The 137,519-nt window shown below is 55.7% G+C and overlaps 6 protein-coding genes across 8 annotated transcripts in view; 4 read left to right on the forward strand and 2 right to left on the reverse strand.

Moving 5' to 3' along the window:
• The first annotated feature begins 838 nt into the window (after positions 1-838).
• Positions 839-28,195, forward strand: FLNC (filamin C). 3 transcript variants are annotated; one of them, XM_075558642.1, is made up of 48 exons: positions 839-1,437; positions 6,122-6,370; positions 7,546-7,643; positions 7,760-7,910; positions 7,996-8,114; positions 8,236-8,313; positions 8,509-8,671; positions 8,768-8,968; positions 10,083-10,220; positions 10,543-10,669; positions 10,760-10,896; positions 11,104-11,297; positions 11,394-11,507; positions 12,250-12,393; positions 12,617-12,740; positions 12,917-13,077; positions 13,216-13,306; positions 13,391-13,560; positions 13,730-13,847; positions 13,934-14,196; positions 14,561-15,158; positions 16,546-16,719; positions 16,817-16,979; positions 17,167-17,327; positions 17,760-17,927; positions 18,006-18,129; positions 18,719-18,875; positions 18,978-19,167; positions 19,292-19,315; positions 19,403-19,650; positions 20,310-20,408; positions 20,699-20,798; positions 21,005-21,145; positions 21,284-21,412; positions 21,507-21,680; positions 22,509-22,670; positions 22,743-22,946; positions 23,378-23,530; positions 23,619-23,741; positions 23,844-24,086; positions 24,176-24,448; positions 24,534-24,671; positions 24,847-24,962; positions 25,736-25,868; positions 25,997-26,173; positions 26,309-26,527; positions 27,026-27,235; positions 27,335-28,195. In XM_075558642.1, exons 1-48 carry the CDS (start codon positions 1,083-1,085, stop codon positions 27,520-27,522), a joined length of 8,184 nt encoding a protein of 2,727 aa, XP_075414757.1. In that variant the 5' UTR covers positions 839-1,082; the 3' UTR covers positions 27,523-28,195. The 3 variants fall into 3 exon arrangements, with proteins under 3 accessions (XP_075414757.1, XP_075414758.1, XP_075414759.1); XM_075558643.1 differs by having other exon boundaries at positions 24,179-24,448; XM_075558644.1 differs by lacking the exon at positions 20,310-20,408 and having other exon boundaries at positions 24,179-24,448.
• Positions 28,196-30,909: 2,714 nt separating this feature from the next.
• ATP6V1F (ATPase H+ transporting V1 subunit F) lies at positions 30,910-33,763 on the forward strand. Its single transcript, XM_075558645.1, has 2 exons — positions 30,910-31,135; positions 33,319-33,763. The coding sequence occupies exons 1-2, from the start codon at positions 30,978-30,980 to the stop codon at positions 33,518-33,520; spliced, it is 360 nt and encodes a 119-aa protein (XP_075414760.1). The 5' UTR covers positions 30,910-30,977; the 3' UTR covers positions 33,521-33,763.
• A 125-nt stretch (positions 33,764-33,888) lies between these two features.
• SPMIP1 (sperm microtubule inner protein 1) lies at positions 33,889-36,803 on the forward strand. Its single transcript, XM_075558646.1, has 2 exons — positions 33,889-34,759; positions 36,618-36,803. The coding sequence occupies exons 1-2, from the start codon at positions 34,336-34,338 to the stop codon at positions 36,725-36,727; spliced, it is 534 nt and encodes a 177-aa protein (XP_075414761.1). The 5' UTR covers positions 33,889-34,335; the 3' UTR covers positions 36,728-36,803.
• Positions 36,804-47,164: 10,361 nt separating this feature from the next.
• On the reverse strand, positions 47,165-83,569 carry KCP (kielin cysteine rich BMP regulator). The gene is made up of 43 exons (XM_075557390.1): positions 83,468-83,569; positions 80,901-81,035; positions 73,715-73,819; positions 72,966-73,068; positions 70,899-71,050; positions 69,712-69,901; positions 69,543-69,619; positions 69,105-69,189; positions 63,420-63,502; positions 63,156-63,249; positions 62,302-62,384; positions 60,791-60,884; positions 60,572-60,651; positions 60,405-60,498; positions 60,066-60,151; positions 59,903-59,984; positions 59,618-59,770; positions 59,434-59,540; positions 59,228-59,321; positions 58,634-58,807; positions 58,448-58,530; positions 58,235-58,328; positions 57,963-58,151; positions 57,635-57,805; positions 56,731-56,907; positions 55,904-55,989; positions 55,588-55,678; positions 55,085-55,167; positions 54,914-55,007; positions 54,120-54,293; positions 53,809-53,891; positions 53,231-53,351; positions 51,557-51,636; positions 51,295-51,394; positions 51,082-51,170; positions 50,731-50,833; positions 50,517-50,659; positions 50,146-50,318; positions 49,967-50,078; positions 49,787-49,888; positions 48,584-48,748; positions 47,720-48,026; positions 47,165-47,586 (listed from the first exon to the last, which is right to left on the reverse strand). The coding sequence occupies exons 1-43, from the start codon at positions 83,567-83,569 to the stop codon at positions 47,333-47,335; spliced, it is 5,247 nt and encodes a 1,748-aa protein (XP_075413505.1). The 3' UTR covers positions 47,165-47,332.
• An 8,782-nt stretch (positions 83,570-92,351) lies between these two features.
• IRF5 (interferon regulatory factor 5) lies at positions 92,352-102,675 on the forward strand. The gene is made up of 8 exons (XM_075557726.1): positions 92,352-92,546; positions 98,939-99,128; positions 99,503-99,567; positions 99,927-99,960; positions 100,132-100,389; positions 100,844-101,236; positions 101,331-101,449; positions 101,978-102,675. The coding sequence occupies exons 1-8, from the start codon at positions 92,352-92,354 to the stop codon at positions 102,221-102,223; spliced, it is 1,500 nt and encodes a 499-aa protein (XP_075413841.1). The 3' UTR covers positions 102,224-102,675.
• A 1,808-nt stretch (positions 102,676-104,483) lies between these two features.
• TNPO3 (transportin 3) overlaps positions 104,484-137,519 on the reverse strand; it is a 59,344-nt gene continuing 26,308 nt past the window's right edge. The window contains exons 6-23 of the mRNA XM_075558648.1: positions 136,562-136,737; positions 135,972-136,110; positions 134,966-135,112; positions 132,913-133,020; positions 131,183-131,274; positions 129,218-129,357; positions 127,224-127,415; positions 124,743-124,834; positions 123,294-123,370; positions 122,397-122,457; positions 121,204-121,344; positions 118,301-118,417; positions 116,214-116,308; positions 114,955-115,111; positions 111,920-112,087; positions 110,681-110,793; positions 106,263-106,354; positions 104,484-104,827 (exon numbers count right to left, since the gene is read on the reverse strand). Coding sequence (XP_075414763.1) covers positions 106,294-106,354; positions 110,681-110,793; positions 111,920-112,087; positions 114,955-115,111; positions 116,214-116,308; positions 118,301-118,417; positions 121,204-121,344; positions 122,397-122,457; positions 123,294-123,370; positions 124,743-124,834; positions 127,224-127,415; positions 129,218-129,357; positions 131,183-131,274; positions 132,913-133,020; positions 134,966-135,112; positions 135,972-136,110; positions 136,562-136,737 — 2,076 coding nt within the window. The 3' untranslated portion in view covers positions 104,484-104,827; positions 106,263-106,293. The remainder of the gene's footprint in view (positions 104,828-106,262; positions 106,355-110,680; positions 110,794-111,919; positions 112,088-114,954; positions 115,112-116,213; positions 116,309-118,300; positions 118,418-121,203; positions 121,345-122,396; positions 122,458-123,293; positions 123,371-124,742; positions 124,835-127,223; positions 127,416-129,217; positions 129,358-131,182; positions 131,275-132,912; positions 133,021-134,965; positions 135,113-135,971; positions 136,111-136,561; positions 136,738-137,519) is intronic.

Raw genomic sequence — 137,519 nt, forward strand, 5'->3', positions numbered from 1 at the left:
GCAGGTTGCCCAGGGGGCTCCCTGGCACCCAAGAAACACAATCTCATTCTCCCCTCTCACCGCTCTGGTTGAGTCAGATTGATGGGTGGGGGGGGCACTATGACTCACTGGGTACCCTTCTCCTGAGATCAGCTTCATCCTGAGAGAATGAGGCCAACCCGGCTGGTGACAGAGATCCTGAGTCAGGGGCAGCAGCCTCAGTCCCCCCAGTCCTGGGTTTGAGCTCCAAAATAGGCCTTTTCCCCTGTAAAGTGGAGCAAGGAGGGCAGGCAGCCCCCAAGCCTCCACGCCCCCTCATTGGCCTGGGCAACCACCCTGCTGCCTCTCCAAAGTCCATCCACACCCCAGCAAGCACACACACTTCCTTCCCTGCCCGCAGGTGGACAATACCCTGGGCCAGGAGCCAGGCCTCCCACGGCCTGCCAAGGGTCCTGCCACCAGAAAATTCCATCACAATTCTCTGCGTGTGTCTCCAACACTGTCCAGAGCCATTGGCCTCAGTTTCCCCATTTCTCATGTTACCCTGGCGGGCTGTGGAGGGAGCACAGGTCACCCCCGACTGGCAGGGCTCCTTTGGGTTGTCGGGGTGCGGCCTCTTCAGCACCTGGCCCGCGGCCCCGGGCTGGAGAGAGGGGACGGGGAGGGAGACCAGGCCCAGCGTTCCCCGCGCTGTGTGCACCCTCCCGCCGTGGGGGAGGGGAGGGGAGGGAGGCGGGGCCGCCCTCTACCCCCACCCCCCACCCCCCGCCCCCCTCCCCGCGCGGCCGGGGAGGCATTCCTGGGAGGCCGGCGCTCTGACGTGGACCGGGGGCCGCGGGCTTCTTAAACCCCCCAGCCCGGGCCTGCTGCACTTCCCGAGCACCGCTCCGCCCCTGGACGGAGAGAGCGCCCGAGCCAGAGGCCCGCGAGCCGCCCGCCCAGCGCGACCCAAGTCCGAGAAGTTGCGGAGCGCGCCGCCCAGCCCGCAGTCGCGCCCCGACAGCGCCGCCAGCGTCCGCGGCCCGCCTCCTAGTACCCGGCCCGCTAGTACCCGGCTCGGCCCGCCCGCTCGTACCCGGCCCGCACCCGGCCCGGCCGCCAGCATGATGAACAACAGCGGCTACTCGGAGCCCGCGGGGCTCGGCCTGGCCGACGAGGTGGACGAGATGCCGTCCACCGAGAAGGACCTGGCGGAGGACGCGCCGTGGAAAAAGATCCAGCAGAACACGTTCACGCGCTGGTGCAACGAGCACCTCAAGTGCGTGGGCAAGCGCCTCACCGACCTGCAGCGCGACCTCAGCGACGGGCTGCGGCTGATCGCGCTGCTCGAGGTGCTCAGCCAGAAGCGCATGTACCGCAAGTACCACCCGCGCCCCAACTTCCGCCAGATGAAGCTGGAGAACGTGTCCGTGGCCCTGGAGTTCCTGGAGCGGGAGCACATCAAGCTCGTGTCCATCGGTCAGTGCGATCCGGGAGGTGGTCCGATGGCGAGTTGCCATCCCCCCCCCCCGTGGGTGGGCACAGGTGTGGGTGGGTGCTCCTACCCTGTCTCTCCTACCCTGCCATTCAGATCGCTGCCTTCAGGCCTCTGGGCACCCAAGGGGCACCCAGCGAGAGCAGGCCTAACCCTTCCCAGCCCTCCAGCACCACAGACTCCCATGGCTGTCCTCAACAAATTGTCCCTTTCCCTCCTTTGGGCAACTTTCACTGCGCCACCCCCACCCCCCCTAAAAAAAAAAGCAGGTGGCCTCCCAGCTTCCCAACACCACCACCGGGAGGTGGGACTGCAAACCGGTGCCCACGGTGCCCAGTCCACTGGCTGTGGGGAGGGCAAGTCCAGGCCCATTACTGTCATATGCTCAGCCCCTGTCTCTGTGGAGGCCAGACAGGCCAGGCCCTGCCTTTGCCACCTAAAAAGGCACTGCCAGGCTCCCCACAGGGGAGGGGGCTCCTGCCCCATGGCCCCAGCCCCCCCTACACACGCACACCTCAGCTGGGATTGGCTGCAGCCAACGGTCTGGCCCCTGAGAGACGGAGGGGGCCATAGGAGGGAGTCACTGAGTGTAACCAGATTTGGAAGGTGGATGGGATGGAGTGGGGGTAGGGAGGCACTCTGCATGGGGCTGGTGCAAAGCCCAGGGTGGGCTTTGAGGGGCAAGAAACGTGCCCTGCCCTCTCAGCCCCGTCTGTAGACCTTTAGGTAGACCCTACCCCTCGGGTGAGCACTCAGGAGCTCTGCTGAGATTACTAAGGGAGGCGTGGGGGAGAGCCACCCAGCGAGCCGGGTGAACCCCAAAGGTCCTGAAGTAGAACTTCTTGTAGGAGGGAGGACCTAGAGCTCCCCCCTGTGGCCCCCCCACCCCGCACTGCAGTCTCACCCCAGGTAGTGAACAATCTGTCCACTCCCACTGTCCCTCAGGGCCATCTCTGGGCCTCCTGAATTAGCAGCTGAGGTCAATGTGAGGGCCCTTTGCCCTGTCCAGTCCCCTCCCTCAGCCTTACCCCTCAGGCTCCAATACTGCCCCATCGGCCCCCACCCCACAGGCTGGCTCAGCCTGGAAATAGCCCTGCCTCCCTCTGTCCCTCCGTGACACAGCAGATGTCAGAGTTTTCCAGAAGGACAAGCCTGAGGACAGGGGTGGGGGAGGGGGGCCTGAGGTCGAGGTGGGGGCTGGGAGGGGGGCTGTGGACTACAGGAGTGAGTGTGGAGGGAGTGCCCACGCTGGCACCCCAGGCATGCTGGGATCTGAGAGGCCAGACTGATTGTCCCAGGTGGGATCTCCAGGGAGTGAGGAGCTGGCTCGCCAAGCCTCCTCCTCCCTCCCTGGTCCCTTTCCAGGCCCCATCCTTCCCTGCAGGCAAGGGAGCCAGCACACCTCTCCCTCCCCCTGGCGGTCCCTGGCCACGGCCCCCCCCCCTCAGAGTTGTGGGGAGGACTTCCCCCCTGGGCTGGGGGCGAGAGGGAAGAGCCTCCGTCCAGCTGAGAGGACAGGGAGCCAGCCCCCATTTGGGCCCAGTGGCTCCCTCGCCTGATGAGATAAGCTGTCAACAATTCAGCTGCTGGGCCTGAGGCCGGCAGGGAGGGGGCCTGGTGACAGGGGGCAGCTCGAGGTGTGAAGGGACAACCGAGGGCCACCTGCTGCCTCAGGTTCCCCTCTTGTCATGTGGTGGTTGGGGGTGGCAGCCCAGGGGGGTGGAGTGCTTGGCCTGGGCAAGGTCTCAGGGCTGAAGTTAGGCATCTGGACATCGAGGTAGGGGGGTGTAGTTGGAAAGGCCCCCCCCCACCCCGCTTCCCTTTCCTGAGGGAGCTGACAGTGCCACATCACCAGAGAAGGGGTCTCAGCCTGGGCTGGGGGAATCTGTGGCCCTTCTTGCCCCCAACACCCTGCCTGGGCCCCCAGTGCCCCCTCAGCCCCTGCAAACAAAGACGCCTGTGAGGCAGCTCTGTCCGCAGCTGTTCCCCAGTTGCCATTCCGTCCTTCGGAGCCAACAGCGAGGGAGGGGCCCGAGGGGGTAGCAGCTGTCCCGGCCCCTCCCCCGGCCCAGCCCTCTTCTTCTTCCCCCCTCCCCCGCTCGCTTGGGGGCCTGGGGGGCCGGCGCGGACTGGCAGGCTGGTTCCTCCCAGCCCTTTGGGGGTATCCCCTAGCTGGAGTGCGTTCAAGGGAGGAAGTCGGGCTAGAACTGCGCTTCCCTCTCTCGGCCTCCGAGAAGGGGAGGGGGAGGTCGCTGCTCCCCAAGTGCGACCCGGGCTTTTGCCCCGCCCCTGCCCCAGACGCCGACCACTGGCTGCCTGGCCACGGGCCAGCTGCTGGAGAGCACGTCTCTCTCCAGCAAGTATGAATGAGCACCGCGCAGCCCCCCCTCCGGGGGTCCCCGGCTCCCAGGAAGCCCTGATGGGCGGGGAGCCGGGGACGCACTGGGGTGTCACGGTGTGAGCGCCGGGAGTCCGGAGTGTTTGTGCTGCGAGAGGGCGAGAGAGAGGCCAGAGCGAGCGGGTCATGGAATCTGAAAGCGGCCAAGCCATTGTGCTCGGGGCGAGCCAGGGAAAGGGGGCGGGCCGGCCGCGGAAGGAAGGATGACTCGGTGAGAGCGAGCGAGCGAGCGTGGGATGAGGGGCCAGCCCGCTCCCAAGGCAGGTGGGGCGGGGCGGGGATGCGGAGAGCCCAGGCCGGGGTCTCTTCCCCCGCCCCTTCCCAAACCTATGAAAGAGGAGCAAATGTGTGGGGGAGCCACAGGCCAGTAAACAGACGGAATCTTCGCCCACCCGGAACCTCTTCCATCAGCCTAAAGCAGCTCAGGCTGGAGTCCAAGCATTTCATCTCCTAACCTGGCTCCCGAAGGTTTTCCTTAGGGGGCTAAAGGGCCGCTGGACCTGGGAAACCACTTCTAGCCCACAGAACCAGAAACCAAACTCAATGCCTTGCAGTGACACTGGCAAGCAGACAGCCACTCTGCACTGGAGTAGAAAGCCTCATCTTTCTCCTGCACAGCAGCTGGTGATTTTGAACTGCCGACCTTGCCAGTAACTGCCCAATGTGTAACCATTACTCAGTTCTGGTCCACAGTCACCCTCAAAAGGGCCCATGAGTGGTGTGTCTCAGCTTCTGAGACTTCAGTCTACATAGGTGACAGGTCCCCTGACTCCTTCGGAATCCCCTTGCCCCAGTGTTTGCAGACATGACCTCTGAACCTTAACAGAGCCCTGGACATACCCTCTCTCCCCCCGAAAGCCTTCTGGGCATCTGGGGTGGACACAGGGTGGCCCCCCTCTTCTACAACTTTAGGTTTTAAAACATTCATTCATACAACCACCATTTATTGAGATCCTTCCCTGCCTCAGGGGAGCTCTGATGTGTAATGGTTAGCGTTGGGCGGCTAACTGCAAGATCAGCAGTTCAAAACCACCAGGAGTCCTCAGGAAATAGAAGGTTTTCTACTCCGGTAAAGAGTTACAGTCTGGAAAACCCACAGGAGCAGTGCTACTCCCTCTCCCCCTTCCATAGCCTCTCTGTCAGTTGGAACCGACTTGACAGAAGCGAGTTTGGTCTTTGGTCCACCCCAGGCTCGGAGTAGAGAAAAAGTAAACTGCCCCAGACCTCCTGTGAAAGGAGACTGACAAAAAGCAGTCCTTCCTGTTTCTGCCAAAAAAATGGAAACAGCCAAGCCAGCTGCCGTGAGGTTGGCTGAACTCATGATGAGCCCATGCGCATCCAAGCAGAACTGTGCTCTGTGGGGTATCCACAAATAGATCGCCAGGCTGGTCTTCCAAGGATCCTCTGGATGGGCTGGAACTACTAACCTTCAGGTTTGCTGCTGGCATGCTACCCATCTGCACCACCCCTTTAGACGAAACTCCAGAAATTGTAAACTAACTAACAGGGACACATCAGTGACCCCCTGTCCAGAGAAAGGGGACAGAGGGGGCCGGAGGAGGAAGGCCCCCCCATGGAGTTTGCCGAAGGAAACTTTTAGAAGTGATGGATTCATTTGTTCTGTCTAAGCCTATCAAATATACTCTTCATTGTGGGCAGTTTATAACATGGCAAGCACACCTCAATAAAGGAGACCCAGTGGCATTGTTGGTTACGAGTTGGGCTGCTAATTCCAAGGTTTAGCAGTTCAAAACCACCAGCTTCTCCATGGGAGAAAGACTAGGCTTTGTACTCCCATAAAGAGTTAGTCTGAGAAACCCACAGAGGCAGTTCGACCCTGCCCTATAGGATTGCACGAGTCAGAATCAACTTGATGGTGGTGAGGTGTTTTTTTTAACACCTCAATAAAACTTCTACACAAGCAGACCAACCAGTAAAAACTGTGTCTGCCCGCTAGGGCCATAAAATCCAGTAGGGCCAGGTGCTGGTGAAGTGCAGGAATGGCTGGAACCAACAGGGGGCACAAGTGAGTGCAGTAACAGGTCCAAGTACCTGCGCAGGAGCATCCTGGGTGGCCACCTTATTCTGAAGGGAAGGGCCCCAAAAGGAGTGGACAGCAGGGAGAGACGGGGCAGCCAAGAGTGCTTGGGGTTCAAAAATCAGAGGCCTGTGCCCATCGTTCCGACAGTCGACTTGGGAACACTTGGGCAGGTGGGTGGATAGCCGGGGTGGAGGGGTCCTGAGCTCTGCTGGTGTCCTCCACTCTGCAGACAGCAAGGCCATCGTGGACGGGAACCTAAAGCTGATCTTGGGGCTGATCTGGACGCTGATCCTGCACTACTCCATCTCCATGCCCATGTGGGAGGATGAGGATGATGAGGATGCCCGCAAGCAGACGCCCAAGCAGCGCCTGCTGGGCTGGATCCAGAACAAGGTGCCCCAGCTGCCCATCACCAACTTCAACCGCGACTGGCAAGATGGCAAAGCCCTAGGCGCACTGGTGGACAACTGTGCCCCTGGTGAGTTGTTGGTCCTCCTGAGACTGGCTGTGGTCAGGATGCGCCTCTGTTCCTAGATGAGATTCTCCCGGTAGCCGGCCCACCACCGACGGGAGTGCTTGGTTCTGCAGGGCCCAGAAGTGTTTGAACCAAAAAGCCAGATCCACTGACATCCAGTCAATTCCAATCAATAGTGACCTTGTTTACAGGCAAGGATGCTGAGGGCCAGTGACATGGCCAGGGCAGAACTGAACCTCAGCTGGGGCTGCACACCGTGCCACCTGGGCACCACTTCCACCGAGGGTATCTGGGGCTAAGGCCTGAGATGGTGTGGCCTGAGGCTGCTGTGGTAGCGCCCAGTGGCAGGTGACCCACCCTGGTTCAGCTGGGTGGGGGCGCATCAGGAAACTGGGAGGCATCCCCAGCCAATAGCCATAACCCTCAGGTCCTGAGAGGGTGGAGCTTTCTCCAGCCTGGGCTGGTCACTCCCAATCTGGGGGAGCCCTGGCCCCTGGGGAAAATCCTCCCTCAGGCCTGGGGTCAGCCGGGGAGCAGGGGGTGGAAGGCGGGGGCACGGCCGCCTGGGAAGCATTCCCAGCTGCTGAGCCATTGCCCACAGCTGGTGCGGTCGCCAAACGGTGAGCTCAGCTGTTGGGGGCCGTCATGGATTCCAGCCTGGAGGCAGCCCTGCCCCGCCTGTGAGCGCCCCCTCCTCCAGGCCTGGCCTAGACCAGGCACTTGGCACCCTTCACAGGGTGATCAGTAACTCCCTCAACATTCCCTGTAAAAAAAGACCACCCTTGGTGCGTCAGTTTCCCCAGATGGGCAGTTGGCAGGAGAACTTAGTGTGCAGAGGCAGGTGCAGGACTTCAAAACAGCTGGGAGGAGGGGTCCAAGGCAGACAGGGGACAGGGACTGGGACTGGGCCACCCCTGGACAGGATGGGAGGGGTCTGGGTGGCCTGAGCAGGCCAAGGTTCACTGGACAGAGCTGTTGCTAGGCTGCATCAGCCACCCAGAAAGGCCTCATTATTGGTGTTTGGGAGGGCTGTGGGGCCTCTGGGCAGAGATGGACACCCCAAGCCATGGCCACAGCACCAGGAGGCAGCAGGTACCTGGCTGGGGAGGGGTGCAGGGTGGGCAGTGTGTGTGCTTATGTGTCTGGTTTTCCCTCACTGTTCTCCCCTCTCCCTCCAGGCCTCTGCCCCGACTGGGAGGCCTGGGACCCCAACCAGCCCGTGGAGAACGCCCGGGAGGCCATGCAGCAGGCAGATGACTGGCTGGGAGTGCCCCAGGTACACTGGCAGGCAGGGGGCGTGGTCTAAAAGACCACCTTATAGGCTGGGCTGCGGGAGAGGACCAGCAGGTGCACAATGGGTGTGTGTAACTCTCCCCACATCCCCTGTGGCAGGTGATCGCCCCTGAGGAGATCGTGGACCCCAACGTAGACGAGCATTCCGTCATGACCTACCTGTCCCAGTTCCCCAAGGCCAAGCTCAAGCCAGGTGCCCCTGTCCGCTCCAAGCAGCTAAACCCCAAGAAGGCCATCGCCTATGGGCCTGGTAGGTGCTCAGCCACAGCCCCGTGGGAACAGTTGCGCCCTTTAGGACCATCCCCCCAATAACCTGGCTCTACCTATGCCCCCAGGCATCGAGCCCCAAGGCAACACAGTGCTGCAGCCTGCTCACTTCACGGTGCAGACAGCTGACGCCGGCCTGGGAGAGGTGCTGGTCTACATCGAAGACCCTGAGGGACACACCGAGGAGGTGAGGGGGCTACAGGGGCTGGGGACCACAGGGCCAAAAGCCATGTGACCCGGGGGCTGTCTCCCCGGAGGCCAAAAAGGCTGTAGCCACTATGACTTAACAAACTTCTCCTTGCCATCAGGCCAAAGTGGTCCCCAACAATGACAAGGACCGGACTTATGCAGTTTCCTATGTGCCCAAGGTTGCTGGATTGCACAAGGTATCCCATAGACCCTTACCTGCCTCCCTGCCTGCCCCCTGTGCTCTATCTCCCCATTCCATTCAAGCACGGAGCTCAGGCTGACTGATCACCTCAGCTCACACACACCATACCCTGGCCCCAGCCACTCTTACCCTCCTCCCCTCTCAGCACAGCCACCACCCTGGGAGCTAACCTTTGATCCCTGACCCTCAGGTGACCGTACTCTTCGCTGGCCAGAACATTGAACGCAGTCCCTTTGAGGTGAACGTGGGCATGACTCTGGGCGATGCCAACAAGGTGTCAGCCCGTGGGCCGGGTCTAGAACCTGTGGGCAACGTGGCCAACAAGCCTACCTACTTTGACATCTACACTGCAGGTAAGCTTGGGTCGGGGCCGGGCTGTTGTGGGTGGGTGGGGGGTGCTGGGGTGTAGTCTGGCCCAGGTGGGCACTGACAGCTTGTGTCTGTGGTAGGGGCTGGCGCTGGTGACGTTGCTGTGGTGATCGTGGACCCCCAGGGCCGGCGGGACACCGTGGAGGTGGCCCTGGAGGACAAGGGGGACAGCACGTTCCGCTGCACCTACAGGCCTGTGATGGAGGGGCCACACACGGTCCACGTGGCCTTTGCTGGGGCCCCTATCACCCGTAGCCCTTTCCCGGTCCACGTGGCTGAAGGTAAGGGCCCTTCCTCCATCCTCATCATCATTTTCAACACGACAGCCTGACTGCCACCAGAGCCCAGGGTTGATGGTGGGGGTGGGGGTGGAAACCAGGGCCCTAGGTCTTTGCAGTGCGTGTAGGGCTCACTGAGGTGCCAATTGGGCAGAAGCAGCCTCTGAAGAGACCCCATCCCTCCGTCTCTCTGCCTCTTGGCTTTTGGGGAGGTCACAGTGCAGGACACCTTGAACAGGTACCACCTTATTAGGGCTGAGGGGGAAGCAACAGACTGTAGGTCACCCTTGTAAACACCCCCGCCCACTTGCTTCTCACAGTGCCCCTGCTGCCTCTCGCCCCCTCCATGCCCATCATCTACCAGGCCAAGAGAGCGGTACCATGTTAGTACCCCAGCAGAGGCTGGGCTGGGAATGGCCATAGCTGACCAGCCTCCTTTATGCTGTGTGGCATGACTCCAGTGGTGTGGAACTGCCTAGTCCATGGCATTCTGTGACAGGTTCCGATCCGTGCCATTGTCTTGTTCTACAGCAAGCCTAGGTTCTTGCCACATGCCCGATGATTTCTGTTGTAAAGTCTATATTCGGCACCATTGCCCGAGTCCCGTGGTGGGTCCGTGCCACATTCTGTGTTCCTCAGCAGGCTGAGACTCCTGTTTTGGTGTGTGTGTGGGGTCCAGGTCACCGCCATATTCTGTGGCAGGCTAATGTTTGCGCGTTGCCTCTTCTAGGCCAGGCTGGCCAACACGGCCTTGTGGTGCTTGGCGCTGCAGAGTACATGGGGCATGACGATGTATCAGGGACTGTGGGAACTTCCCTGGCCCAGCCCTCTGTTCAGGCTCTGCCACGTCTTTGTCCCAGCAGCCAGGACACAGAGCAGGGGAGGGGGGGGTGTTCTGTGGCCTGTCTGCTACAGAGGCTGTAGGTAGCTCCCTTGCTAAGCACCTTGTGTGGGGACATGGGGGCGGGGCAAGGGAGCATGAGGCTTTGGCCTGTGCCTGGGAGGGGTGAGGAGGACTGGGCTCAATGAGGCAGGGGTGAAGGGTGAGGGGCTTAAGCTCTGTCCACAGAAAACCCCCCACCCAGTACCCTAACCTGCCTCCCTCGCCTCCCCTCAGCCTGCAATCCCAATGCCTGCCGTGCCTCTGGGCGGGGCCTGCAGCCCAAAGGTGTGCGGGTGAAAGAAGTGGCAGACTTCAAGGTGTTCACCAAGGGTGCTGGCAGCGGAGAGCTCAAGGTCACAGTCAAAGGGCCAAGTGAGTGCTGGGGCCCAGCCTTGGGGGAGGGCAGGTAGGAACTAGAGGTGGCCACACCCAACTCCACATCCCCCAGGGAGAACCCCCCCCCACCCCGCCTGTTCTTCAAAGAGTCAAAGTGAACAGAGCCCATAGGACCTCAGACCCATCACCTCCCTGCCTCAGTTTCCCCTTCTGCAAGCCTGGTTCATGACTATCAGCCCTTCGCTCTGGTGGGCCCTGCCCTGGCGTTTGCACTGCCCTCAGGCTGGGCCTGGGTAAGGGAATTCTGGGTGAGACTCCCCTCCCTCTCCTTGCTGACCCACTTCCTTCCTCCTCTCAGAGGGCACAGAGGAGCCAGTGAAGGTGCGGGAGGCTGGGGATGGTGTGTTCGAGTGCGAGTACTACCCCGTGGTGCCTGGAAAGTATGTGGTGACCATCACGTGGGGCGGCTATGCCATCCCCCGAAGGTGAGCCCCGCTTCCGGTCTCAGGGTGAGAGGGAGCAAGGGAGCCTCTGGGCAGAGCGGCGGGGCCCTGACGCAGCCCTTCTCCATCCAGCCCCTTCGAGGTACAGGTGAGCCCGGAGGCAGGAGCGCAGAAGGTGCGGGCCTGGGGGCCCGGTCTGGAGACCGGCCAGGTGGGCAAGTCAGCCGACTTTGTGGTGGAGGCCATTGGCACGGAGGTGGGGACACTGGGTAAGTGGCCAAGGGTTCAGAAGGTGCATATGCTGGGGGTTCCTGGGGATTGGAGGGGGGCTGGAAGGTGTGGCTGCAGGGAGCTACTGAGCACAGGAGGTGGAGGGTGACAGGATGACAGGAGACGGGACACAGGGCTGAAGGAGGTGTGATGGGAGATGACACTTGGCTCCCTGACCCTTCTCACTCTGCCCTCTTCAAACCCAGGTTTCTCCATTGAGGGGCCCTCGCAGGCCAAGATCGAGTGCGATGACAAAGGTGACGGCTCCTGTGACGTGCGGTACTGGCCCACGGAGCCCGGCGAGTATGCTGTGCACGTCATCTGTGATGATGAGGACATCCGAGACTCGCCCTTTATTGCCCACATCCAGCCGGCCCCGCCCAACTGCTTCCCTGATAAGGTGTGGCTCTGGCCTCAGCAGCCCTAGTGTGTGTGTGTGGGGAGGGTGGGGGGTGTATCCTCCAGTGCTCACCCAGCCGCCCCATCTGTCCCACAGGTGAAGGCCTTTGGGCCCGGCCTGGAGCCCACAGGCTGCATCGTGGACAAGCCTGCCGAGTTCACTATCGATGCCCGCTCAGCTGGCAAAGGGGAGCTGAAACTCTACGCCCAGGTGCGCGTTGCTCCATCTCTACTGTGCTCACCTGGGAGCAGGAGCGCTAGGAGGGCAGGGGCAGGCTGGAGCAGAGAATGGTAGCATCAGGGCCGAGTCTCAGGGGTCCAAGTGCACAACTTGCTGGGAGCCAGGATGTTGATTCTTACTCAGCATCCCTGTCGGTCAGAGTAGTCCCGCCCCGTATGGCTTCCATGGCGGTCCTGTCTGCAGAAGCGGATCACCAGGGCCTTCTGCGGGCCAGCTGAAGTGTTTGAAGCACCACCTTCCGTTTCACAGACAAGCACTTTAACCCTCATGTCACTAAGGGTTCTTTCAAAACCCCTGTGGATTTTAATGATAAGAACAACAGTACTTGTGTTTGCCCTACTGATTAGCAATGGGAGGATGATTTCCCAAAGAAAGGCAGGCAGTTTCTCACAAGGGGGTACCGTGGGCCCCTAGCTGTTAGTGAACTCCTAGTGAGCCCCTGGTGGTTAGTGGTTCTGAGGGGGTGATCGGTCTTTAGATGGATTTAGGAAGCGGGTTTAGCCTCTCCCACCCAGCTGTAACAACGCATGGGGTCTCTGTGAGTCTGAATTGGCTCCCCCGCAGTGGGTTTGGCTTTGAACCTGGTCTCTGGACTCCCAGGGTGGACCCTGGCCGCTGGCACCCCTGGTACTGCCTGACGTCAGCAGGGGGGGGGCGAGCAGGCTGCCAAGGAGCCCCACCCCCGAGCCCCCTCTGCCTGTGGTTTCCGCAGGATGCCGAGGGCTGCCCCATCGACATCAAGGTCATCCCCAATGGCGACGGCACCTTCCGCTGCTCCTACGTGCCCACGAAGCCCATCAAGCACACCATCATCATCTCCTGGGGAGGCGTCAACGTGCCCAAGAGCCCCTTCCGGGTTTGTCCAGGGGTCCCAGAGGAAAGGCGGGGTCCACGCAGGACAGGGTGGCTTGCCCTGGGTCCACCCTTTCTCACCCCCGTGCCCCCCTCCTCCCCCGCAAAACAAAACAAACTCAAGGATCCCTCGTAGAGGCCAGACTTTGAAGGGTGGTGCTGGGGTGGGGGAGAGCTCCGAGGGAGGGATCCTGTGTTGAGCGTCGTCACTCCCCCCCCACACACAGGTAAATGTGGGGGAAGGCAGTCACCCCGAGCGGGTGAAGGTGTACGGCCCCGGCGTGGAGAAGACGGGCCTCAAGGCCAACGAGCCCACCTACTTCACGGTGGACTGCAGCGAGGCGGGCCAAGGTGTGAGCCTTACCCGGGAGTGAGGGGCGGGGCCGGGTGGTGGGCGGGGCCGGGTGGTGGGCGGGTCCGAGGGCGGAGCGCGAGCCCAGGCCGCTTTAGGTGGCTTCCATGAGACTTCGCCAAGTAGGGGGGGTTGTTGAGCGTCCCCTCAGGGTCTGGTGGCGGTGTCCCCACAGGCGACGTGAGCATTGGCATCAAGTGTGCCCCCGGCGTGGTGGGCCCTGCAGAGGCCGACATCGACTTTGACATCATCAAGAATGACAACGACACCTTCACCGTCAAGTACACGCCCCCTGGGGCCGGCCACTACACCATCATGGTGCTTTTCGCCAACCAGGTAGCTCAGGACCTCAAGAGCCCGTGGTTTGAGACCTCCTCAATTGTGAGCCAGGAAGCAGGGGCTGAGGGGCCCACAGTGGATCCTTAGCCCAGTTCAGAGATACAGCACCCTAACTAAATCCTCCCTTACCCCCAGGAGATCCCCGCCAGTCCCTTCCACATCAAGGTGGACCCCTCCCATGACGCCAACAAGGTCAAGGCAGAGGGCCCTGGGCTGAACCGCACTGGTACGCATCTGGGCAGGGGCCAGGCTGGGTTGGGTTGGACAGCGCAGCCGCCAGGCCCTCACCAGTGTCTTGGGGGCCCCCCAGGTGTGGAAGTCGGGAAACCTACTCACTTCACCGTGCTGACCAAGGGTGCCGGCAAGGCCAAACTGGACGTGCACTTTGCCGGGGCAGCTAAGGGTGAGGCTGTGCGGGACTTTGAGATCATCGACAACCATGACTACTCCTACACAGTCAAGTACACAGCTGTTCAGCAGGTGTGCCACCCCACCCCCCGCCCCCAGACTGACAGGTTTTACCAGACCAGGTTGGCCTCCATGGTCCCTGAGCTGCCTCCCCGTCCTCTCTCTTGCTCAGTACTTTTGAGGGGACAGCGCCAGACTGTGTCCACGCCACCCAGTTCTAACCCACTGTTGTACCCAACAGGGCAACATGGCAGTGACAGTGACTTATGGTGGGGACCCTGTCCCCAAGAGCCCCTTTGTGGTGAATGTGGCACCCCCACTGGACCTCAGCAAAGTCAAAGTTCAAGGCCTCGACAGCAGTAAGTGGGCAGAAGGCTCCCGGGAGTGAGGGGTGCGGGGAATTGGGCAGAACTCTCTGCTCATGGTGCCCTTGCCCTCTCCCCAGAGGTGGCCGTGGGGCAAGAGCAGGCCTTCTCAGTGAGCACTCGCGGGGCTGGTGGTCAGGGCCAGCTGGATGTGCGGATGACCTCGCCCTCGAGACGGCCCATACCCTGTAAGCTGGAGCCTGGGGGTGGCGCCGAAGCCCAGACCGTGCGCTACATGCCCCCCGAAGAGGGGCCCTACAAGGTGGACATCACCTATGATGGCCACTTGGTGCCTGGCAGCCCCTTTGCCGTGGAGGGTGTCCTGCCACCTGACCCCTCCAAGGTAAGGAGAGACAAAGCTGGTGAGGGCTGGAGGCTTGGTGAGGAGGAACTGGGTAGGCCAGAGGGACTTGTGTCCCTGGGAGGAGGCACAGCCAGGGGCTGGGGCCAGAGGTCTCCCCCTCCCCAGGACCTGCCCTGAGGCAAGTTGGTGAGGAGAGCTGGCCTCAAAGCCAGACTGGTCTGAAGTCTCGGGCCCAGTGCCTGGTCAGCTCCTCTCCCCACTCTACCTGTTTTGTGGGGACTTGTAACATGGGGCACCGCTTAGGCCTCATTCCTCAGGGGCTGACCTGGGTGTGGAGTGTGGACCAGGCAGGGCCTGGGAGCCACCAGGTGTTTGGGACCCACACACCTGCCTTCTCCCCCAGGTCTGTGCTTATGGTCCAGGTCTCAAGGGCGGCCTGGTGGGCAGCCCTGCTCCGTTCTCCATTGACACCAAAGGCGCCGGCACAGGTGGCCTGGGGCTGACTGTAGAAGGCCCCTGTGAGGCCAAGATCGAGTGCCAGGACAACGGGGACGGCTCTTGTGCCGTCAGCTACCTGCCCACAGAGCCGGGCGAGTACACCATCAACATCCTGTTTGCCGAAGCCCACATCCCTGGCTCACCCTTCAAGGCCGCCATCAGGCCTGTGTTCGACCCAAGCAAGGTGCGGGCCAGCGGGCCGGGCCTGGAGCGAGGCAAGGTCGGCGAGGCAGCTACCTTCACTGTGGACTGCTCAGAGGCGGGCGAGGCAGAGCTGACCATTGAGATCCTCTCGGACGCTGGGGTGAAAGCCGAGGTGCTGATCCACAACAATGCGGACGGCACCTACCACATCACCTACAGCCCCGCCTTCCCTGGCACCTATACCATTACCATCAAGTACGGCGGACACCCCGTGCCCAAGTTCCCCACCCGAGTCCACGTGCAACCTGCGGTGGACACCAGCGGCATCAAGGTCTCTGGGCCCGGCGTGGAGCCACATGGTGAGCGAGGGGGCCAGTGAGGGGATCTGGGGGGTTCCCCTCAGATAAGGGCGGAAGTCAGGGCAGTCAGGGCTGGGGACATTTGTCTCTGCTCTCCTGGCACGATTGTAACTGCCCATGGGCACGTTCCAGGGGAGACCTTCCACTTTCCTTAGAGAGTTTAAAATAAAAACAAACTCACTGCCATCAAGTCAATTCCGACAGAGTAGAACTGACTCTCTGGGTTTCCGGGACCAGAACTCTTTGCAAGAGTAGAAAGCCTCATCTTTCTTTCACAGAGGCGCTGGTCATTTCAAACTGTTGACCTTGAAGTTAGCGGCCCAACTCAGCACCACCACACCACTAGGGCTCCTGGATGAAAGGGTCAAATCTCAACCAAACTTACCACCATCAGGGAGATGCCAGCTCATAACGACCCTATATGACAGGGTAGAACTGCTCCTGCCAATGTCTGAGACTGTAACTCTGTATCGGAGCAGAAAGCCCTGTTTTTCTGCTGGATTAAAGGCATTAAAAAAAACAAAAACGCCCTGATGGTGCTGTGGAGTAAGCATTGTTCTGCTAACTGCAAGGTCAGCAGTTCAAACCCACAAGCCACTCCGTAGGAGAAAGGGGAGGCGATCTGCTCCTATAAAGATGTATATAGCCTCACAAGCCCTGTTTAGGGTTGCTATGAGTCTGAATCAACTTGATGGAGGGGGGTTGATTTGGAGCCCCAAATGGGGGCCACTACTAAACCACTAATTGAAAGGTTGGTGCTCCCCCATTTTCAGCCTTTGCCTGCCTGTGGCTACAGTTCTAATCTAGGGTCACCAGCCATCAGCATGGGTGCCACCAGATCCGAGCTGGTGTTTGGGATCTGGAAGAGCTGGGATCCCTGCTCTAGAGCAGCTGTTCTCAATCTGTGGGTCACCACTCCTTTTGGGGGTCAAATGACCTTTTCACAGGGGTCGCCTGATTCATAATAGTAGCAAAATTATAGTGATGAAGTAGCAATGAAAATAATGTTATGGCTTAGGGTCACCACAACATGAGGAGCTGTATTAAAGGGTCACGGCATTAGGAAGGTTGAGAACCACTGCTTTAGAGGATGGAGAGGGAGCATTGGGGCTGGGGGTGGGGGCGTGCCTCTCAGTCCATCAGCATCCTCCTGCTGCAGAATCCTCCTGCTGGGCTGGGGCCATTCCTGTGCTGCAGACAGTGAGGCAGGGTGGGGTGGGGGTGGTAAGTGAGAGCGAGGGCTAGACCAGGGCCTCAACGTGAACAGGGTGTCTCAGCATGGGGTCGGGAGCTCAGGCTGGGGACAGGCAAGAGGACTGGTGGTCTGGGGTGGGTGCACATACGAGGGTTGATCCCTCCATGCTGAGCACTCCTCTCCTGGCACCAGGTGTCCTGCGGGAGGTGACCACCGAGTTCACTGTGGACGCAAGGTCCCTCACAGCCACGGGCGGGAACCACGTCACGGCCCGTGTGCTCAATCCCTCGGGCGCCAAGACGGACACCTACGTGACAGATAATGGGGATGGCACGTACCGCGTACAGTACACCGCCTACGAGGAGGGTGAGGGCCGGGCCGTGTGCTGGGGTGGGCGGGTGGGGAAGCGCAGACTCGGGGAGGGCGCTGCCCCACAGAGCTGACGCTGTCTGCCGGCTTCCAGGCATGCACTTGGTGGAGGTGCTGTACGATGAGGTGGCTGTGCCCAAGAGTCCCTTCCGAGTGGGCGTGACCGAGGGCTGTGATCCTACCCGGGTGCGAGCCTTTGGGCCAGGCCTGCAGGGTGGCCTGATCAACAAGGCCAACCGCTTCACAGTGGAGACCAGGTACTCTCCCACCCTTTCCTGACCCCAGGCTGCAGCACCTGGCTACCTTTACCTCTGTGGGCCTCACCCCTCTGTGGGCCTCTCCCAACCTCAGAGGCCCCAAGGGCTATCAGATCTCCCAGAGCCCAGCCCAGGGTCTACCCTCTCCCCTCCCCACTAGCTGACTTGGGGGACTGTTGTCCTGCAGGGGAGCTGGCACTGGGGGCCTCGGCCTGGCCATTGAGGGTCCCTCAGAAGCCAAGATGTCTTGCAAGGACAACAAGGATGGCAGCTGCACCGTGGAGTATGTCCCCTTCTCCCCCGGGGACTATGATGTCAACATCACCTTTGGGGGCCGGCCCATCCCAGGTGTGCAACTGCAGTAGGGTGGAGCATGCACTGGGAGAGGGGGCCTGGAAGGAGGTTGATTGTGGAGATCTGAAACCAGGTCCCCCCAGAGCAGTGCTGGGTAAAGGGAGGGCAAGGAGGGGGGAAGGCTTAGATGCTGCGAGTGGGGGTTAGAGCCAGGGGGGCTGCTCCTGTGGTATGGCCTTGGTTGGGAAGGTCATTCAACACTATCAAGCTCAAGACAGCCTCCCTGGCCTGCTGTCCTCAGTGTATGCATGGCAGAGAGGGCCCCTACCTGTCTGCCACCCCTGGGTTTCCCTTTGGGCAGAGGGCTGCATAACTGGGGCTCCCTCCTCTGCATACCCCGGCTGTCCTTTGTGCATACCCCGGGCTATTCTCCTCTGTGTACCCCAGGCTGAGCAGGTGGTGGGGCTGACTCCCTTGTCCCTGCAGGGAGCCCCTTCCGAGTGCCGGTGAAGGACGTGGTGGACGTGGGGAAGGTGAAGTGCTCGGGGCCAGGCCTGGGAGCCGGTGTCCGGGCTCGGGTACCCCAGACCTTCACAGTGGACTGCAGCCAGGCTGGCCGGGCCCCCCTGCAGGTGGCCGTGCTGGGCCCCACAGGTACAGATCTTCTGGAGCAGGTGGAAGGAGGAGGCGGTGGGGTGTTAGAGGACTCAGCTGACTGACTCCCCTGCCCAGGTGTAGCTGAGCCTGTGGAGGTGCGTGACAATGGGGACGGCACACACACTGTCAACTATACCCCGGCCACAGACGGGCCCTACACGGTAGCCGTGAAGTATGCAGACCAGGAGGTGCCTCGCAGGTGAGGCTCAATGGCAGCGCCTGCACTGTGGCTGATCTGGAGGCGAGGGGTGTTGGGGGTTGGGGGAGGCTTCCACAGGGCTGCATCAGTGGGGCCTGGTCTCTGCTGCCCTGTCCCCAGCTGGCTCTGCCTCCTGGGGGATCCCTCCTTGGGCCCCTTCTTGCCCCGGAGGCGGCTCTGTGCAGGGGTTCTCCTCCCGCTGAGCCTTCCCCCCACGCTGCACATCAGAGAGAGGACCGCGGGCTGGAGAGGGTGTCCCTGGGAGGAAAGAGGGCATGTTCAGAGCCTGTCATGAGTAAGGTGACCAGATATCCCGCTTTCGGCGGGACAGTCCCAATTTTTAATTATTCCCGCATCCCGCAGCATTTTTAAATAGCCCCAATTTTTGGAATGAATGCATGACAAGCTAGGGTATACATATGGTTTTCGGCTGCCATGTGACTATTTCACCAGGATCTGAGTTTTATCAATGGTGTCCCGCTGGTAGGAGATGTCCCCCTTCCAAGCCATGCAAATGGGTGAACTCCAGGCCCAGCATGGCCACATTCTAGTGACCCCCAGCCAACTGTCCATCCTTCTGCCCCTCAAGCCCCTTCAAGATCAAGGTGCTTCCAGCCCACGATGCCAGCAAGGTGCGGGCCAGTGGGCCTGGCCTCAACGCATCCGGCATTCCTGCCAGCCTCCCCGTGGAGTTCACCATCGATGCCCGGGACGCTGGGGAGGGGCTCCTCACCGTCCAGATCCTGGTGCGTCCCCTGCCATCCCCAACCCCCACCCAGATCCTGCTGGACTCCACCACCCTGTCCAGCCCTGGCTCAGGCCCACCTGGACCTCTGCTCTTCCCCTAGGACCCTGAGGGCAAACCCAAGAAAGCCAACATCCGCGACAATGGGGATGGCACATACACCGTGTCCTACCTGCCCGACATGAGTGGCCGCTACACCATCACCATCAAGTACGGTGGCGACGAGATCCCCTATTCGCCCTTCCGCATCCATGCCCTGCCCACGGGGGATGCTAGCAAGTGCCTCGTCACAGGTGGGCACTCACTCTGCTGCCCCAGCCCTAGCTCACAGCCCTCAGGGCTGACCTCCCAGCCCCTCCACTCACATGGGGTGGGATTGGCAGCTGCCTCACACTCTCTCTCTCTCTCTCTTTGCAGTGTCCATTGGGGGTCACGGCCTGGGTGAGTGGCCTCTTTTCCTGCCTGAGGGCCAGGGAACGGGAGGGTTGGACCCTGTCCCATGGACCTGACCTGGTGCTTCTGTGGCAGGTGCCTGCCTGGGGCCCCGCATCCAGATCGGGGAGGAGACAGTGATCACAGTGGATGCCAAGGCAGCCGGCAAAGGCAAGGTGACATGCACGGTGTCCACGCCTGACGGGGCTGAGCTGGACGTGGACGTGGTGGAGAACCACGACGGCACCTTCGACATCTACTACACAGCGCCCGAGCCGGGCAAATACGTCATCACCATCCGCTTCGGAGGCGAGCACATCCCGAACAGCCCCTTCCATGTGCTGGTGAGTTCCCGGTGCAGGCCGGGTGAGGGCTGTGGACTGACAGCTGGTGAGGGCTGTGGACTGACAGGCTGCTGCTGGTTGGATGCGGGCTGGGGGCTGGGGGCAGTTCCAGCCCTCCAAGGCAGGAATCACAGAACTGCCCCATGTCATATGGTTCTGGGCCCAGGACACCCAGAGCCAGCTCTCCCAAAGGAGGTGGGCTTCTGTGGCCATCATCACCGGCTTCATCTCCCCAGAGCTGGCCTCGCAAGAGGAAGTAGGGGGCAAGGCCCCAAGGCGCCAGCCTGCCCCTCAGGTACCCTAGGGTACCAGGCTCCGAGCCAGCCAGGGGGCCCTGGTGGCACAAATGGCTAATCTCTGCCAGCCTCCTGGAAGCGTAGCCGTTCAATCCATCCCAGAGACACTGCGGAGGAAAGGTCTGGCAGCCCAGTTCCAAAAGATCACAGCTACAAAAACACCATATGGCTGCTCAACTCTCTGCACCATGCACTCCTCACCGACTAGGGTCCTCTCGATGGCAGAGTGTGGGAGTTGGGAGCTGGGAGTCGGCTCGTGGTCCCTTGAGCTGAGTGCACTTGCCTGCCCCACTGTGCCCCCTGCCCTGCCTCCCCAGGCATTTGATCCCCTGCCCCACTGTGCCCCGTGCCCTGCCTCCCCAGGCATGTGACCCCCTGCCCCACGGAAAGGAGCCCTCTGAAGCGTTGCCGCTACACCAGCCCTACGCCCCGCTCCGGCCCGGCGCCTACCCCACACACTGGGTACTGCCGCCTGTACCGGCGAGCCACCTCCTCTTCCTCCTCCTTCACCTCTGTCTCTGTCGCCCAGCAGCCAGGGCCTCTCTTGGGGAGCAGATGGACCCTGGGCGGAGTCAGTGGGAGTCAGGCGGGACAGGTGGACCCCAGGAGGGTGGGGCACACACCTCTTCTTTAGCAGCTGCTGCATCTCTCTGCTGCTCAGCCTCACCACCTGGTTCCTCCTTGGCCTCTCTGACCTCTCTCCGGGCCAAGGCCTGCCCCAGCCAACCGCCACCCCCTCTCACTCACCACAGGCCACAGAGGAGCCCGTCGTGCCCACGGAGGCCATGGAGTCCATGCTGCGACCCTTCAACCTGGTCATCCCCTTCACTGTGCAGAAAGGGGAGCTCACAGGTACTGCCCGCCGGGTGAAACTGTGGCTCAGAGAAGGTATGGGGGCGGGGGGGGGGGGGCCCACTGCCTCCTGACCTGGCCTTGGAGGGGAAGCCGAGCCACTCAGGGGTGGGGGTGAGGGTTGCTGGGAGGTGGGCTGGGCCAGGGTGGGATGGGGCGTCGGGTGGAAGCCACCAGGGGCCCTGCTAATCACATCTGTCTGACAGGGGAGGTACGGATGCCTTCTGGGAAGACGGCTCGGCCCAACATCACTGACAACAAGGACGGCACCATCACAGTGAGGTACGCGCCCACCGAGAAGGGCCTGCACCAGATGGGCATCAAGTATGACGACAACCACATCCCCGGTGAGTTGGCTGGCACCCACACCTTCATCCCTGCTCAGCGCCTTCTTGCCCAGGGTCCTGTGGCTCAGGAGGGAAGCTGCCGGGGAAGGACTGGGGTGCCCACATCTTACCCAGCCTCCTCTCCCGGGAAACCCCCAGGAAGTCCCCTGCAGTTCTACGTGGACGCCATCAACAGCCGCCATGTGAGTGCCTACGGGCCAGGCCTGAGCCATGGCATGGTCAACAAGCCGGCGACCTTCACCGTTGTCACCAAGGATGCCGGGGAAGGTGAGGGGAGCTGCAGGCACGGACTGAGCTAGGAGATGAGCCAGGGGCTGGGGAGAGGGCAGGACTCTGATCTCAGGCCCACTGCCACCCCCAGGAGGTCTGTCCCTGGCTGTGGAGGGCCCATCCAAGGCGGAGATCACCTGCAAGGACAACAAGGACGGCACCTGCACCGTGTCCTACCTGCCCACGGCACCGGGGGACTACAGCATCATCGTGCGCTTTGACGACAAGCACATCCCAGGGAGCCCCTTCACCGCCAAGATCACAGGTGGGTGGGTGGGTGGGTGAGTGGGTAGGTGGGTAGGTGCGGGCACACTGGCAGCTGGCGCCACAGGCCACATGCACACACCATGAACGCACCACACATGTACACATGGCACATATACAGCACACGTGTGCATGCATTTCAGACGCACCACCCATGCATTGTGTATATTACACACGTGTGCACACAGCACACACACATGTACCTTAGGCACACCGTACACACCAAGTACACCAACACAGGTGAGCACATGCCATACACATATATGCACATGGTGTACAACCACACACGTGTGCACTTCCATGCCCACCTGGCAGCATGTGCAGTCTCTCCAGATGTGAGGACAGCATCTTCTGAGGGGACCCATGTCAGGCACATCCCTGCAGTGAGTAGGCCCCCACTCCACTCCCCATGCTGGGAAGCACGAGCCTCTGTAATCTGCACTGGAGCTCACAAGAAGTCAGGCTGCTGGTGGTCTCTTCTCAGACACCAAAACCAGCCCTAGAACCGAAGCGGTGTGCTCAAAGCTTACCCTGTCAGAGCAGGAGCCAGGGCTGTGGCTTGGGGCTTGGGGCCCAGACTGGCATGTACTTCCTACAAAAGCCCCGACTCAGGATGCCAGTACTCAGAGGTTCCTTTCAGGGTTGGCCCGAGACATCTAAGAGGGTCTGCGAGGGGATTTGGGGTGCCTGTCTGGCAGCTATGCAGAGACCTAGCTGCACCCTGAGACCTCAGCCTCTGCATACCAGTCTCCTGAGTCCCCACCCCCGCTGCTCCGAGGGCAGGGCCTGCGTGGAGATGTGACTGTCCCTGCCCCCCACCCTCCCCCAGGGGACGATTCAATGAGGACCTCGCAGCTGAACGTGGGCACGTCCACAGACGTGTCCCTGAAGGTCACTGAGAGCGACCTGAGCCTGCTGACGGCCAGCATCCGCGCCCCCTCGGGCAGCGAGGAGCCCTGCCTGCTCAAGCGACTGCCCAACCGGCACATCGGTGAGCCTGGCGCCCGGAGGGGGGGTGGGAGCCCCCAGACCCGGCCTGGACCTGACACCCCTGTCTCCACAGGCATCTCCTTTACCCCCAAGGAGGTCGGGGAGCACGTGGTGAGCGTGCGCAAGAGTGGCAAGCACGTCACCAACAGCCCCTTCAAGATCCTGGTGGGGCCCTCTGAGATCGGGGACGCCAGCAAGGTTCGGGTCTGGGGCAAGGGCCTGTCAGAGGGACACACCTTCCAGGTGGCAGAGTTCATCGTGGATACTCGCAACGCGGGTACGTCTGCCCTGAGCCCCCGAAGGGAAGGTCCCTGATGTCTTCTGGCCAGTCCCATTCCGGGCCAGGCCCTGACACCTTCGTGTCTGCACTGCCGGGACTCACGTTCTGGGGATGTGAATGTCCCAGGTCATTGCTAAGGGAAAGTTCAGCTGTCCTGGGCACCTGCTTCGCCCTGCATCCCAGGAGACCTGCTGAAGGAATTCTCCAGCCCTCCAAGGGGGGCAGTGCCTGACTCACCCTCCTCCTCCTGTCCCCGAGCTCTGCGTCCCTGGGCAACATGGCCACCAGCTCCGTGCTGAGCCAGCTAGAGCAGAGGAGGGCTGCAGGGGCAGAGGGGCTGTGCTTCCCCCCAGCTCACGGAGGAGGGCAGTAGAAGCAGGCAGTGGGCAGAAGGGGCCAAGACAGACGTGTCCCTCATTTCCCCCTAGGTTACGGAGGCCTGGGGCTGAGCATTGAAGGCCCCAGCAAGGTGGACATCAACTGTGAGGACATGGAGGACGGCACGTGCAAAGTCACCTACTGCCCCACGGAGCCTGGCACCTATGTCATCAACATCAAGTTCGCTGACAAGCACGTGCCTGGTGAGATTCGGGTTGCAGGGGGACCAGGAGGCAGGGGGCACCAGGAGGCTGGCATGCCCCATCTGAGTGCCCTCGCCCTCCCCCGCAGGAAGTCCCTTCACGGTGAAGGTCACTGGTGAGGGCCGCATGAAGGAGAGCATCACCCGGTGTCGGCAGGCGCCCTCTATCGCCACCATTGGCAGCACCTGTGACCTCAACCTCAAGATCCCAGGTGGGGACTGGAGAGCCCAGGGAGGGAGACACAGGGCAGGGCCTGGCTATGGGGTGGCTCAGGGTCCTGGTGGGCCCTCCTCACCCAGCTCGCATCCCTCAGGCAACTGGTTCCAGATGGTGTCCGCCCAGGAGCGTCTGACGCGCACCTTCACCCGCAGCAGTCACACATACACGCGCACCGAGCGCACGGAGATCAGCAAGACCCGCGGTGGAGAGACCAAGCGGGAGGTGAGGGTGGAGGAGTCCACCCAGGTAGGCGGAGATCCCTTCCCAGCCGTCTTCGGGGACTTCCTGGGCAGAGAAAGCCTGGGCTCTTTCGGCAGCATCACCCGGCAGCAGGAGGGTGAGTGCAGGGGCACCTTCTCAGGTGGGTGCAGGGGAGGAGGTGGCCCCTGCATGGCCCTGACCCTGCCCCACACGCCCTCCCCCCAGCAGGTGAGGCCAGCTCTCAGGACATGGCTGCTCAGGTGACCAGCCCTTCTGGCAGGACGGAGGCCGCAGAGATCGTTGAAGGAGAGGACAGCGCATACAGCGTGCGCTTCGTGCCCCAGGAGATGGGTCCCCACACGGTCACTGTCAAGTACCGTGGTCAGCACGTGCCTGGCAGCCCCTTCCAGTTCACTGTGGGGCCTCTGGGTGAAGGCGGGGCCCACAAGGTGCGGGCCGGAGGCACAGGGCTGGAGCGAGGGGTGGCTGGTGTGCCAGGTAAGCCTCAAAGCCGGTGTGGGAGGGACTGGGGCAGCTGGCCAGTCAGTGGCAGTGCTAACCTGCCACGCCTGCCTGCCCCCAGCTGAGTTCAGCATCTGGACCCGAGAGGCAGGGGCCGGGGGCCTGTCCATCGCCGTGGAGGGGCCCAGCAAGGCCGAGATTGCTTTTGAGGATCGCAAGGATGGCTCCTGCGGGGTCTCCTACGTTGTCCAGGAGCCAGGTGAGGGGCCCACAGGCTTAGGGCTGGGCCACCCCAGGCCTGGCTCCCTCCAGCCCACACCCCTGCAAAACTGTGCCTGTCTCATGCCTGTGCCCTGGGCTGTGGTGGAGTGGGGTGGTACTGGGCCCACTGGGCCCCATCTTGGGACCCAAGCTGACGGGACCCCCTTTCCCAGGTGATTATGAGGTCTCCATCAAGTTCAACGATGAGCACATCCCGGACAGCCCCTTCGTGGTGCCCGTGGCCTCGCTCTCGGATGACGCCCGTCGCCTCACAGTCACTAGCCTCCAGGTGCGCACCACTCTGCCAAGGGCGTGTGGTCCCTGCCTCCTGGGCTCCCAGCCTGTTTCTGCCTCTCAGAACTCTGTCTCTGTCTTTACTGCCAACTGTTGTTTCTTGTTACTGTGTTACTGGGACCTGGAAAGAAACTCGCTGCCAAATGTATCAGTAGCACAGGCTCTGCAGCTTCTCTGGCCGGGCAGCTGACTGGGTGTCTTGCTAGCTGGGCTCAGAAGTGAGGAGGGGCATAGCTTGGGGTGTGGGCACAGAGCAAGCACCCAGCAGGCCAGCACAGCACAGCCTGCCCAGCCAGGCCCATCCCACAGGCACTCCTGGCTACACCTCAGAGTTGCCTAGGCAACTTCCAGGGACCACCTGCAGGCTCAGCCTTCCCCCACTCCCCCCAACGCCCTCCCTGTGCTTCCTCCACTCCCTCCCAGGTGGCTTCCTCCAGGAAGTTCTGTGCTTACTTCACCTGAGCCGCTCAAGCTGTGTGTGCACTGCTCTGCCAAGCTCGTGGCTCCCTGCCCTCCCCTGCATTGGGTGTTCGGCTTTCTTCCCAGTCTGACAGGCACCCTCTTCCACAAGGGGGCTGGATATGGGTAGTCACACTGTGTGGCTTGGTGGGGCTACGGCAGGATTTCACAGACCTGATTCCCACCTCCTCCCACTGAGGCATGTGGAGCAGCTCCCCTCCACCTCCACCTCCCCAGTGCAGCTGGAGGAGGGAGCCCCTGGACAGTGGGTGGGCAGCCCATCCAGACCTGTTCCTTTGGCCTCTGCAGGAGACGGGGCTCAAGGTGAACCAGCCAGCATCCTTTGCGGTGCAGCTGAACGGTGCGAGGGGCGTGATGGACGCCAGGGTGCACACACCCTCGGGCGCAGTGGAAGAGTGCTACGTCTCTGAGCTGGACAGTGGTAAGCTGGCTGAGCCCCCTGCTCTCTCTCTCTCTCTCTCTCTCTCTCTCTCTCTCTCTCTCTCTCTCTCTCGGAGGAGCTGGGGTAGGAGAGGCCAGAAGCTCACTTGCCAACCCTCTGTCCCTCAGACAAACACACTATCCGCTTCATCCCACACGAGAATGGCGTCCACTCCATCGACGTCAAGTTCAATGGCGCCCACATCCCCGGCAGCCCCTTCAAGATCCGGGTTGGGGAGCAGAGCCAGGCAGGGGACCCAGGCCTGGTGTCGGCCTATGGCCCTGGGCTCGAGGGAGGCACAACTGGTAAGTGATGGGTAGGCGAGGGTCACCGGGGCCTTATTGTCCCTAACACCTCACCCGATGAGGCATGGGCCGGCTGGGGCCTCCTTTGAGGCCAGAAGCATCTCTGCCACAGTGCTGCCACCTCCCATCCTGCAGGTGTGTCCTCGGAGTTCATCGTGAACACGCTGAATGCTGGCTCAGGGGCCCTGTCCGTTACCATCGACGGCCCCTCCAAGGTACAGCTGGACTGCCGGGAATGTCCCGAGGGCCACGTGGTCACTTACACACCCATGGCCCCCGGCAACTACCTCATTGCCATCAAGTATGGAGGCCCGCAGCACATTGTGGGCAGCCCCTTCAAGGCCAAGGTCACAGGTGAGTGCCCCGGCTCAGGGAGCGGTCCTCCAGCCCACTCTAACACCATGCACGAGCCATCTAAAGTCGAGGGGACCTTATTCCACACTTAGCCACCCTAGGGGACACACTGAGATTCTAATTCTTTATGGGGGTAGAAAGCCTCATCTTCCTTCCACTGAACCGCTGGTGGTTTCGAACTGCGGACTTTGCAGTTAGCAGCCCAACTTGTAACCACTCTCTTACAAGAGCCCCTTGAGTTAGCTCTAACTTCCTCTTTAAAGCAAGACCTCCTTCACTCGGGGATGTACTGGGGTTCTAGACAAAGTCTGAAGGGTGGAGGCATAAGACCCAGGGATAAGCTGGGGCCTGGGCGCATGTTTGGCATTAGGAAGGAGGCAGGGGGTCCCTCACCCTGGGTATCGAGTGTCTCCACTTCAGGGCAGGGTGGCCTGTGCTGGCTGAGGGCCCTCTGCCGAAGACCCCGCAGGAAGTCCTGACCAGCTACTCTGCTCCCAGGTCCCCGTCTGTCTGGAGGCCACAGCCTTCATGAAACCTCCACAGTCCTGGTGGAGACTGTCACCAAGTCGTCCTCAAGCCGGGGCTCCAGCTACAGCTCCATCCCCAAGTTCTCCTCCGACGCCAGCAAGGTGGTGACCCGGGGCCCCGGCCTGTCGCAGGCCTTTGTGGGCCAGAAGAACTCGTTCACTGTGGACTGCAGCAAAGCAGGCAGGGAGCCCAAGGGCTGGGAGTTCAAGGGGTGCGGTTGGGGGCTTGGGGGAGACAGGGCCCCTGCCGGGAGCTCACCCCTTTCCCCTCCCCCTCCAGGCACCAACATGATGATGGTGGGTGTGCACGGGCCCAAGACGCCGTGTGAGGAGGTGTACGTCAAACACATGGGCAACCGGGTGTACAACGTCACCTACACCGTTAAGGAGAAGGGGGACTACATCCTCATCGTCAAATGGGGTGACGAAAGCGTCCCTGGAAGCCCCTTTAAAGTCAACGTGCCTTGAATTCCCAACGTGCCTCCCCCAGCCTCGGCCCCCACCTCCAGACACACACACACACACACACACACACACACACACACACACACGGGCACGCGCACAGTCAGCCTAAAGAATGCCTGCCTGAGGTGGGAGGCCAATGGTACACTCCCCTCCTATTGTGCCCCTGGGGCTCTGAGGGCCTTGTCTGCCCAGGGCAGTGGCTCTCTCCCCTCAACTGTGACCGGAAGACTGAGTGGGGCCAGGCTTTGGAGCAGAGGCTGTGACGAAGGCCGCGTGGAGGGGCCTGGGAAGCCCTGCATTTTCTGTGGCACTGAGGCCAGTGCTTGGGGGCCTGTGTGTGTGAGAAAGGCCACTTCAACCCGCACTACCGGCCGGGCCTCCTCGCCCCTCACCTCGAGGACCGCACCTTGGCCCCGGGACTGCCAGGACTTGGAAAATCACAATTGGAGGAGCACGCACACCTGCCCAGGTCGGCTTCCTGGGGGACTGAGCTCTCTTTCATACTATTAATTTTTTTGTTTTTTTACGGCTGCACAGCTCTGCCCTGTGGGGGCCTTTTGTACACACTGCGAGCGAGGCCCAGCTGCCTGGGGGGGCTTTTGCACATGTCAAGCGGCTCGGCCAAGAACCGCTGAGGTGGACAACTCCAGCCCCAAAATAAAGTCTGTGGCCTATCGCAGAGACTCTGGCTGGTCCTTGGGGGCATGCTCTGCCTGGCTGGCCTCTTGATATGTCAGGCCCTGGGGAGGCTGGGCTCAGCTGGCTGACTGGCCGCTAGAAGGACTGACCCGAGCTGAAGGGAAGGCTTTGGGGACAGAGGGTGGGCCCTCTGAGTCCTCCATATGTAAAGGTCTGGGAGTTGGAATGCAAGGGGTCAGGGCATGGGCTCAGTCCTCAGGCAGTGAGGGCAGCCTGGCAGAAGTCGCTGTGTTCTAGAAGACTGCCCTAGCTGCTTGGCGGCCAGTTTCAGCACGCCTTCAGGTTAGGACCTTAACACAGAGAACGCTGATAACCAGGCATGCCACTCAACCAGGAGGAAGCACGAATCCCACGCAAACGCATGAGCCTCCATATCAATCAGCTCCTGGGTCTGGGCTTGCCCCAGCCCCATCGCCCAGCCAAGGCTCTTTGCTGAGTACCTCCGGTGGCTCCCTCAGGCTCCAGGCAAAGTTGACTCCCATGCCTTCCAGGCTCAGATCTCAGCCCCTCGCTTATTCAGGACCTCCTCTGTGCCCATGCCCCTTGGCATTTCCTTCTCAGACCCCTCTTCCTGGCCACTTTTTCCTGGGCACCCATGATGCAGTTTGGGTACCCTTCCAAGAAACATGCCTGTCACCCTTCACTCTCTTCATCTTCCTGAACAACAGGAAGCTGTCCTAGCTGTCTAGCCCCTTCCAGAACAGCGCCCCCAGCTCCCATAATCCCTAGAAGCACAGCTCTGTGTTGCATTTACCCTCATTTGTAACCACCAGACTGAGTTCTCTGGCCCCGGGAAGCTCTAAGCAGGTGTGACGAATGAACAGGTGAATGCCCAAGCAGAACAAAGCACTCATGCAGTCGACCTCCCAAATCTAGACTGGAGCCCAGACATTCAGCATCCGGTGGTGTGACTGCCAGAAATCTGATGTCCTGGTTCCTAATCCCACCCTCCCGACCTCTTCACATGGTGGCACATCTGCATTCTTGCTCTTCTAGAAATTTCTTTCCTTCTACCTCTGAGGACAGAGCTACCTCCTTCCCTGTCTACCTTGGATCCTACCCCCTCCAGGGCCTCTTTTTACTGTCTGACCCCCTCCCGACGTTCTCACCTGCTCATTTGTGTTTTCTCATCATTTCCCTAATCTCCCTCATCACGGGCACACTGGGTAAATGGATAGTGCTGGTTGAATGAGAGTGTATGAGGGATGCCCAGATCAGCTCTGATAGATCAGCCAGAGGTGGCCCCTGAGGCTTGTTCTCGGCCAGGCCCTGGAGCTGGGTGCTTCTGCACCCTTCCTCATACCCCTCCTCACTGCTTTGCTATGGCTGTCCTCCAGTTTGAGGCTGTTTATCCATCTCTAGTCCATCCATAGGGTGTGCTGAACGCTGAGCACCTACAGGCCGGTCTCACCAACTCCTCCTCCTCACAGCTTTGCGAAGTGGGCCTACGATGATCGCAGGAAAGTCAGCCCAAATACCAGTGATGAGTCCAAACTGATGCCTTGAACCTAAATCAGCTGAGATTTGAACCCCAGCGCATCCCTCTCATCACTGGACCACAATCCATATACTCCAAACTCGCAGATCTCATGCCACACACCAGGGGTGCCTGTGTGCTCAAAGGGAGGAGAGTGTAGCCTTTCTCCTTCAGCCTGCTCATCTCTGAGTCTTTGCCAGTATTACCATGCCATTGAGTGGGTAACGACTCATAGAGACCAGACAGGACAGAGCAGAACTGCTTCTGTGGATTTCTGAGACTGTTTGCAGGAGAAGAAAACCTCATCTTGCCCCTTGGAGCAGCTGGTGGTACCCAACTGCTGACCTTGCAGTTTGCAGTTCAACATATAACCACTCACCTGGGTCTCTCTACCTCACTTGACCTCCATCCTTCGCCAAATCTATTCAAATCCTCAAACCAGTTTGGGTCATTCTGTCCCTAAACAATAACTTCCACTTCTCCTCACTACTCTATTGGTCACTAGCCCAGTCCCAGTCACCACCCTCCCTCACTAGCAGGGGTGCCCTCAACTGGGTCTCCTCCTTCTGGCCGGTGTTTGAAGCCAGCACAGTCGTTGGCAAGGATCCTCCCATGACCCGGCCTAATAGTGGACGGTCAAGTCCACCAAGAACCCTCATAACCCTTTTGCTTCAAATCCTTCAGTGGTTGGTACCGCTTTGTTCCCTTGACTCAACCTCACTAGGCCATATCATCTTGAACTTGTCCATTCCTTTATTAATACTGAACAAATACGTATCGTGTAGCTATTAATTACAATGGGGGGGGGGGCTTCGAAAAGTTCGTGGGAAAATTCCACGATCGGTTCGTTTCAATCTTCCGCAAACTTTTTGAAGCTCCCCGGTATGTGTGTCAGGCACGATCCTGACTTGGCCCTGGCTCGCGAGGACAAGACTTGTGTCTTTGCGGTGTTTAAGCGTTAGGCTCGATACGTTTATTGAATGAACGGGCGGATCCGCGAAGGGCGAACGTCAGTGCAAACGAACGAACTTACCGGGAGCTCGTTCGTAGGGAGCCGGCGTGTCGCGCGGCCTTCTGGGATTCGTAGTCCTCCAGCTACGACCTTTCTTTATGGCGCAGGCGTCGTCCGTGGGTGGCCGCTTTGTTACTAGTGCGCAGGCTCCGGCAGAGGAGGGAGAACTGCGCATGTGTGGTGGGTGGTTGGGCAGCTGACAGGGGGCCGCCCACGGAGGCGGGGCTTCGGATACAGCCGACCCGGGGGTGAGCTGTGCGGGCTGCGAGGATGTCCGGGCGCGGGAAACTCATCGCGGTGATCGGAGACGAGGACACGGTGACTGGCTTCCTGCTGGGTGGCATAGGGGAGCTCAACAAGAACCGCCATCCGAATTTCCTGGTGGTGGAAAAGGATACAACCATCAATGAAATCGAAGACACTTTCCGGTACGGTGGCCGCTGGGCCTGGACCGGCTCTGCCGCGGCCTGACGGGCTCGGGGAGTGGGCGGCAGCGGCCTGGGGTCGGTGTCCGAAGCCCCGCCGTGAGGGTCGGGAGGTCCGAGGCCTCCCGGCGCTCCAGGTTCCTCTTTGGGACTCGGCAGGGCTGTGACTGTCAAGTGCGTGAGCTCGCCGCTCACGTGACCGTGTGGTGGGAGAGGAGGGCAACAGCTTGCGGCGGCGCCCGGCCGGACTGTCCCTGTTCAGCCTCCATTGCGCCAGCCTCCGCGCGCCGTCGGGAGTCCCGCGTGGGGAGAGCAGGCTCTGACCCTTGCTAGGGACCATCTTTCTTTTTTGCGAGCTGTGTCCTCCCCACCCACCCCACCCACCACCCCAAGGAAGAGCTCACGTTCTTGTAAGGCAGTGTGCTTGGCCTTTCTCGCACTTTGCTCACCTCTGCAGGCTCACAGTGGGATTATTGTACCCATTCACAGGTGAGGATGGGAAAACCCGAGAGGTCAGGGGACCTACCCAGAGTCGCATACCACCTGCTGGCAGAGGCAGAGCTGGGTGCCTCTTTTGTCTGGCTACCTTGGAACTTTCACATCCACCTTGAGCACCATGATCCGGACACCCCCCTGCAATTCTTGGGCAGTTCTTCCGTGTGAAGCCCCAATTTTCTGCCCCCGGTTAAAAGTGATAGCGTCTGATTTAACCCAAGAGGTGCCCAGGTGACTACGATCGAGAGTGCCAGTCTTCTGTTCTTACCCTCACCCCTTCTCTAGGATTCCTGGGCCAAGTCTCAGGAGCAAACCACGCCTTCCAGTTGCCTCTAAACAGCCCTGCCCTGTGCAGCAGCTCAGGCTGGTTCCTGCTGCCTGGGGTCTGACAGACAGATCCTGAGGGAGGGAGGAGGCCGTCTGCTGACCTCTGGGCAGTCTGGTAAAGTCCTTCAAGTTGTCATGAAGGAGGACAAACCTGACTTCTATACTTTTCCATGTTTCTAAGCAAACAGAATCTTCGAAAACCATCAAGTTTAATAAGGAAGGAGGCTTCTGGGGTCAGGTTGAATCTGTGTGGAAAATGTGATTCCTTCTCCCAGCTCTTCCTCCTTTGTGGTCCTGGCTCATGCCCAGACTCCCTGTTCCCCTGCCCCACCCACAGAAGCTCTGACCTTGAGGTGGGATCAGGAGACACACTTATCCACCCTTTAAAAAAAAAGAATTTCTCATCCTTGGGAAAGTTCCTGTGTTCTTAGGGCTTGCAAATTAGCATTACAAAGATAAACGCTGAGTGTTCTCCCTCACTCCTAGCTCCCCCACCACCACTCTCCTCCTCACATCCCCTTTTCTAGTCCTGTAAAAAGTTACAGTCTTGGAAACCCACTGGGGCAGTTCTACCCTGTCCTCCAGGGTCACTGTGAGTCGGAATTGACTTGATGGCAGCAGTTTGATTTGGTGGTTATGGACCCAAGGTGTTTCTGGCTGGTGCAAACAGCTAGCACCCTTGTCTGCTAATCAGCAGGTTGGTGCTTCGAGTCCACCAGTGATGAGTTGGCCGTCTGCTTCCAAGAAACCAGCCACTGAGGACTCTGTAGTGCAGCTTGACTCAGGAGTCATGGTGGCGGAGTGTGTTCCACATGGGTCTGCCAACCTCAGGGTCGCCATCTGAAAACCACCAGCTGCTCCCCACCCCAGGAGAAAGTTGGGGCTTTCTACTCCCATCTAGTCAGAGTCTCAGCAACCCACAGGGGTTAGAGGGTCAGTGTACCCTGACTTAGAGGGTCACTGTGCGTCAGAATGGACTCAATAGCAGTGAGACAGCTCTCTCCTGACACATGTCAGGTCTCATGAGTCAGCATCGACTGGACAGCAACTCGTGTTTTCTTACACCTAGCAGCACAAGGTGTGCACGAGCTTGAACCCTGGTCTTCCTGACCAATTGTCTGGATGCCTTCCTTGTAGGGCAGGGAGAAGCCAGCTTTGGCTGCCTTGGCCCTTGTCATGGAGTGAAACAGATTCCTGACAGAAGGGAGAGCATGAGCGTTTAATAGAAACCTTCCCTGTCCTCTACAGTCTCTGTAGGTCCCTTCCACGGCCTAGGCCCACCCCCACTGCCAGTGGGCTGTGTGGGCAGTAGAGAGGCGCCCTAAAGCCGTGCTGGACACTCTGTCCCTTGTCTCTCCCAACAGGCAGTTTCTAAACCGCGATGACATCGGCATCATCCTCATCAACCAGTACATTGCTGAGATGGTGAGGCACGCCCTGGACGCCCACCAGCGCTCCATCCCGGCCGTCCTGGAGATCCCGTCCAAGGAGCACCCCTATGATGCCGCCAAGGACTCCATTCTGCGCAGGGCCAGGGGCATGTTCACTGCGGAAGATCTGCGCTAGGCGCCCCCCAACTACCTCATGTCCAGGCCTCTCCTGTTTTCCCACCGCTGACCATCCACCCTTCTGTGTGTTCTGAGCCTCTGATTGCAGCCTCCCTGCCCGACTTCACTCCTGAGAGGCTGGGTGGTCTGGGGAGGGAGCAGGCACCTGACCATCTTCCTTCCCCTCTGCCACCTCCTCCCTATGCTGTTACACAGTGTCATTGCTGGGGTTAAATTAAAGTCATATTCTTGCTTCTCTCTACACTGCGGGCTAGTGCCGGCAAGGACGTGTGGAGGGGGGATGGCTGGCTAGAGGGAGGAGATTGCCAAGGCTGAAAGGGGTTCTGAAGACCCAGGATGTAGCCATGGGCTGGATGATCGTGTCTGGAGGCCGTAGCTCAAGAACCGGGCCTCTGAATCAAAGACCAGGTCTGCCGGGAGGATGGAGGAGATGGAAACCAAGCCCCGCTCCACCCCTACCCCCACCCCCCCTACACACACACACACACACACACACACACACAGTCTGCATTGGCCACGGTTTGGCCCTAAGGAACCAGCACCACTGACACAGGACAGGACACGTAGCAGGAAGTCACATTCTAGACGGGGCCTGGGCCAGAGCGCGGTGGCGGTAGGGGCTCCTTCCCATGGCCCCTGGCCTAAGGCGGCCTCAGAAAACAGGAGAGGTGAGCCCTGCTGAGGGCATGGCAGGTAGAACCCTGGCCCTGTGTGAGGTGAGCCTTGGTTGCCAGGTGACTAGCCCTGGGCAGCAGGCCAAGGGAGGCCTCAGTTCACTCTGGTTGTCCCAGGTACCACTCCTTCCCTGCCACCATGTCGCGCCAACTCAACATGGACACGCTGCGGCAGAACTTCTGGAAGGAGGAATTCCTGAGGGAGAAGTGGTTGCGCTGTGAATGGCAACGCAAGTATGGGTCAGTGGTAAAGGCCAGGCAGAAGGCTAAGGCTGCAGCCCACGTACCCCTCAAGCTGCCTACCCTGCAGCCCCAAACCCCAGTCTTGCCTCCACCTGCCCCCAAAGCAGCCCCTTCCAAGCCTCTGAGCCCTGTTCCGGAGGAGGCTCCTTGTCAGTCAGAAATGTACCCAGTACCGCCTGACACCCGGGCCCTGCTCTATGAAGGCATCTCCCACGACCATCAGGGGCGCTTCTGCTACCTCAACACCCGGAAACTGGACTTGCCGGAGAAGCGCTACCTCTTCCCCATCACCACCAACTTCAAGTATGGCTGGCAGCTGGGTGAGCTCCAACCTCTAGAAATTACCCGTCTACCAAGCACTGAGCACCCACCACGGGCTGGGCAGTGCTCAGCATGAGGCAGGGAGGCACCACCCCAGTGTGGCACAGGGCCAGCCCACAGGTTGCAAGGAAGTGACCCGGAGGGACAAGTGCCCTGGTGATGCTAGGGATACCTGTGTGGGCGCTCGGGTTGGACTGAGGAGAGTCTGTGTCCAGGCTGGAACCCCCACACAATACGAAGGAGGGGTTTAGACTTGATTTGGGGGATGTGGGTGGTGGGCAACAGTGGATTACACAGGTGCATGATACTGATGACTTTTTAAAAGTATCCTGGCAGGTCGATAGGTAAAAAGCTATGTCCGGGGAAGGAATACAAGCAGGCAGATAATTTCTCGGTTGACATTATCGGGGGGGGGAGGGCTTAGGGTGCAAGCACCAGCTGAGAGAGTGTTGGAGGAAGAACCAATGGCACTGGCATGTGGAATGTGAGCAGAAGACCAAAGAAGTCACTGATGGTGCCCACGCATTCAGCTGGGGAAACTGTGACAAGGCAGAGTGGGTGAAGTGGAGGGTGTACGGGTAGTTAATTCAGCTGTTTCAGACTTGTGGTGTCACGGGCTGTGTCAAAGAGTCTGGCCTCGGGTGAAGCATGGATTCAGAGGATGTAAATTCTAAGGTCTTTGGATACACAAAACCAAACCAGTTGCCCTTGGGTTGATTCTGAATCCTGGTGACCGATGCATGTGGAGTGGAACGGTGTGACAGTTTCTCAGTGGCTGTTTTCAGTAGGTCGCCTAGCCTGCTAAAACTAACCTTACTCCATTTGATTAGCAGCCAAATGAATTAACTGCGTCACCCACAAACTACCATCAAAATCCCAAACTCTCGCCCTTGAGTCTATTCCCTGTAAAGTGTTTCTGAGACTGTACATCTTTACTGGAGCAGATTAAAAAGGAAAAGAAAAACAACTCAGTGCCATTGAGTCAATGTCGACTCACAGCACCTTTATAGGCCAAGAGTAGAACTGCCTCTCTGGATTTCTGAGACTAACTCTTTACAGGAGTAGACGCTCATTCTGTCTCCTGTGGAGCAGCTGGTAGTTTCAAATGCTGGTCTTGCAGTTAGCAGTCCAATGCATAACCACAGTACCACCAGGGCCCCTGGCATCCTGTGGGGCATCTGATGGGTTTGAACTGCAGACCCTGTGGTTAGCTAGACTCACTCTCACTGCCTTTTATTGCTGGCTCATAATGACCCCCTCACTCATAGTGGGTTTCCAAGACTGTTTATGGGAGTAGAAAGCCCTGTCTTTCTCCTGAGGAGCTACTGGTGGTTTTGAACGATCGTAGAGCCCCAGGGTGGGAGCATGGAGATGAGTAAGAGTGTGAGCAAGGGGTGCTGGCAGGAGTGCCCCTCTGCTCTGTGTCATGAGTTTAAAATGAGACCAGTTACTCAGTCACGTGTTTCTCTTCGGCTTCTTGGGAGCCAGTGCCCAAACGGTGGATGGTCAGAAATTCCTACAGCTGAGGTTTTACAGCACAAAGACGCCTGTACCCTCTCCAGTAAAAGCAGGAGGCGAACCCCAGAAAGGGTGTGGGCCAGAAGGAGCCCCATGTTCCAGACAATCTCAGCAGTGTCTGCCCCTGGGTCAGGAAGGGCTGGGGCTCCCAGTGGGCTGAGGATGGGGGCCATGGCTGGCCATAATCCATGCCAGCTTCTTCTGTTTCCCCGGACTCCCCTCTCCCGGAAGGAGCCTCTGTGCCGTCTTCACATGTGTGAAGTGGATAGGACACAGGCAGGGCCCCCTGCCTGGTGTCTTCTCAGGGAACCATTCCTGGCCTCTGCCATCTCTTCGCAGGCCCCGCGGTTAAGCATGAGCTGGTCTCCTGCAAGATGTGCCGGATTGAATCCTTCTTCCGCAAGAACGGGGCCTTCGCGCTGCTGGACCCCCGAGACCTGGCCCTCTGACCTGGGGGGAGGGGCAGCAGGGCAGGTGGGCTCGGAGAGGGGAGAAGAAAACGACAATCCACCTTTGAGGGTGGAGCTGCTTGTTTGAGTGTCTGTCTCAGGCTTCCAGGGCTTTTCCGAGGCTTCGTCGGCCTGCACACGCTGGCCCTTCCGCTGGTCCCTTCTCTCGGCGGTGCTCCCAAGGACTCAGAAAGGATCCCCGCGGAGTCACTCTCCAGGGGCTGGCTCTTCAGCTCCAGGGGTCCCCAGCAGCTCCTGGAAGTTCTGAGTGTTCCTGAGCGAAGAGGGAGTAGAGTGGCATGTCAACCGCAGGTATCGGGCATTGAGTGGTCCTGGCCCCCCCACCCCTGCTCCTCACCTGGCCCCCACTGCCCGCAGCTGTCCGGTCCTCTCCCGTTGCACCTGCTGCAGCTGCTCCCGCAGAGCCCGCCGCTGCTCCGCCGAGCCCTCCTGCTAGGAGCCAGGGACTGAGCGCCTCTGCCCAGGGCCTGCCCCGCCCCCACCCCACCCCCTGTCGCCAGTAGGTGACATTGCTAGGGTGTGGGCACCCGGGGCAACGCCTAGCGAGCCCCCACCGGCCGCCCTGAACAACTGGTGGCAGTCCTATGGCCCTTCCTCGGAGGCTTGCCTGTGGCGGGAGCTGAGCCGGGCTGGGGGCCGGCCACAGGGGGTGAACCCGGGAGCGGCGGTTCCGAGCGATGCGGAGACGGTCCAGGACCTGAGGGGAGGGCTGCGGCTGGCCGGGAGCCCGACTCCGCCCCCGCCCGCCCAGGCCCCGCCCACGCAGCCAGGTCCCGCCCCGACCTGCCCACCACGCCCCAGAAGAACACGCCCCCAGCAGGCCTCGCCCCGCCCATCGCGCACCCAGAGCCGCTGCCGCTCGCGGTCCTGCTGCCGCCGTCTCCAGGCCGCGCGGTGCAGCTCCTGCAGCCGCTGCAGCGCCGTCTCCCGCTGCACCTCACTGATCCCCGCCGTCGTTTCGCTGCCCGCCGGCCCAGGCCACGCAGCCTTCGAGGACCTGGCGCCTGGGGCCGCCCTCCTATCCCCGAGGGCGCCTGGGAGCCCCGCGGGGTTCCCTGTCTGCAGCGCCCTCCCGTCGTCCGCCTCGCGCTCCGCGGCGCCGGGGTCTGAGCCCCCTGGGCGCGGGGCAGGAGGCCTCTGGGGGTCCCAGGTACCGTGTGGTCCCAGCACGGTCGCGGCCATGAGCGAGTCTCGACTCCGGGTCTTTCTCCGCGGGCCTGGCATCTCCCTTCGGCCAGCCGGGGGTATCTGTTCCTCCAGGCTCCTGCAGGAGCCCCTCGGGGGGCTCCCGGGGGGCCCGTCCTCCCCCGACACGGGCAGTGAGAGGACCCTGCCTTCGGAAGACGGAGGGCGTTGCGCCTCCTGACATTTGGGGCTGTTTCCCCTCTCGCCCCGAGGAGCCGCCACCCTTTGACCTTCTATGGTCTCGCCCTGGGCCCCCTGTGGAGCCTTCGCCTTCTGACCCTGGAGGAGCCGCTTTGTCGGATCCCGGGGCGCCCCCTCTCTCTGACTCTGGCCCACACTTGAGGTCAGTCCCTTAGGGGTATCTGGGGGCCCTTTGGCCCCCTGAGCCAGCTCTTGCCCTTGGAGACTCCCGGATGATGGTCCGTGGAGCTTCTGGGTTTGCGGCTCTGCTGGGCTCTGCTCTCTACATTGCGCCAGGTCCTGGGAAACAAGAAGAAACCCCTTTCTGAGCCATTTTACCGGCGGAGCTGGAGACCCCCCAGCGGCTGACAAGGTTGCAGTGGGTCTCACTTCCTGGTTTCCTGAAACCCATTTTATGTGGTGTCAGTCGGCCTTCACTGGTGGTGTCCTCTGCCATCTGGTGAGAGGGTCTTAGAGATCTATTACTTTCACTGCACCCCAGCCCACCCCCTCCCAGGCAGAACCTATCCCTGAGAAAACCACAACCCACCCCACACCCCCCAGTCTGAGTGGGGTCTGCCCAGGGCCCTTCAACCCTTTCTGCTTTACCTCTGTGCTTCTCGGTCCCTCGAAGGCCTGACTTTCAGGGAGGTCAGGGTCTTGTGGACAACCTGAAGGAGAAAGACCCATGTATGGAGCCCCACTGCTTATTCCCCAGGCCCCCACATTTGTTCCCACCTGAACTGGATCCCAGAAGTTCCAGGCGTCCCCAAGGCATAGGAGAGGTGTGCCTGAACGCAAGGCCCAAACAGTTCTTCATTGCACCTTCATTCCCACAAACTGCCTTCACATTCTCCCAGCCAAGACAGACAGTCCAGAGGGACCCCTGGGTGCTTGGGAGCATGGGAGTCCTATTCCTGGACTCCTGAGTTCCTCACCACAAGAACACGCCACTCTGACCACGTGAACCTATTCACGCCAGAAGATACCCAACATGCGCACCCTGCTTTCTCGTATTAAGGAAAGTCCTTTTTAGCCCTTTCTTGATTTTTGAGAGCAGAAAGCAAATGAAATTTGAGGCCAACGCCTGGCTAAGAAACTGCGAGTTTTCGTGTTGAATAAAAAGGGAACTACAAGGAGCCGAGGACATCACTCACTGCAGCTGTGGTGGAAGCAGAGTCGTTCTGCACCCACAAAACTCGTGGGAAAGAACCCCTGACCTCCTCAGGTCTTAGATTGGGAGAGAAAATGTCACCAGGACATTCCGTCTCATTCTCCCATGCAATAAAGACTTGCGTAGAATAAATATCTGCAACAGCAACGGAATGAGCATGTTTTCTGTGAACATCAACTTGTTTGTTGAAGAGTTATGCCAAGAACTGTGAAAAGTCTGAGCTGTCGTCTTACTGGAATTTATTTCTCTGACACTAATGTCATTGATCGAGCTCTGTATTCCCCAAAGATAACGACTTTTGTCAATGTTCGGCCCCTCAGAAATCATCATTAGCTCACTCCTCTTCACCCAGGTGGGCGATGGAATAATTAAGAGCTTGTGGCATCACTAGATGGTCTTTCCTTTACATTTTGTTGTTGTTGTGGAGAATATACACCAATCCCAGAGTTTTCAGACGGACAATTTAGCCACATCGATGGTATTCTTTGAATCGTGTGGCATCCTCACCCCCCTTTCTGAGTTGCTCCTCCTATTAAAACAATGGCCCCTAAAGTTCCTGTCGACTCGCTGGAGATGCTGTTACCACTGAATTCCAAGTAGCTGGTTCTTGAAAAGAGCGCGCTGCTCAGGGCAGATCCTTTCTACGCCTTGAGCTCGACTATTGTTTGGCTTTAAGAAGACTTCAGGCAGATAAGTTTGGGTTTAACGTTTTAAAAACTATCTTAGGGCTAGGGTTTCAGGCAGAACTTTGAACTGGTTCAAAATGGTTCTGTGATTGCATAGAAAGCAAATCCCACTGTGCGCACCTGAGTCGGAAACACAGCTGGCTGTGCTCTGAGAGGGTGGCCAAGCAACGAGCAATGCCGCTTTCGATGTGGTTTGCTTCCCGGCATCCTGACACGAATCCAATCCTATGCATCAGGCTCCCAGAATGTTCGCACTCACTGCCATCGAGTCAATGCTGACTCAGTGATCCTCCAGGACCGGGTAAAACTGCCCCTGTGAGTTTCCCAGACTAACTTTTTCAAGAGTGGGAAGCATGTATTTCTCCAGAGGGGGTGGTTGGTGGCTTCAAACTACTGGCCTTGAGGATGGCAGCCCGGCATGGAACCCCTGTGCCACTAGGCCTCTTCCTGCAAATGCTAGGAAAATGGATTGTGGGCAGGAATTGTGAAGAGCAACATTCTTGGCAGGACTCTGTACAGCAACACACATTCAATCTGGTGTTGGTCGGCCACGATCTTGGGGGTCAGTCACAGCTGTTTGCTTCTTAGACACACACACACACACACACACACCCCAAAAAACTCAATGCCATACACTGGTTTCCAGCTCACAGGGACCCAATAGGACAGATTAAAATGGCTTCACTGGTTTCCGGGACTGTCAATCTTGATAATAGCTGTCAGCCTCCTTTCTCTTGAAGAATCTCAGGAGGGTTTGTACTGCCAGCCTTGCCGTGAGCAGCCCGACCCTTGACCCACTGCATCTCCAGGTTCCTTGTTTATTTCTGTGATAATTAGGTTTTGAGTCAACTCCATTGGGCCAAGATGCTCAGTGATGTGGCAGTTAACACCTAGTAACCGCCCCATGATCTGACCTGACACTACGTAGTTACCTCCATCATGGGATCTGCTATGAGCAGTCGATTGAGTGTAAGCAGGTTACCGTGGAAGGCCACACTCTGACTCAGAGCACAGCCCTCATGCAATCCATTGAAAGGAACCTCCTCAAGGGTGTGGCCTGCTTCCAATCTACTTGGATGCTGTGAAAAACTCTTGCTTGTTTTCTTTGCTGAGTCTGGATCTTGCGTCTGACTCTCCCTGGTCTTTGGTTCTTCGGACATGCGTCAAATGCCTGCCATGCTGCCTGCCAACTCTGGGCGTCATCTTTGAATGGTCACCTGACCTTGGATTCCTTGGCTTCTACAACCACAAACCGGTTTTCTTCCTGCTGTTCTTGGGTTCAGCAACCGCCACAGCGACCTGAGTCAGGAGGAGCTTCCAACCAAAGACCGGACCCATGGAGTTGGAACCTGCCCCGACTGGGACTGCTCCCTTCTCCAACATGTGAACTATTTCCTTGATGTAAACTTCTCTCTCTCTGACCTGTGGAAGCACCATTGGGTTTGCTTCTCTAGAGAATCCAGCCCAATTCGGTTCCTACTTGGATCAAAATACCATGGGCAGCAGAGTCGGTTGTTGTGCAATGTACCCATGGCTCTTGTTCACAATGGGCAACAACTGAGGCAGTTTGAAACCCTGGGTTTAGGGGTTCACCTACACTCTATAGTTCCTGAAAATCTGCAGTGTCTGATATGTTGATATTCTGTTCCACATCTCTCTCCTGTTGACCAGGATTCTTTTATAGAGTCTGGATGAAAATGTCCAGAAATTATAGCTGGGCACCATCCAGTTCTTCTGGCCCCTTGGTAAAGGAGACAGTTCCACACCCTCCTTCTGTCCCTTTCTCTCCTCCTTCCTCTGGTGCTTCAGGTGAATGGAGCTCACCCAGTTGGTAGGGCTTGGATGACTGCTAGCAAGCTTTTAAACCCCCAGGCCCTGAACAGCCTTATTAACAAATGATACTCTGTTTCATTCACAGTAACAGGTCCAAGGCCCCAGCACCCATCCCATTGAGTTCTAACTGCCTGCTGATTGTCACTTTCACTAGTTGTGATTTCTTTAAGGATGGTGACCAAGTCGATGTGCCCCCTTCCCCCACCCCCCAGTGCCTGGGACTGAGGAGCAATAGGTGACTCAAAGCTGTCCCTCCGCCATCTGCCCTGAGCAGTCATTGGCGATCATGTCTGGTACTCTCTTCCCTGTAGTCAAAACCAGTTAAGGGGAGCTGGCCCATGAAAGAAAACCTTCCTGCCCTCTGTAGATGCCCCTGGCGTTCTAACAAGCTGGACAACGACAAACAATTGGACCGGACTTGAGATGACTTCTTGGCCTCTCTCAGTCTGGTCGAGTCACCCCGGCCCAGGGGCTCCCCACCCTCCTGCCAGTGTACCGGGTTCAGGCCCTACAGGAGGGCTCAGGCTCTTCTCACTTGCATCCATGTGGTTCCCGGCTTCATCCAGATCCAGAGCTGCCAATGGGCCCCCAGCCTGCTGCCTGCAGGAGGACAGAACCCACCTCAGATGCCCCTTGGGGCCCGAGGGCTGTGAAGTGAGCCCCAATGTCTGTCTCCCTACCCCAGCAGGCCATGAATCTCCTCCCACACCATGCCCAGCCTCTGAGCGCGGGGTGACCCCCCACCCATGGGTCCTGGGAACTGGAATTTGGAGGCCATTCTTGGCTGTGGGAGGAGAAGAAGCAGGGGTCCATGCTTGGCCGTGTCTGGGGACAACACCGAGGGGCAGGTACATGGGATTCTGGAGGAAAAAGACTCACCTCTCCCGGAGCTGATGATGCTGGTGTGGGGAGTCCCCAGCCGGTGGCAGAGGGGACTGCCTGGGACTCTGCAAAGTCGGAGGTGCCCTAGTCCACAGATCGCCTCCAGGGACCCTTCAATCCCCGGGTCTGTGGTCAATGCCCTCCCTGAACCCCCGCTGTGTGAAGGAGTGCGGATGAGGTTCCTGGCCAGGTTGAGTCTTTGAATGAGATGGAGCCTTGCCAGCAACCCACCTGCAATCTTGGGAGACCCAGGACTCCCAGCCGTGCCACCAACACGGTGAGAGAGCAAACTCGGGTTTGAAGCCGCCATCGGTCAGTTGGGACCATTTGCTCTGCTGTGGCCAGGAGCTGACCTGGCCACTGTGACACCCCCTAAGCCCCCCGCCACACACCCCTTAGGCCAATCTTCAGAAAGAGAGCCCCTCTCTGGTGCCATCCCAGGGATGAGGCTACATATTTTCAACTCTGGCTGGATACTCTCTCGGTGGTCTCCACTGCCAAGACCTCCTGACCCTGGTTGGCCCCCAGGGGTCCCTACTTCCTAATGTCTACCTCAAGAAAGGGTCCACCCAGACAAGTCCTAGGAGGCTGGGGCACTGGGGCTGAGGTCAATCTGCATCTCTGTGCCAGGGGTACCCAGAGGCACCAGACAAGCCTATTTCCTCACCAGCTGCAAGAGCAAAACACCGAACCTTGAGATTTCAAGCTGATTGACTCATGCCAACCTGTGTTACTTACAGAATGTTGTGCCAACTTGAAGTGCAGGGAGTGGAGTCTGCCAATCAGGTCACTGCCTGAGGGAGCCTCCTTGTGGGCATGGCCTCCTCATAAGGAGGGTCCTGGGAACCTCCCTCCCTCCCCCTCTCACTCGGAGACCTGCGTGAGCCTGGGAGGATGCTTCCATCACCATTGGATCCACAGCTTTCCCCCCACCGGCCTATGATCTTCCTGCATTTAACATCATTGCACTTGGCTGCGTGAGTCTGAAGAGGGACTTGTGGGCTAGTATGGGGCTTGATTTGGACTGGGCTGGGATGTTTTCCTAATCTATGATTACTTCTTGGTCTAAAACTCTTTCTTTTTCTTTTTTTTCCCCTAAAACTCTTTCTTCCACATACATGAGTGTCACTGGATTTGTTTCTCCAGTCAACCCGGCCTAACACACAACCCCTCATGGTAGGGAGTGGCACTGCCCCGGGGGGAGGGGGGTCCTTGGCTGTAATATTGGCAGAAGCAGACTGCCAGCTATATCTTCTGCAGCACTGCCGGGTGGGTCCCTGCTGCCACCCATTAGGTCAACAAAACTCTGCAAACTCACTGCCATTGAGCCTACTTCGATTCATAGCAACCCTCTCGGACAGGGCAGAAAGGTCTCTGAGAAGAAGTCCATAGGAGCAGAAAACCACATCTTTCTCCATGACGTCAGGTGGTTTCCACCTGCTGACCTTGGGCTTAGGCTCCCCGATCAGGTTACTAGAGGAGCACAAATGGCTTGAGCCCCCAGGGCGGCCCAGAGAATTCTCGGGTTTCACAGCACAGCTCTGCAACCCCAGCGGTCGCTGACAGGGCTGGCAGCAGGCTCTGGGGGCCAGGCCCAGGGCTCACCCATGACCCTCTACACTGATGAGCTCACCTCCTCCTTCCTCAGAAGGGGATCCTGTATCTGCCGGCTTCTATTTTCACAGCTGAGGGGGTGCGGGGTGGGGCAGGCAGGCTCACAGTGGGCATCTGGCCCATGCTCCTCCACTGCAGAGGCCCCCAAGCTCGCCCCACTCACAGGCAGCGGGGAGGCCCCTCCCATCCTGCCACAGGGCTTGTCTCGCTGGTTTCCCCCACGCTGGGTCTGCGGATCCTTCAGGCGGCAGAACTGGGCCCTGGGAGGCCAGAAGAGGCTCAGCCCTGCCCCGGTCAGCAGCTCCAGGTCCCACAGGAGCTGCAGGAAGACCAGGTGCCAGCGGTGAGGGGCATCATGCTCCCCCTCCCTCCGGACCCTCTCCGCCCTTGACCACAGTCCTGGGCGGCCGTACCTGCTCCTGAGCCCGCCACCTCCTCTCCATCTCCAGCAGTACTGTGGGCAGCTCCAGGCCCGGGTGGCAGCCCTGACTCTCTTGCCCCTGGGGGAGACAGCCTGTCTGCACAGCCCGCATATGGTTCAGGTCTGCAGAGTGCCGGAAGAGGCTCTGGTACAATGCCGAGGCCTGCTCTGGGGTACAAGGGAGCCCCAGGTCCCTGGGTGAGGTGGTCTGCTCCATGGGGCAGGGGCTGGGACAGATGTCCCCTCCTAGGGGACCAGGAGCTGTGGACCAGGAGCCAGCAGGAGACAAAGGCGTCTGATCTCATTAATGCAGGACATGGAACCTGAGCTGGGCATCCACACTGGTGTGATTCTGACGTAGGCTTCTTGGTCCTGGCAGGGCAGTGGCCTTGCGAGCGCATAGAGCAGGTGTGTGCACATGTGTACATGCTCTTGTTCCTTCAGCATCTCAGCTGTGCAGCCGAGTTCACTCTATGGAAATGTAGCCCTGACAGTCACTGCTCTCCCTGAACAAGACCCGGCTGTCCCCAGGTGTCCAAACTCGGACCCACGTTTCCCCTCGCAAGAGGATAGGTGGCCGTGATGAATAGGCTCTGCGACAGGTCACCAGGAGCTTGAGCCATTTGAAACCCAAGAAGTTAGGGGCTCAGCTACAGGCTGCCTGCCCATCTAATCTTGGAAGCATGCCAGCCCACTGCCGGGACTGCTCCAGGAGAGAAGAGAAGATGCCCTCCCTGCTGGCTGAAAGGAGCGAGTGGGCCACCAACGTGGGCTGAGAGAGCAGGACCACCTCCCGGGAAGCATGATGCCCTCTGATGTAAGGTCGTTACATAATCTGGTGTCAATTTGGGACTTGAGAGGATTAAGAGTGAGGGATGGAGTCTAAATTGTCAATTGGATCATAGCCAATGAGGCCTTTGTGTGGACATGCCTTTTTCCTGAGAATTCTGGGAAATCCGGTATGTTCCTCCTTGGAGGTGGGAGACACGTGTCTCTCTCTCTACTCACTTCCTTGGAGACTCTCTACTGACAAGGCTGACTTCCTGCTAGACACTCCTGAGGAGAAGCCACATGCAGACCTCTAGAGTCAGGAAAACCATGTAGAGACCCCTGCAATGACACTGGACCCAGAAAACTCCCAACCCAGTGGCCTGTGATCCTCCTGCAGTCAGCATCATTGCATGTATTTTGTGAGGGTGAAGAGGGCTTTATAGATTGGTATCGGACACATGGGCTAATATTGGATTTATAGACTTGATCTGGACTGGGCTGGGATGTTTCTCAATATTCAACTGCTCTTGTAGCTAGCGCTCTATCTTATACACACGTGTGCCCGGGGATGTGTTTCTCTAGTCCACTCGAACGAACACAGTAATGAAGTCATAAAGGGACGAGGTTGGGGATGTTTGTGGGGTGTGTCTTTTCCTGGAGGCCTGAGGTTTTCGTCCGGGATGAATAAGAACCCAAGAAACACCGAGTGGTACAGCTGGCTGTCCTTAGGCGCGACTGACTCAGAGCCACCAGGGTGTGAAGCAGTGTCCAGCCCTGGGCCACCCTCACTTGTTCCAACGTTGGAGTCTGTGGTTCCAGCCACCAAGCTAAGCTATCTTGTCCAGGGTCGTACTCCTTTTCACGGACCAAGCATGATGTCCCAGGTACTGGTCCCCCAAACAGCACGCCCACAGTCGGGTCCTCGAGTCTCACCAGCCTGACTTCCAAGGAGCGTCCTGCCGGAGTTTCTCCCACGGTAGACTGGCTCGTCCTCCATGCAGCCCACGGTGTGTTGAACTACCTCCCCCAACATCATAGGGGAGGGTCCTAAAACACCGAGGTCATCATGCCAGGCGGAAAGAAGAGTGACATTCGGGGCATTTGGCCTAGTTCCCTCGCAAGCCAATGTCTGCAGCCTGTGCACCCCCTGGGGCTGGAGCTGTGGTGCTTGTGTGTGTGGACACGATATGCACTGTGTGTCTACATGGTGTCACGGTTTGTCCCCTCTCCCTGTCCTCACCCCACACAGTGTCATCCTGTCACCAGGGGCCGGGGTGTTGGGGGACAGGAACACAACAGGCGCACAGCTCCCCACACAGAACTGAGAGGAGCGTGGTTCTCTACACACAGTGAGCCTGCCGCATCCAGCCTGGACTCAGAAGATCCCGCCTCAGAACCCCCACCCCACGTCTCTGCCTGAGTACCAGGCTGGGCCAGGACCCCTGCCCGCACCCCACCCCACCCCACCCCAGCCCAGCTCTCTGTCTGCTGGTGGGTCTCCTGGTCTGTGCGAGATGTCGGGGCAGCCAAGCCAGAACAGGCAGAAGAGTGAGCAGAGTCCAGGACTGAGGAGCCTGGGACCCCACTCCTGACCACGGGCCCCATCCGCCCCTCTCTCACAGCCCAGGAGGAAACACAAGTACACCCAGGAAGTCTGGGCAGGCCTAGAGTTTATTGCTGAGGCTCCACACAAGGGGGCCTGGAGGACCCTGCAAGCCCCCTTCCCCCACCCCAGGTGCTCCTCACAGCTCAGGTGAGGGTGGGAAGCTGAGGGAGAGTCAACGGAAGCCTTCAGCCAGAAATTCTGATGCGTGTCTTCTTGGTTCAGGGGGCTCCTGCTAGCCCCGGGTGGGGCTGGGCCGTGTGCTGGGTGGTGGGTCCCCAGTGAGCTGGACTGGGGGGCAGTCCTCAGGGGGAATGCAGTGAGCCTCATGTTCCACCAGACCTGCAGGGCACTGGCAGCCAGGCACGCAGGGTCTCACGCAGTGGGTGGCCAGCTGCCCCAGGGGGACATGCCGGTTGAAGCAGGTACGGGGACAGGGGGGGCCACACTCATCGAACACGAAGCCTCGGTCCAGGGGACAGCCCACCACTGCAGAGAGGGAGTGGAAACACAGGTCATCGGCAAGGTCCACTTGCACAGCCCCCGGCTCCCAGTGCCCATCCTGCCCAGAATGGAGCCCTGGGGCTGCCCTTCCAAAGGTACAATTGCCCCTCACCCTCACCGCAGAGTGTGGGGCTGCGCCAGACGGGCGTCACGCCTGCCTGGCGGCAGTGGCTGGCATAGGCTTCCAGGGCGTCGCAGAGACAGGAGTCCGCGGAGGGGCCGGGCCCGCAGGCACACAGGTCATAGACGCAGGCGGCGAAGAATGGCTCCGGAGCCACTACCGCGTGGCAGCGAGCAAACGGCGCCGACTTCAGCACGGCACACCGGGCATTGGCCTCCCTCCGGCCACGGTAGCCGGCTGCCCGGCATGGATCCACCTCTCGGCCCTTGACACAGGGCCGGCCAGGCCCGGGCTCCTCAGGGACCTAGATGGGGTGTATGATGGAGATGCTGGAGGTCACCCGAGGTTACCCTCGAGAGCTCCATTCTAAGACTTTCCATCGAACCTCGCTCCCAGGCCGGAAGCACACCTCCCTTTCCTTGTCTCCATTTGACAGATGGAGTCGATGACTTGCCCAAGGTCACAGCCAGTGCATGCCAACACAGAATTAGGGACTAGGGGGGTCGGGGAGGAAATCTGGGGACCAGGCCCCTTCTAACAGATCACCCTGCCTTCCCCAGCAGAGGACAGGCAAAACCACAATTCGACCAACTCACAGCCATCAGGGTGCCGACTCACAGCGACCCTATGGGACAGGCTAGGACTTTATGAGAGTCAGACCTCATCTTCCTCCCTCAGAACAGCTGCTGGGTGGGAGGTTATTACCTCACCTTATAATCCACTATGCCAACAGGGCACCCTTCATGACAGGCAAGGGCCCCCAACGCACCCCACATGTCCAAACCCCATCCAGTGATGCCCTCCCATCCCAGGGGGCTGCTCCAAGGTTCATGCCCCACCCCCAGCACTGCGCACCCTCACCTGCCAGCTGTTCCCAAACGCAGCTTCCGTGGGCAGAAGCAACCCCGAGGGGGCCTGCAGGTCATCCTGGGTAAAGCCATTGAAGTTCCCGCAGAGCCCACAGGTTTGGCCACGGTAGGAGCCAGGCACCCTCACCTCCACCTGGGACTGCCCGTCCCATAGCACCTGTGCAGAGAGGCCTGGGGCTGGTGAAGGGTAGGGACCACAGAGTCCAAAGCCTTTTGGGAGTCAGCCTGAGCCTCCTGGGAAGGACAGATGGCAGAGGTGCCTGTGGCCAGCCACCCAGCCTATGAAGGCCCTGGGCCCGCAGAACAGTGTGAAGTACGCTGGCTGCTCCTGTGTGTGGTTCGTCTGCTCCCCAGGCCCCCTGAACTGCAGCCCAGGGTAAGCGCAGTCTCTGGAGCAGCCAGGTCCTCTGCAGGACAGATCAACGCAGCCCTTTCTATGCAGAGTGGGAAAAACAAACTCCAACGCACAATGACCCCATGGGACAGGGCAGAACTGCCCCTGCGGGCTTCTGAGGCTATGAATCTTTAGAGGAGTCAAAAAACCTCATCTTTCTCCTTCAGAGAGGCTGGTGATTTTGAACTGCTGATCTGGCATCTGCAGCACAACATGCATCCCGCTACACAGGGCAAAGGCACCTTATTTCAAGACTTACAGACTGTGGGTAGTCCCTGGTTGGCTCAAACGGTTAAAGGGCTGGGCTACTCTCTAGATTTGGGCTGGTGGTTCAAAACCACCCAAAGGCACCTCAGAACCAGGGGCTGGCAATGGACTCCTGGAAGATCACAGCCCTAGAGCCCCTATGGGACAGTTTTACTCTTCTATGTGGCGCTATGGGCTGCAGCCAACTGGAAAGCAATTAACATCCGTTTTGCTGGGAGTGTGGGGAGAAGATGAACTATTGTATGTGAGGGTTAAAAGGAACCCCCAGTCCTGTTTAAGGCTTCCCCACTAACCTTCACCCATTTTACAGGTGAGGAAACTGAGGCACCCAGAGGGCTGGTGACTAGGTTAAAAGCCCCCAATAAATTGATAGCTGAGCGAAGAGTAGAAACTAGACTGAGAATTACTGTCTCCCTCCCACCTTCCCTCCCTCTGGTCAACAGAACTCTGTCACCCCCAAGGAAACCCCTGTAGGTAGGGGCACCCACCAACCCACCCCATACCAACAGATGCCCAAACTTGGACTGGAGGCACCTGGAGCCCGGGCTGGGCGTGCAGGATCACCGTGCTGCCCCGCAACTCCACGTATAGTAGTGATTCCCGCAGGAAGGGTAGGGTCACTGGGTGGCCATCCACCTGCAGGTGGGACACGAGGGACCTCATCAGGGACAGGCCACACATCGGATCCACTTCCCCCTGCCTGCTGCTACTCACCGTGACCTCCTGGCCCTGAAGCAGCCTCACACTCACACCTTCCAGCAGCACCGACACCTCCTGAGTCCAAGACACGCCTCTCCGGCCACGGTCATCGTTGGTCACCTGGACACTAAGGGGCTCAGAGATCAGTAGGTGCCCACCCAGGGGGCTGGGGAGACGGGCAGGGGCTTGCCCACCTGAAGTCCCCTCCGTGACAGTCCTTGGCCAGCACGTAGCTGCAGCTGCCCTGAAAGTGTAGCAGGCGACCGTCGAAGGTACGATAGTGTGGATCTCCGAAGGCCATGCAGGAGGCGGGCCGAGGCAGGCAGCGAGGGCAGCAGCTGCCGGGACTCAGGGCTGGCACCTCGTCCTGGCCCAGGCCCAGGCAGGTCAGACACTGGCCGCCACAGACCCTCCCGAAGGACCCAAGGCTTTCCAGGATGGCCGGGCCTCCCCTCTGCACTCCCAGGCTGACGGAACGGGTTCCCTACTCCCAGTCCTTGCCCTCTGCAGCCAGGGTCTCACCAGGCGGGACACCCACACACCCACCCGAGGCCACGGCACTCACTGGGCCACAGGAGAACAGTGGGCAGCGTTGGCTCTGGCATCGCACGGTACCGGCCACGCAGGAGCAGCTGGTGCAGGCGTCCACGGCCCAGTGCTCTCCAGAGGCCACCTCCTGGCCCTGGTGCTCACAGGACGGAGAGGGGGCTGCAGGGGTGCCAGGGGGTTAATGGGCATCCCCACTTTGGGCTGCCCCCAACCCACGGTCCTGGCCGCACCTTGGCATCGCTGGCAGCAGCTGTCGGCCTCGTGCCCCTGAACCCAGCCTTCGGGGCAGACGAGGGCCTGGCACTCCTCCAGTTGGCACTCCACATGGCCCCGCTAGGGGCAGATGGTGTTGCTCTGTGGGAATCCTGTAGGCCCCGGGGGTCCCTAGCCTCACAATAGTGGCCCTCCTCTCCTGGGTTAAGAGCTGAGGGAGCAGCGCCCCCCGCCCCCGCCCTTTCTATCCTGGTCCCAGCCTGCCACTCTGTTCAAGTGGGACCAGAAACCAAGCCCCCAGGGCTCCTCACATGGAGGGGGCACCTTTCCTAACTAGCTCCAAGACCCCGTTGTCCACCCTGGCTCACATGGCAGCTGCAGGTGACGCAGGGGTTGCTGGGGTCCCGCCAGCTCTGCCCGTCTGCCACTCGCCGGTCCTCGGCTTCCACCACACAGTCTAAGAGGGAGAAGTGGGCCCGGGGGGCAGGGTCCCCCCTAGTCATCCACTGGAGTCCAGGGCCCTGCACTCTGCACAGCCCCTCCCCAGCCCTGCCCACCTCCATCTGGCCCAGGGTCCTTACCCAGACACACAGGACAGCAGCTCCCAGGGCGTGTATGGTACTCTGAGGGGGGACAGTGGAGCTCGGGACAGGCCCGGTGAACACAGAGCCATGTCAGGTCCTGGGGAGGGGGTGGCGTATAATGCTGGGAGTTAGAAGGAGGCAGCAGGTTGTGGGTGCGGCAGGGCTGAGGTGAACCTGACATTCAGGACAGTGTTGGGGTGACTGGGCGAGGAAGAAGAGGGGGGGTCCCTGAGAGTCACCAGGGCCGGGGGGCACTCACCTGGCAGTGACAGGTATAGCAGGGGTTTGGTGGGGCCAGCTCAGAGCCCAGGAGGCCCTCAGTACAGTTACTCAGCGCTTCTGTGAGGGTAAAAACGGGGGTTGGGGGGACACTGGGGGGAGCAGGGCTCAAAAGTGCAGTCACCACACCCCCACAGTTTGATGCCGACTTCTAAGACCTCGGCATACCTGATGTCCCAGCACCCTTCTCCGGGGAACCCCAGTCCCGTTCCTTTGGTCCGGCAAAAGGAAAGTCTGTACTTTTCCCAAATGAACATCGTTGGCCTCTGAGATCCCCAAACCAAGCTTTTGCTGTCCATTCCTACCCATAGCGCCCCCGTGTGTGTCAGAGGGGAACTGCACTCCATGGGGTTTTTAGTGGCTGTGATCTTTGGGTCCCAGGCCCTGTTGACCTAGTGGTTATGTTCTGAGCTGCTAATGATAAGGTCAGCAGTTTGAAACCAACTGCCACTCCTTGGGAGAAAGTCAGGGTTTTCTATTCCAGTGAAGAGCTACAGTCTTGGGAACTCCCAGGGCAGTTCTCTCCTCTCTTTTAGGGTCACTACGAGTCCACATCAACTCCATCGCAATGACCTTTTAAAAAAATCTTACACTAGTTTGTTTTTTCTCCCAGGGTGCCTTGAGAGTTTAGGGACCTGGCAACTAGTCTCCTTTCCACTTCCCTGCACACTGCCTGCCCAAGCAGCACCCACCCACCCACCAATCCACCACCATCGAGTTAATTCTGACTCACAGCTCTGGGACAGGGTAGAACTGCCCCTGTGGGTTCCCCAGGCTCAAGTCTCTCCCATGGGAGAGATGGTCTCATCCTGCTCCCTTGGAGCGGCTGGTGGGTTTGAATTACCCATCTTTGGGTTAGCAGCTGAGCCCTTTAACCTCCGCACCATGAATTCTCTTGACCTGGGGCATGCAGTGGGTGCTTGAGAAACATCAGTCCTCTCCCAGAAGAGACACATCCTGACGAGTGCAGATTGAACAGCTCTCCCTTCCCATCCACACCACAACCATCCAGCCACACAACTGTTGCCCCACAGGGTCACCTGGTTGACAGATGGCTCCATGGGCCTCCCCAGTCCTACCGAGCAGGCTAGGTCTCCCCACAAAGTCCTCTAGGGTCAGAGAAGGGTGTGGTAGGTGTACCTTTTTATTTGCACCCTTTTGTCCAAAGACTAGGGGTCCTGGTGGCACTGCCCAGTAAGTGTTGGATTGCTAATTGAAAGGTGATCCGTTCAAACCAACCAGCTGCCCCCAGGAAGATGGATGAAGCTGTCAGATACTGTAAAGATGTGCAAAGCCTTGGAAACCCAAAAAAGGGCTGACCAAAGTCCTGGGGTCCAGAGGTGAAGTGCTCATCTCCTAACCCCAAGGGAGAAAGACTTCGCATCGGTTCCTATATTCAACCCACTGCCTCGGAGTGAGTAGATCCCGGCTCATAGGGAGGCTATAGGATGGAGCAGAAAGGAGACCGACAGGTCTGTGTCCCATGGAGTGACTGGTGGGTGCGAACCTCCAGCCTTTGGGTTAAGGGTCAGGAGCTTTCGCTGCTGTGAGAAGGCTCCTCCCATAAGATGACAGCCCAGCATGCTCTAAGGGCATCTACTCTGCCGTACGTGATTCCTTGAGTCGGAACCAGCTGGACAGCCCCCGGACTCACCTGCACAGGTCGGGCAGCAGTGCTGAGGCCCAGGGGGCAGGAGCTGGCTCAGAGGGCAACCCACCAGGCTGGGGCACTGCCGACGGTGACAGCGTAAGCTGGGGGGGCCCTCCGGCTGTAGCTACAAGAACCAGTGATAGGGTGGTTCCCTAGCCGTGGGGGGCCAAGAGGTCCCCTCTATCCCGGATTCCAGGTCCCCATCTGCCAGCTGCACCCTCCCAGACTTGCTTAGTATCCTTCTTCTAGCCTCTTAGGCCTGAATGCCATGTGGCCTTTGACCTTGTCACGGCTTAATCTGGGACAACCTGCCTTCCCTGGATTCCTTCTCAAAGCCCATTCCTGGGGGGTGGGGGCTCCCTTATCAATTCCTACACACATACACCTGCCTTCTGACTATCACTTCTTATCTACACCACCATCTCACCCCAGACTGCCCTGCTGCCCGGCTCTTCACCCACCCACCACCAGCTGCTACATGGGTGCATCTTACCCCTGACCCCATAGTGCATGTCTGGATCTCCCTCATGCAGTCCCCTCTTTGCACACTGACACCCGCAGCCCAGGGCCCCTCAGCCTACCTCACAGATGCACACTTCACAAGGGTCTGCCCCCGGATGGAAGCTCTCCCCCGGCTCATACTTCCGGCCTTCGTGCTCACAGCCTGGGGTGTGGGGGAGAAGGCCAGGCCAGGGCACCTTCATGGGGGCAGTCCGGCCAGGGAGTGGGTCCCCAAGGGGTTGGGATGGTGCAAGACTGGAGGTCCCTTCTCTCTGCAGCCCAGAGAGGGGGCCCTGGGTGGGACAGGGCAGGAGGCCAAGCTGGGGCAGGGTCCTTTGGGAGCTACCTCCTTGCTCCCTCCCACGGCCCCCCCCCCCCAAGTTCCCAGTACCAGAGCATCGAGGGCAGCAGTCTCCAGGCCCCTGGTGGGGCTGGGCACAGGAGCTGACACACTGGATGCGGGCACAGGTGACAACGCCCTCGTGACACATGCAGGAGGAGCAGGGGTCGTCAGGGGGCACCCAGCTACTGCCTTCAGGGTGCTCCTCCCCACGAGCCAGGCAGCCTGCGGTCGGGGAGGCAGGGATCAGCTCAGAGCCTTGGGGGCAGCATTCTCCTCACCCCATGGTCAGCAGGGGCTGTGGGCACCAGGAGGGGGGATGCAGGGGTGTGTTGCCTGTCTGTGGGAATGGGGCAGCATGGTGGAAAGACCATGGGGACTCTGGAGGCCCGCTCTTTCTCCTGCCTCAGACCCAACCCCAGGCAGGGACAGTCAGGGGAAGTGCCCGGAACAGCAGCTCCGGGCCCTGAGCGCCCAGGCCGCAGCCTCCAGTCTGTTAGATGAGGCCCTCCTCTGTCGGCCAGGTGGGGCCGGCGGTCAGGCTCCCACTCAGCCAAGCAGCCTCATTGGCCCTCTGGAATCTACTGGCAGGCCTGCAGAGCAGTGGCCTCCTCTGGGAACTGAGTACAAGGCTAGCATCTAGCTGGCGTGGACTGTGGGGCTGGGGGAGTGCTCCCCAAAGGTTGACTGTTAGAAATGAGGTGGGCTGGGTGAGGGCCAATTTTGAGGGGTCTCCAGCCAGCACCTGGGAGTGGGACGCAGGGCAGGGCTGAGGTGGGCAAGGGGTTTGGGGCATCAGGAGGCTGGAGAAGGGCAGGGGGTGACCCAAGGAGGGGTGGACATACCTCTGCAGCGAGGACAACAGGCGCCCTGTTCTGTGACCTGCAGCGGACAGGGCAGGGGCGGGCATTGCAACTGCACACAGGTGACCTGGCCAGCCTGCGGGAAATGCAGGGTCAGCGGCCACCTCTCCAGCCTGGCCGGGGCCCAGCCCCTCGGCCACCTCCCAGCCTTACCTGACAGCGGCACCGCTCACAGCTGCCGGTGGGCCCCTCAAACTCCTCCCCGTCCTGGTGTTGCCGGTCCCACAAGGTGCAGCCTGTGGAATATTCCTAGGTGGGGAAGCTGGATCACCCCATGCCTGCCTGTTGAACTGTGTGTCCCCCTCTCCCCAAAATACGTGTTTGACCCCTAACATCCTAACCTTGTAGCTGTTAGAACCCCGTTAGGGAATAGAGGGATTTTGTTACTCTAAATAGGAACTCCGCCTAGAGCGCGTCGTTAACCTAATGCCATTTGAGGTCTGAAAAGGTGGCTGGCCTAGACACAAAGACACCAGAACAAATGGGAGGGAGAGATGCCCAGGCCCGCAGAGCCCACCCTGCTGGAGAAACACCCCAGCCAAGCAGACGGGAGCTGGCGCCCTGCACTGGGCCTGGGAGGGGGCCCAGAATCTCCCCCCTGTGGATTTCTCTTGCAGCCCTAGAGACCCAAGAAGGAGAGGCGGGGCGGGGCTCACTGAGGCAAACCGGGCAGGAGCAGGGCCCTGGCGAGGGGTGGGGGCAGGCAGCTGGGGGGCAAGGCTTCTTCTGGCAGCTCACGGAACCTTCCTGCGGAGAGAAGTCGCCCTGCCACTTCTGACAGCGCTGTCGCCCCGTAACACAAACGGCACCCCTCTCCACTCTGGGATAGGCACCCCTTCCAGGCCCCAGCACCGATTGCCTTGCCTCCACGCCCAGCCGGGTTCACTGGCTCACCGGCACAGCACACCCCCTTGGGACCTGGACCTGGTCAGAGGGGAGGGGTTACCCTGAGTGCCCAAGTGGGCGCCTCACCTGGCAGATGCAGATGGAGCAGGTGGGGGCAAGCGGGTCGGGAAAGGTCTCTGTAGAGGCTGCGGTGACCCCATGATAGAGGCATCCTGGGAGAGGAGGGCCACCCTCAAGTTGCACATCAAGGACACACACACACACACACACACACGAGCGAGGCCTGGAGACTTCTACCAACACCTTGGCAGTCATATGTTTGGGGGCAGGGGGCTGAGAGCAGGCAGAGACCTCACCAGGCCCTCCTCCCCATAAAAAGGCTGGAGGGTGGGAGCTTGGGAGAAGCCAAGACGAAGAGCTGCATCCACTCGCTGTCGTGGCCTCGGCTCTGGCTCCGTCATAGGGACCCTGTGGGCTACCCAGGCCACGTAGGGCGGCCCGGCCTGGATCTTCAGGAAGCTGACTGCCCTGTCTGACTCCCGTGGAACAGCTCGTGGGTTCAGCCACCAAACCTCAGTTAGCACCTGAGCTCTTGGCCACCAGGCCGCCTAGAAATGGACAGTAAGGACCTGTGGGGATCATACAACTGGAGGAAAGCAGAGGGCGGGCTGGGCTAGGAGAGCGGGTTCGGGACTCCACAGAGAACCAGGAGAAGGCTTGGCCCCGCAGAGGCAGAGGCAGGAGACAGAGCAAGAGCAGGACATCTTTGGCACAGAACGCCACGGTCTGGCATGAGGTGGTGGCAGAGGAGGGCAGCTGGGTCTGATGGAGATGGGCCTGAGAAGCAGCCCAGGGTGTGTGGCCGTGTCTGTCTCAGGGTCGCAGGCTGGGGCTGCTTGGAGCTCCAGCTCAGTTGGTTGGGGTGGGCGGGCGAGTGGGGCAGCCCTGCCTACCGTGGCAGGTCGGGCAGCAGTGCCCAGATGAGGTGAGTGGGTGACTGCAGCCCGGAGATTCGCAGGGGCGCCGGCGGCAAGTCACAAAGCCCCTGAGGCAGGTACAGATGCTGCAGGGCTCCCGGGGATCCTGGAACTCCTGGCTGCTCAGGTAGGACTCCCCCAGATACTCACAGCCTAGGAGAGAGGAGCAAAAGGGGGTGGAGGCCGAGGCAGGTGAAGGGCCTGTGGTGAAGGGCTCTGAGCCCGGGCCTCCCTGCCCACCCTACAAGGACCCTGAGCCGACAGCCAAAGACTCCGCCACCTGAGGACAGCCAGGGATAGCTGAGACCTCGAGGTTCCCACGCCCAGTGCTCATTCCCGGCCTTCTGATGAACCCGGGATGGAGCAAGGTGGGGCGGGGCGGGGTGGGGGCAGCGGTTAGCCAGCCCTTCAGCACTCTGAGCAAGGCTTCAAGGCTCAAAGGCTTGGCAGGCAAACGTTTCTGCCTGGAATTCAATATTTCTATTTCATGATGTTCACTTTTATGGGTATCTTCTCTTCCTGGCCAACCACTGAAATTTCCATTTCCAGCCTGAGATTAATAACTTCCTTTAAAACAAAACAAAGCAAAAAACTTCCTTTCTAAACAAATAAAGGGAAAGCGTTGATTTAAAGGAGCATGCTCATGACATAAAACGGCAGGGGGTGGAGACTACATAGCCAACAAAGAGCAGGTTCCAGCCTCTCTTTTTTGTCACAGAAGTTAAAATCAGCCCAGAGCGGTGATGGAACCTGACCAAGGTCACATAGCCAAAGAGTTTCCGGGCCAGGAGAAAATCCAGGTGGTCCTCCGGAGCTTTCTTGTGTGTTTAACAACGATGAACATGGCAACAGTAGAGCTGATCCCGGTCCAGCCACTCACCGTCACAGGCAGGACAGCAGTCGCCCCTGGCGGGGAAGGGACATGGTGCGGGGGTGCAGGCCTTGGGCTGGCAGCTCACGCTGCCCTCCCAGCACAGGCAGACGTGACAGGGGACGCTGGGAGAAGGAAAGCTCTCCCCGCTGACCAGCTCCTTCCCCTGGTACAGGCAGCCTAGAGGGGCAAGGAGGGCAGGGACTGGAGTTAGTGCTGGCTTCTGCCAACGCCCCAGGTCCTGATGACTGTCCCCAGGTTTATACTGGGAGGGGCTGGACTTGGAGGAGAGGGCACAAAGGTGGGGGGCCTACAGGGGGCCTGCTCTGGGCATTACCGTCACAGGCTGGGCAGCAGGGCCCCTGGCGTGGGTGGGTGCAAGGCGCTGGCGGGCAGGGGAGCCGCTGGCAGGACGCAGAACCGTGCAGGCAGAGGCAGCGGTGGCAGGGCTGGTCAGGCGGGGAGAACGGCTCCAGGTGCCCAACGGGGGGCGCACCCCCAGATTGTGGGCAGCTGGCGGGAGAGGCTATGCGGGAGTGTGCATCAGGGGCTTGGGGTGCACAAGGAGAGGGTTGGGGGGCTTGGAGGGTCCGAGGGCAAGGTTCTTACTTGGACACTGAGGACAGCACTCTCCTGGTGGCAGAACAGGCTTGGGGCATGACTGTGGTGGGCAGCGGCGGGCCAGGCACTGGACGTGGCCACTCTGCCCACAGATGGGAAGATGGGCACGCCAGGCAGAGTCAGCACGGGAGGCTGAGGGAGTCAGTACGCCCGCGCCCTGCCGCCCAATGGCTCCCTCTCCTCTCCAGGCCACAGACTCACCAGGCAACGGCACAGGCGGCAGGGATCGGAGGGGTGGGCAAAGTCAGCCCCATTGGGGTACTCTTTACCAGCAAAGGCACAGCCTAGGGGAAAGGCAGCCAGAGGCCTGGGAGATGGGCCCCCCAGGGGATGCTGCCCTCCAGATCCTACCCAGCCACCCTGGGAGACCCCCATCCGTGCACTCACCAGTACAGTCATTGTAGCAGCAGGTGCCAGGCAGTGGGTGGGCACAGGGCGCAGGGGGGCAGGCCCGTGGCTGGCAGTGGGCCTGGCCTTCTTGGCACTGGCACTCCTGGCAGGGGTCTCCGGGGTGGGAGAAGCGCTGGCCATCCACAAAGACCTGTTTCTCCAGGACACAGTCTGGGGCAGGAATGGGGGAATGACAGCCCCCTGCCCCTGGAGTGCAGTAGGCCAGGGGACCCTCTCCTCCGACTTGGCAGGAAGATACTAGAGGGGGTTCTGTCAACACCGGTGTGGCTGTGTGTGGCAGGAGGGCTCTGCGCATGCCCATGCTTTACCTGCAGCTGTGTGTGTGTGTGTGTGTATGTGTGTGTGTGTTACACAGCCCCCACAAACCCACAGCCCCAGAGTGTTGCCTGTGTCTGCTACCCAGGTAGATACGGCAGCCTGAGTGGGGCACACTAGGAGAAGGACTAGGGAGCAGGAAGGGGGGCGCCGTGATACACAAAGAACTCTCCTGTCTCCACATACCCTCTGCACCCTGTGTTTGCCCTGTGTCAGAGGCCTATGGGCAGTGGGAGTCCGACAGCGAGCACCTACCTGGGCAGCTGGGGCAGCACTGGCCAGGGCTGCTCTGGGGCCTAGCGCAGGTGGTGGGAGGGCACTCAACCAAGGAGCAGCTCACAGTCCCATCCTAGGGCCATAGTGTGGGTGGGGAGCAAGGTGCAGAGAGGTCAGGGGTCAGTGGGGCCATGGGATAGGCCGCTGTAAGACTCAAGAGGGAAAAGCTGGCCTAGGGGCGGTACCTGGCAGTGGCAGGTGTGACAAGGGCTGGCTGCATCCGTGAAGTTCTGGCCATTGGCATACACCTGGCCCCGGTAGGTGCACCTCTCACAGCTGGGGCAGCAGGCACCTGGAGGGCAGGGTGTCAGAGCCCTGCTGGGCACCACCAAGAAGAAGCCTAGCCCAGGCATGTGGAGGGGCACTCACCAGGCAGGTGGGTGGGGTGCTCGCAGGGGACCAGGGGGCAGATCAGCGCCCCACACACGGGTATCCCATCTCGACAGGAGCAGGTGGTGCAGGGGTGGCTGTCAGGCTCCCACTGGACACCATCCGGGAACTCCTCTCCGTCCAGCACACAGGCTGCACCAACGACTTTCACCAGGGGCTGGAGCCTCCCCCACCATCCCTTCCCAGACCAGACTTGGCCACACCCATTTCAGAACACGTGCACCCTCTCGCCCCCCTGCCCAGCCCATCCATGCACAGACACACCTGAGCAGAGCTGAGGCCCGGAGTCTGACAGGGCACAGGGGGTCACTGGGCACTCTTGCTCCTCACAGGACACCTCACCAGCCTAGAGGGAAGGCTGGGTAAGGGCCCCAGGGGGAGCAAGTGAGGCAGAGGAGGTGGATTGGGCAGCAGAGGTGTGTCCTACCTGGCAGAGACAGCGGGAACAGCGGCCACTCTCTTGGGGTCTGAAGGTCTCCTGGTTCCCATACTGGTGCCCCTGGTACTCACATCCTGACGGGGAGGATGGTGGGGGACAGGGCTGGAGGGTGACAGGAACCTTGCACGGGCCCAATGCATCCCCCCTCCCCCACCAGGGTGCAGTGACACCACCTCAATGGTCTCCCCTACTCCCCTGAGCCAGGTGAGTGACGGAACGTAGGTTTACAAAGAATTGCTCCAGACCTTGGTTCCAGGTGCCTCCTCAAGGTCTGGGGGAGCATCTCCCACCAGCGCCTGCCCCTCCCCCCAGACTTGGTCCACTCACCATGGCAGACAGGGCAGCACTGCCCGGGGAGCCTGCCCGGGTGTCTGCAGGGCACGGATGGGCAGGGCAGAGGTTCACACTGGATGCTCCCATTCTGCCAACAGCACCTGGTCAGCAGCGGGCAGGCAGGGCCTGGCCAGCCCTCCCCACCAGGCAGCCCCACTCACAGTGCAGCGACAGTGGGAGCAGGCATCCCCCGAGACCACGGGCTCCCCGCTGCTGTACTCCCTCCCATTCAGGAAACAGCCTGTTGGGGGGAAGGGGCCTTAGAGCCACTCAGGGGCCCCTCCCTGCCCCATCCTGGCCTTCCCTCCCCAAGACCCCATAGGCTGCGCCACACCCCTCCTGTCTGTGGTACTGGGCTCCTGCCTTGCTCACAGACTCACCGTCACACACAGGGCAGCAGGTGCCTGGGAGGGGCCGGGCAGGATATGGACACAGGCTGGCACACTCCCGCTGGTGGCACTGGAGGTGACCCTCCTGGTAAGGGGGAGTAGCCAGGGGGAGGGGCCACCAGGGCTCACTCAGGCGGCAGAAAGCGACTTGAACCATTTACTCAATTTGTAGGTGCCCTGGTGGCTGGGTGGGCGATGCACTGGGCTGCTAATTGCATGGTCAGCAGTTCGACTCCACCAGCAGTTCCTCGGGAGAAAGATGAGGCTGTCTTCTCCCATATAGATTTACAGTCTCAGAAACCCAAAGGGGCAGTTCTCCTCTGTCTTCTAGGGTCCCCGTGAGAGGGACACGACTCTGGCAGAGTTTGATCTTAGATGATTTGTCGCCCACAATATACAAGGAGCCCTGGTGGCACCGTGGTTAAAGCACTCAGCTTTGAGCTCAAAGGCCGGCAGGTAGATGTGGCCATCTTAGAGACCCCGTGGGGCAGTCAGGGACAGCAGGTATGGGTTTTTTGTGGTGGGGGGAGGGTTTGTCTCGTGTTGCATAAGCTCTCTGAGCTCCGTGGACACATCTGAAAAAGGGGCAGTGACAGTCCTGTCTGCCTAAGACTGTTCCCGGCGTAAAATGAGGGGACATGTCCTTGAGGCGTCTGGGCCGTGGAGGCTGATTCTTAACCAACTGCAGCTGCTGATTGTCCCCCAGGAGCCCTTTCCAAAGTGACCCCTGTCCTCCCCCACCCCCCAGCCCCGCATTCACACCTGGATGCCTATGGTATACAGAAGCCATTGTCCCAGCCCCAAGGTGTCTCACTCTTCTGGAGAAGGGGAGGTGGGGCGTGGGGGCCAGTGTGCACAGAGACCTGGTTATGTGGGGGCTGGGGCCTTTACAGGCCCTCAGGAAGCTCTGTGGCTCCAGCTACCTGTCCCTACCTTCCTACCCCTCCCATGCCTGGTACCACTGCTCAGGGCACACTTCCCCTCTAAGGCCTACAGCAGGCCTCCCCCCTCCCCCCTCCACAAAGACTTCCTGGATCTGGGGCCCCCTACATAAGCCCTGCAGGGTACAGCTCTCCCCACCTCCCCCCAGGATGCCAAGCCTCAGAATCGGCTACTGGAGGGCAATGGGTGGGGCTTTTGCCTAGGATTCAAATTGAAAAAATAACAAGAAAATAACTCAAGTTCCAGCGAACAACCTAGTCCCTTTAGCTCAGATGTCCTTAAGCTTAGCATCTCAACATGGTATCGATATCAAACCACGAGTGCTCTCTTCCCAACGCTCACCCACATGCCTGTCCTATGTGCCCAAGGCTCGTGGCGGTCTGGCAGTCGGCCTAGCTGAGTTTCAAGGGCTAGAGCCCGGGCACAGGGAGGGCTACCTAGTTGCGAAACACACTCCTCAATGGTCCGGCTCCAACAAGCCTCTGCTGCTCATGGTGGCAAGGCGCAGGGGTGGGGTGGGGAGCAGTGAGGGAGGTGGGTGGGGAGAACAGGGGACTCACCAGGCACTTGCAGATCCGGCAGGGGTCCCCGAGTGGGGCCTGCTCTTGGCCATGTTCCCAGTGAAGGCCACCTTCTGAGCAGCCTGGGGGCAGGGCAGAGAGGAGGTGGGTGGGAGCTGCCTGGACCCACTTCCTGTCCGAGCCCAGATCAGACCAGGGCACAGCCACACACCCCTCCCCTAACGCTGGCCAGACCCCACCGCCCTTTAAGAGAGAGAGTTCCTGCCACTTTCACCTGCCCACCTAACATCCTCCCATCTTTGGTCACTCTGTCCCCTCTCCTAGGGAGGCCTGTGACGTTCCAAACCTCTCACTCAGGCATCTCCCATCCCTCCTGAGGGCTCCCAGGAAGCAGTCCCCCTCTGCTGAGTTTCCAAAGTACTACGTGGACCGGGGCGCCCTCTGCCGGTTGCCTGCAGGGCAGGCCACAGGGTTTACAAATCTGGGGTGCCCCAAATGTTGTAATCCAACCATCAAATCAACTCTGACTTCCAGTGGCTAATTTCTCAGCAGGAGATTGGCAGGCTTTTCTTCCAAGCTGTTTCTAGATGGCTTCTAGTCCCAGCCTTCTGGCTCGCAGACCAGCATGTTCACCACCCAGGTGGCACCAGCCAACATTTGCCAAGCAGCGCCAAGGGGCGCAGGACCATTCTCAGCCGCTCAGCAGCTGGGGAGCGAGACCGGGGCAGCCAGCTGAGAGCCAGACAAAGCCGGAGAGGCAGCACCAACTGGACTGTGAGCTCCAGCATGCGGCCCAGCTGCAGCGTCCACCAGGCATCGCTCTGCACTGCCCAAGCTCAGCCCTGAGGCCATCTGGGTGGACCTGGCATCCACAGGCAGGTGCAGGCACTCACCTAGGCAGGCAGGGCAGCAGTGGCCAGGCCTCCGCACTGGCTCAGGGCAGGGGCTGGGCGGGCACGTCATGGGCACACAGCGGACCAGGCTCCTCTGGAATGTACCAGCAGCTGGAATGCCCCCAGCTCTGCTCCCAGGGAGGACGGGGTGGGAAGATGCAGGGTGCCCTTTGGGGGGAGGGCACAGGGCAGGGATAGCGGGTACCAGGAAGACATGGGGGGCACAAAGTGGGAGCAGGGGTTGAGCAGAGGGGACAGACTCACCAGGCAGGAACATCGGAGACAGGGGTTGGAGGTGGACAGAAAATGGGTCCCCTCCTCATAGGACTTCCCCTCGTACTCACAACCTGGGGGTGGGGGTGGGGTTGCCAATGTGGCCAGGACGTCGGCAGAAGACAGGGTGGGGGAACATGGCCCCAGGGGAGGCATGCCCCATTCAGGACAGGTGCAGGACGGGGTGGGGTCACCTGGTCGACAGATCGGGCAGCACTCCCCAGGTGGGGTGTAACTCTCCAGACAATTCAGCTCTGGGCATGAAGGCCGCTGGCACAGCACAGTCCCTGCCTGCAGGGCAGACACTGAGCCCTCCCCCTGCACTGCCGGAGCCGGGCCCTCTGCTGTTCTGGCAGGCAGGGTGGCTCAGGCCCAGTTTCTGGGGCAGCAGTGGCCACCCTGCCTGGTCCCCACAGGGAGCTTGGCACATTGAGGCCACACAGCAGGGACAGCTGGACCCATTCTCTTACCCGGCAGGTGCAGGTGACACAGGGCTCCGGGTGCCATGTCTCCCCAGGCCCACGGCCTTCAGGGCAGCCTGCAAGATCAGGGCCAGGCCCCCGAGTGAGTGATGCAGAGGCCTGGGGTTAGAGTACAGGGAACCTCCTCACAGATGCCCCTCCAGGGGAAGCCATGACAATACAATGTTTATACGTAAGCACAACTCACTCTTCTGTGCCAGGAACTTTGGAAGACAGCTACTTGGCCATATGATTGGAAGACATCCATATTTGTACCCATTCACAAAGAAAGGGACCCATCAGAGCACTCAAACTATGGAATACTGGCATCAATGTCACACACAGGTAACATTTTTGCTGAGGACCACCCAACAGTGGTTGCAGAAGAGCATTGACAGGGAGCTGCTAGAGGTTCAGGCCAGACTCAGAAGAGGACGGGGAACTAGGGGTGTCATTGCTGACGTCAGAGGGATCTTGGCTCAAAGCAGAGACTCCCAGAAAGATGTTGGCTTGTGTGTTACTGACGATGCCGACGCATGCCACTGTGCGGCCGTAACAAGCTAGGGATGGTCTCGAGAAGAATGGCAGTTCTTGAACACTTCATTGTGTTCATTCGAACCTTGTACGTGGATCAAGAGGCAGAAGGGAATACTGCACGGCTTAAAATCAGGAGCGGCACATGCCAGGATTACATCCTCTTACCACAAGCAAGTACTCGGAGAAGCTGGGTTGTATGACGAGAATGGAAGCAGGCTTACTAACAGCCTGTGATATGGAGATGACACAATGTAGATTGCTGAAAGTGAAGAGGGCTCCCAGCACTGCTGATGAAGATTGAGGACGGCAGCCTTCAGTGTGGATTACGAATCAATGTCCAGGAGACCCAAATCCTCACAACTGGACCAACAGTTAACATCATGATAAATGGAGACAAGGTTGAAATTGTCAAGGATTTTGTCTTGCTTGGATCCACAACCAATGCTCGTGGAAGCAGCAGTCGGGAGATCAAAAGATGCACCGTGTTATGTAAATCTGCTGCACAAGACCTCTTTAGAGTATTGAAAAATGAAGATGTTACTCTGAGGACCAAGGTGCACCTGACCCAAACCATGGTCTTCCCCATGGCCTCATAGGCGTTTGAAAGTTGGACACTGAATAAGGAAGACTGAAGAAGAATCGATGCATTTGAATTTTGGCGCTGGAGAAGATTAGTGAAAGTACCATGGACTGCTCAAAGGACAAACTGATCTGTTGTGGCAGAAATGCAATCAGAGTGCTCCTTAGAGGCAAGGATGGCAAGAGTTCGTCTCACATACTTAGGACATGTCAGGAGAGACCAGTCCCTGGAGAAGGACATCATACTTGGTAAAGTGGAGGGGCAGCAAAAAAGAGGAAGGCTCTTATCGTATTTACATAATTTGTTGTCAATTTGAAATGTACGAGTGAAGGGGTGGAGTTTAGCCTGTCAATCAGCTCGCAACTTGATGACCTCAGTTGGAGGTACAAAGGCAGTGGTTCTCAACCTTCCTAATGCCGCAACCTTTTAATACAGTTGCTCGTGTTGTGGTGACCTCCCAACCATAAAGTTATTTTCATTGCTACTTCATCACTGTAAGTTTGCTACCCCCAAAGGGGTCATGACCCACAGGTTGAGAACCACTGCACTAAGGAGCTAAATAGCTCACTGGAGGTGGGACATTCCTATGTTTCCTGAGAGACATTCCTGCTGACAAGACACATGGAGCTAGGCTAGAGCTCTGGAGCTGGAGGAGCCACGTGGAGACCCCTGCCAGTGCTGAGATGCTTCCACCACCACTGGATCCACAAGACTTTCCACCCACTGGCCTGTGATCTCTCTGCATTTGGCATCATTGCATGTGTTTCGTGAGTCTGAAGAGGACTTTATAGATTGCCACCAGACATGTGGGCTAATATCGGACTTAGGGGCTTGACATGGACTGGGCTGGGTGTTTCCTCAATATTCAATTGCTCTTGTAGATAAAGCTCTTTCTTGTTCACACATATGTTTCCCTGGATTTGTTTCTCTAGTCCACCCGAACTAACACAGCCCTCAACGAAATGGATTGACACAGTGGCTGCAACAATGGGCTTGGGCATAGCAACGGTGGTGAGGGTGGCACAGGACTGGGCAGTGTTTCATTCAGTCATGCATAAGGTCTCTATGGGTCAGAACTGACTTGATGGCACCTGGAAACACCTTTCCAGCTAGTGGCAGTGAGGTGGCTGGCTTAGGCAGACCTCAGAGATACTGTCTGTGGGGTCTAGACCATGGCAATAAAGTGAGTCCTGTGCCCTGCTTTCCTGGTGCATATCAAAGCCATGTGCACACGACATGGTGGTCTGTGGCGTGGGCAGTCCCATTATGGAAGAGTTTGAGAAATGATGAGAGTGGCCAAAACGTGACACAGAGACACGGAGTGGGCACGTGTACCTGGAAAGGTGGCACCACAAGACGAGCTCCATGCAGCGATGCCACAAACCTTCCATTTGCCAAAAGACAAACCACCCTTCAGAGTGCAATCAATCAAGGCACCATTACAAGGAGGTTTGCCTACGTTTCTACCCCTCTCCATCGGAGAAACGCTTCAGCAAGAGGTGGCTGTTCCCACTTCACTAAAGGAGGCTGATGGGCCGGCAGTGGCCACGAGACGCCGCGGGTCCCTCATGCTGGGTGTGGGTCCCTTTGAGATCCGTCCAGTCTCAAAATGTTCCTGCCAAGCACCCCAGGAAGTGTTTCCAGCCCTGCATCCGTCCCCTCAGCACCAGCAGAGATCCTTCAGAAGACACGAGGGCCAGATACAACGCGGTAAATCAGATGCCGGAGCGCAGGCTGCAGCGCTGATTCCATACTTACACCAAAGAGCTAGACATTGCCTATTTGACATTCAACTTGAACTGTGTGTCCTGCTTATTTATTTATGTTACTCTGGCCACCCTGTGCCCCTGATTCCAACACACACACACACACATGCACGCGCGCGGGCGCTGCCGCCTTCTCTTCCTTTCTTCATGTCACTGACACGGCTGTCCTCCTCGTTTGCCAAGCTCGGCCTCCGTGATTCTATGAACTCTAGCCAGTCACCAGCTCCTGCCTGATCTGCAGCCGGAGGCCGTTGCTGGCTCCAGGCCTGGGCCACCCGTCTCCTGGCATCTAGCTCACACCCTTTTGAACACACTACCTTTTGCACAACCTATAGGTCAACCAAGAAGCAGCCCTTTGAGCAGAACATGGGGGTCCCAAGTGGTTTAAGATCAGAAGAGGGGTGCTTCAGGGCTACCCCCTCCATGGCTATCTCTCTTCCATCTGCATGCTGAGCCCATCCTCCCAAAGCTGAGTTACCTCACTCAAGAAGAATGTGGCACCGGGGGACAGGGGGGACGTGGGGTGGGGGAGTTCATTAGCAACCAGCGGATGATGCACAACGCGAGGGCCTGCAACACATACAGACGGAGAACAGCGCCTATAGGCATGAGCCCAGAGCACATCTCGATGTAAAGACAACCCAAATCCTCACAACTAGACCCACGGCAACACCGTGGCGAGCGGAGACAAGATGGACGTCGTCAAACATTCCTTTGATTAGGATGCACGAGCAATACCCAGGGAAGCAGCGTCAAGAAGGTCCGTGACTTGGTGCATTGGGTAAATCCGCCACGAAGGTGCTTTTAAAGTGCTCAAGGACAAGGAGCACCAGACCCACACCATGATCTCCGGGCCAGCTCGTACCGAAGAAGGCCGGGTGCCGTTAAACCACAGAGCTGGTGAACATCACGGAGTGTGCCCTGGCGTGCCAGAGCGCAAACGCATCTTGTGTTGAAGGAGTCCAACTGGGATGCAGGAGAGAGTCAGGGTTAGAGGACACGGTCCCGTGTATTTTGCACATGTTACAAGGAGAGGACCTCGCGCTTGGTAAAGTTCAGGGTGAGTGAAGAGGCAGTGAGATAGGTTTGGTGGTACCAGCATGGCACCTGTAAGATGTGGGTGGAGTTCAGCCTGTCAATCAGGTCGCAGTTTGATGACCTCCTTTGGAAGTGCGACCGAGATAAATGGCTTCTCTGAAGACCAGCTTCTCTCTCTCTCTCTCTCTCTCTCTCTCTCTCTCTCTCTCTCTCTCTCTCTCTCTCTCTCTCTTCACCTTCCTGTCTGTAAGCTACTCTGGGGCCTGCCAGAGCCCTGTGGTGTTTCCACCACCAGCCATTGGGTCCACAAGATTTTTGTACCCAACGACCCGTGATCTTTGCATCATTGCGCGTGGCTGTGTGAGTCTGAAAAGGGACTCGTGGACTCGTATCGGACTTACAGACTGGGCTGGGATGTTTTCCTGATCTATGATGACTTCTTGATATAAAGCTCTTTCTTACACATACACGAGTGTCACTCGATTTGTTTCTCTAGTGGACCTGGCCCGACACAGGATGGATTGACTTCGTGGTTGCAGCATGGGATTGTGAGGATGACACGGGGCCAGGCCGCATTCTGTTCCATTGTGCACAAGGTTGCTATGAGTTGGAACCGACTCAGTGTCACCTGACGATGCCAACATACAACATACTCGGCTCCTCGCCCATCAGCAATGTCTCCCCACTGCCCACGGATGAAAGACCAAAAGCCAAGACTTTTTACATCCCCCTCTGCTTCCCCCAATCTCCCCAGCGGGAGTTTCTGTGCAGACCTTCTTGTGCCATCTGTTTTGCTGCAGAGGGTCCTTGCATACTCCCTTCCTGACGCCTTGTCCTTCCGACCCTGCTCAGGTGACCCGCTGTGTGTGAAGACCAGTCCTCTGACAAGCTGCCACATCCCGTCTATTCCCTCTTCATCTGTCAAACTGGATCTGAAGTCTTGTGCTCTTTTCAAACGCACTGCCACCGAGTCACTGCTGACTCATAGTGACCCCGTAGGACAGGGTAAAACTGCCCTTGTGTCACGCTTTACGGGAATAGAAAGCATCTTTCTCCGGGGAGCAGCCAGGGTTTCGAACCGCTGACCTCGCGATGAGCAGCCCAATGCATAACCTGTGCTCTATTAGCTATATTATAGCTTATCTTCTCAACAAGAGTAAAAACAGACAACCTATGACCTCCAGAGCCCCCACCAGTCTCTCCCAGCCCTGTGTCACTCTTAAGTCCCCTAGATGTGAGTGGGCAGGTCCCCCACCATGGGAGAGGCTCAGGGGACAGACAGGCGAGAGCTGACCTGGCTCACAGTGTGGGCAGCATGTTCCGGGCTCAGGGCAGGGTCCCACTGGGCACGGCTTCTGGGTACAGGTCACTGCCCTGTCCTGGGTGGGGAGAAGCAGACTGGTGGCTAAGGAGTGGCAGGGTGGCAGCGCCTCCCCAACTGAACCCCACTTGAGCCAGGGCAGGTCGGAGAGCCAAGAGCTGAGCAGGGGTGGGGTGTGTGGACAGAAAAGGCATGCCCTGCCTCCACCCCTCCCCTCTTGCTTCTCCCCAGGCCCCTTGGAAGCCCAGGAAGCCAGCTGGAGGAGAAAGGAAGAGAGGGACATAACTTGAGGGAAGTGAAACAGGAAGACAGACAAACACCCTCCACGGCCACAGGTCCAAATCAGAAGGGCCAGGTGCGGGACACTCCCCACCCCCCACCCCCCCACCAGGGGGAGTTCCTGGAACTCACCAGGCACTGGCAGGTAGTGCAGGCGTCTGGGGAGAAGGTCTCCCCTTCGCTATAGGGCTGACCCTTGTGGCTGCAGCCTGCGAAGCACACAGTACCTGCTGTTGACAGGACCCCCAGGGCCTTTGCCTGACCCCCCCCCGGCGCCCCAGGGCCAGGGGGCAGCACTCACCGGGACACTGGGGAAGACCCAGCTTGGGACTGCAGTGCGAAGTCCCTTCCTGGCAGAGGCAGGCCGTGCAGGTGTCCGGCTCCCAGCGGGCGCCCTCAGGCCAGGCCCGACCCAGTGCCCAGCATGGAGGGGTCACTGGGTGGCACTCACAGGCCTCCAGCTGCCTCACTCGGGCCTGCAAGTCCTTGTTCTGCAGGTGGACAGTGGGGTGTGGAGAGACGGGGAAGGAAGAGAAAAGCATGCAGGCAGGTTCCCTCCCCGCCCACCCACCCCCACCCCCCCAGGTAGCATCAGCTCAGAGTCACAGTTCTAGCGGCCCGGGCCCCTCACTTGCACAGACTGGAAAACAAGATCTCTTTAAACTTAAATATATATATAAAAAAACTTCTATCTATAAAACTAAAACATTCCACTGCCACTGAGTCAATACAGACTCCTCTCGACCCTGTAGAACAGAGTAGAACTTCCCCTTTGCCTTTCCAATACTGAAAACCTTCACGGGAGCAGAAAGCCTGATCTTTCTCCCCGGGAGCAGCTAGTGGATTTGAACTGCTGACCCCAACGACTGGCAGCACTCAGGGTGATCGATGTCTATCATTGCAGAACTGTGTTCTACGGGCCTTTCAAAGGGCTGATTATTCACCAGGCCTTTGTGCTGAGAGCCCTCAGAGTGGACTCGAACCTCCAGCCTTGTGGTTAGCGGTTGCCAAGCACTTAACTGCTGGAGCCAATCAGGGGATCCCCGTTGCACAACAGATGGGTCCATAAAAGTCCGCTGAAGGTGGGGAAGAGATGACTATCCGGCAGGAGGGGCCTCGAGGCTGACAGCTTTCTGTGTGGTTTGTAGCTCTCTCAAAAGGAGCCCTAATGGCACAGAGGCTTAAGTGCTGAGCCTCTGCCACAAGGACGGCAGTGGAAATCCACCACCCTCTTCAGGGGAGGGAGGCTGTGGGCTTCAGTAAAGGTTTACAGCCTTATAAACCCCAGGGAGCAGTTTGGTACTGTCCTGTAGTGTCCCTGTGAGTCAGAAAGATATCCACGATGTGTGTGTGTGTGTGTGTGTGTGTGTGTGTGTGTGTGTGTGTGTGTGTGTGTGTCTGGGTTACACTGCTCACGCTCCACCCCTGCACACACACCCCCACCGCTCCAGCTCACTGGACCCCGCATCCCCCACCCTACAATGATACCTGCTCCCGGAGCCCCACCACCTCAGCCTCCAGCCGGTCCAGTCTCTCCTCCAGGGGAGCCCCAGTAGGGGCTGAGGAGTGGTGGGTGGGGAACTGCTGCTGCTGTTCATAGGTGCGAGCAAGCCTGGGGCGCTCTGTGGAGACCACCCCACCTGAAAGGCACAAGAGTCCAGATGGATCTGCAGACAAGGGGCCAGTGGGGTCCCCTGGGGCCTGTCCTCTGATATGGTTGTTTGGGAGGGTACTGGGGGAAGGGTGGAGGAGACTCCGAGTGGGCAAAAGTGACCATTCCCCACCCCTGGGCAGGGGTGAGACCCTCGCAGCCCCCAGACATGGTGACAAAGGGTCAGATCCTCCAAGTTCACCTAAGGATGGGGGCAGCTTTAACCTCCCTGGAGGCAGGGTGGGGGTCTTCTCAGGGAGTTGGCGAGTGCCCCCACTTTCAACTGCTCCCCTGCTCCCACCCCCTGTGCAGAGGACTCTGGTGACCTCCATGTGGAGTGGGGCCCAGAAAAGGGGCCTTGGCTATAGAAAGGGGCTGAGGGGCCCAGACTGGGTGAAGGCCATGTTGAGGGGGCCTGAGTTCAAGGCCAGGCCTGGGGGGTGGAAACAGCACTTCTCCTTCTCACTTTGCTCCCTCTCCTGAAATCAGGAAAGTAAACCCCACCAACACAAACCCCCTGCCACGGAGTCTCAGAGGGGACCCCCCAGGACAGAGCAGAAGGTCCCCCAGGTTTCCTGAGCTGTCGGTCTCATCTTTCTTCCAGTGGGCCAGCTGGTGAGTTCGAACTGCCAGCCTTTTGGTGAATAGCCAAACACTTAGCCACTGGGCACCAGGGCACCCTTGGGGAAAGTGCAGGTTGATAGCGATGACTGGTCCCACAGACAGCGTCATTTGGGATGGGGGAGGGTGAGCATTGGAGGGCTTGGGGTGTGGGGAGGGCTTTCCCACAGGGGCAGCTCAGCCAGACAGGGCCACAGCTGGCCAAGGATTCCCCCAGGGACATTGTGGAGGGGACAGTCTCCCACCCTCCCACTCCCACTGCCACCACCAAGGGGGTGGATTCTAGCCAGAGCCCAATTTGTCCTTGCAAACCTGAATTGCTCCACGTTCTCCCGGTTGGAGCAGCCACCCTCATTCACCCAGCTGCCCAAGCCAGAAATCAGGGACCCAGTCTCCCAACCCCTTCAGGCTCTGTCTCCTCTAGTTATTCCCAATCCACTCCCCTGGGAGGGGAAGCATCTAGACCTGCTGCCCCTCTGCCGCAGGGGTCCTTTGGAAGGAGAGCCCTTGGAGTCTCCGGCAAGTTGCAAGTGTCACCTGCTGTCCCAGTGCCCCGACTATACGGACACCTGGGTCTATGTGGGGGCTACAGCCCCTTCTTATGTAGTAGCTGAGTCCCCCAGAATGTCACTCTCTGTCCCTTGCCAATCTGGCAAAGGCCCACCCAGAGTGAGTCAGCACCCCCTACACCCTACACCCTCCCTGGACTCTCCTCCAGGCTGGACAGCCCCTCCATGATTCCACTGTGCCCCAGGTGGGCCCTCCAGGCCTGCTCCAGCAATAGGGGGTTCAGCCACAATAAAGGAGCCAGGGAGAGGCTGGGGTTTCTTGCTTGGGAGCCCTGCAGAGAGCGCGTGAGGGTCCGTGATTCTGATGGGTCCACAAGGACGACCCCTGCTCCTCTCACCCACCATCCTCCATTCCTGTCCTAGCACCCCTCTTCCAGGCTGCCCCAGGGGAGAGCTAGCCATGAGACTCTAAATCAGCCCCCAACGTGGCCTCCACTTTCCCCTCTTTCTCAAGACAAATAATTGACTTCAGATTTCTGTCCTCCACAGCTGCTTGCAGGAATTCTTCCCAAGGCCAGCGCAGGAAGGCCCCTCCCTGGCTGCAGGGACCCCTGCTCTGGAGCCTGCGGGGGCCACCCCTCTGCTGACCGTCGGGGTGACCTGAAACCGGCTTGAGGGGCGCCCGGGACAAGAATGCAAAGAGCCAGGATGACTCTTCCTTGAGCCGAAAGTGGGAACCCATCCGTCACCCTCCAGCGCTGGCGCCCCACTTACCCCCAGTCGGTCCCACCACCAGCGCCAGGCAGAAGAGCTGCAGGGTGAGCGGCAGCAGGGTGGCCCCGCGCCCAGCCATGCTGGCCTGTTGTCGTCGCGGCAGCTTGGCGGGACAGCGGGTGTGGGGTAGGCGGGGGCGAAAAGCACCAGGCCACCTCCCACCCCGGCTTTGTTCCGGGAGGGCGCCTGGCGGTCCTCATCCTTCCTCCCGCGGCGCCCGCCCCCCTGGTGGGCCCCTTGGCTGTGCTCCAGACCCGCTGACCCCAGGCCTGTTCAGGGTGGCCAGGGGCAGCCAGCGGCAGCTGCAGGAAGCTGGGTGGGATGAGGGCTCATGTCTCTCAGGGGATCGCGGAGGAAACCCTGAAAACAGAATTGAACACAGGCCTCCCTGCCCCCTTAGACCTATGTCCCTGGCCATGGGGGTCCAAGCCCAGCTTCCTCTCCTCCCCTGCTGCTTAGAAGCAGCGCTGGTGCGGAGATTGGGGTGTCAGAGGTCTCAGGGTTCAAATCCCTGCCCCACCAGTTCTCTGGGCCCCCAAGCCTCCATTTCCCCATTTGCAAAGCAGGGTATTATTGCACATCACTTCTGGATGAAAGGGTTAACACACAAAGGAATTAGGGCAGGAGCTGCACTGTGTAAGTCCTAACAGTAGGTACCCCTCCCAGCTGTGACATCCAGACCAAATCCAGGCCCTTCTCTCTTACATAAGTTTCTCAGGGCCCAGGGGGACCCCAGCCACTACCCTTACCCACCCAGCAACTTTAGGCTTGGCTCCACAGGCCAAGGTCTCCCCTGGCTGCTGGGCCAGGTCCTGTGCGCCCATCTGGCTGGAGGGCTGAGCCTGGGCAGTGGCCTGGGCAAAAGGAGGAAGTGAGAACAGCTGTCCACGTGGCCCACCAGTCTGGAAACTTCATCTTCATTTGAAATCTGGGAAGCCGCAGACCAAGGGGGCCCCAAGCTCACCAAGCAGAGAGGGACACTGAGGGAGGAGTTGGGAATCCTGTCCAAGGCAGCTCCCTTCCTGTCATAAAAAGCAGCAATTCAGACATCCCGGCCCCAAGCCCCACCCGGACAGACGAAAGATCTCCCCGCCATCATCTGTCAGAGATCAGTGAGGAAAGGGCTGCTTCGAACCCCAACGAGTGAGTGTAGGCCCCTCATTGCGCGTGGGAGACAGGGGAGGGTGGCGGTATTCAGGGGAGGCTGTGGCCCACCGCTGAAACATGACCATGAACGAAGCTCTCCTGGAGCTGGGGTCATGGGAACAGAGGGAAACAGAGGCCATGGCAGCTGGGGTGCCGACTTCCCCTGGACTGAGTGGAAAACCCAGAGCAGAGCTTCTGCCATGGCGCCAGCTCTGTTTCCTGGCGACCCCACGGGGCAGAGTAGAACTGTCCCGGGGGTTCCCGAGACGCCTGTCAGTCTGGGCAGGAGGAGATCGCCCCCTCTTGCTCCCTCGGAGTGACTGGTGGAGTTGAATTGCTGGCCAACCTTGTTGTCAGCAGGCCCAGGGCCTCCCACTGGGCCCCAGAGCTTCTGGATTAAGGCCGGCAGCTCCTGACAAGGGTGGTGCTGAGGGGCGAGCACTGCGCTGCTCATCTCACGGCGATCTGCCTGCACACACACAAGGGCACCTCAGAAGACTGGCCCTGAAGGTGGACATCAGACCCTGACCGCCCTCGGAAGCCGTAGAAAGCAGGTCCATGCCGACACGCCATGAGTCGGAATCCGTGCTGTGGCGCCTGGTTGGGCTTCATTTGGTTCCAAGGCAGGACTTTGGGGAGGCTGGGGAGGTGGTGGTGCCTAAGAGGTCCAGCTAGCTGGCCCTCGAGGCCACATGGCCTTGCTGTTCATGGCTGTTGAGCTGATTCTAGTTCATGAAAGCCCGCCCCTGAGTTTCCAAGGCTGTGATATTTTAGAAAGAGTTGGCGGGGACAAGGGGCCCTGGGTGGGTTTGAACTGCCAGCCTCTCCATTGTTGTTTGCTCAGGGCTTAATCACTGGCACCACCCAGGGCTCCTGAGGGACCTTAGGAAAGTCACTTAGCTTCCCAGAGACTCTGCTTAGCGGAGGCACGTCCATCAACTGCTCTGCCCCATTGAGGAAATGGCACTCACACGTGAGGGTGTGCTTGCATGCATACATTCTCTCTCTCTCTCTCTCTCTCTCTGTCTCTCTCTCTCTCTCTCTCTCTCTCTCTCTCTCTCCCTCCCTCCCTCTCTCTCTCTCTCTCTCTCTCTCTCTCTCTCTCTCTCTCTCTCTCTCTCTCTCTCTCTCTCTCTCTCTCCTAGATTCAAAGAGGGAACACCTGTCCTTCCTCACTTCCCGAACACCTCGTCATCACCTGCTGCCCACTGCCATCAAGTTGATTCTGTCTCAGGGTGACCCAAAATAGAGTTTCCAAATTCTCCAGGTTCCATGGGAGTAGAGAGCCTCCTCCTTCTCCCTCAGAGTGGCTGGTGGGTTTGAACTGCTGACCTTGCCATTATCAGTCCAATGCCGAACCCACAGTTCCTTCTGACAGCCCTGCTCTGTACAGCCCCTCCTAATCGACCCCACCCTGCCCCCTCCACACCTTCCCCAAAGCAGCGTGCTGCTGGGGAAGACCCTACCTGGCCCAGCAGCTTCAGCTCAGCTTCCCGACCCGAAGGGCCACGCCCGCCTGGCCAGGAATCCCTTTGCAGGTCTCTGGGAAAGGCTCCCATCCTTCCACTCCCTCGGTGGGCACCTCATGCCCGCTTTGTCCTCCCCAGACCTCCCCATGTGTCTCCCTTGATTCACTCTATGAACTGTTTGAAATTAAAACAAGTTTTCCGTGGTAAAACTATATAGAAATACACACCTGCTGCTTCAACTTGGTCTCACGCGTGTGTACCACAGAGCCCTTGGTTCCGCCCACCACGGGGTGGGCCCTTCACCGCTCTCTGCTCCCACTCGTCACAGAAACTAAGGACCCCTTACACACCGACTCCGTGACCTTGGCACGTCACCTGGCCTTTCTGATGTGAAACTGAGGAGGTTAAGCACTCAGCGGTGAACTGAAAGGTCGACGGAGGGAACCCACCAGCTGTTTGTTCTGCGGGAGGAAGATGGGGCTATCTGTGTCCAGACAGATCGACAGCCTGGAAAACTCCGGGGCAGTTCTCCTCTGTCCCATCGGGCCGCTCTGAGTGGACTCAAGGCTGTGGCAATGGGTCACGGGCACTGTGAGGTGGGGCAGTCAGAGTGCTCCTGTCTGGGCTGTTGTAGGGCTGGCTGAGCTGGGTGCCCGGGGAAGGCAGAGCCAGGGCCCAGGCTGATGTGTGAGCTTATTTGGGGAGAGGATCTCAAAGCATGTGCACCAATACAAGGCTGTATTGTGGAGTTGCCCGCGGCCTGAGCGTCCGATGGACCAGTGATGAAGCGCTCAGCTGCTAACGGAAAGTTCAGCTGTTCAAATCCGCCAGCCACTCCGCAGGAGAAAGAAGGGTGGTGTGCTTCCAGAAAGACGACAGCCTGGGACACTTGAGGGAGGGGCTCCACCCATCCTACCGGGTCGCTATGAGTCGGAATGGGCTGGTCACTGACAGGTTTGGGCATCGGAAAGGCCCTGATGTCACAGAGGTATAGAAGCCTCTAGAAAACTCGTTCAACGTCCCTCGTTGGTTCTGCTGCCCATGTCTGCAGATCTCCAAGTCATCCCGTCATTCTAGGTATCTGTTCTTTTAGTATTCATGTATTCGGTTTATTTACAAGCATGACCAGTATGCTTTTACGTTCAGCAGAGCTTGATCCAATTGTCACAGACCAGGCTTCTGACAATGATCTTCTCCTCCGTTTCACAGATGAACTTAAGCATCCTGATGTCTTTAGCACTTGGGGTGTTCCTCTCAAGAAGAGGGCAGCAAATGCAGACCCCAAGAACGTGGTCATTGTCACCAGTAAGTGCCGCTTGTTTTCCACAGAAAATGGCAAATTCTTCCCAGGGCCCACCTCCTAGTGGCTCCTTCGGACTACCGACGCGGTACCCCTCTGGATGCTCTGCCCCAACATGGCGGTGCTGCGGAATTCTCAGAGGGTGGCCACAGAAGAAAAGGCCGTGCCAGACCCTGCTCTCACGGCCTGGTTCCCCGGTGTGCAAGGACTGAAAATTTTAAAAAAAAAATTTTATTTGATTTTGGTCCCCCCCTCCTGCCCCCCCTCCCTTGCTCTCCACTCTTCGCCGCCATAACTGCCGGCCAACGCTTCTTTAGACTCACTTGAGCCGAAGGTTTCCCAGAGTGATTCAGTTTTCTGCTGGATCCTTGGTGGATGTGCTGACCTGAACCGCTTGCTTAGCCAACCTCCCTCAGTCTAAAGCTTCATCTGCAGACGATGATGTCATTGGCCTTCTGTCGGGAGGGCTCCCTGAGGCGGTGAGTGCAAAGCTGTGTTTGACGGATGTGACCAGCCCACAGGAGGCCTACTGTGGTCATTATAGAATCCTTTGTCAATTTGAGAGGATTCAGAGTGAAGGGGCGGAGTCTATCCTGTCAATCAGGTCATAGCCATTGAGGCCTCTATGTGGGCATGGCTGTCTCCTAAGGATTCTGGGAACTCCTGGATTCCTCTTTGGAGGCAGGAGACACACTCTCTCTCGGCTCAGTCCCTGGGAGACATTGCAGCAGACAAGATACATGGAACTATGCCAGTGCCCTGAGCTGGAGGAGCCATGTGAGACCCCTGCCAGTCCCGAGATACTTCTACCACAACTGGATCCACAAGACTTCCCACTCACTGGCCTGTGATCCTTCTGCATTTGGCTTCATTGCATGTGTTTCATGAGTCTGAAGAGGACTTTATAGATTGGTATCAGACATATGGGTTAATATTAGATGTATGGGCTTGATCTGGACTGGGCTGGGATGTTTTCTTAATGTATAATTACTCTTTATATAAAGCCATTTCTTTTAAAAAAATCATTTTATTAGGGGCTCATACAACTCTTATCACAATCCATACATACATCAATTGTGTAAAGCACATTTGTACATTCATTGCCCTCATCATTCTTAAAACATTAGCTCTCCATCTAAGCCCCTGGCTTCAGCTCTTCATTTTTCCCCTCCCTCCCTGCTCCCCCTCCCTCATGAACCCTTGATATTTTATAAATTATTATTTGGTCATATCTTACACTGTCCAATGTCTCCCTTCACCCACTTTTCTGTTGTCCATCCCCCAGGGAGGACGTTATATGTAGATCCTTGTAATCGGTTCTCCCTTTCTACCCCACGCTCCTTCTACCCTCCTGGTATCACCACTCTCAGCACTGGTCCTGAAGTGATCATCCGCCCTGGATTCCCTGTGTTTCCAGTTCCTATCTGTACCAGTGTACATCCTCTGGTCTAGCCAGATTTGTAAGGTAGAATGGGGATCATGATAGTCGGGGGGTAGGAGGGGGAGCATTTAGGAACTAGAGGAAAGCTGTATGTTTCATCGTTGCTACATTGCACCTTGACTGGCTGGTCTCCTCCTCGAGACCCTTCCATAAGGGGATGTCCAGTGGCCTACAAATGGTCTTTGGGTCTCCACTCCACACACCCCCTCATTCACAATAATATGATTTTTTGTTCTGATGATGCTTGATACCGATCCCTTCGACACCTGGTGATCACACAGGCTGGTGTGCTTCTTCCATGTGGGCTTTGTTGCTTCTGAAAGCTCTTTCTTAAACATATATGAGGTCTCCCTGGATTTGTTTCTCTAGTCTACTTGGACAACACACACACCGAGAAGCTACTCCCTGCTCCCGACCTCCTTCAAGTTGCACGGATAAGAGAAGCAGATTGGAGTTTGCTCTGAATGTCTAGACGAGGCGGCTGGGAGGAAAATATGACTGTGGGGAGGGAGGAAGGGAGGGAGGGAAGGGGTTAGTAAATGATTAAATGTTTGTGCTTCATTTGAAAGCTCTCAGAGGACCCCAGTTGTAACAAATGGAATAAAAACCTACAAAAGTACACCTACAACAATCAACATCACACCTATTCCAGTCCCTGTCCTTGACCTTCCTGTTCCCACCTGACATCACTAATGACAACAGCCCCGGATGGTCTCCCAGACCCTTCACCTGACCCAGGCCCAGGTGGTACTTCAGAACAGGTGATACAGGTTTCTGCGCCCCCACCTGCGCCCTGCCAACTTGTCTCCAAGTCACTTCTTTAAGTCACTCTGAGGATCCCAACTCAACCCTCCCACTACCCCCTCTCCACACTCACACATCATGCCCCCTCTGCTCCACACCATGCCAGGGGACCCCTGGGCTGAGCAGGTAGACAATTGCAGGAAGCATTTATTATAGAGCTGAGATCCACCCCAGAGCCCGGCTACCTCTCCCCCATGGGTGCTCTGCTCGGATCCCCTATTGCAGCCATTGGCTAGGCGGTCTTTTGTGTCCCTTCCGACACAGGACAGGCTTCTCCACTCTGCTGGGTCTCAGGGACAAAAGACCCGCTCCCCCGCTGTTCTTCAGGGTTCTTGGGGATTCAGACTGAATATGAAGGTAAAATTGTATTGATTCACATTATAGCCTCGGTGTGGCGAGGAGAGGACAGGAAGACCCTAGCACCCCCTGTCTCCATTCTGGGGTACAGGGGAGTACCAAGGAACAGAAAAAGTCCTTATTGTCTGTGGACCTTGAATAGAAACTAGGTCCTGCCTCAATCCCAGATACCTGGCCAGTTTTCCAGAAGGGCAGTGGAGGAGAGGAAGTTTCTAGACCTCAGAGCTTCAGTACATTTGCACTTGGTCTCAGATACTCCCATAAGACAGCCTGCCAGCCCCAGTCAGAGCACGCCAGGACCTCCTGAGCCTAAACCAGTCTACCTTTCTGCCAGGCAGGACCACCCTCTCTTCTCGTGGATGGAAGCACACCTCCCCGGTCCCCGTGCCGGCTCCACCTCAAAAGCCCTCAGGCTTCAAACCAAGATGTACGGGGTCAGGGAGACTAGATGGATGGAAACAGAACAACCAGAATGGAAACAGCGAGAATGGTTGTGTGTTGTGGTGAATGTAGCCTGTAACCAATTCATGTTTAGGCTGTTGAACCAGAGCCTCAGCAGTCATGGTAGCCTTCACCCAAACACAATAACACGTTATTAACCAAACACACAAGAGCCCCAGACTCAGACCCTGCCAGCCGGTTCCTTGCTCCATGCCAGCCAGCCTCCCATTGGCCCAGGTCCCTCTGCCCACTCCCCAAGGCGTTGCCACCCACTCTTGATCTGTGTGACTCCTGAGTGACCTCAGAACCCCCCCTCCCAAGGACTGAGGAGAGACTGACTTGGGGAGCCAGAGCAGAGGGACCTGGGCCAACACTGGGTGAGGATGTCAGGAAGCCCAGGAGCTAGTGCCTCAGAGCAGGAGCTTCCAGACAGAAGCCTTGGCCCCCATCCTTCCCCCTGAGGCACGACAGAAGGGGAGTTGTCCAGACAGGGTCCCTGGTGCTAGAAGTTTCCCCTCTGCAGCCGGGCAGCAGCCGTCTCTTCCTGCACACCCGGGGCTGTGACTTTGGATGCACCTTACTCCGAGGGCAGCTCTGCTCAGAACACGGACACCCGAGTCGGCCTGGACGGGACAGTTAGATGGCTGGTTAGCGCAACCCAGGAAGGGCCTGGGCCAGAAAACACCAGGAAGGATGCCCTCCAACAGAGCGACCACAGAGGAGGGCAGGACATGAGATGACCACAGGAGGGCACCAGTGAGCAAGACGCAGGCTGGGGTGGCACTCTTTGGGGCTCATCTCTGATTTGGTCTCTCAGGACAGACTCCCAGGCCCAGCATCACCTGGGTTCCCAGGTCTGGGCGGTGAGCCTCCAATGGCTCAGGGCCTTCTTCCTTGGGCTGGTCCTGTGGGCTGGCGCCCTGAGAGAGGGGTTGTGGAGTGGGGCATTAGGGAAGGAAGATTGAGCGCATCATGACCTCAGAGACCCCAACAGGGCCCAGGTCCTGGGCCCTGAGGATGGTGGTGATGGCCTTTCTCTGGAACTTGGCCCTCACCACCTGTATGCCTTGCACCCTCAGACAAGCTGCCTCGGGGTGCCGGTGCAGGTGAGGCTGGAGGGGCAGGGCGCAGGACAGAGAATACCAGGCTGAAATACCAGCCACACAGCTGTCCCCCACCCCCCACCCGGGCACTCGGAGACCCCTGGCCCAGGCTCTGCTTCTGCTGCCACTGTGGAGAGTCCACTAATCAGGTGAAAAGACCCATGGGGTCCATCCTCATGTCTTGATGACCCTCATTTCCCCAGCAATGCCTGCGCCCCAGGATCTCCTGCCCCAAGGCCCCATGCCTCACCTGCATGCCCCACGCTCCAGAAGGTCCTATGTGGACACCTCAGGAAATAGTCCATAAAGGCCCCAAGGAGCGGAATCCTGGAAGAACGCCTTGCTTATTATTTTTTAATTTTTAAAATGGAATTTTTATCCTTTTTTCTGCAGTTCTATTAGCACTTCACCCACGTGTCATACAGTTCAATAACTCAATCACATCGAGAAGAACGGTACAATTATCACCGCAGTCAATTCTAGAACATTTTCTTTTTCCTTGTACTCATTGTTATTTGTGTAAATTTTTTTTAACTGTGGCAAAAGTACACACAACAAACGTTCTCCACTCCACAACTTCTGCTTGTATCATTCAGTGCCATTGATGGTCCTCTTCATGTCAGAGGACCAGGGCAGGTGGCCTTCCCAAGTTAGTCATTGGACTAACCTTATTCTCTGCCGTTTACAAGTCATCCTTCATTCATTCATTCCATCTTTTACTCAGTCAGTCAGCTTTCCTTTCTCTCTCTCGCTCTCTCTCTCTGTTTTCCTTCTACCTAGAAGGAGAGCTGGGGCACTTGGCTGGCCTGGGGGAAGCCACCCCTTCCCGGCACCCCTGGGTGGGCTGGCTGCCTTATTCTGAACCCAGAGCAGCACAGACTCTTGGGTGCTGTGGCCTGGGCTCCTTTGCTGTGGGGATTCTGGTGGGGTTTGACTAGTGTCAAGGTGAAGGAGCCCTGGTGGCAGAGTGCTTGTGCATTGGGCTGTGATCCACATGGTCAGCAGTTCAAAACCACCAGCTGCTCCTCAGGAGAAAGACCAGGCTTTCTATCCCCCTAAAGAGTGACAGTATTGGAAACCTATGGGGGAAGTTCCGCTCTGTTCCCCAAGCTTGCTGAGTCGGCATCCGGGATGAGCAGTGGTTTTTGAGATGGAGAGGTGGTCGGAGGACAAAATAGACCTGGTATTTCTTCTCTCTGTCCCCAACCTTGTTAGAGTTGGCCCTTGGAAGGTGGCAATTGTCTCCCTAGGTGCCCCCAAGTTCCACAGTAGCCTCTAACCTTGCTCACTCCCCTCCACAACATAAGCCTCCTTTAAATACCACTTGTAGCTCATGTCAGGACCCCCATTTGTATGCCTGTCACCAGAGCAGCCCACACTGGTGGTGGGCTCTTTCTCGGGTCCCCAGCCCCCTGGAGACCATGCTGAGTCTCCTGACAGCTGGGAGAATGACGCCCGGCCCCGAGGATGACCCGAGGCAGGTCCAGGAGGGGCCACCATGGCCTCTGCGTGTCTGCATGGTGTTTGCCTTCCTGCTCTTTCTCATTTTACAAAATGACGTAGCATTTGTATCTCAGACTTGCCCAAGGAGTTCTGAGAGGTCCATAGTCGGCTTATGCCAGGCTGCTGCTGTCATTAAAAGGAAAGCGTGTCAACATAAACAAAGGCATTTCTAAAACCGCTTTACACTCGGACTCAAAGTTTAGATCTCCCAATCACTTTTGTTTACCTGTTCATTTCCGTGAAAGCTAAGCCTGTGGCTGTGGAGTCGATGCCGGCACACGTTGGCCCCCTGGGTGTCCCAGGAGAACAGTTCCATAGGGTTTCCTTGGCTGCAACCTCGATAGCCAGGCCTTTCCTCCGAGGTTCTATGGAGGCCATGGAGGAGTTGAGCGAGAACTGCTGGCCCCTCTACATTCTTTTCATGTATGCACCATAAAACCCACTCCTTGCCGTCTCCTGGCTCTGAGGTCTAGTCCATGCACGGCCCTTTGTCACCACCACCACCACCACGAAGATGCAGAAGAGTCCCCGTCACTTCCTGCTGGAGCTTGGGGCCAACACCCTACATGCTGGCCTGCTTAACACCCATGTTGCTTTACTTTAAAAAAAAAATTGTGGTGACTGTGCAAATAGGAAATAATTTCGACATTTTTTACGTGTGCAATTCCGTCACATTATTTCTGTGTCCCACGTCTTTGCCACCGCGACCTTCCCCGTCCATTTCCCCATTTCCCATCCTCTCTCTTGAACAGAAGCTCCGTGTCCCCCGCCAAGGACTCTCGTCCCTCATAATCACTAATTCACTTTGCCCTCCAGACGGCTGCTGATTCTAGATCATTCATATAAATGAAATCAGGCGAGGGGACCTCAAAAGGCTTGTGGGAAAATTCCGTGACCTCTTCACCTCATTTTCCCCGCGAAGCATTCAAAGTCCTCACATCCACGCCATGGCCTTCGGTGGCCACGTCAGTTTTCACCCCGCAGCAGGGTGTCACGCTCCCCCCACGCTGAGCTTCCATCGATCTCCGTTTCTCGTTCATGGCCGCATCCTCATCCGTTGCCTTCTGCTCCCCCACTCCTCTGTCGATGGACAGACAGTTCGGTGGCTTCCGCTTTTCGGTGGTTGTGCTCCGTGCTGTAATGAACAGTGAGGTACAAATATCCGTTGGTGTGCTTGCTTCCCATCCATTTGGGCTCACCATCCTTACAGTGACGTGTCCACTAGGGAGCCAGAGACACCCCCCACCCATGGTGAGGTGCTGAGGGGCCCGCAGGCAAGATCTCAGTCAGAGTCAGTGACTCCTGTCCCTGGTCCCATCCCCTCCAGGGAACTCTGCATCCCCCTACCTCCCTGAGGTCCAGTTGTGAGAGGAAGAGTCCTCCATGCCCCTGCTCCTGGGGTGCCCTGCTCCTTGTCCTCCCCTGCCCCAGTCCCACTTCAGAGGCGTAGCTTGGCCCTAGTCCAGCTTTAGGCTGAGGGGCTGAGCTGGCTGAAAAGCCACATCACGGCAGGGGGTGGACCTCAGTGCTCCTTGAAGCCTCCCCGCTTCAGGCCCCTGTAGCCAGGCCTGTGCTGGGACTAGAGCTGCAGCTTCGTGAGGCAGAGTCAGCCTGGGCTCCCTGCAGGAGCCTTGGGAGATGGGAGCCTCTGGGTGGGGTTCTGCCTCTTCCTCTTCCTCCTGGTCTCCTTGTCTCTGCAGGAAGTTCTCCAGACAGCAGGCCGAGCTCAGCAGAGCTTGGGAGCATTTTCATCAGCCCAGTTAAAGCGCTGCTGACAGAGGAGAGGAGAGGATGGTGTCTGGGAGAGCCCTCCTGGAGTCTAGATGGTGGGGTTGGAGCACCTGGGCTTGGGGAGACAGATCCAGGGAGCGGACTCCTGGGGAAATCAGGTGGTGAGAAATCCTGGAAAACAGTGAGCCTCTGATCTGGGCATCTGAGAGTTTGCACGAACAAGAGTTGTGGGCAGCAGAGGGAAGCAGTGACCGGGGTTTCTGAGGAGTTCCTGAGGATTTCTGGGCTTGCTTGGGCTGCTGCGTGGAGTGGCGGTGGGGGGGGGGGGAGGTTAGGCGGGTGCCCAGCCAGAGGCAGGCCAGCTTCTGGGATCAAGGAGAGGCAGGTGCTGGCCAGTGAGGCAATGGAGGTCAAGTTTGTCCGTATGCAAGTGAGGGAGTCAAGAGTCAGGTCTTGGAATGGCCCTGGGAGGGGGGGGGGAGCGTGGGACAGCTTGTCATGTGACTGCCAGGTTGCTCCAGGAGGCAGCAGCGTAGCAGAAGAAGTGGAGAGGAAGCCCCTGTGGTGGTGTGCTGCGGCCCTGCACTTGACAGACAAGAGTCAGAGTGATGGGGCCAACCTCAGAGCCCCACTCAGGTCTGCCGCCTCTGCCCCAGGCCTGCCCAGCGAGGCCCCAGCCACACACCAGCCCAGAGTGGGCGCCCAGGAGCTCCAGGAGGGCCGCCGCCGACTCTGGTCAAATTTGTGGCAAGCAGAGCTCACTCCAAACCTACTGCCTCAAGGTGATTCCAGGTCCCAGGGGCCCCAGAGGACACAGGGGAACTCCCTCTGGGTCTCTGAGGCTGTCCATCTTTAAGGGAACCTAAAAGGTCCCTGTCATCTGGGGGAAGGACTGGCAGATTCATGCAATGGACTTTCCATTAGCAGCACCTGCTGGGTGCCGAAGACATCGGGCAATAACTACTTGAGTTCAAGCTTCACAGCCCATCAGTGACCCCCATGGTATCATAGATGGGTGATGGGGTCCAGGAGAGCAGGTGGCTTCCTCAAGGTCACACAGCCCCTGAGTGGTAGGGCCAGGAGTCCAGTCGCTCCTCTGGGTTTCAGAGTCTGTTAGGCAGAAAGGACCCCTCTGAGAAGCAGGCCGGTATGAGGCGCCCCCACCGTGCAGGCCAGAGGGCATCTCCTGGAGGCCAGGCAGCTGTTATCTGCATGGAAGGGGCCCTTGGGCCTCTGTCCCCCTCCCTGTCCCTCAGCCAGGTGTTCTTTCAGTTCCCTTTGGCCCACATCTCTACACCTCCACTCCCACCACAAATGTGCTCTGTCTTCACCTCAGTCGGGCAGGGGCCCTCTGTATCACCCTTAGTCTGTGGTGCCCCAGCCAGGGGAGGGGGTAGGACTGTGCCGTTTCCCCTAAGCGTGTGAGGAAACTAGACAAGATCTCGGCCAAGGCCCTCAGAGAGTCTCCCGTTCCCCTTGCGCCCCTGCCCACCAGGGGGAACTGGGAGTGATCACATGGGGAGCAGGCGGAACCTCGCTTCCTCTTTGTGTGTGTGTGTGTGTGTGTGCGTGTGTGTGTGTGTGTCCTGAGCAACACAGCATGGGGTGTGGGGGGTGGGGAGGGTGGGCAGGGACACCCTTCAGTTTGGCATAACCAGGCCCTGCTCCATGCCCCAGCGCCTGCCAGGCTAAATGCACAGAGCCACATTTGGACCTCCTGCTAAGGCTGTCAGCTCAGTCACGGGGTTCTGCTCAGTGCCTTTACACTGAGGTGGGTGGGGGGACTCACAGGCACTGTCAGAGGTCACTAAGCAAGAATGTGGCGGGTGACCAGACACACACTCAGGGAGAGAACTCCTCTGGGCTATGAGGACAGGGATTTTTTTCTGAGCCAGTGTACAGTGTATTTCACCTAAATGGCACTGACCTCTCAGGAGAAAAGAGTCCCATTGTGGGTGGGGTGGGTGGGGGCACTTTCAATTATTCAGCGGTTTTGTTATTTTTTTGGTGAAGTGAGACGTTGGGGACAGTCTATCTGCCCACTTGTTCCTCACCCAGACTTGGAATCGTTAAAATATGAAATCGTAAGATGAGCTGCTCATGGGACACAGATAATGAATGACTTAGAGCTATAGTGCCACCTTATGTTGGGGCCACAGACAGACAGAAGACAGAAGACAAAAGACAGCATGAGGTCTGGCCAGGGACTCTCTCAAGCATGTCTACAGAGATTCGAGGGAGGGGAGGACGAGGACGGAGGCACAGAGCTGGGCCACCATCTAATACAACCGTGCTCCTTACAAATAGAAGTTACAGAGGACAGAGTACTGTCGAGACTTATCTATTTTCTTTGCTGGCTAAAATTGCTTAACTTTGGAGGTTTTTCTTCATTCAAAGTCCTTTCTTATGAAAAGAGATGGCTACACTGGTAGTGGTGGTGGTCACTTGGTTTATAGCATTGGGGAAACGGCACTGAGTGTCCAGCAGGTTTATGTGACTGATGTCAGTGAAAAGCCGTGAATGGAAAATTGTTAAGTTACGTGTCTAACTGTAGGAACAACAAACGTGGGTGGGCAGGAGAGTGACAGATGCTGATACTAATTAGATAGAACCCATCACCTCAGGGAATTAGTTCTCTTGGTTTGGGGCTGTCAGGTCATGATTCAGTGGGACAACCCAGTCTGCTGACTTAGCATAATTCTTCGTGTTTATGTTCTACCTCCCCAGTATCTTGAGTATTAAAAGATTACAAGTGGCCATCTATACGACACAACTATACGGCTTTATTCATCTGGAACAAAAGAGAAGGGATGTTACCTTAGGAGCAGAGAAGGCTCTGCAGGATTGCAGGCCAAATTGTCTACACCAACCAGAAGACCTAGATGGTGCCCAGCTACACTGCTGAATGTTCTCATCAGGAGCATACTAGAGGAAGCTCGATAAGAGAGAAAATCTGGGAACAAATGTCAAATGCTTAAATGTACAAATATGCTTGATACAATTGATGTATGGATTTTTTATGAGTTGTAAAAGCCCCCCAATAAAATGATCTTTTAATTAATTATTTTTTCAAATTCTTAATGAGTACAGGCTTTCTGGAGTTAAGGAGTCTGGATGAATCGCCTAGATTATAGTCCTAAATTGATTTCCAAACCTTGGATTGAAACTGCCCCCCACCCAAATTACCTTTAAATGAAGCAACCTTAAGTAAATTAAGTCATCTTTAAATTAAGTTTAGCCCCAGGAGTAAAGATGACAGCCTTTGAGTATTGCATTACTTGGGGGAGGGTTGGGTGGGGGAGGGACATGGGGTATATTTAGGACCCACGGGTCATAGAGCAGCTATTTCAGGCATAGATGAGAAGGGAGGGGGTGGCGGGAGGCTCAGTAAATGGAAGTGAAACCACTAGCGAGGATGTTGACACCATGTGAGTGAAGAGTGGAGACAAAGGCACGGAGCACTGAGTCTAGAAATGGTGGGATGGGAGTGGTCTCCGTGTGTATCTTTTCACTAAAATATCAAGGAAAAGAGAGGCGTGGCCCTGACAAACCCAGTCGAACCAACCGGAAAACACCGAACTCACTGGCCTCGAGTGGATCCGAACACCTAAGGATGCTATGGGCCGAGAACGGCCCCTGGGAGTTTCCAAGCCGGAGCCGGTTCTTTAGGGGAGCAGGGCGCCTCGTCTTTCTCCAGAAGCGGAGCAGGAGTTGGAAGTTAAAATCACCTGGGGAAGCAGCAAGGAGAGCAGAAGTCTAGGTAGGGTTCCTGGAGGAGGTGGCGTCAAAGGGGCGAAGCTGGGCAGATGAGCTGGCAAGCAGGGCCGGGTGGTGGCACCGAGAGGCCCTCATGCACAGTGAGTGGTCCTGGTGAGGCGGTAACTGCTGGGAGCCGGCGTGGCCACCCCGGAGAAAGTCTGGGGCGAGGTTTAGCAAAGGGTCGGGTGCGCCCGAGGCTCATCACCTCCCATGGGGAGGTGTCTGGGCTGTGGCTAGCCTTGGGCTCTAGGGAGGCAGCGGGCTGGGGCAGCTCCCGGACCGCGCGAAGCACGGCGCTCAGAGTTGCTTGAGTGACTTGCCAAGGTTTGTCGCTCGCCCAAGGCCCCGCGCTGCGCGGTGGCTCCCGGAGGCCCCGGAGCTGGGGGCCCGGCCCTACGCGTGGCCCCGCCCGCGGTCGCCGGTCAGTGCGGCGGGGTGGCGAGGCGCGCGGGGCGGGGCGCTGGCGGGCCTGGGCGGGGGCGGCGCGAGACGGAAGTGGTGGCGGGCGGCCGGCGGCGGCGCAGCCCGGGAGAGCGCAGCGCGGGCGGCCGCCCGGCCGGGGCTCGGCGCGCACTCCGCTGTGCCCACACGCAGGTAGGTCGGCGCGGCGCGCCCGCGGCCCCTGCACCTGTCCGGCAGCCCCCTCCCCGGCCCCGGCCCCGGCCCCCGGCCCCCGGCCGGGCGCGGCCCGCGGCCCCTACACCTGCCGGCGGCGGGCGGGGACCCAGGCGGGCGCCTCTCCGCAGGGCGCGCCCGCCGTCCAGGGGCCTTCAGGGCGCCTCTGGCGTCCAGAGAGCTGGGGGAGCCGCCAGCGCCCCGCGAGCCCTGGTCGCGCTCCACCTCCCAGCGTCCTGGGAGAGAAACTTCGGGGTGCGGAGGGGGTGCGGCTGGCGCTCGCACCGGCTCTCCACGCGCCGCGCTCCGATCTGCCCTTTGGGATGAAAAGTTGGGGGAAAGGCATGCGCTCTCCCCGGGGCTTAAGGCCGTGGAGGGCAGCTCCAGGACTGCGGCGGAGCTCGTGGGAAGATGACCCGGAAAAGAAGGCGCAATGGTGAAGAATTGGGGGGCGCCCTTCTTGGGCAGTTGCTTTCTGTCCTTCTCCCGAACTTAAGAAGGAAACCAGTGTCTAACGTGGGGGGCCAGAGAGACGGGCGTGGCCACGGTGCGGCAGGAGATGGTGTCACCTGCGCTCCCACCTCCCGCGCCTTGGTCGCTCCGCCCCGGCGCGGGCCCCCAGGGGGCTTTCTTGGGAGCAGTAGGGAACCCAGGCTGCGGAGCAGCTCCGGAGACCGATCCTAAGCCTGCGCCCCGGTGCGGCTTGCCCCTCGGGCTGATCCGGGAGGGTGGCTTTGCAGGCGCGGGCGCGCGGGCGGAGCCTGGGGGTGCGGCCGCGGGTTCACCCTGCGGAATGAGCAGCCGGACCAGAAAGGACTCAGGCGGGGCTGGTGGAGGAAGTGAGAGGCCTTGAGAGGGGCAGTGGCAGAGCGAGGCCGAGTCCCCACCCTTTATATGTCTGCCCTTGGGTGCTTGGTTGAGGGGTTTCCCCGCTGGAGGCTTGCAGAGTTTGGGGAAAGCACCTTTTCCCCCCAAAGACCCTACCTTTGGGGTTTCCCCTTATCCTGACCTTCCCACAACCTGCCCTATTCTGTGGAGAGAGCCTTCGACCTGCCTGGCTTGTGGGGCAGTAGCTGGTAGGGTATGAGTAGCTTGGCCAAGGTGTGCCCAGCTAGGAGGGCTGGGAGGGGTCCGGGAGCGCTTGGACTGGGTGTGGGGCATCTAGAAACACCTAGGACAGACAGAGAACCCCTTGCCGGCTCCTGGGTCTTGGTTTGTGGAGGGGAGGCCCTGTGAGCTAGACACATCCTGGAGTTTGCGTCTGTGCCCCCCTTCTCCCCGCCCACTGTGGAGTTTGCACAGGGCTCCTAGACCTCTGCCAGGGTCTCCCTACTCCAGCAACCCACACCTGTAGGTGCTTCCATGGAAGTTGTAGAGCCGCTACTGGCTTCCCCATCCCAGGACTCAAATCCCCAGTTCCTGTTGCCAAACTTTGATCTCAGCTGCCAAAACCCTTCCTGAGCTGCCTGAGGTTGTCAGGTGCTCAAGGGCAGAGCTGGGGGCCAGGAAGTGTGTTTCACACTGGACTTTCTGGGGGCCCCCTAGGGGCCTGGGTCTTTCCTGGTTTCTTAAATATCTGATTGTTTCATACTTGAATAAACACTTTGCAAATTGGGGGAGATTGGTTGTTTGTAATTGGAGGGAAAGTGGGTGCTTTTGGGGAATATATGGTATCGTGGACCTGGTTCCAGGCTGCACCCCCTTCTGTGAATCTGTGTCAGCAGACCCTCTCTGGGCACTGGCAGGACTGGCCTTTCTCCATCACGCCCCCAGGCTGCCAGAGCGCTCATCTCAAAACCTGGCTCTGGATGATGGCTGGCCTCTGGCCCGCTTCTTCCTGAGCCTGGGCAGTATCAGAGTCAGTCTTCCTGGGCTGCCCCGCTGCCCCAGGCCTCCCCTTGCCCACAGCTGTTGGCCCATGTGTGTGCACCCATGTGCAAACCTGTACGCCTGTTTGCATCCACTCTGTGTTCACAGAACTCCGTGATGATCCCACCCGCCCCCAGCTTGGCCAGAAAAGAGGGGTGACTCTCAACCTCTATCCTAGGACCAAGGCCTGGGGGACGAGGGGGGAGTGTGGGGGTGCTATCTAGTGTGAAAGGAGCCTAGGTGGTGTAGTGGGTTAATATTGGGCTGCTAACCACTAGATCAGTCCTTCAAAACCGCCAACTGCTCCTTGGGACAAAGACGAGGCTAGTTTCTACTTATGTAAAGAGTTGACAGTTCAAACCCACCAGCCGCTCCAAGGGAGAAGCAACCAGGCAGTCAGCGTCCACAAAGAGCCACAGCCTCAAACGTCACGGAACAGTTCCACTCTGTCCCACGGGGTCGCTATGAGTTGGAATGACTCAGTGACAGCGAGTTGGGGTTTTGGGGACCCGGTGTAACCAATCACACGCAGCATAATGATGGCAGGCTGGCGGGTGGGGAGTGGCTACGTGGGTAGGAAAGTCTGAAATTAGTCTCCCCCCCCCCACTCCCCTCACCAAGGGTTTCCGTGTGGCCCGCCCACAGCACCTCACAGTCACTACTGGTTTCTGAAGTGTCCACTCTGGCCACTTTCATTTCCCCCGGAGCTGGGTGGAAGCTGGTGCTGAAAGGGGAACTGAACCCCCAAGCTTTGGGGCCTGAGGGCAGGGTGGGAGCTTCCTTCCTGTCTGAGCCCCCAGCTGGAGGAGCTAGTCAGACCCTGACCCACTGAGAGGTAGACACAGAGCTGTGGAGAGGCCCTAGGGGAGTCTCCTTCCTGGGGCAGCACTGGGCAGGGGAAACTGAGGCTTCATGCTCCCAGGCTGAAGTAGACCTGGAATGACAGAGGGAGGGGGTCCTCGCCTGAGCGGCCATCCTGGCTTACTTCCCAGGGAGCTATGTAGTTTTGGCCTCAGGCAACTTCCCAATCTGTGGCTGGGAGCCTCTCATGGTGCCCTGAGAGAGTTCTTGTCTCCTGTCTCAGTGGGAAGTGTCACAGTGTGCACTCTAAACCCTTGTCAGGCCGCTATGCCCCCACCTGCCCCCACCCGGGTCTTCCCTTCTGGCGGGCGGGGGGGGGGCATTGAGTCTCTGTTGTAACTTGCTAGGAGCCCACAGGTCGCTTCTGACTCCTAGTGACCTTAGGCACAACCAAACTGGAAGCATCTAACTCCTAGTTCTAAGTCTTCTGTTGGCCTATCACAAGGCAGGGTGCCCAGCAGTGGGCAGGTGAATGGAGTGTAGGTTCTGGGGGAGCTGCCCTCCCCATCACCTTGGCTCCAAGCAGCACACCTCCCTTCCCATGGGCCTGTGCTTAATCAGGGACAAAGTGGGAGGAACGCACAGTCCCTTGGGGGCAGCTCTGTGCCTGTGAGGACACATCCCTGCATGCCCAGCACTCATTCAGGTGGGCCCACCCTCTGGAATGAGCCAGTTGAGGGCAGTTCTCAGGAGAAGGGGGCTTTCATTCTGCCCCATCAGCAGCCAACCCTCAGAGCAGTGGGGAATTGACCCCAGGCAGAGAGGGTGCCTGGGCAGGAACCTGGAAGAAGTACCCACAACAGCAGCAATCACCCCTACCCACACCCACCCCACCCCCACCCTGGCCTCCCGGCAAAGCCAAAGCACAGACTCGGATGGTTAGGAGAGAGAGCCAGCCTTGACCACCAGGACACGTTAGATCTCCAGCACCCAGATCCACTGATGTCACCCATCTTTTTTCCCGACCCACCTGCAGAGTCCATTACCATGAACCAGCCTGCCCCCGGGGTGCCCCCCGTGCCCCGCCGGGTGCGGCTGAAGCCCTGGCTGGTGGCCCAGGTGAACAGCTGCCAGTACCCAGGCCTTCAGTGGGTCAACGGGGAGAGAAAATTCTTCTACATTCCCTGGCGCCACGCCACACGGCACGGCCCCAGCCAGGATGGGGACAACACCATCTTTAAGGTAAGCCTGGAGGCGCCCCTGCCAAGGCCGGGTCAGCTGCAGGTGGGCTGGGGTCTGGGCCGAAGGGGTACCGGCCTAACCACAGGATGGGTACACCTTCTCTAAACCTGCTGCTCAAGCCGGCGGGGACCTGACTGTGACTCCTCCTTCCCCACTGCCTGACTTGTTGCCACTTGTCCTTATCACACACGAGGTGTGTAAGAACTGATTCACCAAAAGACAGCAAGCCAGAATCAGAACTCTCAAGGGTAACCTGTGCGGGACACACTGTTACTGCCATCTGCTTACATCGTCAGCTTTCTGCCCGTGGGTGCATGAAATCCCAACATGGAGTCAAGCCATCTATCCGGTTTTCTAGCCTGTGTGTTCCACCCTGTCTCAGGAACAGAAGGAGCCCTGGTAACGTAGTAGGTGAAGAGTTGGGTTGTTAACCACTAGATCAGCCGTTCGAAACCACCAGCTGCTCTTTGGGACAAAGACGAGGCTAGGTTCTACTTCTGTAGAGAGTTACTGTCTCGGAAACCCACAGGGGCCGTTCTGCCCTGTCCTAGAAGGGCACTATGAGTCAGAATCAATTAGAGGGCAGCGAATTTGGTGTTCTGATATCATGAATAGCAGTTGCTGCCAGATTGGCTCCAACTCATGCTGATCCTCACTGAGCCAGCATAGAGTTGTGCAGAGTAGAACACACAATTGCTGAGTTTGGGGGAAGTGGATTGCCAGGCCTTTCTCCCAAGGCACTGGGGTGTGAATTCTTGGTGAGGAGCCGCGCCTGTGTAAAATGGCATTTGAGAGCCATCAACAGCTCCAACAAGCCAAGAATGGTTACTGGGAGGCAGAGGTCAACCATGCACCTCCCCCAAATATTTTACCATTCCCATCACCAGCAGTTCCTCCATGGCACTCTATTTCTCTGCTGAGTTTGATGATTTGTTGCAATGGCCACACAGAGCTCAAAGACAATACTCACAATTATAGAACTTATTAGGCAAGTGATAGATTCTAATTCAGGATCAGGAAAGACTCAGGATACAGTTCTTCCGTTAGGACAGCTTCTCAGGCATGTCTGAAAGTAGGCTTCTCCCTGGCCCTTTTGGTCCTCTGTCCTTTGGTCCCTGGGGAGTGGGGGGTTCGTATCAAAAGGAGACCACCCACAGGCTTCTTGGGCTAGCAGGCCTCTGCCCTGCTCAGGCAATTGTTACAAAGCTCTTTTACAGATTGTTACAATTGTTACAAAGCTCTGGTAAGTGCCCTAAGCCGTGCCCCTTGACCAGCAAGCTCCTGGCCTAAAGATGCTCAGCTCTTGCTCTGTGGCTCAGCTCATTCACTGCAACCCCTCTCGAAGCCCTCCACACGGTCTCCTGCTGGTCCCCTGGGCCCAGGAGGGTCCAGCACAGGTCCCCCCCCACCCCCGGTCCAAAGGACAGGCTCTGCTCTCATATCTTCTCCTGGCCTTAATGAGGTTTCCTCTTTCGACCTCTGAGAAGGCCCATTGTAAGCCTCCCTAGGGGCAAAACTGACCCGTCCCCTCCGTAGGGTTCCATACCCTTAATGGCACAGGTCCACCATGCAAAGCTGCCATGCCCTTTGTATTTTTAGCAAGCCATCCAATCCCCCTTGGGGGGGGGTGCTTATTTGCATCGTCCCACCCAATCAGTTGGTGGGAGTTAAAGAGACCATGGGGAGAAAGGATGCATACAAGGGACCCCCTTGTACTGCACATGGTGACTGTCTGTGCCACCCCGAGGCTCCACAGTGTGGTCACCAAGCCACCAGGCTTGGGACATATTGGTCACTTTAAACGTGACACTTTCTAACTCCCACGCCCCAAGAACTGACAGGATAAGGAAGAACTGTCATCTCAGGCTGTCATCTAGACAAAAGCGGACCACCTCATTGTTCCCTTGTGCGGCAGGAGGTGGGTGGGAACCAATGATTTTTGTTTGTTTGTTTGCTGGGAGTGCTTTATCCTCGTACCTCCAGGGGTCCTCTGCACCCCAATAATCCCCTCCCGCTTGTTCCCGGAGTGACAAAGGGGCATCAGAGGGAAGGCAGATGTTGTTTTTTTAAGCTTTAGCCACATACTTCTTAATCTTTGCACTCGATTTCTACCTTTTTTGAAGTGCTTTAAAAACTGTTATTCCTTATTTCTGAATCAGCCGCACAATCACACAGCTCAAGATGGAAAAGCTGTGCAGTGGTTGACAGGGGAGATGCTCTCCTTCCCCCGCCCCCACCTCCTTGGAGGGGGTTGCTGCTACTAACTTAACAACCCCTGAGAGATTTTTGTACAAACATATGTACACACACACACCCAAACACACACACACAGACACTTCTCCTCTCCCTATTTTTGAGAAAAGGGTAGATATATATGCCCTGCTGTGCACCAAATACATCTTTTTTTTCTCTCACCAAATGCATCTTTTAAACAGTTTTATTTACATAGAATTCACCTATCATACAATTCATATTAAGAAGAGTTGCCCAATCATCACCACAATGAATTTTAGAGCAGTGTTTTCTTTCTAGTATTCATTGTGATTAATTCTCCATTTCCTCCCAGCCTCCCCTGCCAGGTCGTCCGTCCCCGACTTCATACACATACACAGAAAAGCAAGCAAAGACAAAACAGAACAAAGAAACCCGGCAACGATAGCAAAGTAAAACAGCAGAACCTCCATGGAAAGGCAGAAAATATTAAGCACTAGAACAAAGTTAAAATAGGTCAAAGGGGAGATCAAATGATAAGATGTTGAACTTGAACCTGACTGCATCTGCAGAAATCCACTTTCTAATGCATTCTGTATGATAGCAAGGCAATTCACACCCCTGATCTATGCGCATTCCCCTTCACTTAAAAAAAAAATCTGAAACCACTTTAAAATGAGTTCACAGGGGAGGTATATATCCCCCTCTGCACCTGATATGTCTTTATTTAAAAAATAACACCATGCTTCTGGTGAAAGTTTACATGGTGAAATCGGGATTTTCACAAGGGATCAAACCAGACTCACCCCCACCAAGTGGATGTCAGTGAACCTATGGGTCAGGGTGGAACTGCCCCCTGTGAGTTTCCAAGACTGAGACTCTTCACTGGAGTACAGCGTCCTGCCCTCCTGGTGGTGTCAATGGCTCACCTTGGGGCAAGCAGCCCAACGCATCACCACTTACACCCCAGGGCTCTCCACGGGTCCAGGGTCTCTTTCACTGAACTCTGGTCTTTCCATTCCCCGGGCTCTGGTCTCCCTGCCTCCTTACTGATTCATCTTGGCTTCAGAGTCGACATTGATCTTTTTGGTCTCTTACTGGTGATTTTTAAGCAGGGCACCAGTCTTACAGGCAATCTCCATTGTTTCATATAACACTCTTATTTTTGCCAAAAGGTGACTTCAAGGGATAGTTTTGATTCAACATTGGAAAAAAAAAAGAGTGTCTCAGGACAGTAGGCTCAGAGGATCCTTTAGTCTCAACTGGTTCAGTAAGTCTGGATTTTTAAAACGTTGAGTTCTTTTCTGTAGTCCTCCTCCCCCCACGTGTCCCCATTCTGTCAGGGACTACCTACACTGTAGCCCTGGTCGGAACAGTCGGGAGTGGTGGCTAGGCACTATCTAGTTCTTCTGTTCTCAGTGTAGATAAGCCCATCACTTACGTAGGCTATTAGACCTGGAGAAGCGTGTCTTCTCTGCTACTTTGGTTTCCTTCATTTTCTTGTTCCTGATGTGTACCTAATATTTCCTGAAGATCGCTCCATGCCAGTATTAAAAAACCTTTGTTTTTCTTCTGTCCGGTATTGTTTGATGGTTTAGTCCATTCATAATCTAACCAGCCCCCTATGGATGGGCATATAGGTTGTTTGGATCATTTACTGCATGGAGCCTTGGTGGCACAGTGGTTACAAGTTGGGCATGAACCACAAGATCAGCAGTTCAAAACCACCAGCCGCTCTGTGGGAGAAAAATGAAGCTTACTACTTTCATTAAGATTTACAGTTCTGCTCTGTCCTATAGGGTTGCCGTGAGTCAGAATGGACTCAATAGCCGTGAGTTTAAAAGGGGCCCTGGTTGCGTAGTGAGTTATACGTGGGGCTGCTCACCGTAAGGTCAGCAGTTCGAATCCACCCTGTGCTCCTTGGGACAGAGATGAGGTTTCCTACTCCGTTAAGTTTTACAGTCTCTGTATGCCTGATACTATGCTCATAATAGGCCACATTGGTCCAAGTTTCTGTACTCCCCCCTGGGGACCCAGGCTATGTGCCACAGAACACTGGGACACTGAACCCTGGATCTTCAAAGTGCACAGCACACTCCAGAGGCCATTCCAGAGGGATGCATCGCGGAAACCCCACGAGGTGAACTAGGTTCTAAGTCAAACATACCTGTAACCAAAGGACTTAAGACTGAAACTACATGGTATGTGAAGGAGCATAAGACAGCTGGCTGTCGGTAGGTGGAGTAACATTTGGTTACGACTTCAATGACCTCTTTGCTGTATGAAGATATGTCTTATTCTGGCAGACCAGTGCCTGACATTGCCAGTGAATGATATTTTAAGTTTTGCCTGACCACCAACTCCCATTGTTTGTGAAAATAGCGTCCAGTCGTGTAAGGACTTATTGTACAGGCCAGCAATCCATTGATTGCAATTTCTGGTTAGCCTACACTTGTTCAATCTCCCTTTTCTCAACAGTGTTGCACAATGATTACCATGGGCTAATCGATGACACCATAAACACAAAGTCCTTATGCTCCAGGGAGATGATCAATACGATTCCGCCTCATAAAAAACACGGATGTCTTTAAGGTGAACCAAAGGCAGATCAAAAACACAGATTCAAGAATGGATTTGGGGCTAGCACTTAATCCTAACCCCAATCTAAGAACAATTAGTTCTTAAGACATAGTCCTGCTCAATACTCGCCCTCATGAAGGAAACACAGAAGATACGGGTGCTAGAGCAACACGTGCTGAAGAAATTAGAGGGTGCCCAGCTACTAGACAGAATAATGTCTAGAGTCTTAAAGGTTTGCGTTCAAAGTCATCTAAGTCAGACGTCAACTAAGCCTCCATGGAAAAAAATCCCACCAGTATCTGTGATCCAAGAACTGTAAATTAAATCATCTAAATCCGAAGGAGGGAACATTAGAATTTAAACTTGAGAGTCTGAAGGCTGTGGATGACAATGGAAGCCAAACATACATTTGCAGGATCCACCGGATCCACAGCCTCCCGTGATTTTCCTGTAACCATAATTCCAAAAAGAAAAATAAAATCACACTCTCTGCTCAGTCTTTCTCCAGAGGGGCTGTTGGTGGTTTTGAACTGCTGACCATGCGACTCGCAGCCCAACTCATAACCACTTGATAACCATAATTGAGGGGTGAGCATTACCTGGCTAGAGATGACTGTACAACTATAATAGATTAAAGTGATAGATCTGACTTGAATGCTTAAAATTTGGTCATTTGATCTCCATTTCAATACACTTTGTACTTGATCTGGTTTTTAATATTTTCTGTTATTTTTCCACACTGACGTGCCTGTTGTATTTAGTCATTGTGGGTAGCCTTCTTGACCCTCTGTTATGTATTTTTCTGGGTTTGGGTCTGTGGAACCCAGGGTGGGTGAATTTATAGAGACAACAACTAGCACATCAGTTCCTGGGGGTATGGGTGGGTGGATAAAGGGGAGCTGATATCAAGGAGTACAAGGAGGAGGGAATTGTTTTGAGAGTGATTGTGGCAGCGATTGTGCGACACTGCTCAATACGACTGAACTATGGGATGATCCGATGTGTGGATTAGGCCCTAATTAAGTAGTTTGGCAAGAAGATTTAGTCTTAGGAGCCCCCAGAGGCCGTTCTGCTCTGCCCTGTAGGGTCACTGTGAGTCGGAATGGACTTGCTTTCAGGGAGGGATGGAGTCTGTGTACGCAGTTTTGCTGGATGTTTGCGTAGCTGTCGGAGACTCCCTGGCGGGGAGCCCGTGGGCGCCTGCAGTCCTGCCACCGCCACCACGTGGCCCTCAGTAATAATCCCAGCACCAGAGCTGCTGCACCCCTCCTGTACTGCCCTCTGCGTTGGGCCACGCAAATGACTAAGCTTTGGCAGGCAGCGGGCTTGGCGGGCACAGCCCTTTTCCACACCCCACGCTCCGGTCCGCGGTCCTCCTTACACGCAGCTGTTGGGTCGCCAGAAGCAGTGGATTCAAAGGTTTGCAAAGCCCATCTGCGTTCTGGCTCACTGGAGGTCTGCGAGCTGGGGATCCACCGACCAACAACCTGCGTCAGGGCCTCTGGGGGGCCCGCAGGGCTCAGGGGTTGCTGAATTGACTGGACTGGGCCCCGTGAGGGTGGGCCAGGTTCCCAGTTGTCCCTGCCTCCCTTCCTGCCCAGGCCTGGGCCCAGGAGACGGGCAAGTACACGGAGGGGGTGGACGAGGCAGACCCTGCCAAGTGGAAGGCCAACCTGCGCTGCGCCCTGAACAAGAGCCGCGACTTCCGCCTCATCTACGACGGGCCCCGAGACATGCCGCCCCAGCCCTACAAGATCTACGAGGTCTGCTCCAACGGCCCCGCGCCCACAGGTAGTGTGCCAGGAGGCCAGGCCATAGTGGGGGACGTGTCTGCCGGACTCCTGGCCATGGCCAGGGAAGGGGTCCTTTGTGGCCTCAGACCACAGCTGACCTTCTCACGCTGCTCTCGTCCTTGGTGCCCCGAGGGCTGTCCAAAGATCTGGGATGTCAGGAGGGGTGGCTGGGTCTCTCCCTGTGGTCTCTGAAGATGGACAGTCTTGGAAATTCCGTGGAGCTGGTCTGCTCTGTCCCAGAGTCACTCTCAGTGGCGGTAGGTAAGGGGCAGCCCGGCAGGAGCTGCAGGGTGCCTCTCAGGCTGCCCAGATAGCTCCCTGGGCCCTCCTCCCCCCCTGCTGATGCCTGAGTCTCTCTGCCTTACTCTGCAGAAACCCAGCCCAGTGAGGACTACTCGGTGGGGGCAGGAGAGGAGGAGGAGGAGGAAGAGGAAGAGGTACGAAGGGGCTGGAAGCAGCTGCTTCACTGGGTGGTTGGGTAGATTTCTGCCTGGGGCTCCTTTCTGAGCTTTCCTCCCCGGAGGACTTCAGATGGGAGGGACAGAGCCACCACTTTGACAACCCAGTTTTTCCATGACAACCATCCTCCTCCTAGTCTGCAGAAGGCAAGTGAGGATGGGGCACTGGTGCTTCAATGCTACCCAGACAGGCTGGGGCTGGGGCTGGGGCTGGGGTCAGGCCCTGCTGCGCTGGAGGCTGGGGCCTGCTGGTGCTCTTGAGGGCAACTTCTTCCTTCTCAAATGACTCCTCTTCTTTCCTGCCCCTGCGGTCTCGACCTCTGCCTCCTTCCCATCAGCTCCAGAGGATGCTACCAAGCCTGAGCCTTACAGGTGGGCCTGGAGGGGAAGGGGCGGCAGGGGGTGAGGGGGAGAGGGAAGGGGGATAGTAATGAGGGACTGGGAGTGGGTGAAGGGAGGCTAGGGAGAGGCCCAGGGCTGGGAACAGGTGATGTGGGAGAAGGTTCTAGATGTGGCGGCATAAATGGCTTGTTCTCCCTGCAGAAGCAGTGCAGCCTGGTCCTCCCATGGGATCTTATTCGGTGCCCAAAGAGGAGCTCAAGTGGCCCCCTGCTCTCCAGCCGGGTCCTCCTGCTCCAGATCCTGCCCTCCTGGTCCCTCCCCCTGGCAACCCTGCTGGCTTTGGGGAGCTGTTGCCCGAGGTCCTGCTAAACCTGGAGACTGGGCCCCTGGCCGCCAGCCTGCCCCCGGCCCCAGAACAATTCCTGCCCGACCTGCTGATCAGCCCCCATATGCTGCCTTGTAAGGACTTGGTGGGGTGGGGGTTACACTGGGCAGGCGGGACTGGGGGGTCGGGGGTGGGGAAGGCACTTCCTGAACCCTGGAGGGTGGTGAAGCAGGATTTGAACTAGTTACTTCCGTTCTGACCCCTGCTGGGCATCTATCCCAAGTAGACTGGATCCAAATTTATTTTAACCAGAGCTGGGTCTGTTCTGTTCCCAGGTGAATTGGAGTCACCTGGGCATCTTGTTAAAGTGGAGATGTCTGGTGGCAGAAACCCAGTGGGGGGAGGGAGGAGGGGTGAAACCACTGAAGCCACGTGCAGGGGAAAGAGCAGACATTCAGGGGTCCCTCCTTTGGGTGGGTGAAGTGTGTGTAAGCGGGAGAGCTGTGGGCCGGCGGGCAGGGGGCGGCCGGTGGTGGTCAGAGGCCCGGAGGGCTCAGGTGTGGCGGCCGGCTGGCCCTCTGCCCGCAGTGACCGATCTGGAGATCAGATTCCAGTATCGCGGCAGGCCGCCCCGGGCCCTCACCATCAGCAACCCCCACGGCTGCCGGCTCTTCTACAGCCAGCTGGAGGCGACGCAGGAGCAGGTGGAGCTCTTCGGCCCCGTGAGCCTGGAGCAGGTGCGCTTCCCCAGCCCTGAGGACATCCCCAGCGATAAGCAGCGCTTCTACACCAACCAGCTGCTGGACGTGCTGGACCGCGGGCTCCTCCTGCAGCTGCAGGGCCAGGACCTGTACGCCGTGCGCCTGTGCCAGTGCAAGGTCTTCTGGAGTGGGCCCTGCGCCCCCGCCCAGGGCGCACGCCCCAACCCCATCCAGCGGGAAGTGAAGATCAAGCTCTTCAGCCTGGAACAGTTCCTGCATGGTGAGGCGCTCCCCGTGGCCCCCCCTCCCCCGCCCCGCGTGCCCACCCTCCACATGCCGGGCTAGCCTCTGACCCTATCCTGACCCTGCTGCAGAGCTCATCCTGTTCCAGAAGGGCCAGACAGACACCCCGCCGCCCTTTGAGATCTTCTTCTGCTTCGGGGAGGAGTGGCCCGACCGCAAACCCCGCGAGAAGAAGCTCATCACTGTCCAGGTCTGCGGACACCCCGGCTTGCGTGTGGGGGACCCCGGAGTACTCCTGAAGGAGGGGCAGCCTTTGTGCCCCTCCTTCCCAGTGTAGGCCCTGGGTTTGGCGACTGGTTAGAGGGTTCAGCTCAGCTGCTAACTCACAGGTTGAAGGGGCTGAGTCACCGCTCTGAAGGCCTCAGGGGAGGCCTACCTTTGGAAAGGTCACAGCCCTTGAAGCCCAGGGAGCAGCACTGGCCTACTCTGACGACCCACAGGGGAGTTGCCATAAACCACACTCACTGCCTCTGGGTTGATTCAGACTCACTAAGGGGGACCCGACAGATTCCAGGGTTCCAGACTTAAATCTTTATGGGAGCAGTTTCTCTCCCTCTGAGCAGCTGGTGGGCTTGAACCACTGACCTTGGGGTGAGAAGCCCACCACCTAACCCACAGCGCCACCAGGACACCTTAGAGTAGCGCTAGACGTTGGCTTTTTGTATCAGGGTTTGGGCAGCTCCACCCAACCCTTCCTGTCTGCTCTCCCCACCCACAGGTGGTGCCCGTGGCAGCCCGGCTGCTGCTGGAGATGTTCTCCGGGGAGCTTTCCTGGTCTGCTGACAGTATCCGGCTGCAGATCTCAAACCCAGACCTCAAAGACCGCATGGTGGAACAGTTTAAGGAGCTCCACCACCTCTGGCAGGCCCAGCAGCGTGTGCAGCCCGCAGCCCAGGCCCCTCCTGGACCAAACCTCGGTGCTGACCAGGGCCCCTGGCCCATGCACCCAGTTGCCATGCAGTAGTGAGGCTGTGGACTGTGCCTGCCCAGCCTTCCTGGTGGCGGAGGGCTGAGTCAGTGAGCATCTGGCTGACAGCAGGGCTTCAGCTCTGGGTCCCCTGGAAGTGGATTTGAGCCAAGGAGTTTGAAGAACGACGGGATCCTGAGACACTCCCTCCTGGAGCTTGGCTTTGTCTCCAGGGTCCAGTCTTCCCCAGGCCTGCCTTTCCTAGGCCCATCAAGAGATGAACTCCAAGCAACAAGGGGCTGGAGGGACACTGGCCATCCCAGAGTGGCTGCCCCCATTTCCTACAGCTGCTTGAGCCAAGGAGTGCTGTGAGCCCAGTCCCTGCCTTCAGTGGGTTCTCTGTTAAGGCATGGGCCTGATTTGGGGGTTCCCTAGTTTGAGCCTCACTTCCTCATCTTAAAGCTTCCGGAGACAGGTATGGGCTCTAAGGTATCACATTGGATCTCAAAAGGCTGCCAGCTGTCCCCTTCTTGACCGCTCAAGAACCTAGGGCAGAAAGTGGAATTTGATATATTTTTGGATTAATAAATGTTAAAAACAGATCTAGCCCTTTTTCTCAGCCCTACCAATTGTTCTACCAGACCTTATTTCTGATATCCGTTGTCCCTGTCTCCAGGAACTGTCTTCATCCCAGGTTACTGGCCTCCTCCCCAAACCCCCTCTCGACTGGTGTGGCTTCCGGAAGGCTGGCTGGAGCACAAGCATGAACCTCGACTTGTCCAAGCAGAACTGGTCTTCCAGCAACCTGTGTGCATCAGCAGTCTGACGGCGCTGTGCAGGAACGTTTTGTCGCACAGATCCCAACTACAATCCTGCAGCTTTCGTTCGGTTCATGTCTAGAAGGAAAGCGTTAAAACCACAAGGCGAGGATAAGGTGGCACAGGGCTGGCACCAGTGCCGGGTATACAGGGCTAGATGGGGCCCACAGGCCCCACGATTGGCTCCAAGTCCAATCGTTCAACCCACTGTACAGCCCACTAACAGAACACGCCACCAAAGGCCACCTAAGCTACAGTGACAGGAAGCAGACCAGTAGTGGTTTAGGGTGGGGGACAGGCCATACAGGTCCACTACCTACACTGGTGTTGCTGGTTACCCGGGGGGCCAGCCAGTCCTCAGGAGAAAGATGAGTTTTCTGTCCAATGAAGGCTTACCACCTTTAAACCCAAAGGGGCAGTTGTCCTCCGTCCAGTGGGGTCAGAGGTGACGTGGCACCAGTGTGCTCCTGTGTGTGCCGATGCTTCCGTGGGCGTGTCTCAGCTGAAACGCGTAGATCTCCAGGTGTCCCTCCATATGTTTGGGAGCAGCCTGCCTGGGCGGCCATTGCGGAGGGAACAAGGCCGGGGCCTGCTTCCTGGCTACAGGTGACCCACACTCGCTCTCCGGGATAACAGGCCCCAGCTGTTTTCAGGTCAACTAAGAAACAAAAGACAAAAGTTGCCACTTTCTAACAACGAAGACTCTGGAGCCCTTGGGCTGGGACCAGCCAAGCAGCTAGAAACAAAGCACACACAGATGTGAATGAGGGGACTCCAGGATGGCCGACTGAGCGGGTCTAGCCGGGCCGTTTCAGAGCTATGAGGCAGTGAGAGGAAGTAAAATCACAGAAACACCGATTAAATTTTAAAAATTTATTGGTCCCCCCTCCCCCCTTTTGTTGCTGTTGATTTGTTGAGATGGCTACGACCCCGTCAGAACAGAGGCCTCACGCCCAATACCTGTGCAGGGCTGCAGCCTCCCGCGAGCGGTCAGTCTGCTCCGGCCTTCCCTCCCACCCCACCCCCACCCCACCCCCGGAGTCCAAGAACCGTTTCCTAAGGAAAAGTCAGGCCACTCAATAAAACCTGCCTCTTCATGCCCACCCCCTTTGTTTCTCTCATTTGTGGGGGGCAACAAAAACCAGAGAAAACAGGACCCTTAACAAAACCCAAACCCTTGTAGCCCACCTGCCCTGCCCACTCCCATTTAGGCTGACCTCCAGGCTGGGGAAGTGAGGGGCTGTGGAGTCAGGGTGGGGCCTGGCTGTCGCACATGCCGCTGCTGCCTGAGGAGGAGGTGGCTCCTGGGCCCAGGTGGCAGAGCCAGAGCATGCCCGAAGGGGGCCCTGTGAGCGGCTACCTCCCAACCGTGCCATTTCCCAACCTGACCTCCCCCGAGTTCCTGAAGTTTTAGGGCTGGTGTCGCACGGAAAGCGTGGGCAGCTGTGCGTGTGGACGTGCGTGTGTCATCTGCTGGCAGGCAACCGTTTCAGTTCTGGTTTCAATTTAGTTTTCTTTTTAATCCCTTTTTATTTCCTTAAAAAAAAAAACAAACCAAAAAACCCAAAAAACTGTTTTTCCTTTTAGAAACAAGTTCACTAGGAAACCAGCTTCCCTCCCACCATGCCGGGCAGGCCGCAGCCATCTTTTTAAAAGCACGCCGATTTCCCCTCTCGCTCCCCCACAGGGACTCCTCGGAACAGCCTGGCCAGGCATAGTCTCTCGCTGGCTGGCGGGCAGGCCGCCCCGGTGGCGGTGAAGGCCCCTCTGCCACATGGCGGGTTGATTGTGGGACACAGGCTGGATTTGATTTTCTTCTGTCTTCTACTTTAAAAAGACATTCCTGACGAGAGAGAGGAGATGGTCAGTCACCGGGCTGGCGCGCATGTTAGGAGGCAGCGGTTTCCAGTCATGCTGGCCTTGCCCCAAGGACTCAGTAACAACAACAATAAAGAGCGGAGTTTTCCTTGCGGGCGCTACTGCTTTCGTGAGCACTCCCAAGTGCTTCTCTCTTGGTCCAAGAGAAAGGAGGATCGGGCAGGGCTGAGAGATGGGCCTCCAGGTCCCAGGTGCCCCACTCACCAACCAGAAGAGCACCCCTCGGTCTGGGCCACACTGCGGTGCCAGGCCAGAGTTCCTTCTGAAAGGCGCTTCCCCAACCAGCACCAGCCGGGACCCGCTGCTTTAGGCCGCTGAGGGGCACCGGGTGAGGCAGCCAGTTAGGAGCGAGGGCCCGTGGGCTGGGCGCCTACCCTGGGATCCAGGATCTCCAATTACAGGCTGTGGGACATGAGCAACGTGTGTAACGTCTCACACTCGGATTTCCTATCTGGGCACACAACACAAGTAGCTAACTGAGGGCTACAGGACCGGGCACGGTGAAGGGCCAATGAAGGCTGGCTGTAGCGTATTCATTACCCATGCACACCGCACGACTACGCAGAACGCGATGATCCCAAATCAAAGGACCAGCTTTAGAACCACCACTGCGTTCACAAACGTGCCTCCCAGAGGTCAGCAGGTTCCTCCCAGGATGTCACAGGTGGGCTCCAGAGTTGCTTTCCTGCTCCCGGTCCGGCTGGCGCACCTAGGTCACATTCCCTGGCCTTTCTTCCCTGCCCTCAGCCCAGCTGAGTGCGTGGTCTCAGAACCAGCTCTCGGGCACATGGAGAAGACTGCCCGAGCGGCACGCCCCTCACCTCGGTCTCCTGTGCTCCGATCCCAAAAGCGTGAGAGGGAGCATCTCCGCACCCCAACCGATGCCACGCATGTGTCATGGCCAAGTTTACATCAGCCCTGCTTTCAAATGCTTATCACCACACGCACCCACCATTCTAGTAGTGTCTGTCAGAGGAAGTGAGCAGAAAGCCTTTCTGCTTTTGCTCGCGGCAGCTGCGCCTTCTTCGGAGGGGACAGCACTTGACAGTAGCCAGTGGCTTCCCTGTCTTGGTCTCAGGCAGTGGCTCTCCACCTCTCTCACGCCCCGGCCCTTTCCCACAGTTCCTCATGGGGTAGTGACACCCACCATCACATTATTTTATTGCTACTTCATCACTGTCATTTTGCTACTGTTCTGAATGGGGTGACCCCTGTGAAAGGGTCATTCCACCCCCAAAGGGGTTGCGCCCCACAGGCTGAGAACCGCTGGTCGAAGGAGATCCAGATCCCGCTGCATTTCCCAGCAGTTCAGCCAGGCCCCCCCCCCCCCGAGTCAGTTACTTCCTCTACGAGGTGTGTCCCCGAGCGGCCGGCAAGCCCTGGGGCGCTCGCTCACTCACCTGGGTGACAGGCACAGTGCAGGAGTGGGAGCTATCGAAACAACCTGGTGAAGTCTCTCAAGGCCCAGCAAACTTGCTTACATTCCTCAGCACTAAGAAAGACAGAAACGACAGGCTCAGAAGGTCGTGCTCAGGGTAAAGCTCACCCCCTGTGAGAACAGTTATAAACTCAGTGGTCTTCAGATGGGCTGAGGTGGCAAATTCCCTGGGCTGGATGCTCAGCATCAAATGACCACCATGGCCTGGTCAGCTGCCTCTATGACCACCAAATGGTTTGGTCTTGAGGACCTATCAGTATGTGTACAAACACACACAACCTGTTGAAAAATGTAATGAAATGACACTGGAATTTCCCCATGAACTTTCTGACATCCCTTCATGTGCACAGCGGACACGTGTCAATAAAGCAGCCGGAACAGGAACAGCCCCACGTGGTTGTCGGCTCTGGCACAGACGCAAGAAAGGCAGAGACCCCTGCAAGTGAGAGCAGCCATCGGCCTGACCCTTCCGGATCCCAGAGCCACGGTCTCCTCACTCTGCTCCAAAGGCAGCCTTGTTGACAAAGCTGCGCCCAGCAAAGAACCTCATCAGTCATCGATGGTCTAGCTGAACAGGCTGTTCTGGGGCTCCTCCCATGGGAGGAGGCGGAAGAAAAAGGGTTAAGGCATGGGGAATGGCAGGAAGAGGCGGCCGGTGCTCAGCAAACCCTGAGCTGTATCCTCAGCTGGTGCAGGCCCTCAAAAGGCCTCCCTACTCATCAGACCCTACTTTTTCAAAGGGTCCTGTTGGCCCAAACTGACACCTCTGCGAGGCTGGCTTCCTTCTTTGGTGTCAGGTGGGGGTAACTAAACATGAGGGTGCTAAAGTGCTCTCTAGCCTGCCCCCCTTCCTGGGGCTCGCTCCCTGGATGAGGAAAACCAGGGCAGTGCCTACTGCCAGACCCAGTGACAGAAGAATGCTCTCCCTGCACCAGTACGATGGCCCCCAGAGGGGGACCCGCCAAGAGCAAGAAGATGAAGAGAGGGGTCTCACCTGGCGCACCTGCACCACCACCCACCTGCTGGATAGGCCGACCCTAAGAAGCTTGGGTTAATCCCCAGGACTCAACTCAACAGAATACCCTATCTATCCACACACTTGTGGTTTTGCAGGGCTCCTGCACGTGCTCTCGGTGGCGTCAAGCAGAACCACAAGCCCAGGCTATCTCCCACCAGTAGCACCTGCGGAGGCGGCACGTGGGGCGAGTGGTGTACAAGCTCGCTTCCCAGTCAGCATGCTAAGGAGGGCTATTCCTTTAGACGCCACCGTGTGGGGTCACCTTGAGGGACCCGGGCTTAGGGCTGCGCTCCTGGCAAGGCTCTCCCCACCTCAACATGCACGTTTGCACCGTCCCCTCCTCATCCAGAAAGCTTGGCTTGCTCTGACACACCATCCTAGGCCTCTTCTGTGACACGAGGGGAAATGCTGGAACCGAGACGCAAGGACGTCAGTCTGTTGCCACGTTACCCTGAACTCGCCTCGCCCATGCTGCTCCAAAAGGCAAGCCCCCGGGCTGCAAGGAATGGGGAGAGGAAGGCCAGGCCACAGCGCCTCTCTGTCAGCTCAGCTTCTGCTCCAGCCCCACCAGCCACTGCCCTGGTGTGAAGTCCAACCTGCGTGTCTGGTGGCATAAGGCAAGGAGACCAATTTTGAAGGTTCCTTGAAGGCAATGACCATGCTGTTTCAGCACCCCTGGGGCATGCTGGGAAATGCCGCCTTTTTCTCTGAGCAGTCTGTGCAGGGCTAGCGGATGACTGGAGGGGCCTCTGCTGCCAGGTCGGTGCTTTCCTGTCCAACACCATTCACCTGAGGCCCTCATGGGAGTCCTAGGGGTCGCAGAACAAACTCCAGGAGAGAGAGGGGGTGGGAAATGGTGAGAAGATCCCTTCAGTGTGGGTCCGTGGTGGGCTCACTTGGTGTCTACAAAGAATGGGACTTTAGCATCCCGCCCCTCTTTAAGGTGACCAAGTGAAAAAGCTAGGGAATTGTTAACCAGACCATTTGAAAAGCAGGCTGGGGCTTGTTGAAATGAAACTGAACCAGTTCACCCTCCCTGCTCAGAGGGCAAACAACATAGCATGTTGAGGCAGGACTTGCAGGACCTCAAAACCAAAAGGGAGACTGAGTCATGCATGGAACTAAAGGTTTCAGGGCAGCAGGCACCCCCAAGAAAGAGAATTACTAAGAGCAGGTGAGCCAGCTCAAACCCTTTCTTTCTGGTGCACCTCAGCATCACCGCTCCCTCCTGTTCATTTCCCAGCATGACGTCACAGAGGAGGAGCTGCAAAACCTGTTCGGCAGTGACTGAGCAAGGCGGCTGGGGCTGGCAGTGCACCTTCTCTATTGCGGGCAGTTTGTTCCCACTGGTGCATTGCTCAGGTCCCTTCTTCATGCCCCAAGCCTTCCTCCAATGACGTCCCTGACCTGGACAGTAGGCTCACTCTTGTTTCACCTGTCCCGGTTACAGGCTTGGTGGGTACTTACTCCAGAATGTGTGGGAATGCTCGCAGTGCACGTGTCCCAGCTAGTCTCTCAAGTACGTAACGCCACTCTGAAAGTTTCCTTTCCCGGAGGGGGAGAGTTAACATTCACTGATGACCTACTATGTGCTAGACTGTTAAGACTGGTCTCCTTGGAGCTCATGATAACCCTACTTTATAGACGAAGACACTCAAGTCCATAGTGAGCCACAAGATTCAAACCAACATCGATGCTTCGCATGGGGTCCATGTGCTCACTAGGACCCGGTTCTTCACATCAGACGACAGTAACACGGAAGCAGAGCCACTGCTGTTGTGTCTTTTCCCGGTGGCAGCTTGTAGGGCAGACACCATTTCTACGAGCGCGACAGTTAAGAAGGTATCAGGTCATTCTGTAAAGTCACCCCAGTCAATGCATGCTTGAGCTGGAGGGGAAGGAGCCCAGGGGGTCCAGAGGGTAGACTTCTGGATGTGCCCCAAAAGATCAACAGTTCCGACCCACCAGCGCTCGGCAGAGAGAAGGTGCGGCCGCCCCCGTCTATAAAACACACAGCCTCGGAAACCCCGCGGGGCTGCCCTCCTCGGTCTGTCACCTGGGGCTGGTCTGCATCTGCAACCACCAGGTGGGCCTGGGTTTCGGCTTAATAGAGGGAATCCCCATGTGCGGAAGTCACACGCTACTTTCTAGTCACGCATGTCACTTGGACTATGGCTGACGACCAGTACCTCTGTAACAAGCTACAGCGACCAGAGCTCCTTGTGAGCACCGGACTGCGGGGCACAGTGGGGGATGAGAAACCGAAGTCTTCGGAAAGTAACACTGCTCACAAAAGAGGAATTGTTAGTACCATGGCCTAAAATGACAACTCTCTTTTCTCTAATTTTGGAAAAATTATCAAATAGCCAATAGCAAGTGGGCTATGAAATCATCTTAGAAAATACCTAAGAAGGCAGCTTTTCAAAGTGCAAACTGGATTCTTTAGGCTGCTATTGTTCCTCTTCACAATGGAACTTACACAATTTTTTTAATATCACAATCCCTTGTCGTGACTATTTACAAGTATAGAGAAGCAATAATTATTCTACTATATTCTATTAAAGGGAAACTGGAATTTTCCCCATTTTCTCACTATTACCAACCCCATTCCAACACTCATGCTTGCATTGGTACATTTCTCTACACCTATATGAATAGAAGCCATTGCCTAAAATTTGGACAAAATTGAAAAGACCCCAGACTTGAATCAATAGAAGGGGCGATCAGGGTCAGGCTACGATGTGGTCATTCAGACTATCAAGACTTCAGGAGGCTTATAAATTTTGGTTCAGTGATCACATCTTAAGAAAAATATTCAAAACAAGGAGCTATCGAGCTGTTCAGAGGCATCCTTCGAAAGCAATTGGCGTCTTTGAGACGTTGCTTCACCTGTCCCTGTACAAGCCCTGGCACAGGCAGGGCCTGGAATGTATTTGACGCCCCATGACATCCCCCTCTCCCCTAACGGGAACACAATCCAGAAAGGGGACGGCCCCCAGATGCAGCACACTTTGGGAACAGCTCCAGACACTATGCGTCTTCTCCTATGTGCTGCTGCCGGCACCCCACTAACGTTCCAGCAGCGACGCTTCCCCGCTAGGTGGCTGCACTCCGGACTCTAAAGAGAAAGCCGACCACCTGAGCGAGGGCTGCTCAGCACACTGCTCTTCCGGGCAACTCCCAAGACTGGCTCCCAGAGCCAGCACGTGCAGACACACACTAACTGGGGCATTTACAGGGACACACAGGATGAAGTCCTCATGTGCAGATTGGCCATCAAGACGGTCTAAGAAACCAAGACGTGCTTTTTCTGCACCCCAGCTGCTGCTGGCAGTCCTGCTGGGGGTCCCCCAACCCCTCACCTTGTAACTTGCTTGTGGAAGTCCGTAAGTTGCTTGTGTGTCACTGTGACGGCTCCCACGGTTGTCTCCTTTGGTAAACCTTTCAGGGAATTCTCTAACCACCGGCAGAAAGTCTGTGAAGGGTAGAGGAACCGTTAACGTTAACAAGAAGACAGGACCAACCTCAGCTGAGGGGCTACCGCACTCTCTGCTCCCCTAGACTCAAGCCCAAACGAAGGAGCTCAAAGGTGGATCTCCAAACCTGACGTCACGGCGCCCAAGGGGCCATCCTGCCTTCCTTTAGGAGGGACAGCAGCACAGCTTCTCCACCAGAGTGAAGCCTTGTCTGGATGGACCCACTGTTCTCTCCCTGCCCTGAACATGGACCCAAGGTCATCCAAAGACGTGGGCACCAAAGCAGTGGTTCTCCATCTTCCTTACACCGCGACCCTTTCAGAGTTCCTCATGTAGTGACTGACCCCCAACCCCAAAATGATTTTTGCTGCTACTTCAGAACTGTCATTTTGCTGCTGTTATGAATCATCATGTAAATATCTGATGTGTAGGATGTATTTTCATAGTTACAAATCGAACATAATTAAAGCATCGTGATTTATCACAAAACCAATATGTAGTTACATGTTGTGAAATATTTGTTTCTAATGACAAATAAATGAAATGTTGTCTTGAAGCGTGGTGTAGCATGGGTAACAGTCTTCACGCCAGGTACTCAAATGTGGGCGTATCTGCATGTGGGCGGACCGCCTGGAGATGGATAGAGGAGCAGTGTCTCGGTTCCTAAGACCATTGGAAACGTGTTTCCTGATGGTCTTAGGCAACCTCTGTGAAAGGGTCATTCGACCCCAACGACGTGGTTCAGAAACTGCCCCACATGTCTACCACGGGTCAGGTCTACACGGTCAAAGCTTCAGCTGGACTTCTTATTAAGGACAAAGTGTGAGGTGAGGACTCTGAAGTAACTTGCAACTCGGTTTAACTGCCACATGGGCGTCCCTGGGCAGACAGCGGAACTCAATACTCAGCACTTGCTTCGGTAATGTGGAAGGGCCACAACAGAGACACAACCACGCTCGCCAGAAGCTAGTACTCAAGTCCTGGCTGGCCTCCCATGGGTCCCTTCACCTTCCATTAAACACAGAAGCATGCTATGAGCTTACATCAGGGCTGGTTTCAAACTCGCGGCTGAGGCCTGTGAGGTTAAGGGGCGTGGAGCTAAGTTGCTGGTGAAAAGGGTCTTACCGGTCTGTCAACCTGCATGATCTCCCAGAGCACCTCAGCCACGTCGGGGAGGGTGTAGGGGGGCAGACAGAAGCAGCATGTATGCAGGAGCTGGCTGACAAGCTGCTGTCCTAGCTGGTTCATCACCTGGCCAATCAGCTCTTTCCGCAATTCAAAGTCTTCTTCATGCTGCAAGACAGCAAACACATCAGTTACATTCTAGTTACACTCCCAAGACCAAAGGCTGTTCCTTCTTCCGTCTAGCTGTGTCTCTTTCAACAGCGGGGTTCCCAAAACTCATGAACTATTGGTCCTTAGGAGGACAATACTGAACGCTTAGAATCCCGGAAATGGGTGTGGGTTTCACCTGGGATTCATTTTAACCTGCACGAGTTTTCAGAATAAAAAGCAGGACATAAAGCAATAGTCAAGGATTAAGTGTAGCAATTTTCTCATCTTTTTTTTCGGGTGTAAAATAACTAAGTATATCCATTTCCCTTTAAAAAGAATAGCTTGGAGCTAAAATCCACGTATCACACAATTCAGTGGTTTTAGTCAATTCAGCTAGATGTGTGTAACCATCACCATCATCAATTTTAGATCGTCTTTAAGTAGAAAGCCAATATCCTTTTGTCATTAACCCTTCCAACGCTAAGCATTTTGCATAGGATCATCCAACATCGGTTGAAGCAGGACAGGGAGCTGCCAGAAGTTCCGACTGGATTCAGAAGAGGACATGGAGCAAGGGCTGTCATTGCTGATGTGGGTGGGTCTTGGCTCAGCAGAGAACACCAGAAAGAGGTTTGCTTGTGTGTTATTGACTATGCCAACACATTCCATTGTGTGGACCACAATAAACTGTGGGTAACCTTGCACAGAACGGGAATTCCAGAACACGTCATTGTGCTCATTCAGAACTTACATCTGGATCAAGAGGCGGGTAAGAGGACAGAACACGGACTACTGCATAGCTTAAAATCAGGAAAGGTGTACATCGGGGTTGTGTCCTCTCCTTACACGTGTTCAATTGCATGCTGAGAAAATCATCAAAGAAGCTGGACTACATGAAGAGAATGGCATCAGAAACAGGAAGGCTTCTTAACAACGTGGTACGCCGAGGCCACAGCTCTGCTTGCTCACAGTGAGGAGGAATTGAAGCATTTGCTGAGGAAGATCAAGGATTGCAGCCTTCAGTGTGGATCACAATTCGATGTATGGAAGCTTAAAATCCTCACAACCGGACTAATCATGGTAACATCATGATAAATGGAGAAAAGGTTGAAGTTGTCAAGGATTTTTTTCTTACTTGGATCCACATCAATGCTCAGGGAAACCGCAGTCAAGAGATCCAAAGAAGAGCTGCATTAGGCAAGCCTGCGGCACAAAACCTCTTTAGAGTGTTGATGAGCAAGGGCTCGAGGACTAAGGGGCATCGGGCACAAGCCACGGCGTTCTCCATGGCCTCACATGCATGTAAAAGGCGGACGCTGAATAAGGAGAGCAGAAGCATTTGAACTGTGGCGCTGGAGGACACGAAAAGGACTGCTCAAGGGCAAATCCATCTGTGCTGGAGGATGCAAGCCAGAGTGCTCCTTGGAGGCAGGAGTTCATCTGACAGACTCTGGACACAGGGTCAGGAGACTCGGTCCTGGGAAGGAGAGCAAAGGGTGGCGAAAACGAGGAAGGCCCTTGATGAGCGGGACTGACCCAGTGGCTCTGTCTACGGGCTCAGGCATCGGACGGATTGTACAGGTGAAGCAGGACGCTGCTGTGTGCTGTTCTCTTGCGCACAGGGCCGCTATGGGCCGGAGATGACTTGATGGCACCTAACAACACTCGCAGCAATGACTACTCTCGTCTGTCTCTTTGGATCTTTCACAGGAAGCGAAGGACATCCTACGTGGTCTCACTTAACGTGTTCAGGGCCGAGTCATGTTGTCATGGACCAGTCTTTTATTTCTCTTATGGCTGAAGAATATATCATTCTATCTGCGTATCACATTATGTTCACTCATCACTGTGTGGTGAGATACACTCAGATTACGTCTCCCTTTTGGATACTATACATCTGGGGACAAGCTTTTGTGTGGGTGCTGGTTTTCGTTTCTCTTGGGTATGTACACCCAATGGTGGAATTAGTGGGGCATAAGGAAACAAACTTGATGGAGCCTGGTGGTACAACGCTGAAGCACTTGACTTCGTGGCAACACCCAACAACAACAGGGCAACTCTCTGTTGAATCATTTGAGAACCAATAAGAATGCTGTGGTGGATACATAATTTCATGTCAACTTGATAAATCAAGTGTAGGGGGAATTTAACCTGTCAATCAGGTCACAGATTGAGGACATTTGGAGGCATGACCACACTGGAGGCTGGCTCCTCTCTCTGCCTTCACCTTCCTGTTGAAGAGCCATGTTGAGAGCTGCCAGAACCCTGTGATGCTGCTACTGCCATTGGTTCTAGAAGACTTTGCACCCACCTGCCTTCTCCATCGCTGCGTGTGGCTGTATGAGACTGAAGAGGGACTTATGGACTAGCATAGGACTTAGGGACTTGGCCGGGATGTTTGCTTGATATCTACTTCTGAAGAGAGAGAACAGTAGCAATTGTGTGAGCCACTCTCTTATTCTAGGCAAACAGAGCTCTGTTTTCTAGGAACACAGTTGTAGCCCCGTGGTTTATTCCTGCTGAGACTCTCCTCCCTCTTCAATCTAACTGTACACAGGCCTTTCAAGCCTCTCCTCTTCCAGAGAGCTAGCTCAGTGCACTTCTGCCAAAGAGCTTCCTTCCTCTGAACTTCTTGCAGCTCGATCTGGGCTCAGCTGACATTGAGGCTTCTCTTATCGAGTGAACACAAGGCCGGGTGCAGGGCGAGTTTCAGAGCAGCATTTGATTGTCAGGTCTACATTCAGAATACACTCAGCAGTAGATCTTCTGGCTTAGTGACTAATCAGCTCAGCCAATTTGGATCAAAAAAGGAGCTACTCGTACCCGCCTGTGCATTCTGAGACGATGATGAGCTGAAAGTAGATAGGCACCTTGTTTATACTTACATCATTGGCTACCCCTGTATGGATGAGATCTCTCAGGAACCTCATGACACTACAATTGGCATCCCGGTGATCCAAGGTGGTGGAAGCAATGGCCCACTGCAAGATAGGAATGACCACCTGGCTCCTTAGCAGGGTGACAGGGCTACGCTGAATAAACCTGGAGTGGGAAGAGAGGCTGGGTGTCAGCGCCAGGAGCAGGCTTTAAAAAACAGCTGGGGCAAGGAAGGATCCAGAGTCTAGATTATTTGCATATGAGAAAAAAATTCCCAAACTCAATTTCCAATTCAATTTTACCAAGCTAGCCAGGTAGTTTCTAAAAGGTCAACCAAAAGGGCTTACGTATGAGAGCTTTCCCGAGTTAAAAGGCCTAGAAAAGCTCTAAGAAACGACATTCCGCAGTACCCGGGATGCTAACTGGAATTTCTCCAGGAATAGACCCCATAAGCTAGTTCGGGAGTCGCTGGATTTTTTGCTTTTTAACTTTTAAAATTCTCTAGGGATGACAACCCAGCAATTCACTCTCACAACTGTTTAAAAAGTGCATCCCACCCCCCCCACCAACAGTGCTCAATAGTCAGAGTCTTGAGATGAAATATTACATACAATACTTTATATTTAAAAATAGATGCCATGAAAAAAAGCACAATAATTTATTTAAACACTTTTATGTTCACAACCTGTCTGGTCCAGATTCCTTGGCCAGGGACCCCAAAAAAAAAGAACCTAACAGTAGTGTCCTGATGGGTCCACTAGGCAGGTGACACTGCTAAGAGGAAGCTGCGGGGCAGCCTGAGGTGAAGCTAGGAAATACAATACCAGATAGCTTCCATGGCACCTTTAAAACAATACCAGATAGCTTCTATTAGGCTTGGACGCCTAAATATCACGACGTGATACCGATCATATCTGAAGGATGCGAAGCGTTTCAAGGACAAAGCTGAAGAGAAGTCTGGGACTATAGTGGCCCAGCGGTAAAACTACAGGGCAGCGTGTAGACAGTCTTCAGCTGGGTGCTGTTTCCAAGCGCCTTTTTCCTGCCTTGGACTTGCTCTCTTCTCCATGACAGGGACTCAGCCAATTCTCCCCTTGGTCCCACCCGGTTCTTCAGGCTCACTTGTCGATCGACTGCTTCCCAGTGAATCTGGGCCGTGAGCAACTACTCCATCTATTCCGATGACCACATTTCACAGGTGCCAGAGGGCACGGCTCAGGGTAGGAGGTGTGAGCGGTGGGGAAAGGGTTGCTCTGGCGGAGCTTACCTGGTGGCTAGCCGGAACAGGTCGTCCACTGTGTCGGGGTGATTCTGCAGACCGCTGTGCTGCTCTAGGAGCTGAAACGTGGGGACGCACAGGGCCTACACACCAGACAGCAATTTCAACACAAGCTTACTTACACCCTGTACACGTATATACACGTGAAAGCATTCACTGGATAAAGTAACACAATATGAGGGGACTTCAAAAAGTGCATGGAAAAAACGGAAAAGGTACAAATCAGAAATGTAAATACTACGTCTCAACATAAGCCTTGTCACTTAAAGCTTTGTAAATGCTGATACCAAGCATTTTGTCCAGCTCTAAGGAAACGAGGGTCCTGGGAATTCACTCATGTCAACGGTCTTTTTTACATTATTGGCCGAAGGCAAACGGATGCCCTTTAAAGACACAGATGAGGAAACAAACAGGATGGTGCCAAATCAGGACAATAAGGTGGGTACCTGATTTCCCATGTCAACTCTCAAAAAAAAAAATGCCCTAATTTTATGACAATGTGCAAGAGCGCTGTCGTGAAGGACTCTCATGGAGGCTTTCCTGGGTGTTTTTCAGGGAAGACTTTGTCTCATCGTACTCGGATGATAAGCAAGTGTGACTGTCCTCCGGTCTTCTAGAGAGTGATGAGTCACTTCCATCTCTTGTGTTGTGCCATGTTCCGTTTTCTGCTATAATTCTTGCAAGATAGGCCCTCAGGATCTTGACCCCCGTTAGTTTTACATTTCCACGGGACACTCGGCTCCTTTCTGTGATTCAACAGTTTTGGTAGTCAATGAACGAAAGTTTGCTCAACTTTTTCAGGCAGAATTGTGCAAGTTGAACCAATGGAGATGTGTGAGTACGGTGTTGACTATTGTTTCTACTATTAATCCTAAACCCACTACAATTAGAGTACAAGACAGACTTATTCTTTCCTTGCAAATTGATGTGGATGGTTATACTGCCACTGCTGTGAACTTTTATCTGCAACGTTGTCCCATTTTTTTCTTAAAAAAATTATTTATTTCTCTGGACATTGTCCCCATAAACTGCCTAAAGCGTCAATGATTTCACTTATTTTTCCACTGAAGTAAAACTAAATTTGATATTTGCTCTTGCTTCAATTTTAGCAGAATTCATGTTCCTCTGATATCTTATCAAAGTGATGTCTTATCAATCTTACCTTTCTAGGTATCTCAAACTAGATCCTGTTCACATATGCTACAACAAGTTAGTACGGATTTATTTTGATGCAGAACACTTTTGAAATTCATGTAGTTTTTTCATAATGCACATTTCCATGAACTTTTGTAAGACCCTTCATATGCACAAAGGGTACAGGGGGTAAGTTGGGAAAGGAAGACTTGAAGAGAATTCTTTCTCAGCTGACGTAAAGGTTTCACACTTGAAGTCCCCATTTCAGGAAAGGATTGAGAGGACACAGATGTTAGTTGGTGGCACTGAGTTGTCATCTCAAAGTTTTAGAAGTCTCTGCGAGCAGACACTGGACTTATGTACTACAAGCAAACTAGCTGAGGGAGAGGTCTGCATTAGATACTGGAGCATCAGTTTGAAATGAAGGACATCTCAGATAATGAAGGGAAACGGTCACAACTCCATTTGCCCAGGTGACTAGGAGAAAAAACAGTGGACCAGGGGCCTTTTCCAGTGCCTGCTCGTTACTCCAAGATCCTCCCAATTGCTAAACAAATAATCCATTAGTTTGAATCCATTTGGTTGTTCTAGGCCAAAATTTAACAAAAATCGTGCCGCGTGTAGAGATATTTCATTTGTCATCTACTCAACACCCCGTCCTCTCCCCTCCCTCCCCACACAACAGAAAACCTAAGCAACCAGGCAGGAACACTGGAATGATCCTGGCACTGGTGCAGAAGTTCTCCCAAGCCCGGCTGTCCAGAGAGGAACTAGGACGCTTCTACTTCTTCAGAAAACGGAACCTATGATCAGGAAACCAGCAGGCATGGGAGAAACATCGGGAAGCAACAGAATCGGAGGCACTGACTGCCAAGGACAGGCTGGTAGGTCTTCAGCCCCCCCGGCCCGAGGCAGCACCACTCCCCTCCAGGGAACCGCACCTGGAGCATATCCAGCAGTCCTTGCCGACAGCCCTCTTCCATGCCGTACTCATCCACAAGGATGCTGCCCAGGTACAGGAAACAGGAGTGCTGGTGTACGTGGTACACATTCACCATCTGCCAAGGAGCACACAGCACGCGACAGCTGCAGAAACTGTCTTGAGGAAGACATTCTGAAGAGGCTGATATCCTCACTTTAAAGCAACATAATAAAACCTTGGGAAAATTTTGGCAAAACTCCTCAATGATTGCCGAGTTCTTCCAAACCTTGAACATTATCACCCCCCCCCCCCCAAAGTGTTGGGAGAACGTGGTGCGATCTGTCCAGGAGAAAGCTCTGAGCCAAGGCTCGCACGATAGGGCTGTGGAAGCCTAGGACAACAAAGTCTCACTTGCCTTGTAAAAACGTCACTTCCAAAATAGCATCACCCACCGCCGTCAGGTTGACTCTGACCCATGGCCACCCTATCTGTATGGAGCAGAACTGAGGCTGGACAGTTACAAAAGCAGAGCATCCCGTCTTTCTCTGTGAAAAGGCTGGTGTGTTCCAATCGACCTTTTGTAAACAGCCCAACTTGTAACCCACTGTGCCGCTCAGGGTCCCTTAAATAGCACACCAAAAATCAGATATGCAGCGAACACATCACTCTTGGAAGACACACAGCTAGATTGCTCCTGAGAAACAAGGATGGAGAAACTTCCTCTCACATACTTTGGGCATTAATCAGGCACCGTTGCGCTCAGATTTACACAAGGCTGCTATGAGTTGGAATCGACTTGATGACAGTGAGCGAGTGCTGCTGGGTAGGATTTAGACTGAATAGCAAAGGTCAAGGTTCAAACCCACCAGCTCTTCTGAGGTAGAAAATGCAGCTGCCTGCCCCGGCGAAGCTTTGCAAGGCCTTAGAAACCGTATGCAGGGTCCCAGTGCGTTGGCACTGACTCGGTGTCAGTGGGTTTTTGGTCCTCCTTCCAAAAAAGGAAGGGTTTGGTAGAGCGATGGGTTAAGTGCTCAGCTGCAAAAGAAGTCGGTTCATGGAGAAAGACGTGGCAATGAGTTTTGGTAGCACGCTGCAGCCTTTAAACGCCATGGAGTAGTTCTAGTGTAGTCGAGAGGGTTGCTATGAACTGACACATTCTCAGTGGTTTAGAGTTACCCAGAGAGTCCACTGGGGCACAAAGGGTTAAGCACTCAACCACGACTACTACTCCACAGTCTGAGCCCGCCCAGAGGCACCTGGGGGAGCACTAAGGGGCTTTCTACTCCTGTAAACAGTTAAAAGTCTCAGAAACTCACAGGGGGAGTTCTACCCTATTCTACCGGGTCACTCGGAATTGGCATCAACTCAATGGCAGTGGCACACAGGTCTGGCAAGAGGCTTCTGAAAGGTCTGGCGAGAACTGACTGTACACAAGGGACGGTCATGAGTCAGAGTCGACTCAATGGCAACTGACACCACCAACCCCCCAAAACAGATGACAGTTTTTACTCCTCTACTGAACACGCCGTCACCACACATGTGCTGATCTTATCTCGAGGCCACTCAATGAACGTGGTAGGGGCTGACAGAAGAGGAACACGAGTACACTTCCGCCCCAGCTGCAGATGCCACTGGAGCTCAATGAGCATGAGTCTGTCCGTGTTACATACCTGAAACTCTACAGTGTCAATGACTGACAGCAGGGACAGCCAACTGTGTCAGTACAGGCTTTGGGCTCCTCCCTTGGTCATCCGCTCTGTGACTCAATTCTGCCACTACAGCACAAATTCAGCCCAAAGCTGCTACTTAAATGACTAAGCCTGGCTATGTCCCTATAAAATTTTATTCACCAAAAAAGGTGGCTGTCACTTGCTGAGCCCTAGCTTCAGAACACAATTCCTTCCAAAGGTATCAGCCCTACTCTATTGGGCTGGTCACACACGTAATGGTCAGGAACAAAGGACAACATCAAGGTCATGCAGGTACTCTCCCACAGCAAAGATAAATAAAGTTGCCATAGACCCAGAACGCACTGCCATGAAGGAGGCACTTGATCAAAGGTGGGGTATGTCTTAAATGCAAATGTGTAATGCATTCAAAATATGGTAAATGTAGATCACTAAGAATTAAAAAAATTCTGCACACAACTGAAGTGTGTACCCTGGTCTAACAACGCACTTTACAGAGGAAAGTCGTGTGAGAGAAGGGCTCGTGCTGCCTGAGCGTGCATGCCTCCTTGGGAGCAGCCCCCTGACATGCCTGGCCACAAGGAAGGGCAGGTGTGGAGCTAGTTGATCTCCTCACAGCAAAGACACATAATTTAAGACGATGCTCTGAGCCCCAGCAAATGCAGGGCCGGCATTACACAATCCTGTCTCCCTCACATCTGTGCCCAGCGCGGCACTGCACCAGCCTCACCCTAGTCCCGGCCCTGTAGTCAGGCTCACAGTCACAGCAACGCACAATGCTAAGTGGCTCAGCACAGTTCTCCGTGTGCCTCTGACCTCGGAGGACCTGACAGTGAACCACACATCAGAGCTCTGTATCGCAGGAGTCAAAGTCACCTTTATTGTTTGAGAAATGCAAGACTTGTGGTAAGCGCCTGGCCTGTGAGGAGAAAAACCAAAACCCCAAGGCGAGAAACTGCAGAATTTAACTTGCCACCTTTTTGCCAAGGAAATGAAAAACCAGAGGCACTGGTGCTGGTCGTTCTTGTAACATCGCTTCACACTGGAATAGACTGCCATGTAGACAGGGCAGGTTAAGTCCTGTTCATAGACACTGTTCTCACCAGCAGGACTCTGCATGCTCTTCGCATGCTTCGCTGTCTGCAGGTAACAGCCATGCAAGGTCTTTCACTTCGCTGGCAGAGGGCCTGGCTCAGGGCTGTCCAGCCCTCTGTCCCTCCACCACTCCCCTTACCTGCGTGACCAGTGGCTGCAGCAGGGCGGCAGAGCCTTTGCCGACACAGCGAACAGCAAAGCGGAGGCACCTGCAACAACGCTCTACGATCCGATTATCGGCCCGGTGCTTGTTGAGCGTCTCAGATAAAACCGGCCATATCTGAGTGGGAGGGAAAGAGCAGGAGAAGTGAATGGGAACCAGGAATGCTTCCATGATGGTGGCAGTGGATTCAACTTTGGATAAGGGCTCTTGTAATCTGGCTCGATTTTGTCCTGTGTGTGTGTGTAATCCTAGAGTCTTGGTGGCATAGTGGTTGCGCTCCAAGCTGCGAGCCACAAAGTCAGTAGTTCAAAACTGCCAGCTGCTCCTGTAACAAGGTGGTCTCGGGAACCCCGGGCCAGGTCTAAGCTGACTCAGAGGGTCACCAGGAGTCGGAGTCCATGCAACGGCAGTGAGTTTGGGTGGCTTTCTCTGGTCTTTTTTTGGTGTGTACTTACCACATCTAAGGAGAAGCACAGTGAACTCTAGACTAACAAGGCACGCCTGAATTTTTACTAAACGACATACTTTTCTTTAAGAAAGTCTGGAGTAGGATGACAAGAATTAGTGTGTGCTAGAGGGTGCTATGTTCAAAGCCAGCTCCAGGAAGTTGGAAGATTATGAACAAAAAGACCAGAGTTAAGGAAAGGGTATCACGTGATAGTACTAAACACTTCAGAATATTTTGTACTTTTCTCCCCTGAAGTCTGAAAGGCACATCCCAAAACATGCCTCTTGATTCATAAACTACTTTCCATGGGGAAACTGAAGTCATGGAGGGTTAACTGGTTTTGTCAAAAAGATGCTGGGGGGACACACAGACACACACGGACACACACACACACACACACACGACAAAAACCATGCTGGTGGCTGATCAGGCCTCCTAGCAATTCCAGAACCCACACAGGTTCTTCTCCTCCTCCCTCCTCTTAGCTGGACGGACACCGCGCCTGCACGCAACAGTGGGGGGCTGGTGCAGGAGCCGGCAGTGCTGGGGTGTCCAGGGGCCTGCTCCGATGCAACGCTGGCTCGAAGGGATCTAACAAGAGGCTCCTTATCCCACTGCAATTCTGCCCACCTTAACACACGGACCTCCTGGTGAGCCTGGGACCCTTCATCCACTACCGCTACCCAAGCCTGAGTCTGCAGGCAGGGCCCCTAACACTTACTTCCTGTATGACTTTCTGGCACGGATGACTCTGTCCATTTTCCACAATGGGGTTGGTGTGTCTGCAAAGAAAACAGTCCCAAAAAGTAAAAGTGGATCAATTTCACCAACGACCTGGAACCCCGATCCCTGGTCACTCACCGATGTTCATTCATTTATTGCAAAATAAGAGTTTCTATAGGTCCTCAAAATGGCATGTGACAAAACCCTCCTAATTATATGAGAGCAACTCAGCGAAAACTACATGTGGACAATAACTAATAAGCAAACACAATGTCTCTGTCCGGGTTCAGCCCACGTTAACTTCTTGGCAATGATGACTGACTGTGGGTCTCACACAGAACGGTTCCTTGTGTAATTCAGTAGGGATCTTTGGAACACTCGTGCTCAGATGTCCTTTCTGCCCTTAGGTGCCTCTCTGCTTCAGAAGATTAACCTCAGAATTAGTGATTTGCACCACCCAGTACTGGCTCTCAAAGTACGGCTTCTGGAAGAGGAAGCAGCAGCATCACCGGACATTTGACAGGAAGGCAAACTCTGGTCCTGCCCAAGATGCAATACGTCAGACATTCTGGAGTGGACCCCAGCAAGCTGGGCATTGATTGGTGCGTTCCCCCAGGGATTCCCCAGCAAGCTGGGCATTGATTGGTGCGTTCCCCCAGGGATTCTGACGCATGTTCCAAAGCTTGAGAACCACTAAACTAGAGACTAAATAATTCCAATGACATTTTGACACAGGCCTACCAAACTTTAGGTAACAATAGGCTTCCTTAGTCTCTCACAAGGAACACCCTATAGGAGGTACTTTTAAGTTTGAGGAGGAAAAAAATGCTTGCTTACTTCGATGTACGATGGTTTCATTTGCTTTTTACCCAATGCATTCAGTCTCCATTCTTACCTAAATATTACTGCAAGGCGATCTAAGAACACAGTGGGATCTGAGGATATACCATTGCTGGGCTCCTGAGACAACAGCTGAGGAGACAGAGAGACATCAACACCCAGCTGTCCCGGGTACAAACCTACAGCAAACACTGTCACACATACCCCGATAGATCCAACTCTGTCTCCGTTTTTACTGATTCCCTTCCAGTCGGTGCCTAAGTGCCCCTATTCACCTGGCCACATGAATTCCTGCCCTGTTGCTGCATCCCGACCAAGACTAGGAATCCTTGCCTTTCATCATCTCATCACCGTCAGGTAGAGACAAAACAAGTTTCTAAATTTCCTTTTATAACTAAGATTGACCTTTGATGGTTGTTTATGTTCCCTCTGTGAACTATCCACTTAAGCCTAAGGACAGCCACTGTCCATGTTTCTGTTCGGACCTTGAATATATTTCTAAGCCATTTGTAGGAGCTCTTTAAATACTGTAGGAATAAAAGCTTTAAATATTCCCTAATTTGGGACTTGTCTTTGTAATTTAATACTGCTATTAAAAAATTAATAAGTGTATGGTGCTTCCTCTCGTCCTTTTGATTTCCTCCACTGCTTTTAGGGGTAAAGCTGCCATTCATCCACGCGATGGTGTGAGCGAGCTGTCCAAGCCTGTGTCCCCCCTGCTGCTCTCCACATTTCCAACTCATTTACTGAAACAGCCATTCCTTCCTCGTTGGACTCTGTGCACGGGGATCAGACCTGCAGACACCGCTCTATGCGGCATGCGGCTCCTGTGTGTGGACCGAGGAGCCGGGGGTGCAGCTTCCACGAGGGACTGCTAAGGTCAAGGGCAGCAGGATGAAAGCACCAGCGACTCGGAGGGAAAGAGGTAAGGCTTCCTACTCATGGAAAGAGTCTTGAAAACTCACAGGACCTGTCCTGTCGGGTCATGAGGAGTTGGCATAAACTCAATGGCACCAGGTTTGGCTTTCAGGTACATTCAAACCTGGTTGTGACTGCCTGATGTAGAAAACAAATGCTGCTCATTCTGATACCACTGTCATCCCTCACAAAATCACCAGAGCTTCAGGACCCATCGCAAGAGATGAAAGGAAAGCTGCCTCTAGTTCCCTTTCCCCTTTCTTCCTAAAACCACTCGGCTAACTTCACAATCTTCACCCCAAGTTCCCCTAAAACCCCATTGCTATGGCTACTGCATGCATTCAACACGTGATTAAGATGAGTCGACACCTTTATAATAGTCAAGCAGGGAAACGCAGTACCTGCGGTTGCTAACATGACTGGGATCTTCTCTCTTCTATCTTATACCTGGTCATTACTAACATAGTGAAGCCTGCCAACTGTATAAGCAGCTACTTTGATAAACAATCATCTATAAACACTTAATTTGGTCTTTTCAAACAATACACAACCTACACTGGTATCCCATCCACTGGCGTGGACTCACCTTTTTCAATGCCATAACCTGAACAGAACACAGTTCACTAAGACACTCAGTGATCTTATCCAACGGTAATCTGGCTAGGACAAGTGCTGTCCCTGAAAAACAAAACATACAGAAAGGGGAAGGGGGGGATATTAAATTAAGGTAAGACATTGGTTTACATGATAAGCATAACAGATTAGTTGAATGAGTCCATTCTTTCCAGAGAAGAAGCTTTTAAAACATTACAATATTTTGTTAACTATGGTTGCTTTGGAAAAAGAAAAAGTGGCGCAGAAGACTACAGACTAGCTTTCACGTTGATATTTGCAACTGCAATAAGAAAGTCCTTCTTCTTATTGGTCTACAGCAGAAGTTCCAAAAGGGGGCTATCCTGGTCCCACCCTGACCAATACATCAAAGCAAACGCACTGCCATCAAAGGGTTTCTGACTCATAGGGGCCTCTTAGCATTTCCAAGACTGTAGCTCTCTGTGGGAGTAGAAAGTCACGTCTTACTCTTAAGGAGAGGCTAGAGGCTTTGATCTGTTGACCTTGCAGTTAGTTACGTTAGCCCAACTTGTAACCCACGCCACCAGGATGTCTTGGAACAATCCCAGGGGCCTGCCAAAGCAGGTACCTTCAATTTACAGTCGATTATGGGCTACAGTACCAACGTTTTTAATTGCCAAGTGGGTACCAAGTAATTTTTTTTCTAAAAAGGAAGAAAAAGGACAAATATGTTTGGGACCCTCTGAAAAAGAAGTCTTCTTTCAAAGCCTTTAAAAAACTCTTCCCAAAGTCAATGCCAACCTCAAGAGATCCTGACACAGGCGTCAAGATGCCCCCTCCCCCCAAATGTGAATATCCCTCCCTATTCCAAGCCCCTTTGTTGCTTAAACCAGTTTATTGAGTATTAAGTGGAGGTTTACATTTCAGACCACCATTTTTTCATTCAACAATTTAAACAGTATCTCAAACCTCCCCAAAGCTGGTCTGTCTCTCCCCCTGGCTCCACCATCTTCCTTTCCCTTCTCCCCCTCACCTCACTTATCACCTGCCAACCCTCTAGGCTACTGCTTCCCCTGCCTCCCACCCCAGTAACTGTCAAAGTCTGTGTTTTGCATAAGAAAACCTATATCTTGATTTTTTTCCCCCCTAGCAATGTCTTAATTCAAACAGACAGCCTTCGTTTTAACATGGACCTCAGGCATCTTTCCTTTTACCTCGGAAGATGAGCTGTTTGACAGAGCGGCCGACACTACAGAGATCTTGGTCCTAACTGTACTGTAACAAGAGCGCTCCAGGTGGCACAGAGGTCAACTGTCTGGTGGGGTCCCCTTGAGCCGTACACACTACGGAAACAACACTGTGACAGCCACAGTCGTACTGCTCCACATCTGCCAGCCCTCAGTGGCGTAAGTCTTCCAGGTAGCTCACTATGGTTGTCATGTGGACTTCTCTAAGAGTCCTGGTAGTGCTGTCTTGTAAGCAATGCACTACTAACCATAAGATCACTGGTTCAAATCCACTGGCTACGCCCTGGGAAAGGATGAGGAGGCTCTCTGCTACCATCAATATGCAGGTTCAGAAACCCTGCGCTGGCTGGCTCAATGACAGTGGGCTCATTTATGCCTAGGCAAGAAACAACAAAAACGCACACGAGGAAAAGGAGACTTGCTGTGGGAACGCCCAGTAAGGAACGTGGCTATAAACTGCATGGAACTCACTGACACAGGGTCACACCATTCGGCCAAGGCTCACCGCCACCTGTCGATCCATCCACCCAAAGCCTCTCCAACTACCAGCTTCACTGCCTCCCCAGGGCACTCCCACCTCTAAGGACAGTTTGGTTATAAGCTACTTCCTCTTCTCAGTGCCTGTACAGGCTTCCCTATTAACTGATGACAATTCAATGCTTACAGTAAAAATCCGATCTTTCTTTTACTTTGGTAAGATAACCCTTCAAATATTTAAAAATTGCCAGGATGTTTACAAAGCTCGGTTCAAAGTCTTTCCCCCGTCTTAGTCTCTCTGGTTTTTCTAGTCCTCTGCACCTCCACCAACTCTCTGGGCTGCCCCGGAGCGAGTCCAGCAAGTAGACGCTGACCAGGAGTGCTTCCAGTCGACTTCAACCTCGACTCGGGGTCGACTTGGCACTGAGCCATGCACACTACCTGGAGACTCTCCCTTTACCGTTTCAGTATGGCATCAGGGTTGTTTCCCTTTTTACTCTTCCCCCACCTTCAGGTGGCACTATGTTTAGGTAGATCTCCACACAGAATGTAGGTCGGTCGGCGCTGTATACACTGGCCTAAGCTTGAATTCGTCACACAGCCTCTTCCGATACTCTGAGAAAGCAGTGCCTTGGGGCACACCCTCCCGAGTGAAAACGCCGCCTCCACTAGCACTCACTCCTGACATGACAACTGCCTACGACTAGGCTGTGGGCTCTGAGAAACCAGCAGCTTAGGGGAGACTGCCACGGGCCAATGTCAGCCACTACCTTTCAGCAAGCCCACGGCCGCTTCCGGCGACAACATGAAGGAATCGAGCGAACGGGCAATCTCCAGGAGTCCGTTGAAGTGCTGGGCCATGTGATCTCGGCAGACGGCACAGATGTTATGAATGGCTTTGGCTGCAGCGGAAGCCAGGGGCTTTTCACAGAGGCCTTTCATCAAGTAGCCCAGCACCGGGTCTGAGGAAACAAGCCCAACGGCACAGATTACGCGTCTGAGATACATGGAGCACTCTGAGAAGCCAAAGAACCCTTGGGCGTCAACCCAACGGGCCCTGAGCTCCTCACTCGTCTATTTCTCCCCTGTGACAGGTCCCTGTGGTCGGTCTCAGGGCTTTCGAGAGTGGTTTGAAACCACAGAACGAGCATACCAGATATTAAGAACCAGGTAATGCGTGAACGGAGCCCACACCCAAAGAGAGATCACTGCCCCCCACCCCCAACTGGGGAAGAAGTACTTAATTAGGGCCAGCCTACTGTAATTGGAACGGAGACAGCTGTCTAAAGCTTGTACTTGTGTACTTCTTTCTAGTTACAAAAGGTCTTTAGATGGAGAGTTGGCCTTTATACATCATTATGATGAATGAATTCACTGTTTTACTTTTACAAGTATAAGAAGAAAGTTTATTACAACTGCTCAACTGATCCAGCTCCTTTACAGAAAGCTCAATATTGCTCTGCAGGAAGGGAAAACCATCTAGGGTTCAAGAGCATGGGAAGACCGACCTTGGAGCAAACCATGAAAGCACTGAGGAGTCAAAAAATTAGAATTCCAAAGTCTCTTAAAATCTGTAATCTCCGTTTCTAGAACGATGAGCATAACCCATCCAGCAAAAACAAAAACAACAAAGACATCAGATCTGGACTCCACAGCTTTGTTCAAACACCTCCATTCTGTCGCCCTTCATGGCAGCCAGATGGAGGGACGGTGGTTCTGACTATGCTAGAGTGGAAGGCCAAGACACGCTGCAGCACTCTGTCTGCCTGCTGAGGCACGTGGTGGCAGGAGAAACTGCAGAGTGGGGCTGAATGGTGTGTCGTACCAAGAGCCTGCCCTTCCAACTAGCTCTGCTGCTGACGGGGCAAAATCTGAAAACATGGAATCAATCCAACCCACCAAAAAACACTGTTTCTCTCTCTGCGAAAATGGTTCAGAAAAGAAAGGTAAAAGGCACAGAAGGATTAGCAACGAGGCATTTGAGTCATTTTTTAGCTGGTAGCGGAGAAGGGGTTTGGCCCGATATGTGCTGTCAGACACGGGCTCCGAGTAGGGAAGGAAAACAGCCCCAGCCACGGTCCCTCAACTGCCTCAGTCACTTGAAAAGGAGAAAGTATCACAGACAAAACAAAGACGAGTGGACGCCGCGGTCCCAAAGCTAGACCAGCAGCTCAGCCAACGTCGGAGTGCTATTTGCACAGCTGGTGGTGTGGGCACGTTACAGTCCCAGAACACTGTCACTCTTCAATGGCAGGGGGTTCCTCGACACTGGGTAGAGTAGTTTATTTCTCTGAGTGTCTATCTCCTCATCTCCAAAAGGAAGACGTTAGAATCAATGGTTTCTAATTCTACTTTGAATTCCGAAATTATTTTATGTCTTTAATATTTTAATAAGGGCAGCCAAAGGTTGTAAAGCCCAACACTGCATTTTATTTGTACTTATTTAGTTTTGATTGATTATAAGTTTTTAAGTAGAATGTGGGTTTAACACTAAAACAGGCCCTCCTTTGTTCTAACTTACTAGTAGCTCGTGGGCAGCTGTCCTTAGTTCAAGAGCACACCACAGGCCAAGACAGACACAGAGGCAAAAATCTAGTCCCTGTCACATTGTAAATGTTGTCTCAACTAAGCAGTAACTCTAGACGGTCTCAGTGCCCAGAAGCATTCTACCTGCCCATGAGAAGAGCCCACAGAGAGCAAAAGCAAGCGTCTCAGAGAGGGCAAGCCAGAAGTCGCAGCCGCAGGGCGGAGAATTCACACGTACCAAGGAACTGAGGGTTTCGGTCAACCACTTCGCTCATCTCTCCAACCAACTCAATGCTGGTGTACCGCACAGCTGTATGGACAGTCTCTGGCAGACGGACAACTCCTTCGAGGACCTCCACAAGGGTGGGATTGTTCTCCCTGGGTACAAAAGGCAAGTGCTCACAGTTACTGATTTCAGCGGTTACACCCTGGCCAACAAACAGGCTGCAAGGATGCGTATCTTTGCTAAAGGGTTTCTTTCTAAATCATCTTTGGGGTAAAAGTTTTAACAATGGGGATGAGTTTTCCAAATCCTCAAAATGGGAGAAAGGCAGAAAGAGGGAAAGCAGATTGTTCCTTAATCTTCCGAGTGACAGTAACATGTCTAATGCCACATCATGCTATCCAATAGAAGCTCTTCAAATTGGAGAGGTCGGCATTTACCATGGACAAACTTTGTTGTTGTTGAAAAAATGTATTTTATTTATACCTCTATCTGCAGCACCTAGAACAGTGCCTGGCACATAGTGGGCACTCAGTAGCTGAATGGTTACGCGAACGAAGAATTCTCATCGACTGTTTTGTACTAGCTGCTAGTCTTTACATGGGCAGAGAAGTGTGGATTGGCCCGCTAAAGTCTCCAGCTACGTCTAACTCGAGGGCCAAGAAACCAAGCGGGGATAAGTAAAGGTGTCCCCGTTTGGAACAGGAGGGCAAACGAAGGCTAACAACTTTCCACAGCTCCAAGGATTGATTTATTCCTTTTCCTTTATTCTCGCTCCAGCATTCCGGATGATGTTCTTTTTTTATTTTGAGCAGAGTGGAGGCCGTCCCAAAAGTGGAAGAAGTTCATCCAGAAACGGAAACTATCCTGGGTTAGAGCAAGAGCACTCCTTGTGGATTAAATAAGTCCTTCAGTGCTTTTCATGAATTAAACAATTGCAACCATGTACTTGGCTTAAAATGTGAACACAAACTGATGCAATCCTCATTTATGCTGTGTTTCTTAGGGGCACTAAAGCCAATAATCTTACCCATCTTTCTTCAAACTATACACATTGGTTACATATTTGTGGTTTTAATAATTTTCAGGCTGTCACTGAAGGTTCCCAAAGATACTAAAATGGGTTTAAGAGAAAATAATACGGTACACAATCAAAAAGCAAAGCAAAACAAAAACCATACCCTCCTACTCTATCTTCTTGAAACTGTCCTGGATTGGAAAGCAGCCCTGAAAAGCTGCTGAGACGGAGGCACTGGACTCCGTACAAACGCCTGCCTGAACCTTCGACCCACGTGCAGGGCCGATCCCCACACACGGTAGCTCATCAGATCCTCATTCACAGGCATAAATTCATGGCAAAAAGACAAATTCTGTCTTTAGGGATTACTGTTAAGATCATGAAAAGAGTTTCTATGCTAAGCAATTACAAATCAAGTTCTAATAATTAAAAAACAAAACAAAAACCCGCCCAATGAGAGTGCTGCACACAGTGACTGCCCGGTTGATGCTGCTGCTCTGACGGGCACCAGTGCCCGGGCCCTGCCTCTCTGAGACCCACAAGTGCCCTTCTAGACAGAAGTACAGAGAACATGTCAGTCAACATTTGTAAGGATAACTTACCGGAGGTCACCAACGTAGATGAGACCAAACTAGTTCCTACTTAGCACCAACAATTTAAGAATCTTAACACATTCTTAATCGAGCCAAAGTTTCACAAGGGCGCCTTGGGTGGAAAAACAAATCTGTATTCTATTCCTCGCATCTAGGGTGAAATTCAGTGTTTTAACTCAGGAAAACATGGTTAGCACATTAGCATTGCAGGCTACACTGGACTAGCTTCTAGAAGTAAGAAGACTAGACAGCACTAGAGAAGTAAGAAGTGCTAAGGGTTTCCAAGCATATACCATAAGAGAAAAATGGTGTAATTCTCCTTCCTCTCAATATTTAGAGTTTCCAGCAAAAGACTTATGAGACACTCACGGATCAACACTCTTTGCTATAGCAGCCATGATAAAGAGAACCGCTTCTGTCACCTCCCAGGGTGGGTTGCCTTCTTTCAGAGTGGAATATAACTAGAGAAGAAGAGGTGGATTATGGATCCATTAAAAGGAAAATAGAGCAGAAGTCCAAAAAACAAACAAAAAAAATCCTTTTAGTTAAAATAAATCCGGCCCCTTGTTTCTGAGTCTACTTAAGTATCCCTCGGAGATGGGATACTATAATTTTCATTTTGCACATCCTCACTAACTAGAAGCAACGACTCATTTAATATTTGAAATAAACCCATTTAGAGCTCCAAGAGTAGATCAAGATTATCGTCTGCTCCTAGAAAATGAGTATTATGGGGAATAAAACACAACATGTCATGCGAGCCTTTTCCTGGCCCAGATAATCACTAGTGAATACATACACACACTTAACATCTGTACGCTCTGTACAGCCTTCACCTGAACATTGGTTTTCCACTGCTATGGTTGTAGTTTTGTCCCCAGCAACACTAGTAGTAGAGTTTAAATTCCTCAAAAGCAGCTATGTGGAGATACCTTTCGATGCCACAGCCAAGCAGATTTAACCAAAATGAAAGTAGATCAAGCAGAATACTCAGAGATATTCTAGTTAAGAATTTCCCAAAGTATATCCACCTATGGGGTGTAACGAGGCATAAGTCTACCGAAGACTCCAGCAGTTGGATAATAGATACAGCTAAATAAGCATGAGCAATTTTTGAGATTTACACTATTTAATTACTTCTCAATTTTAATTGCTATCATGTTTGTGGTTTCTTTTCCCAGAAAGGACCCCGTAAGACTGGTACCCACGAAGCACCGACCATTTATAAAACAGTATAAACGGAGTCTGGAGAGTATCAAGTGACTCGTGCAAGACCCGGAGCCAGTGTGAGAAGAGCCGAGTCTCTGCCCGTGACTCAGGAGCTCATTCGAGCTGTGCCCAGAAACCCCAATCCTCTGTAGGCGGGTCAGTCAGCACGTTTTAATACAAGACAGAACAGTGATCATTTTATTAACAGTGTGTCTAGATCACGTCACTCCCAAATATACACAAAATAGCTGGTTTACAAGAAGAAAATTAGGTTAGTTCGGTCTGGCTATGGCAAACATCCACACTAGATTCCAGAGCTCGCCAAAATAGGACTCAGCCATTGGAGAAGTACCTGGGACTAAGCTACTGTTAATAAATGCCCGTGGATGGTGACGGTTGCAACCAATGTCTTACAAGGTAGAATGTTACTCACGGAGAGCACATGAGTGTGACTCTTCTCCTCGGGGATGAAATGGCATAGGAATCTAACCGCAAGTGTGGACAAAGACAATGCCAAATAACTGAAAGAGTTGCCAGGAATTGATATGTAATTATTAACGCTGGGAAGTGAACCTATTTTTCCTAGCCTAGTCCAATTCCCTAGAAGTATCTTGTGAGCTTTAATGCTTATCTATAGATCTTCCATGCTACGTGAAAAATAGGGACACCTTTCATTTGCAAATAACAGAGTGACTCATATGAAACATCTATCGACTGCAAATGGCTTGTAAGATACGTATAAACATAGTTACTATATGCCAGGCAGTGTGCTAGGCCCCTGCATTACCCACTGAGATTGAAGAAATAAGATGGGACTTTTACAGAAGACACAGAAGTAACCACAGTTAGGGTGATCAGTAAAACTGGCAATAATCTCCAAATGGGCTTACCTGAGCGAAACACTCCATAGATCCAATCAGGAAAATTAAATCCTTCACCAGGTCTGATACCCTCATCCGAAACTCTCCAAAGTCATCCGTCTCCTCGGGAACCCCCTCCTGAAATTTCAAATCAGATGGCATTTGTTTTAACGGCCTGAGGCTTTTATTAGCCTCTAAATCAAGAAGAAACTGCCACCGAGGCCCAATGAATGAAAGCTAAGGCTCTCCCTTAGTAGGGGTGGCAGGCCAGTACGGCCTACCTTCTATCTCACAAAGAGAATCCTCAAGTTCTGTTAAGCGTAGTAAGTGTATCTAGATAAGGTGCAGCTCCCTTGTTCTGATCCAGCCCCTGAAGTTTTAGTTCAAGGTTTACCCAAATCAACGATTATCACAGCACATAGAATTTTAGACTTTTAAAAGAACACATAAGACAGATACATAAGAAAACTAGGATAGTAAAGAATGAATGGTGATATGCAAGTGCTCACTAGAAAAGTCACCTTTCTGTTTGAAACTTTTCAGTAAAAATGCAGTTTGTTTACATTCCATGGACCTTAAAATGTTACTAGTCCGATCAACGGCTATAACTAAACAGAAGTTTACCAACTGGGATCTTGTTGAGGGCATGCCTAAGAATGATGGACTCTGAGCAACTGGACCAAGCCCTGATCGTCCTTGAGAACTGCTACTCAAGCTCAACCTCTTGTTGCAAGACCAAGAAACTGCAGTAAGAAATGACGAGGGAGTAACGACGCTGGCTCTCAGCCGAGGTAACGGGAAACTTCAAAAGCGCCCTATACATCTTTAAGCACAAGACACTCAAGGGTAAGAAACGACCTGCAAGAGCAGTTGTCTATGGAAGCAGCACAAGGAAGGAAGGGAGCTAGCCAGTGGAGACATGTACACCAGAGCTCTGCTTCTGTGAACACAGCAAGTTTCACTTAAGACTGAACTAAACTAAGCTCTTAAAGTTTACAAAAGAGAAAAGTAACCATGAAAACCACTAGATGGTCTGTATAGTCTCTTAAAGATTCAAGATACTGGCACTAGAAGAATATTAGCACTAATATTAAGTTTGCATTTAGGACTTAATCGTAAACAGGTAAAGAGGAACAAACAGCATCAGCTCCTAGATGCGAGGATGGGGCTAAACCCAACACTCAGAATGAAGAGGAGGAGGAGGAGATTACGTAGCGCACCAGCAGCCCTGGGTAGCGCAGTTGTTGAGTGCTCAGCGACTGAACGGGGGCAGTTTGAATCTACCAGCCATTCTGAGGCCAAACCTGTTCTGATTTACAACTGTGGGAAGCCCATGGGCAATTCTAACCTGTTTATTTTTAAGCTATACATAAAGGCTGACGAGTTTTCTGCGGGACTATTTTATATCATGTATGTTGGGGAAAATTATATGCAACTTACAACATCGTTACACCATCATTTCACTTTTGTATTTTAGCCTAACTATGTATTTGCACAATTAAAAGCAGAGCATACACTTTTATGTTCTAATTACTTTCGCTCAGCATATAAACTATCCTTTTTATTTCACTAGCTATTTTTAGCTGCTATGTAATGGTCCATTGATTTGCTACATCCAACGGCTGTCTCTCTTCAGATACAGCTGTTTAGGGATTTTGCTGCCAATCTGGCTTTTGTAGAAGATGCTTTGTACATAAAAGCCGCGCCTTTTCCTCCTGCAGCATAATTCCAGCTAATTCCCCAGGAGATGAACGACTGGTTCAGCTAGTGGCTGCTGTCGACACAGACTGAAGTTGTTGTTACTGCTGTCATCGAGTGGGTTTCAACTCCTGGGGAGCCTGCATGTCAGAGGAGAACTGCTCCATCAGGTTTTTAAGGCTGTGACCTCTCAGGAGCAAATCCCCAGGCCTGTGTTCCAAAGTGCCTCTGGGTGGGCTTGAAATGACCATCTCTGAGCTGGTGGTCAAGTGCTCATGGACTAACAGGTCATTACCCTGATGCTGACGTCCTCAGCACGAGCTGCCCAGTGGATGGAACAAGCAGGCTCTCAGCAGAGAAGAGGAGAAAAGAGAAGGGAGCTTACATGGTCTGGTTCCAGCTGGCAGTGCCGAGCCAAGGCGTGGAGCAGCCTCTGAATGTAAGCCTTGAAGATGCCGTGAACAACCTCGTCATTCGTTTTGTACAGATGCTCCCCTAAACGGTACCAGAAGTTAAAGGAAATCTCCACTACCTGTTAGATTGAAAGAAGAAAGTAGGGTTATCAGCATGGGAAAGGGAATGTAGTAAGACAGATTTTATTATTGCTAAGGCAATAAAGTATTATTTTTCTCCAAATTCTTCAATAATTTCAGTATCTATTTGAAATTAGAACAGCTCTGACCAGGCAAATGGTCTATAAAGCTCCCTGAATAAAACTCAGGCTTGGACTCATGTTGTGTTGATTCTCCCGCGTTCTTAAGTAATTCATCCACAGCATCCCATTTAAAGGAGCAGTGACCACGAAGACCCCAGGAGCACCGTTCTCCTCTGGCCATCGCGAGTCAGAAAGGAGTCCCCGGCACGTAGGACTGATGATAATATTATGATAGAGTGATGCACTTCCTTCTCAAAAGGTATTGGGTTTCATCAAAGTCTAGGTAACCTGATGAGATTATGTCACACAAATAAACATTACCTTGTGTGTAAACAGAAAAAGGGAAGCACATTACAGGCTTGCTGTGGACCTTCTTAGCCCCATCCTTTTCCTATTGAGGCTACACCACAGAGCTGACATAAACCAAGGGCTTTCCAGGAGAGAAGAGGTGGGAGTCGATTTCCATAAAGACTTACAGCCTCAGGAACCCTGGAGGACGGCTGTCTGTCCTCCAGGGTGCCTATGAGCACAATCCACTCAATGACAACAGCTGTGGTTTCGTTTTGGAGGGGATCCGGAAAGAAATGATTCACAGCCGAAGGGCAGATCCAATACAAGAAGCAGAGGAAGACTCCACTGCAGGATGCATCCGGTGGTCCGATTAACAAAGAGCAAGGATCCCACTTCCCAAGCGTACAAAGGCCAGGGGTCACGTGCACAGTCACTAAGTCACTACCTCATACTGAGGATGTCCTGCACAGATAAGCAGCAGCTCCAGAGTTCGAAGGTCCCCGAGACCTTGGCCGGGTGTACAAACAATCTTTTCAAGAAAAGTTTCACACAGTTCAGTGAAAATACGGCAGTAATTCAGAACTCTGCAGTGGAAAAAATGAGAGCATCAATCAGTAATCTGGACAGTATACGGGCATGTTCCGTCTGAAGATGCTGGCGCGTCTCACTGGGCTGTATCGCATGGCTCATGACTGCCACCTGGACCTAGACCTCGCACCTACAGGCATTCATATTCTCAGTGATCGAAACATCTGAATCAAACTCCCCGTTATCGCACTGGTACTTTCAAGTTCAAGTCGAATTCTTAAGAGCCTTACCCACTATGTGTAAAACTGCACTGCTTTCCATGACTGGTAATTCCATGACACCGCCTGCATTGGTCAGAGACCACAGCATCTTTAGGATGTAGCTTGTACACTTACCCAGCATCACTAAGAACCTCAAAGGACAGATGAATAATGAAGTGTGACTTTCAATTCCCCACCACCACCTCCTGCCGGTAAACTTAGGGCTCGGCCTTAAACAACTACTCACTTGTCTAAATCCTCACGTGCCACAGCCATGTGATAGGCAGTTTCCAATGTCAAGACGCCCTGGAAAAGTTGCATGGCTAACGGCAGATTGGTCTCCACATTCTCAATGGCATAGAGAGCTGAGCACACACAGTCTGAAGCAGCTTCGTGTAGGTTGGAAGAGGTCTTGTCTTGTTGCTGGGAGACAGAACGGGGTAGTATGAGGTATGACCACCGAGTGGCAACCCTAGTAGTAGGAAAACCATTGTATCCCATTTCTGAAACAAAGTTTAAGGCAGTAGTCTTGGCCTTCCACAAGACAACACCCTCAATCTTTCCAGGCATAACTACTTCCCTAAATGCAAGCCAATCCGTTTACTTAGACACGCCACTCACATAATCTCTAAGCTCCCTGCTTTTGTTCATCCAAGGGCCACCAAATGAAGTATCATGTATCTCCTGGCCGATTTTAGTCTCTGGAAATTTTTTCCCATCCTTTTCTGATACTCTAGAACTACCCAAAATAAAAAGGGCTATCAAGTACCAAGGACCCACACCTACCTAACTACATCTCTGTGAAATTTCACAACACCAAGGCCAGAGGTTCTGAGAGCTTCAGTACTGGGGGGAAGATGGCCCCACAGGAAGTAGCAAGTGCCAGACGGCTCTGACTTTTCATTAGCAAAGATGAATGGTAATAGATACGAGAGCAAGGGCTCTGAACGTGTAAAGGGATTGATACTGAACCTACAACTCTATAGCTAGCCAAAACAGCCATCAAGAATGAAAGCAAATAAAAATATTTCTTGGCAAACAAAACCTCAAAAGCTGACTTCTCACAGGTCGTTTCTGAGGGACCGCAGTTCACAGCAAAGGACAGTCACCAACCAACCAGTGTAAAACTAAAGAGACACATGTCAAGGCTTCTATGAGTGGAGTTGAGAGGTTGGATACATTTGGTGAAGGCATGACCTGATGTT

This window comes from Tenrec ecaudatus, chromosome 9 (genome assembly GCF_050624435.1).
Source record: "Tenrec ecaudatus isolate mTenEca1 chromosome 9, mTenEca1.hap1, whole genome shotgun sequence".
Lineage (NCBI taxonomy): Eukaryota > Metazoa > Chordata > Mammalia > Afrosoricida > Tenrecidae > Tenrec > Tenrec ecaudatus.

What these genes read in the sequence shown, in the direction of transcription:
- IRF5 (XM_075557726.1), top strand. Translation starts at nt 92,352, where the DNA reads ATGAACCAGCCTGCCCCCGGGGTGCCCCCCGTGCCCCGCCGGGTGCGG. An exon ending in CAGCCCCCATATGCTGCCTT is followed by an intron (nt 100,390 to 100,843) that starts GTAAGGACTTGG and finishes CTCTGCCCGCAG; the next exon opens with TGACCGATCTGGAGATCAGA. An exon ending in CCTGGAACAGTTCCTGCATG is followed by an intron (nt 101,237 to 101,330) that starts GTGAGGCGCTCC and finishes ACCCTGCTGCAG; the next exon opens with AGCTCATCCTGTTCCAGAAG.
- SPMIP1 (XM_075558646.1), top strand. Translation starts at nt 34,336, where the DNA reads ATGTCGCGCCAACTCAACATGGACACGCTGCGGCAGAACTTCTGGAAG. An exon ending in CAAGTATGGCTGGCAGCTGG is followed by an intron (nt 34,760 to 36,617) that starts GTGAGCTCCAAC and finishes ATCTCTTCGCAG; the next exon opens with GCCCCGCGGTTAAGCATGAG.
- FLNC (XM_075558642.1), top strand. Translation starts at nt 1,083, where the DNA reads ATGATGAACAACAGCGGCTACTCGGAGCCCGCGGGGCTCGGCCTGGCC. An exon ending in GCCCGGCGTGGAGCCACATG is followed by an intron (nt 15,159 to 16,545) that starts GTGAGCGAGGGG and finishes TCCTGGCACCAG; the next exon opens with GTGTCCTGCGGGAGGTGACC. An exon ending in GCGCCTACCCCACACACTGG is followed by an intron (nt 20,409 to 20,698) that starts GTACTGCCGCCT and finishes CACTCACCACAG; the next exon opens with GCCACAGAGGAGCCCGTCGT.
- KCP (XM_075557390.1), bottom strand. Translation starts at nt 83,569, where the DNA reads ATGAACGAGAAACGGAGATCGATGGAAGCTCAGCGTGGGGGGAGCGTG. An exon ending in GGTGGTGGGACCGACTGGGG is followed by an intron (nt 71,051 to 72,965) that starts GTAAGTGGGGCG and finishes TGTGCCTTTCAG; the next exon opens with GTGGGGTGGTCTCCACAGAG. An exon ending in GTGAGCGGTGCCGCTGTCAG is followed by an intron (nt 55,008 to 55,084) that starts GTAAGGCTGGGA and finishes CATTTCCCGCAG; the next exon opens with GCTGGCCAGGTCACCTGTGT.
- ATP6V1F (XM_075558645.1), top strand. Translation starts at nt 30,978, where the DNA reads ATGTCCGGGCGCGGGAAACTCATCGCGGTGATCGGAGACGAGGACACG. An exon ending in GAAATCGAAGACACTTTCCG is followed by an intron (nt 31,136 to 33,318) that starts GTACGGTGGCCG and finishes CTCTCCCAACAG; the next exon opens with GCAGTTTCTAAACCGCGATG.